General features: G+C 47.1%; 1 protein-coding gene and 1 long non-coding RNA gene across 2 annotated transcripts; both read right to left on the reverse strand.

The window, feature by feature from the left end:
* Positions 1-1718: 1718 nt before the first annotated feature.
* On the reverse strand, positions 1719-3232 carry LOC148182650 (uncharacterized). The gene is made up of 2 exons (XR_015774379.1): positions 3050-3232; positions 1719-2890 (listed from the first exon to the last, which is right to left on the reverse strand). It is a non-coding gene; the product is annotated as an uncharacterized LOC148182650 (long non-coding RNA).
* Positions 3233-13051: 9819 nt separating this feature from the next.
* LMX1B (LIM homeobox transcription factor 1 beta) lies at positions 13052-96900 on the reverse strand. Its single transcript, XM_005529146.3, has 8 exons — positions 96678-96900; positions 96192-96378; positions 19792-20024; positions 17047-17225; positions 16593-16670; positions 16132-16198; positions 15113-15274; positions 13052-13429 (listed from the first exon to the last, which is right to left on the reverse strand). The coding sequence occupies exons 1-8, from the start codon at positions 96814-96816 to the stop codon at positions 13272-13274; spliced, it is 1203 nt and encodes a 400-aa protein (XP_005529203.1). The 5' UTR covers positions 96817-96900; the 3' UTR covers positions 13052-13271.
* Between the last annotated feature and the right edge of the window lie 25168 nt (positions 96901-122068).

Genomic DNA, 122068 nt, shown 5'->3' on the forward strand with positions numbered 1-122068 from the left:
CTGTTCTGCCCAGCACCAAGGCCGGTAGAGCCTGGCCACACTTCCAGCAGCACCTACAAGATGAGAGGCTGAGATCTGCCAGTGGTTGCCACCTTCCTCCTGCCCAGCCCAATCTCAGCAGTGCCCTGCAGCTCCCTGAATCATCGCAGCAGCAGCAACACCGACAGTTTGCTTCGCAGAGCATTAGCTCCTTAATGCCTGTCACTGCTCCAGTTCCCACTTGGTTGGAATGATGAAACCCTGCACAATATCGGTCTGACCTGGCTGCCTACTCCTGGAGAGGATTCGTTTGCTGCATTGACAAAGCTGCCAGGTATGTGGAAGGGGAAGGGCTAGGCTGTGCTCACATGCTCCAAAAGCAGTTAAGAAACCTGAAAACACAGCACAATCTGATGTAAACAAACAAGTTCTGCATATTCTCCCTTCCCAAATATTCAGAAGTCTTAAAAGAATTGGGTGTGTAATTGAAAGTAGCCGAAGGCAGCTCTATCCTGTGCTACCAGCACTTACGCAGCCGATCACCCAAAGTTTCACTTGGCAGCTTGACAGGGTTACGTGTTTTCACATGGGTGAACAGTTCTCTGACAAAGCACTGCAGCCTGAACACTGAAAACCACATTGTCTTGTTCCATGGACTCTGATTTCAACAGGCTGGAAGAGAAATTTTCCTTTCTTTGCTCTAGCCTTGCCACCGAGTCCTTTTTGCCTGAAAAAGCAGCCTTCCAGGGCCAGGAATTCTCTCTGACCTCTTGAATCTCACTTGCATTTTCACTAAGAGATAGTGTCCCCTGCGTTCTGCCCCATGTCCTCACTAAGCTCCTCTGGAGACACAGTTCCTCATGTTGGGGTCTGGCTGTCAGGAAAAGATCTGAACCTGCCATATTTTGGATTTGCAAGGGATGCAACTGTTCTGAGAAATGAGCAGCATTTTGCTGCAAACCCAGTCACTCCAGAGGATCAGCTACAGGGAACAGGGCTGGCTCCAGAACACCAGGCTGGCTTCCTTGCATGCCATCACCTGCACTTCTTTCCTCTTATGGGCCAGGGAGGAGAATCATTCCAGGGAAAGAAAATTCAGTATACAAGAAGCTGATGAACAAACCACAAAGTAGGGGGCAAGATGAACCTCTTACAGTTCTGCTCTGAAGAAGCAGAGAAACTTGTCCTATCTATCAAGGCTGCTCAATAGGGCTCTTAAAAACACTGCATTTCCCATCTTTTGAGGAAAAGTCCCACTTTTGATGACTTTGTTCCATTCTAAAAATAACTTTTTTTTTTTTTTACTGAAATATGACATGATAAGCAGAAAACTCCACAGCATGGGTAGACACTACATGATACTAAAATGTGACATGTTTTTCTAGTGTTGCTGTTTTCAATCACATATATGCTATTTCTTTCCTACCTGCGTAACTTAAAAATATGTGAAAGTGCTAGAGTGCTCCTGAGAGCTCCATCCTAGGGAAACAATTTGTGGTGCTGAGCTGTGGCAGCATGAGCAGTTCAATAAGGAGTCATTATTAAAAAAAAAAAAAAAAAAAAAAATAGCAGTCTTCACGTAGTTGATTTCTGTTGTTTTGGGGGATTAAAGATGCTTTTTTTCACTTGTCACTCTTGTGAAGTACATAAAAGTCCACCTACAATACAAATCACACTGTTTACCAAAACCACAACCAAGTGCATTTCTGGTTCCTTCTGCAGCAAGCTTTGATGTCAAGTGGCGTTCCCAGCATGGAGACAAATTTATTTATTCATTAATTTAATATATTCAATAAGCCAACCAGCACACAGACTTATTCTTTACAAGTAATTAGAATGTATTACAAGCATACAAATGTGCCTAAGATTGAGAACTTGGGTTATAATCTAATGAAAATATTGTCACTGAATTAATTTCCTATGTGGTGCCAGACTCACAGAATAAAAAGTACATTGAAAGTCTTCAGAGACCTACTGTCAACAGCCCAGCACTACCTCTGTTTTAAGCAGAAGATTAGATTTCAAAAGCCTATTCCTTTTCAGGCATGTTCTAGTTGTCTTAGAGGAATCTTCTGTACTTGAAAGGCCCCATGAAAGCTTCAGAAATTAAGAAAGTGAAGAAACCGGCTTTTTTTTTTTTTTTGCTATGAATATAATTAAAATTTATGCTTTACTATTAATAACTTATCTATTAATTAAAATCTATTTATTTATCTATCAGGTTTTTTATCACGCCATTGATTTATTATTAGCCATTAGTCATTAAAAATGCATTGGTCTCACAGAAATGGAGTTCAGCTGTCAGCTTACAGGGCTCAAGGCAGTTGTTCCTCCCTGTGATGAGCTGCAGTCCTGGGAGCTGCGGCTGCATCAGGGCAGCAATTAAAAACTGGGGTGGGTCCGAACCTTGCAGCCGTAGCTGTGGTCTTTGGCAGCCCTGCAGCAGCACAGAGACCTGCACTGATACTCAGTCCTTGCCAGAATCATTCATTTCACACTTGCCTAAGATTTTTATTTCTCAGTGTTTTGCAAACGGACTGTTGATGCAGCAGGGAGAAGTGTTTTTAAGCATGGGCCGTGTGATGTCAGTAACACACACGAACCCTTCGCAGCAAGCTGCGACTGACGCGGCCTCGGCTGTTCTGGAGAAAGCTGCTGGGACCGCTCGTGCAAGGCAGGTGGATGAAACACAACTGGGACATCGCTTCCAACCTTCTGTTCTGATCAGCTGATACAGAAACCAGGCAGAAACAGCCTAGGCTGTCTGGGCTCAGCGTTTCAGACAGGCTGCAGCCCCATGTGAAGCTGCATCCCTGAAGCATCCCAGGAGCTGCCAGCCTGATAACAATCTGCCTCCCAACACACTTTTGTTTCTTTCTGCCTAGTGCATAGCCTGGGGGCTTCTCCCTCTCTACAGATGTGGAGAAAAAAAAAAAAAAAAAAAAAAGAGAGAGAGAGAAAGAGAAAGAATTTAAGTATCCAGGACCACGAAATTAACTGGTTTTAGTCAGATATATTTTCCATTGCTGTGTCCTGCACGAAAGATGGTTGCTACTGAGAGTATAATTACCTGTTTTCTCCTCTCAGTCCTAAAACAAAAGGTTTCCGGATAGAGCTGAAGTGTAAAGAAAGATCAAGGGAATGCTCGGGGTTGCTTGAGAGCACTTCAGTGCGAGGCTTATCAGCGGCTCCTTATCGCCACTGATCTGACAGCACAGGTGTGATGGGATGCCCCAGCTGGGACGGATCTCTGCTAATCTGATCAGGAGTAACTCATTGTGTGCTGCTGGACACAAGTTTACCCGTTACCAGTTGAACAAAGGGGCAAATTAAGCCTAGCGGAGTGGTGCTAGTACCCGGAGGGATGTGGTGGGGAGACCTTGGCTGTGTGCGGGTGTGCAGCTCCCAGGAATTGCAGAACACCCCTGACATGCTCCCTGGGGGCGGGGAAAGAGCAGGCAATTACAGGATGGGTGTTCAGAAGGAAAAGACATTTCATATCCCGTGTTCCTCATTTTAATAATACAGACGTCTCGCTGTGAAGCATCTTCCAAAAACAAAAACCCCAACCTCTGTGACCCACATCCTTGCTGCAGTGGCAGAGCCAGAGCAGCAGCCTGTGGCTTCCCCTGCTCTGAGGAAAGGTCTCTGTCCCACCCGATGGACAGGACTTGTCCCCACGGCTGGCTCAGAGAAGTTCATGGCTGAAAGGGTCAGTGTCTGCTTACAGCCAGGATCACAAAGCAGAGAGGTGTTCTCCCCAGGCTCAACCCAAAATGCCATGAACAGAGGTGGACATCAATGCACGCTTGATTCTACTCCTCTGTGGACCAGGTCTCCCTCAGCTTCCTCATTCCAGCTCCCTGCATGTGCTCCCTGGGCCCCAGCGCCTGAGGAGAGGAGGCAGCATGCCAAAACATTGTCTTGAACACTGAACTGAAGCAGCAAGAGAGCTAAAATTTGAGGAAGAACTGTGTCGAGGTCCAAATGAGGTTCACTGCTTATTCAGGAAATAGTATTTCAGACCACAGAAGGAACCCTTCAGTGCCCTACCCTTTTCTACAGCAATTTGAATGGAAAAATGGCTCAACTCTGACAAAACCAGTTGAGTTCTACCTAAGCCTGTTTAAAAGTAAAATATCACATCATATGGAAAGATTTGTTTGGAATGGGAGGGACACAGAAGCACATGACAATGACAAAATTCTCTGTCACTGATGGATGACATAAGGGGTTTGATCCAGGCTCCTGTGCTTTATGTACAGCTCCAGCCTGTCTCTCCTGTCAGCTGCTAAAGGCTTGCCATAAAAACACTGCTTTTATCTGCCTGTCTTACAGAATCCTTTTGCTTTGGACATCATCTAACTATGCCAGGGTCTGATTAAACCCTCACTACCTGCAGCTTCTGGGAACTGGATCTGTCCTGTCTACCAGTCAGTCAGCAGGTACAAGGGATGGCAAGAAGATTTTGGAGTGAGCAGATGTTGTGCTAGATCCCTGCACGGTTCCCTGTGGATGTATCATCCCATAAGAATACAAAACTATCATTTCACTCCATATTTTGGCTAAAGATGAAAAAATGTGGTACCCTCTTGCTAACTAAAGGTCAAGATATTGTTAGTGTAAATCCAGAGGTCAGATCAAAGACTCTGTCATCATTCAGTGCATTGCTGAATGCAAGCATGTGCATGAAACGTGCACTGCTCTAGTTCATGTTGTGTTTTACATAATTCTCCATATTTTCTCTGAAGTTGGGGGTGTAGCTTTGGCCATGTCCAGCACTGGGCCTTGCTCACCAGGTGATAACTGCAAGAGCCACGCTGAACTATCTATGACAAAAGCATCCAACCCTGGCCATGCCTGGTGGAACCATCAGACCTGTGCAAGGAGCTGCAGGCCAAGGAGATGTGCAGATCCTTTCTGAATTTAAGATCTTCACACACAACTGAGACCGCGCTATCACTTCATCCAAGCGATTCATATTTAGTTCTCGAAGTATGAGAAAAACCAGCTGAAGATTGAAAATGGTGGCTGTAGCTTTGACAAAAACTGCAGGCCAAATTCACTAGTAAGCTTTAGAGAGAATTGTTTCATTTTCCCATCATAAGTAAACAAAGAAATAGCATTTCTAGCACCTCATTTCAGAATGTACCTGCTAGTTCTGGGGCTAATTATCATGTTCTTTCTGTGATGGAAAACAGCCCTACAGCATCTTAACTGCAAAATTTGGTTTTCAGGAAAGAATGGTTTTCTGAGGACATAAAAATGTGTTTCATTCTTACTGAGTAATTGGTTTATATTTGAATATAAATAAATGAGAAACAAGTATGCCATCTATTTCATAGCATTTGATGTACAATCATTTATACAATGGGGCCATACTCATAATATTTCTTCTATGTTATTAAAAATACTGATAAAACACTAGACATTCATTTGTTACACCATTTTCAAGTGCACGGGAGGATGAACAAATGTGTTTTCATTATAAGAGGTAATAATAATTAAGAGTGACAGAACCTTATCCTCAGGATCTGCCTCCCAGCAGCAGTTTGGCTGATAAAAAACCAGAAGTTAAGATAAGGCAGCAATTATTAAGACAAATCTTTTGAAGGGCTGTTTGAACTCCTGTGTCCAGCAGATAATCTGATTTTACAAGGTGCTCCAAGGCGGGGGAGGCTGCATGGGAAGCAGTACCCAGGTGCAGGCCTTTAGCCCCTTGCACCGGCATTTTTACCTCTAGCCATTTCCCTGCTCTCTTCTTCTTTTGTTTGCTACAGCTGTGGCACATAAATCAGTCTCCATTCTGTCTCACTGACACCAAAGAGAAACAGAACACAAACAATACACAACACCAAGCCCCAAATGTATTCATCTTTTTTTTTTCCCCTCCCATTTTTTGTGATCCCTTTCACTTATTTTTGGGGGGAGATTCAAAAATGGCTATGGGCAACTCTAATTCTACCTTCATGAATATTAGATGCACACAGAACATGAATATTTGAGTAGCTAATTCTGACTTAGGTGAATCCGATTGCTAATGGCAATTCATTTTTCCTCAGTGACATTCCACCAATAACCAGTGCGAGTGGATGATGCAGTTTGGAGCTGGAAAGCAAAAGGGAATGAAACAAGGAGCAAAAATGCTTTATTGATCTAGTCCTCAGGTGGGACTTGGGGCTGTGCCTCCTCCCTTACCTTGGGGAGAGTTTGAGCAGGGAGATCTGTGCTCAGCAGTTACGTGATCTTTAAGAACAAAATAGAGGGAAAAACTTTTAAAGTGATTTTTTTATGTCGCTGAGATACCGCTTCTGGATATGTTGTGCCATTTGTGGTGTGGCCCTCGTGGTGTGCAAACTGCAGTGGGAGAGACTGGTGGGTGCCAGCAGCCTGGCCCTGGGGTGCAGCATGTCCTGGCTGCCGGGCAAGGCCTGCTGGGGCTGGGCAGTGGCCCCTTTCTCCAGGCAGGTGAACCCACCTTGCTGCACAAGGGCTACAGGGATGTGCTGAAAAGGCATGAGGGGTGGAAACAGGGCTGTCCCCTTTGGTGATACTAAGTTATCTGTAAAACTGCATGCTTTGTTTTTATTAAAAAATATAAATTGTGACTTGATGTCCAAGGCATAGAAAAGAAACGTGGTGTTTCTGGACCTAGGGAATGGCAATGAGTAACCAGATATGACCAGACCAAACCTCAGCTGAGGTTCCATGTTTATGTTTACATGGCCCAAGAGATACAGCAAGTACCTATCATTTTATATTAGTCTTGAATTTTCCATTATTAGATGGATACTTTATAATCCATTGCCAATACTTACACACTTTTTTCTCCTTTAGCATGAGGCTGCCCTTGCATGCGCTTTGCACAGGAAAGATCCCACTGGGTCTCTGAAATCAGCATGGAGCAGCTCCTCTGCCAGGGCTGGGTTTGGGCTTTGTGTCTGGCCAGCCAGCCAGAGCAGCCAGGATGTGTAACAATCTGTCACCATCCCTACAGACCAGCTCCCAACTGCAGAGGCCAAAAAGCAGCGCAGAAGGAGCCTCTGCCATCACCCTTGCTGTGTCCCTCCACCAGACAGCCTGGGCTTCAGTTCCACAACACTAAAACCACTGAGGCTGAGCTCAGCTGGCCCTGTCCCTGGGTTCTCCCACCTGTGAGAGCACTGGTGCCAGCCCCAGGACGCAGAGAACACACTCTCAGTCTGCAAAAGCAAAGAAAGAACTGCACACTGAGAGAAAGTCCTGCTTAGTTTACAGGTTGCTTTTATTTACAAATATACTGAAGTGTAATCTCTCTCCTTTTTTTATTTTTCTGTTTTTGTTTAGACTCTGTGTGTGTGTGTGTGTGTCTGTGTCTGTGTGTGTGCACGTGCACATGGCACGTGGGAAGGAACATGATGCATGAGAAACTCATGGATCTTAGCTGCCAGCAATGGTGGCAGGAAAAAAATTGAAGTGAAATGAAATTTAAAAACACTAATAAATAATTTAATAATGACAAATAATTAAATTAAAAAAAAATCCAATCTACATACATTATGGTGGTTTGTTTCCAACAGGGAGGGAAAGGAGCAGCGAATCTACAGTGAAAGGAGCTGGTTAAGTATGAGAGAGCACAGTCATTTTTTACAAGTTAAACAAATTGTAACAGACAGCTACAAAATACTACATTTCAATAACATAAATACAGAATATATAAATATACAAGTAATACAGCCATACACAGCTAAAAAATAGGGTGTTCACCTAAAAACAGAGTTCCCAATGCAAAGTATCTGGCAGCCCCTTCCCAGCTGCTGCCGAACAGAACCAGAGTGCACCAAGCCAAGGTGATCCAGGCTGGAGCTGCCAGGAGGGAAACAGCCATCAGCGTAGTCAAATTGGCCCCAGAGAAGCAAGACCACGTTGAAAGCCCACCAAAGCCAAAAGACTTCAGGCAAGCAAATGCCCAAGCGTGTCCCTAAGTAAGGAGCACGGGGACCTGAAGCCTTGGCCTCGTGGCTGCCCTGTGCCCCTAGGCCACAGAAGGGGGCTGTGGAGAGACTGCATGCTAGGGAGCAGCTGCTGGGCACAAGTTCGTGGGGTGAGCTGGGCGTGGGGCTGTGTAAAACATAGTCCAAAGCACTGAGACTCCAGGTACTGTGGCTCCAGCTCCCACAGCCGTGTTGTGCTTCAGCTGCCTTTGTCCTGTCACTGCTGTGACCCAGCTCCAGCTTATGAGAATCCTGCCCTTCCTCATGATTCTGCTGTTCATTTCTAGTGACTTTCAGGGAGAACCAGAATTCTTATGACAGGGTTCATAGAGGTGCTCTTGTAAACCCCAGCTTGCAGCATCCCAGCAGCATCCCAGAGCTGGGTTCACTGGGGTATCTGGGGCAGTGGCTTGGGACTGACCCTTAGGGAAACTGGAAAGGAGTCCTGAGCACAGTAGGAAGAGGGAAGTGGGTTCACATCATCTCTGCAAGGCTTGCTGGCATGAAGGACCTTCCCCATGACATGATACACAGCAAGGTGGCTGAGCAATGACCCCTCAAAGGACCTGGTAATGATCATCTGAGTTCTGCAGGGTGGATTTGAAAAATCCACTCGGCAGCCACTGTGCGACTAACGTGAGCCACATCTCAGGCACGTTAGCTGCGACTGGGCCAAGTGATCTGGATGTTTTTGATGACAAAGTTTAAAGATGAAAAGGAGATCAAAATGCCCAGGATGATGTTTCAATATAAGTGAGTGCAGCCACCACCATTTATTTACAGCAACTTAATTGTCGTCAATATTGTGACTGTGAAACATCTGCCCCCAGTGCAGTGACAAGGAGGGTCTGTGAGCAGCAATGCACAGCCACAGTCATCCCCTTGGCAGTGAGCCGTGCCAAGGGAAGGTGCTGCTGCCTGTCCCAGAGCCCAGATGGGACCCAGCACCAGGCAGCTCAGTCTCCCTTCTTGGGTGCTGGGAACTCTCTGCCACCGTCACCGACCTGCAGCTGCACAAGGACCTCTGAGCTCGTACCCGGCATATTCATTCTGATCTCACAATCACCTTTTTTATACATTATCGAGCACACTGAAACGTAATCAATCATCTTTTACTTAATTGCATCTTGTCACCACTTTAGCTGTACACGTATTCCTTGATTAGCCAAAACAATATGATGGAAACACCATGAAGAGCTTGCTTGATGCATTTGTGTTAGAGAGGGGTTAATATCCTAGGGAAAATGATCAGTGTAAGGTGCATGTAATAAACTGCTGTCATGACCTCTAGCCTTTGAGCTCCCATATGAGCAATCATTGTTTGTGGTTTCCGTGGAAGTGCCAGATGCTAAGAATTTTTGGCAAGAGTTTATCAATTTGACTCAATATAAGATATTACTGTGATATGGCCCATTAAATATTTTGCTTTCACCTGACTGGGGACATTCCCTTGACAACAGAAGAGTAAAGGAGAAATCAAAGAGGTCAGAGGTTGCTGTATAAACTTTTACTGCAAGGTCCCAGGTTAAAACCACGATGATCACACTCCAGTAGGATAATTTATTCCACAAAAAGAAAGTGACATTTATTTTGCTTTAATCAACTTTGGCCTTTGCCAGCTATCGCAAGCCCACTGGAAATCCTGCCTATGCACCTTCCCTGGACCAGCAGCAGCCCAGCTGGCATGGAAAATGTTACACATGCCAAGGGCCTGAATGTCTGTGTGTATGTGGCTCCAAAGGTGGCAGAACATGGGGCAACAAACAGCTAAGGCATCACCATATGACACACCAAGGGAGAGGAGATAGTATGTACAAGCATGGAAAAAAAAGGTGGCAAACAGTAATCAAAAAAATCAGCAAAGAATTATACTTCAGCTATAAAATGGGATGTCTGATTTTTTTCCCTTGGAGATGGATTATTTTTCAACATCCATCCCAGATGTGGAGGTAGAGTTGGGACAAGACAGTTCTCCAAACTGTAGGTCACATTATAGTTCTCATATAAGTCCCTGTAAACACCAAGAATGCCATTTTGATCCTGCCAGTAATGAGATATGAAGCAAGGCTGTGCCTGTGTGAGGAATCTACAAACTGGAACATCTGAGAGGCTTTTCTGACTGTAAAGTAGCACAGCAGAGGGGAGAGGAGGGAATCGATGAATCCATCGAGATTGGTGGTGCCAAATGACAAATGTCTACATGTGCCATATGAAATCTGCTTGCTTCTGCCCTGCAAGCAGTGAGGATCACCTGAGTTCTTTATAGATGTTGGCTATCATGCAGAGAGAAAGGAAATTGTTATTTATTTTGATACACGAGGAAAGGAAAAAAATACTTGAACAGGATGGTTAAGAAAAGAAAATCCTTTAAATTTCAAAATGTATCTAGGGGCTCACAATGCTTAGTTGAAACCACATCCTTGCCAGAAAGCAGGGAATGGTCACCAGGCAAAGCATATGGACACAGCAGACCCACATTCCTGGGGATGGCAGCAATCAGAACCTACACTGACAGGGACAGGGACAGGGACAGGGACAGGGACAGGGACAGGGACAGGGACAGGGACAGGGACAGGGACAGGGACAGGGACAGGAATGTCCCCTGGAACCCTCACAGAGCCACCAGCCCCTTCCCTGACCGAGGCTGTGTGTGGCACTCAGGGGCTGCTCTGCAATTCAGCAGTGGGAGGGCAGCCCTTGGACTGAGCTCTGCCCCTCGCACCATGGGCACACACACAGACAGACACACAGACACACAGACACAGACAGACACACGGACACACACACACACAGACACACGGACACACACACACACACACACACAGACAGACACACAGACACACACACACACAGACACACAGACACACACACAGACAGACACACGGACACACACACACACACAGACACACAGACACACACACACAGACACACGGACACACACACACAGACAGACACACGGACACACACACACAGACACACACACACACACACACACACACACACACACAGACACACGGACACACACACACAGACACACACACACACAGACACACACGGACACATGGACACACACATATGTAGACAGGCACACGCACAGAGACACATGGACACATGGACACACACGGACACACAGACACACACATGGACACATGGACACACACGGACACACAGACACACACACAGACTCACAGACACACAGACACATGGATACACATGGACACACCCATGTACACACACAGACACACACATGGACACATGGACACACATGGACACACCCATGTACACACACAGACACACACATGGACACATGGACACACACGGACACACCCATGTACACACATATATGCACGCACACACACAGAGCCTCATCCACGGTGCTCTTGTCATCTCTGGAGTGAAACCTATGCACTTACCCTGCAGATAAAACTTGGCTTTCTCAAGAAACCTCCAACATGCTCCGTGCACACTTCCATGCTGGGGGAAATGGTATTTTTCCCCTTGGACCCATCATCCAGTCCTTCCCACCGTGCCTCTGGAACACCAGGAGGGCCCCTTGCAGCAGCCGATGGGGGCTCCTGGGAGGGCTCCCGCGGCTGAGCCGCCAGCCCCAGTAGGGCTGCTCCCTCCCTGGGTGCTGGGGCTCCGTGGGTCCCTCTCTGGCCTCCCCCTCCATGGGACACCCACATTCCCACAGAAGATGCCAAGCCCCACAGGGACACTGCAATGCTGGCCTGGTACCAGTCCTCAGCCTGGAGGAGTTAGATTAACCAAAGCTTTGGACTTGTTTTTCATCTATTATGGTCAATATATTAAAGGTATTTATTTAAGAAAGTGCCTATCCTGCCAATCTTTCCCCATGAGCTCTATTTTGAACACACCCTATAATTACTGGTATTACCCTGGCAAATATTCCCCATGAAGTTTTCTCCAGTGAGAGCCATGACTGTACTTGTCTGCTTCTCCACATTATAATTATCACCAGGCAATATTTATAGCTATACTATTATTACTTATGGTATTTTATGCCCTACGAAAATCTATATGACATACGCTCAAACTTCAGCACCAGAGACAGACTTCACTGGGCCCTCCCCTTCTGTCGGTGCCTGTTCTTGGCAGCACTTGCATGGATCCGGCAGCTGGCACCGCAGCCAGGAGTCCTGGCGGTGCGGGGATTTGCAGGCCAGGTAAAATTTCAGCTCAACATACCTGAACTTCCCATCGCAATTTCTTTCATAGTTTCCTGTTCCTGGCTGGTGCACAGTTCAGGACTTCTGGTGTTTCAGGCTAGAACTGTGTATCCTTGGTTCTTGCTGAGGCAAGGTAACTAAAGGAGTGCTTGATTATTCCAGATGGACAATAGAGAACCGCACATTTATGCCTCATGCAAAACAAATAAACAGAGCAGAATGAAAAACACTTGTTTGCCAGTCATGGTCTAGACTTGAAATTTGGCACTGCAATACTTACAAACAAATGTAAATATTTTAATTCACACTCAGAAAAAATTAAATAAATCTGTCTCGTAAGCACCTTTAGTTTTAATTATTTAAGATCAATACTAACCTCTATTCCTCTGCCCCTAACATGCATCTCCTCTCCAGGATCATAGACCTTTCTTACTCTGAAATCACTGGCTTTCTCCACAAATACTGTTAACCAGTTTCCCCAGTATCATATGCATAAGGGCTATAAACTAATGAGCAGATCTAGGTTATGTAGAAAAGTGTAGAAAGGAAACAAATGTTGAACGTCACATTTACATTAACTTCTCACAGTTCAAATGGCAATTTATCCACAACATAGTATGAATCATGCAGTAAGAAAAGGAGGAATCTCCAGTTTCTTTGATTTATTTGTCATATGGTTGACTGATGTCAGTATCAGTGGCTTAAAAAAAAAAAGTTTAGACATCCAAAAGAAAGGAGGAGAGAGAGGAGGAAAAGGTCTAGCTTTCCACAAAATCCATTTCCTTTAAGATGATGAGCTCAAACCAAACCAGATCAAAGGCTGAGGATGAGCAGGTTCTTCTGTTCTTCCGTGCTTGTCTCGTGGTCTGGCGCCAGCTGGGAATCAAGGGTATGGGACGGGTGGATGTGTTTTGTATTTCTATATATGTATGTATGTATGTAGGTATTAAAATATATATACATACATACACATATATGCAAACAGGGATAGTCTTCCTAAAAAAACGCTCTTTGCAGTCCAGAGGCAGCAGAGTCACTGTGAAGGAAGAGCTGGGCAACATATGGCTGTAGAGTCTGCACTGGAAAAGTCACTGGCTAAACAGATGCCGGCTGTTAGTTCTCTTTATTTTCATGAGGCGAAATAGGAGCTCTGCATAGAGTACAGCCTGTCAATGGGATTTCCTACTCTAGCCTGCATGGAGTTAACTTCGGAAGAGGCAAGAAAACAGTCGCTCAAGCTAGTTAAAGAGGTATCACTGTCGATATCATGAAAAATGGAGTCGTTTCCTGCAAATGAAATGTACACGTTAAGCGGGATGCTGCGCAGCCGGTGAGGCACAGTACACACAGGCGCTCGCGCGCTGCGCCGCAGCAAACAGGAACGCTCCTGCTTCTGCGGCCACATGTTAACCTACTTTGGCTCTGAGGGTCTGCCCTACATGGAGGAGGGTTTGAAATCAACCACAGGGGTCGACTGGCAGCAATGCGCCCAAACCCGCCAGGGTTTCATTTCAATTTCAGTCAGCAGCACAAAACAGAGTCTTGGCTGACAACGGGAGCAAACGGTGCTGGGGAGGAGCAGGGACCCAGCTTCTCCAGGGCTCCGGCACTCATGGGAGCACCGGCACTGTCAAGAAAGGTGGGACCAGATATCGAGTGCCCATGACAGGGAAGCATGGTCTAAGAGCCATAATCATACTGGTCTTCATAGACATACAAGGTGGAAGTTCTACCAGTGTGACAGGACCCAGCAAGAGACCCAGCTTCCCTGGCCTCAAGTGAGCTACAGTTGTAAACATGCTCTCCTTTTAGAAAATTCCACTCTTTTAGGGCTGGTTTGGAACTACTTCCCTTAGTAACTAAGATTTCAGCTTACTTCAACACTGAAGGTTCCAGAAAAAGCTCTAGCTGAAGTCCTGGGGGCTCTGAAAAGGTATTAGTCTGGTTCTTTTTCCTCACACACTGATTCAAAAGGGCATTGTGCCATCCCCTGCATCCCTTTTGGAGCACAGAACCTGCTTCCCAAGGAGTTTTACTCAGAAAGCCAAGCAAACCCACAAAATCACAAGCCACCTAATGCTTGAGGGCATTTCATATGTCCTCAGCTCCTTACAGGACCTCCCAAACTTCCCGGTGTGCACCATGGACTTGTCTCAGTGGCAAAAGTATTGACACAGACCCAAAGCAGATTTCCTGTTGGCCTGTGCACGCTGTGCTCAGGACAGTGATGCGCGTGTGAGCCTCTACAGTGAAGTGCTCCTGGTCAGCAGAAAGGAGTCTGAAACAGGCCCTTGTGGGCTACCGCAAGGCCGAGAATCACAGTCTGAAAAATCCTCTGAAATTCTTTTTAAATGCCACACTGCAATTGTCCAGAATCAATAACTGAGCATTTAGTGCTTGTAATGCGTTTGATGTGTGGTCAAGCAATCCTGAAAGCAAACCGTCATCTTGATTTGGGACAGAGAATAAAACTATGCAGGAGAAATGTCCTGTGGTAACCCATCTCTTAGTAGCTCAAGAACTGTTCTTTAACAAATCCACGCATCCAATCTGAGTGGTCTTACAGGGCTGCTTATTCATTTTGTAATGAATAGATTACTTCTCTTTATTGAAGGCACTTTTTCCTCAAAGCTTCTAAGAAAAAAGGAAAAATTTGTGAGGGAGCTAGAATTTGGTAGTGTTTATTTTTCAGTGTCTTGGACAATGGTTTAAAAAAGTGGAGCTAGGAGAGGTAATGTTGCTTGCTTATAATTTATCAGAATTGTACTGTGAAATAGTTTTGAAAGGTGTCCAGAGCTTGAGACGAGCTCTGTTCTACCCCCTTATGTGTACAAGAAAATACACAAATAAAACCGACTGGTACAAATCCCAGAAAAAATATTCTAAAAGCCAGTAAAGCTGCTGCCCCTGTGTGTGATCCAGCACATGGACCCAGCTACTTGGGATGTGGCAGAATGAGGCATGCCTTACCATAGGGGTTCATGTGGTCGCCTGGCATTTGTGGAGGGGTAAGACCCTGCTGAAATGGGTCTGTGCCATAACTGCTTTGCTCCATTGCTACAATCTGCTGCTGTGGTGGTGCAAGTGGTGTGTAAGATGTCATCATCCCTTCCATTCGGTTGGACATTACCTCTGCAAAGCAAAGAGGAGGTACAGTTACTGCTGGGGAAAGGGCAGAATCAGTGGCAGCAATGAACCCTAGCAAACACAGCTAGGGTATCCTGTCAGTCAGAGAAACTTTCCAAATTTTGTCTGAGCACAGAACCCTGAGCAATGAGCTTGTAAATGTAAATGTGAATGTGAATGTAAATGTAAATGTAAATTGTAAATGTAAAGACTTGTAATTTCTGACTACATAATTTCTGGAGCTCCTAGGTCCTGGCCCCTATCCTCCCAAAGTCTTTATACTCTGCATGACTGAGCCCAGTTATCCTCTAACTTCTGCTGGTCCCAGTTTTTCTGCTCTGGGTAAAATGGAGGATTTGAGGCTGAAAGGTCTTGGGAACTGGAGATACTCAAGAGTATCTCCAGAGCAGCAGAGCAAGTCCCAGTGCCTCTGTGCAGTCCGACACTTGTGGGGGCTCTCCGTGCCTTGGCTGGGGCAGTAATGCTGACACCTGTGCAGATTCCCAGCTGAGCACTGTGCCCCTTACTGCAGAAGAAAACAAACTGGAGGATCTGCCTGGAGCAAGCCTCCTGGAGATTTCCTCCAGTGCAAATACCTCCCCGTGGCACATTTCTACCAGAAATGAGGTAACAACTTCTGTGTGAGCGCCTCTGGGGTCTGATCCCACCAGGAGAACTTGGGGTAAGCTGGCGTGGGCACTCGGGCACACCTCTGTGTCCTTCCACTGCTGATGGCACACGTCACCCACAGACCTGCAAATCCAGATCGCGCCCTGGATCGCTGTATTAAAGTATCATGTGGGAATAGCACTTCCAGACAGTTGCAGATTCTCTCTCACTTTGCTTTTTCACAAATCCCCTACCTTGTCCTAGTCGCTGCGAGTTCTGTTGCTCCTGCTGCTGTTGGTGCCTTCGTGCTAGCTTTTTCATCTAAAAAAAGCAGAACAGAACAATCTTATAGCTCCAAATGCAACAATTTTATTTCTTTACAAAACCGTCTGCAAACATGTTATCAGTTAACACAGGCCATTTATACTTATGCACACACTGTTGTGGGTTCAGTTTCAATTCTAAGCTTAAACATTTCAGTTTCCAGTTCAGATTTGCATGCAAAATTTACTCCCAACCCTGAGCTGCTTTGAGCATATTTAATTTAATGTCTGTATTTGGAAGTTGCCTTTCTAGTGTGGATATGGAGAGCAGAGCAGGCAGAACACGTAGAGCTCAGCCAAGGGGCTTCTGCAGTGTGAGCTGCATCCAGGGCAAGAGCCCATGTCGAGGCACAGCCTGCATTTGACTTTTGAGAATGTGACAAACAGCCTACCTTTGCTCTTTGGTTTTGAAACCAGACCTGGACGACTCGCACGCTGAGCCCTGTTTCAGCTGCCAATGTTTCTCTGACCTGCAGGAGGAAATGCTTAATGATGCAATTTTTCATAAGTTAAAAAAAATCCCAAAAAACACTAATCTGTTTTGTTAGGAGGAACATTTGTACTTACAATAAAAATTGAATGTATGGAATTACTTTTAAAAATTCATCATATTTTTGCAGAGTCTTGTCAGGTTCTGCCCCTGATAGCGCTACCAGCTCTGTAACTACTGAACAAAGAGTGTGAGCTAAGGAAAATGACACTAAATTTTACCCATAAAAGACTTCTGTGCAAAAAGAGTGCTCTGCTCTCACCCCAGGGGAACTGCTATTGCCCCAGGAAGGGGCAGGGCTGTCTAGGGCTGTGGCCTGCTGTCAGAGCTGACTTGGTCCCTGGTGAAGCACCTACCTTTCTGCAGGGCTTAGAAGACACTTCAAAGGATGCTTTGAATGCTCGTCTCTGCTGTGTAGTAAGTATTGTCCTTGGTCGTTTAGGTCTTCTTGGGTCCTTCCCATCATCGCTTCCTTTTCCTTGGGTTACTTGGCCTTTGGTGGGCTTAACATCTCCATCTTCATCGTCACTTTTGACTGGTAAAAAAAGCATATATAATTGCAATTGTTCCACCAAGAAAACAGAATGTTTGAGAACTGTTCTTCAGTCAACAGGCTCAACTATTGTCCCATGGTTATTTGACTGCCTAAAGCAGCTGTGGGCAGGAAGAGACCAGCTTTGATCTGTGTGCTCTGCCTAAATCAAATGCCACAAAAGCATAAAAATGTTTTCAGTTTTTAACTGAGGACATGGGACTGATCAGGGGATGGAAATTCATAATATGCTTCAGTATTTTCAGGAATTGGGCACAGAGAGACTTTGCCCTTCCAGCACCTCATGGTCCTGTGTGCTCACCTGCTCCAATCTCACCTTTAAACACCTTTACCTTCACAGCTGAACTCCAGCTTCTCCTGGAGCATTATCTGCAGACAGGTACTGCTGCCTGCACTGCTACAGCAGCAAAACAGCATAGAGCAAGTATCACACAAATATCTCAAAGCCCATCTAACTAAATATAGTGCAGATTCCACTTATTGAATACTGTTTTGAATGTTTTGAAGCTCCAGAGATAATATGAAATATAATCTTTGTCATCTCATTTATTCTTCCCACAGAAAACATCAGTAATCTTCCTCTGTGTTTTAAAATGTGTCTGAATGTACAAGCACAAACTTCTCTTTCTCAGTAAATACATACAAGTATCTATATGTTTGTGTAGACCAAAGAGATCCCTTTGTATCTTCTATAATTAAATTCTGAATACTCGTAAAATCTGGTGATATTGACACGTGTTAGTACATCGTCCTGGAAAATCTCAAGCACAGTGGCAAAGGTTGAGGGGTAAATACATATTTTGTTGTGAAAATCATCTTTTCAACTCAGCATATTTTATTTGACCAGACTACTGATTTTTCTTTCAGAAAACACTATCACATAATTATAGGGACTTCAACCTGAAGAAACACACTGAATTTTCTATGTACTGAAAGACTGCATTTGGGGAATCAACAAATTAGACTTTAATTCATTTTAGGGTGTGATTATTATGCACCTAGCAGTCTAATCACCTTTTACTTTAATGAGCATCTTTGGCCTAATGATTAAAGAGAAGTTCAGTCATTTTAATAACCATGACATTATTAACTTTCCAGCATACCATTTCTAAGGAAAGGTGTGTGAGGATTAATACTGCTCATTGGAGAGTTACTTTTGTGTCCAGTGTTTGATTGAAGCAGGACACATTCTCAGCCAGGGCTTTGCAGATTGTGTGCTCTCACACAGACCCCTGGGAGATCAGTGTTTTCACTGTGTTAGACAATGGGAGACAAACAACTTGTTTAATTTGCCAGCTAGTTTTTCAGGTTTGGGTTTGGCTAGCAGAGAATAATGAGGAAAAAAAAAGCATCTCCAGGAGTAATAAACTCCCCTTTGTGCCAAAGGGAAATGAAATGGAAACCAAGACTGGTCTGTGCTACTGTGGTAGCTCCTCACTGCAGATCACAAGCCAGATCTGGTCCCGAAGAGGAGCCCACCCCTGCTGAAAGCTGATGCCAAACACAGCTGCCAGCACCGGTTGTGAGTGGGACAGGGGTGGGGGAAGGTGCCTGTGACCAGCCCCAGCGTGGGGACAGCCTCGCGTGGACAGCTGGGCAAGGGCACTCGGTGGGCACCAGGCAGGTGCACAGGGGGTCATTGGAGCTGGTGGGGGGCAAGGTATGCTGAAAGTCAGGGGGGAACTCCCACACCTCAGGCACGTTCACCAAAAGCCCAGAGCCAGTACTCAAGGCCCTGCAAACGCAGCGCAGCGTGACAATAACTAAAACACTGCTCCAAGAGTGGCTGGTCCCACGCATTGCCAAGTCTGCTGAGACCTTTGTCTTGAGGCATTCCTGATGTGGAAATAAAAATTTTAGCCATGTGGAGACTGTGGCTCTCAGATTAGAGATTAAGGATAATTTCTGCTCCCAGCTAAAATGGAGTAACACATTTTCCTATAAACCACAGGCAAACATGTCATTTGTACATGTAATGGAATGGTAGCTGTTGATTTTCTTAAGTATTTTCTTGGGAAACAAGAGTGCAATTATGACGGCACAAACCCACATCTCACTTACTTTCAGATTCTCTTCAGTACATCTGTGTTGCACTTGCAATCTTTCTTAAAGGTACTATTTGTAATTTGCAGTGAGATTCCCCATAGAAAATCGTATTACTGCTGTGCCCATTTTCCAGTTTAGTGCTGAAATTGTATGTGCAGAAGATCTTCATAAGAATGTCTATGGAGAACAGCATACTGATGCCTCACTTGAGTGAGGTCTCAGGTAGCTAAAGTCAGCCTGATTAATGCTTTATGATCTTACAGAAAAACACTTTGATGGAAGCAAAAAGATTTTGTCTTTTACTAAGCAGGAAGTTAAGGAAGGGAGTCAGGTTAGGGAAAGCAGACTGCCAGTAGGAATGTTTTCAGCTGTGCCTGCAAATTTGCATAGGTGGCACATGCATATAGATGAAGTGGATGTGAAAATGGATGCACTTTTCTATAAGAAAGCTCTACAGACTCATGCAGTTTTTCCAGTCAGAGCAGGTGTGGGAAAAGCTCACCTGAGTCTGAGTCGTCTGGGCTGACCGAGCTCAACAAGTCTTTCTCTTTCTCATAGTCACTTTTGCAGAGCAGCTGCCCTTCCTTGAGGACAAACTCATCCCCTTTCCTCAGCTGGCGCTCGCACACGCAGCAGCAGAAGCAGCTCAGGTGGTACACGCACTCCAGGGCGCGCATCACGAACTCCGTCGGAGCGATCTTCTCCATGCAGCCGCTGCACTTGGCAGCGAACAGCCTGCAAGGAAGAAGCAGCACAGTCAAGGGGAGCGTCAGATCATACCCTGCGTGGATCTGAATCCAACAATGTCTGCACAGACCAGCCTGGCTCACGCTTCTGCACACTGCAAGTTTTACATCCTTGGGCTTGGAAACATTGTCAGCATGCAATTTTTTCAAATCTCGATCCCTTTGGTCTCGAGATAACCTAAACCACCTTTCCTTAGTGGACAAAGCCCACAAAGATCTGTCCTTATCTCAGTGGTTTTTTTCTTTTCAAAATGAGAAACAAAAGGCAGCTCCCAAAGTTGGACAATTGCTTAAACCTAAATGTATTTTAATTCACCTTTTGGAGGAAGGACCAGCTCATGCATTGTTTTATGCAGGGTCTCTGGTTTCAGCACTTAAGCCCTATTCTGAACAGATTTCATTACTCTCCATTTTTGGTATTGTCTGTCTCTGAGGAGACTGATAAACACAGAAATGAGCATGAAAGCTGTGCTTTTGATGAGGCAGAGCACGTGCGTGTACACACGATTGTACACATGCAATCAATAAAGAGAGGAGTGAAATAACACAGCTTTTCTTTGGATGTTGAGTTATTCCAGAACAACCTGTCTCTGAAGGAAGTACTGTGCATTTTAAATGGTGTGAAACATCCTTTGGCAGAGATAGGCAGTGATACAATCTGTCAAATTACCAGTATAATCACAAACCCTAGAACACACACTGTATCCAGACTAGTTCTTATTAATGCTCTATAAACCCTTTCTTTCATCCATCATTAATTTTCTAGGTTTAAGTTAGAATTATTTAGATTAATTTTATCTTGCTTTTCTAAGGGCAGCTGGGAATGACCCTAAGTGAGATTTCAGAAAAGGGCTGCCTCAAATAAAGAAGAATTGCTGTTACATCCCTGTGTCACATGGTGTGCTGGTGATTTGAAATTCAGTGTCTTTTATGGCAATACATCACAGTGCAAGGTGCATGAACATTTACATTTCAGAAAGGAAATGAACACCACTGCACCGGTATGCTCACAGAAAAAAAAAAAAAAAAAATTAGATTCTGCCTTTTAAGATGGGGTATGCTGACTTTTTCCTATCATCAAAATTATAATTTTTCACAAAAAAGGCAATTCTCTCTGATTTTAGAAGGCTAAGGCTGTGGTAGTTACTCATTTCTCCAGAGCCTCCATTTTGTCTGAGCTGGGAAGTGCAGGAAAATGGCAGTACGAGCCCTCAGCAGAGGGCTGGAGTCAGAGTGGGCAGGAGGGAAAAGCAAATGTCAATATGGTTGCACACAGCATCCAGAACACAGCTGAGGGATGGGAGCTGGGAGTGACTGCACCGGGAGCCTGGCTGGCTCAGTGCACACCTTTGCACAACCTCAAGGTAGCTGCCATGCAAGGTGGGCTGAGTGGCTCTTTTCCAGGTATGTAATGAATGAAATCCATCAAAAGGAAACTGATGCCACACAGGACCCTGGGTACTGCCATGAACAGGATGGTTTATTCCATACACTCAGTCTGCTTTGTCCGCAAGGCTTTCCTTACGATGCTTTAACCAGCAAATTCCTAGAGCAGAAAATATTTTTATCTGTACACGATTTTATAGCTGAAAGGATTAACACAGAGAGGAGGAAAACAAACAAACAAACAAATAAATAAATAAATAAATAAAAGATGCACTGAAAAACCGAGAAAGGTTTTTTTCTATTTAACTGCTTAACCTTATTTGACTCATTTAACCAAGCCTGGCCCCTCTGTCCGTGGCACACCTGGAGAGCTCAGGAGCGGCAGAACTGGTGCCAAGGCTCTGTGCCCCATCCACCCCCACTCTGCCGTCCCCGCCGGCCGCGGGAGGGACGGCTTGGCACCGGGATACACCGGCATCGTGCCGGGATGTACCGGGATACACCGGGGTGCACCGGGATGTACCGGGGTGTACCGGCATGTACCGGGATGTACCGGGGTGTACCGGGATGTACCGGGGTGTACCGGGGTGTACCGGGATGTACCGGGATGTATCGGGACCATACCGGGATGTATCGGGACAGTACCGGGATGTACCAGGACAGTACCGGGATGTACCGGGACCGTACCGGGATGTACCAGGACCGTACCGGGATGTACCAGGACAGTACCGGGATGTACCAGGACAGTACCGGGATGTACCGGGACAGTACCGGGATGTACCAGGACAGTACCGGGATGTACCGGGATGTACCAGGACCGTACCGGGATGTACCAGGACAGTACCGGGATGTACCAGGACCGTACCGGGATGTACCGGGATGTACCAGGACTGTACCGGGATGTACCGGGACAGTACCGGGATGTACCGGGACAGTACCGGGATGCACCGGGAGCGCAGGGCTCCGCTGCCCATGGCGTGTCCGGGCACAGCGCGGCTGGACCGGGAGCGCTCGCTCACGGCTCCAGGGCCCCGCTCGGAGCGGGGAGGTCGCGGAGCTCTCCCCGGGGAGCGGAGCCGGCGGCTCCCGTCCCTCACCCATAAAAGTGCGGCGGGGCCAGGGTCGCTCCAGGGTAGGCTGCGGCTGCCTCCAGTCGCCTCCCAAGCAAACCGCACGATACGCCACCGTCCAGTGGCAGTGAAAACATAAATGGAACACAGATTACAGGTCATTTCAAGAAGGAAAGCTCAGGAAAGCATAAATCCCCTGCACCTTCCCTCAAACAGGCACACGAAGATGACTTCCTTGTCCTGTGGAACGTGTTGTTTTGCCGACTTGCACCTTTGCTGTCATACTGCCTTAGTAAGTGTCCTTTTACTTTTCTTTGTAAAATGTTTTTACTTTTTCTTTGAAATAAATATATCTAATGTGAACAGAAAATACTTTCTGTTATTTACTGACAACCAACTATTCCCGTAAAGATGGTGCTTTTGCAGCTCTTCCCAAGGCAGCCTTTTAGCTATAACGAATTACACTGTCATCAGAGTCATTCAAATGAACATTAAATTGCCCTGACTGCACAGACTTCATATCCTGAATTTAACTCTTGTCAAGAAAATTCCCTCCCCTGTACACAGGTGCTCTGTATTATAACATCCATTCACACAAATACACAAATACACACACACACATAGAGCAGCATGTTGGGTTGAATTCTGAGATTATAAAATCTTCATTAAACCTATCTTATAGGGTGTTTATAGGTATTTTTTCAGCTTCCCAAGAGGAACACAAGGTTATGCACTCTTTTTGCACAAGGCAATCTCACAACAGGAAACTAATCTTGACAAATGACCAGACTTTGATAGGTGTGATCTAAACCACTGCTCGTTAGACTGTTCATTTTATAAATGAATGGTAATAAACCTGTTGGGAAGTGTAGGATAGCAGGAATACTTTACAGATCACCCCTTTACAGGTTTCAATCAAAGCCATAAATTTGAAGGGGAGCACACAGATATTCTGTGCTGAGACAAAGACTGTCCCACACCAACCACATTTAAAGGAATTTTTTTTTTTTTTTTTTTTTTTTGCTTTCTATACATTTTACAAATAATTTGCATAACTCTGGCTTTTTAGCCCCATGGCTGATTATCTCCAGCTCTCTTAAGCTAATGTCAAACCTCAAAATCCTTGGATGTGTTAAAGTATGTGGAGAGTAGAAATCAAATGCCTTTATTAGAAGCCACAGGAAATCTCCGACTCCCAAGCACAACGAAAACATTCCAGAGAAAACAGTTCAAAGAGGACAAAGAAGAAAAGCAGAACAAGAAAACCTTGTTTTGAATCAATGATTGCAGAGTTTTATAAATAAATTCTGTTGCCTGGACAATTTTGAAAGACAACTCAATAGGTTTAGGGGTTTTTAAGCGTGTTTGCCTCTATGCCTGGAACACTTGGGGGACTCAGCCAAGCTAAAGCTCAGAACAATGGCCTGTCTGTCCATCCGACTATTTACAACAAATGCTGTGAAGCAACTTTACAGTACTAGATAATCAAAAAGCCTTTACCAGCTAAAACTGTGTGAACTTAAATTAATTTTACATATGTGTCAGGGGCGATGCAAATGCTAAGACGTGTCCTGACTTTAACCAGTAGATGAAAAAGTTCACCAGCGGAAGAGGCCATAAAGATTTTATTTGTTAGGATATCCCTGTGAAGGCAGGCTGAATCAGTAATCCTTAGAAACAACCACAGTTACATGATCCACTGTGCCTTCCTGCATGGCACAGCCATCTGGAGTGCAGTGCGAACCCCTGATTTATTATATCCCGTGCAGTTATCTCACAGTAAGTTTGACCCTGCTTTGCTCCTGAGAATCACGGCTCTGCTGTTTACTCTCCTGGTGCCCTGACAACCCACCCTTTACCTTTCTGTGCCTCAGCCAGGTCCTGCATTTCCTCCTGTCTGTGGACAAATAGATTTTAATTGTTTTATTATAACTAATTTAATCTGTGCTGAGAGATGTCCATGTGCAGTATGAAATTTACCATTCACATTAAGCATGGTTCAAGAGGTTTGTTATACAGGACAAAGGTAGAAAAACAGACTAATTCAGTCAGGTTGTTTATTTACTGGGACTCTGCCATGAAGCAGTAAATAGGAAGTTATTAAACTGTGTTTGATGTATGCAAGAGGACAGATGCTGCTTCCTACCTATCAGAGACCTTCAGTCACTTCCCTTTCTGCGTTACTCTGACATTATGTGTTGCAACAACCACAGCAGATACCTGGCTTTTCTTTATTTGATAAACATGCAAAGGCAGTGGTCACAGCTCCTGTAAGTACTCTTGGTGCAGTCTCTAAGTGTGATGCTTTTCCCTCTGCCCACAGCCCGGACCCCTGCTGGCCTGCTCTGATGCTGGGAGTTCACTCCACACTCCTGTGCTATCAAACAGGGTAGATCTAGTGTAAAATATAGCATGTTTTCCACACAACTGAGTTTTATTAAGAGAAGAAATTAAATTACTAATGAAAGACATCTGTTCCTGGTTCTTTGGGATAAATTTTGATATTTCTTTCTTTATATGACATAGGATTGCAAAAACGGTATGCATGGGGCTTTTCTAGTGCAGGACTTGAATATGTTTTGTAGTGTCTTACAGCTCATCGGTGCTTATAAAGTGGAAAAACTGTTGTTTGGTTGCACTCAATTAGGAATATATAAAACATCCTGAATGCAGTAAAGCAGAACAGGAATATTACAAATTTATGATTTGAAACCCCCCACCCCCTTAAAAAAGAAATAATCCATTTAAATTATTTTCCCTGCAGAAGAAATAATGACATTGTTTATTAAAGCAAATTTCATAGCTGAAACTTCAGTATGAGAAAGATAATTCCCTTTCATCAAGTAGTAATAAAATGTGCAAAATTTAAAAGTTTCTAGGAAAAAACCTGTAATATTTAGAGAGAAACTAAAACAAAGAAACCTTTTTCTTCTTCAGGGAGAACTAAAGAAAATATTTATTAACCCTCTATCCACAGGTGCTGTAGTATGAACACCAGCCACTGGTGAAAGCTTGTATTAAATCTGCACTTCACAACGTGGATTTAGACTCACAAATTACATATTGCCTATCTTGGCAATATGTAATGAGTGACTTTTTCTTCATGTAATATTTTACCTGTATTTCCATGAGGAGTACTGTACTCCCCTGCCAAGACAAGCTGATGGCTGAAATAGTGATAGGGACCACATCTTATCCCAGCCAAATCTTGCTCTGAAGCTGATGGGACGTTGACCACGGGCACTGTCAGAGGCACCAGTGCCCACTGTCATGGTGCCCACCAGCCCTCGCTGGCCACCTCAGACCCGTGGGCACCAGCAGCTCTGGGGTGGAACTGAGATGCTTTGACAAAAGCACAAAAACACACAGAATTTAAAGCTTACAGCCTAATGCAACTTGCTCAAGTGGGACCAGAATGACCTAAATAGTTACATCTCCCTTAACTATAAAGTACAACATAAAATGCAAAGTGCAGAGCAGCTTCTCGCTTTGAGCAGAATGTGACAGAATGAATTCTTCTCTTTGCTTAATTTCCATCCCCTAATTGACCACTTCATTCAACTGTCTTCCATCACTGCCACGCTGTTCTATTTTATAGAATTTTTCCATACAACACTTTGATGGAAAAATTTATGAAGAATAGAATTATTGCTGTTAGAAGGGAATTAAAACAATTTTTCATTTACAAAGTCACTGATATTGCTCTACTGTGCTCCACCTTTGGGAATCCAATTGCTCTTCTCAGCTACTCCCATTCCTCTTTATAGCCCAGCAATTGCACTGTACAGATTATGGCTGCAATTTTCTTCTAATCTTTTCTGTAGAACAGAAACTGTTATAAAAGTTAAGGGCACCAATTGAATTGATAAAGCTGGGGCTGCAATTAAGAAGACTTAATGAATTAACAAAACATGATGATTTTGTTAGAATTATATTTCTAGGCAGTGCAAACATTTGTGAAATAATGTTATTTTTGTCCATGAGTTTCAAAGAGGCTAAATAGGCTTCTGCTGCCGTGTTTTTTGCATTCTCCAAATCCCACTGATGGGCTATAAAAGCATCTTATTTGTCTTTGTCTAGCTCTACCTAGCTGGGGGCAGTGGTCACCAAAACAAACCAGGCACTCCCTTTTTTACCTTTGGATTTTTATTCAGTTATTGAGATAAATTACATTAAATCCACCTCCATCTTCTCCCTTTGTGCCCTCGCCAGTATCCAGTGGGTGAAGTGGCCTGGGCAGGGGTGCCGTGGAACAGCCCCTCTTGGGGCTGGGATGCTGGCTCCAGCCTCTGCTCTGACAGACATTTCATCCTTCTTGTTCTTTAAATGGCACACTGAATTTACATCACCAACAACACAGGGAAAGTCTGCTAATGCAATTTTTATACCAGATTTCACCCTAAAGGCCCCATGAGCAGGGAAATTGTACTGCTGTGATTCAGTGGCCCAGTCTTCACTTTTACAGGAAAAAATAATCATGTCAAAGCAATTCAAATGTAATTTCTAAGTTATTTCTTGGCTGGCAAGAATGACTTACAGAAAGAATTTACACAAGGCTTTCCTCGCAACTAAGAACATTGAAAGGAAGAAATGTTATTTGCCAGTATAAAACAAAATCACTTCCTGTGCCTGCTGCAGTGATGCTGGTGGAGAGCTTGTGCCCAAACTCATCAGCACAGCCAATTTAGCAACTGATTTGCAAGGGAAAGATACCTTAGTCCTGTGGTGTTAATGTCTTTGCAGTGGGGGGTCTATTGCCAGCTTCTCCAAACTCATCAACACAATCTATTATTAATACCCAGAAAGGCTTTATAGTATCTTTATAGCACAAGGCAATGAAAGCTCTGTAGTGTAATATGTTATCTATATTGCAAAAACATGTGAAATAAAACAAAACATAGACACTTCATAAACAAAATGTTTCATCTATTATATCTCTCTGCCTCCCCTGTATATAAAGCAGTGGGGTGCAGGAAAAGCATTCAGAGAGATTTGCTGTTAGATGTGGCACTGGCTCCTTTTAAAATTCTATTTGCGTTGTGACAAATTTTCCACTGAATGAAAATTTCTGCTTCTTTCACTGAGATGGAAATATTCGAATATTTGCAAAATTAGCCTGTGTTTTGTCAGTAGAGCAAAGGGGACTAGGAGCAAAATAAAGCTTCTAAACTCCTACAGGAAAACTTTGACACAGGGATGAGCTGGCTGAGCCGAAGTGAGGAGTCAGCTGCAGCAGGGTGAGGAGGGGGCACAGCCTGCGGCAGGGCCAGGTAGAGGTGTCAGGGCATTGCCATGGCATGAGCTAAAGAATTTGTCTCCAGTAAGCAACAGCAAAATCCAGTGCCCACTGGAGGAAGTTATTTCCCTGGAAAGCATTCAAGAACAGAATTTGAGCAGAGTTGTGTCTTTTCTTCTACTGTTGATATGCATGACAATATTTAATATTGAAAAGCCCAAAATTACCCTACCTTACGTCCCTAGGAACAGACACAGTTAGAGACATAATTTAACAGCTAATAAATAAACACACAGTTTAAAACCCAAGAAGGTTTTGTTTCAAATAAACAGCTTGTGGCAAAGGTGGAACTGAGAGGGAGGCATGAAGCAGTTTTGTGTACTTGGTGCATGTATGTTCGCAATACAGTATGAACCAAAAAAAGTCCTCAACATAGGGCTGTGTCTTATTTCCCAGATGCCTTTTTATGTTGTTTGCCCGTTGAAAATAAATTGTTCTTTTGTAGTGTTTGTCTTTTCAGTCCAACTGTCAGCTATTATTTTTCTATTTCCTCTTTTTGTCACTTAGCATTATTTTTGGTGCTGTAATTCCCATTTGTTCCCACTCCTATCTTCCTCTCTCCCATTGTTCCATTTTTTAATCCCCAGTTTTACTCTTCTTTGGCTCTTTTTTGGCCCATTCTCAGTAGGGTTTGAGAGAATACCCAGGCGTGACTCCCTGCTATAGCAACCACACCTCCCCAGGAAAGCCACAACAATCTCTTTGGGAGGAGGAAAGTCTTTCACAAGCTGGCAGCAAAAGTAAATCCTTCTTCAAGGAACAAGAAGGATTAGCAGGGAGCAGTGGGCTGCAGACTTAACCCTACCCTTCATTTCTTTAAAGCACCAGTCACTCAGAACCCTGCTGTGATGTACAATTAAACAGAACCCAAAAAAATCCTGAATGACACAAGAGCAGGATTGTGTAAAGGTTTAATTCCACTTTAATACCTTTCCAAGTTCAGAACTCAAAGATAGCAATTTAACCCAAGAATCCCCATCTGAGCATGAAAAGTTGCTGCTTGTCTTACAAAGTTCCAGCTATATTCTGCTCAAAATCGTGCTCTTTTAGGCTGACCCTTAATGTATGAGATTTTTTTTCCTCCAATCATCTCACATGGTTTCTCTTTATAGTCCTTCTTTCACAAACTTTGTTCTTCTGATAAAAACAAAAGACTCTTACCAGAGGCATAGAGCTTTGTAAAAAGGACCATTGAAAAAGGAGAAGGAACACTAGAAAACCCCTACTCAAACCCCCAAAACTCAGGTAACTAAAGGGGTCTGCTGCAATGCCTAAGAAAGGTAATTTATTCTTGTAATGTGAAGTGACTCCTATTAAGCTTATGTCAATTACTTACTATTAATATTAGGATGGAAAATAAATACTTCTCTTAATACAGTGTTTCTTGAAGACTTGAAACATCTGATTCATCTTTTTTAAATTAAAGAACAGACGAGCCTGGTTGTTCTAGTACGGATGACTACTAAAGTTGCTCAATAAACTGAATTTTTAAGATTAGACACAGAACTATGAAAACATCCTGGCTTCTGTAAGGCTGAATGAATATGGTTGACAGAGTCCTAAAACTCAGCAATCAGCATCTGTGTTTGTATTCAGGCTTTAGTAACTAGATGCTCTAAACCCAAACAAAGAGATTTATCAGTAAGCAGGGCCCTACAGCACACCCAGACCCTCCTCCTGCCTCAAACGCCTGCACAGGATTTAAGTTATTCCAGCAGTCAAACATTTATAACACAGGACACTTCCACATGTGTGAAAATGAAATCCCATTAGACACCAACAACATTATTAGGCATGCAAAGAGGATTATTCCTTTAAGCTCACGAGACTGAAAGGTTTGTCTAAACATTTTATTAACTTTTTCACATTTATTTTTAATTAAATGAAAGTTGTAAGTAGGTCAAAGCTGAAATACTTAAATACTACTTAACTTTTGGTTAAGTGTATGCATACATACTATACACACACAGAGAAAAAATAGAGATGCCTGTTAGAGAAAAAGTGTACAAAATCCCCTCATATCTTATCAGCACATTCCTTTCTTTCAGCAGGAAAATTTGTATGGCTTGGAATTGTTCTATAAAAGCACCAAAATGCTACATGGTGTTGCTCAGGGTTCCATTTGTTTCCAAAAATGAGATGCCTTGTTGAGTATCTGATTGAAAAGAAATCCTGCTCTTGTTGCACTGTCCTTTCTACAGAGTTGACAAAGCCCTTTTTTCCAAAACGCAATATTTGCTGAAATGCATAGAAGTTTGCTCACCAAGAGCTCTGATGTCACTAAGATGATCTGTTAAAGGAAAACAAGGGAGGAGAAGCTGTGTCAGCTTTTGCTCCGAGTAAGTGAGATGCAAATCTCCTTAGGAAGCATCAGGAACAGGACTGGGTCCTCTTTCACAGAGACCATGGCTTTAGAAACATCAGCTCCATCGGCAGTTTGGTCCTACATTTTGGCATTTAAGGGTTGTTCACAGTATCTCAATTGGTTATTGGAAGGAAAGCAATTGTCTCTTTGGATCTCACACCAACACACATCCCGAGTCAGAGAGCAGCCTGCCCTGGGAACCTGAGGGCAGTAGGCAAGATGCAGCACACGCCTGTCCGTGCTGGTCACAGTGCTTGGACAGGCAGGGCTGACCTCCACATCGCTCTTGTCACTTCACTGACAATAGGCGTTAAAATATTTAAGATTTGCTTCTAGCACTGCATGGAGCAGGCAGGAAATGTAGAAGCTTGGGTGTACAAGTTAATGAAATATGGTTGGGTGAACATAAGCTCTTAATTTAGACAATAACAGTTACCGCCACAGTGTCTTTGTGCCCGCTTTATGAAAGTCATAAACTCTCCAAAGAAAAGCGGGAGCTATTTCACCCTGATGGTCTTTGACTCCCTCTCACTACCTGCTGGCACAGTTAGAAAGTATCAACTGCCTTTGAACAGATTAGGACCAAGTTAAAGTGTGACAACATCTTAAGCTTTCTCCACATGTTGCCAATGATTTCCAGCTAAAGATGTTACCCTCATCACTTCTGCCACAATGATAAGAATCTATAGCCGGCTCACTTGAGGAGATAAAGGCAGTTTAGCAGGAAGTATAAAGTACTCCAACTTGCTAAGCTAAGTGACTGGTTGTCCCAAACTAGCTGAATTTTTTCCTCTACAAAGCACAAAATCCTTATCATTAGGGACTTAAGCTGCTTTTTATTTTGAGACAAAAAGAATACTGTTTATTGGCATCCAACTCAAACCAGCTGTAAACAGTTGCTTTGATGAAGAAGCAGCTACAACTTCAGTGTGCCCGAAGGCACAAACCCACCGAATGTCAATCATTAAGGGAAGAATGTAAGGTGTATATAGGGTCAAAAGAAGGCCAAGGGACATTTGCAACCTCAGGGATTTTGGATAGCTCACTTTGCCTTTAGAACCAGAAGAGGAATTGAAGCTATTCTGCTGTGTGACCTCTATCTCCAGCGGCAGCTCTGGGCTCGGCTCAGAGTTCACCCACAGGAGCAGCAGACCTGCAGTGTAAGGCTTCTCTCCCCAGCACCACTGTGGGAGCCACATCATGGATTTTGATTTGACAGAGCCTGAATGACTCCAGGATGCTGTACTCATGCCACTCATGCAGGACCCACACAGAAGGCTCTGGCAGCAGGAGTCCTGTGTCATTTGAATCACTGATGTGCAGGTAATTTTAATTCTTCTTGTAACTTACTTCTTTCATCTAGAAACAGTTTACTGGTTGCAACAGCTATTTAAATTAAGATGTCCCACCAACATTTGTGGTGTGGCAGCCAGACTGATGTGGACCCTTACAAAGTTAAATGCCAGCTGCTCTGGGCAGCCCAGGAGGGTGGAATGGCATCCACTGCTGGCCCTCCTGCCATCTTTCTTCCTCCTCACCCCTCTGCCTGGTAGATACTGATGTCTCTCAGTTGTTCCAGGCTTCCTCCCACTCCCCATCCCTGGCACAGCATCAAAGCGTTCCCAGAAAGAGCAGCAGCACAAAGGGTTTCAGCACAGAATGGCAGTGATGGCTGGTGGGGCATGGGGTTCCTGGTCCTTTATAAGATCAGAGTGGCTTTTCAGTGGGAATTCAAAAGCTGAGTAAGCTCAGCTACCAGGTTGCACATGCAAACCAGCTCTCACTCATGCCACATGAGCTGGGATGTTTTATAGGAACATGTTGTTTCTGCAGAAGGCCCTGGTGCCACTAGAGCTGTGGCTCCTCCATCTACAGGCTCAGCCGCTCTTCCTCCTGCCGATGCTGAGCAGATACACACCAACATTACCAGTTCCTCTGGCAGAACCCGGGTGTATCTCCCTGCCCACATCCTCACAGACACCACAAACAGTACCTCTGGGGGACTCAGTTCAAAGTTGCTGCCCGGGTGTGGAGCCCTCTCCCAGGCTCCTGCCAACCCGGCAGCCTCTCCCTGGCCCCATCTGCACCAGCAGCCAGAACTCTGCTGCCCAGCCACACTGGGAGCCAGGCTGCCCACTGCTGCCCCACCTCTTCACCCACCACAGCCTGGGTAACACCTCCAGCCCCTGCTGGTCCCTGCCTGCCTTCAGCTCCGGGCATTGCAGTGCGGCGGCTCCTCCCAAGTACTCCAACACAACTGGAATTGCAGGTATTATTTCGGGCTCACATGACAAGCAGAAGGCAGTAGAAGGTTTGCAATGCTGTTAGATTATACAACATTACATACATAATACAAAAAGAGTAAGTCTTTGTAATTTATTCTGTTAAGAAATTTTCCTATATAAAACCCCAGAATTATTTTTTTTTTTAAAGAGACAGTGGTTCATCTTTATTGTCACATTGATATCTTTATAAACTTACTCTAGTGATCTACAAGAAAAGCAAACCAGACAGCTCTGTATTTATGAGCATATTTTAAAAGCCTCTTATATTTAACAACTGCATTTAGCTGTGTTAACTGTGAGTTGCAGTAATAAAGGCTCTGCACACTTCGATGCTAAATTAAAAAAAGTTCTGCTGTTCAATAATACATAGATGCCGGTTTTTTCATTACTCTTTAATATCATTTCCATTTAGTTTATAAATAATTGTAGCTAGCTAATGAAACGAAATAAAACCTGCCTCCAACCCATTCCCTAGAGCAAACTAAACTCCTCTTTTTAAAGCTTCTTAATCACCGCCCAGTTCTTACAAAATTAGCATAGTAATGGGCTTTAAATTGAGCCTCTTTGTTTTTTAATTAAGCTCCCAGCAGGTAAAAATAAAACAGATTATTGAAGAATATGCCAACCCTAATAGCCTGCAACTCTTTTGACAATTAAAAAGATCCCATGTTAACCCTTTTGAGGAACACTGCATGCTAATTAGTCACTCTGAGGCCCAAATCCATCAATATTCCATCCAGACACCTTGTAAAGTTGAGATGGCTGGTCTGTGTCCATACCTGCCCCATTCCCCACAGAAGGTGAGGAACCAGCCCTTGGTGGTGGCCACATGCCATGGGCAGCTGTGTGCCAGGACAGGATGGCAGGGGCAGCTGGAGCTGCCACCTCCTCACGCTGCCCAGTGCCCACTGAGCTCCTAACCCCGAGCTGCAGTTTGGGGCTGCCCCACAGTTCACCTCGTGCCCAAAGAGCCCTTCTCCCACCCTGGAAACTCCAGCACAGTCTGGCAGTGCCTCCTTGGAGCCTCTGCCTCGTTTGAACAAAGGGGCAGAGCAGCCCCCAGTCTCGTCCTGGGGCTGGTTTGAGTGTGCACAGCAGCACCAGAGCCCCAAACACGCCAGACACACAATGACTGTGTTTTGCTTAGCAACACTGAGCTGCCTGAAAGGCAAAGGTAAATCCTGAGCAGAACCGGGGGTTAAGAAAGTGCAATGTTGGAGCCATGTTGAAGACAGCAGCGATTCTCTGGGAAAATTTACTAGACACTGCTGGCAGCCTAGAAATAGGAATAGTGCTGTGCTTCCCTGGCAGTTCTCTGTCAAATATTTGGAAAGCTCTGTCTGAGTCCCATGCTTTATCTTCAGTGTCTGCTCTGAGCATCAGTGCAAAGGGCTGGCTGCCCTCCACTTGCATGCAGCCAGGATGATGAATTGCCACGGCTGGAAGTGGTGTGTCCATCCAGAAATGAAATCATCAGCATGAAAAGCCCATTCATTTCCACAGACACTGGTCATTTTGCCTCCTTCAGGGACTCCCAACAAATGGGGCTGAATGCCCTTGTGTGCCCAGAAGGGCCCTGGCATGTCCCAGCAGCTGCAGGAACTACTGTCAGTTGCTGCTTTATGTTCTACCTTAGAGAGCAGGGGTCACCATGATGGAGTTAGGGGCCCACAGAGAATGGGATCAGATTTAAGGGCAGACTCCAGCCATGCATATATGCTGCCTTCCTTCACTGAAGCATTTGGGAGCCTCTACATGTACTGACATTGTGTTTTCAAAGATAAATGACATTTGTTGTGTCTCTCAACTGATACCAGAAAATTTGGAGAAAGAAGGATGCACCTTGCTTAAAATGAATAGAAATTCATTAGGCAAAGACCTTCATTTATCCTCTTCACAGGGACAGGCCTCACTTACTTTACAGGGCCCCTCTGGACCATGCCCTGTTACAAATAAAAATTGCCAGCAGAATCATTCAACACAATGTAGATCCACCACAACAGAATTCCCTTCCCCTGAGCGATGCTAGAGGAGATCACGGACAATGCCCATCAGAACTGGGGAGGCTGGACTGTGAGATGGTGATGACAACTTGAAGTTTCTCAGGTGGGATCCCCAGTCCCACAGCCTCCACCACTCACTGCTCCCACTGTCTGCTGGACAGACAGCTGATATGTACAAAGATGCCAATTCCTCCTGTGACCATTTCAATGACGGGAGCCTCTCCAAGAATATATTTCTTCTAAAGCGAAAAGCTGTGATGCTCAGCATAAGCTTGCAATATTCCCAACACAACTTGTGGAGAACAGCTGGAGAGGCAATACTGGGTACAAACTTCTCTATCCCTGGCTTGAGGTTTGTCAGCTGTTGGTGGGGCTGCAAAGTGGCTGCAGAAGAGCAGCAACTTGTGAGGCATGCGTTTCCCAAATTCCGAAAAACTGACTTTAGAGAATGCAGTATCCCCTGCACCAAACAATTGCTCTCCCACCATTTCATGCTGGAAAACATTCCATCAAACTGAAGACAAAAATTCCCTGTGCATATGAGATTCATATGACAGATTCCAAACTGAAAAGCATGCTTTTACATTGTGTGTTACATACATCATGCTATGTCACATGAAGCAATATTCTACTGAACTCTTCTGCCAAAACCTCTTTGGAAACATGCATTCACACCAATATATCTTGGGAATACAGAATGGTGCATTTAAAAATGCTTCTGCCTTTTTTTAAGATTTTTACCAAGCTCAAAGTCACCCCTTACTATGTGAGGAGCTCCTTCTCTACCGTAGCATCAATCAAAATGGAAGAAACTTTTTTCCATGTCTGATCCTGACTGGTTTTCAGCTGTGACTGCAGATGGAGCTAAAACGAGCCCACCACCCTCTGCTCTGTGTGCACAGGCTGTTATCTCCACCAGCTCTGACCTTTTGCAAATGTGATCCAAAGTGACCTTTTAGTATTATTGCAGCACTAAATGCAGTTTTTCAAGTAATCCTCACTGGAGCATGTTCTACATCAGTAGTTGGTATGCATTGAAAAATCCAACCTTTCTGCTGTGTTGGGTTTGTTATTGTGGCCATGTCTATGGAGCTGTATGATTTTATATGAACCTGGCATTCGTACTGCCAAGCCATTGGCAAGCAACACCTTTGAATGGGCAGTGCAGCTGTCCAAACAGTGCCTGGTGTACCTGGACAGCACAGAGGTACTTGTTTACTCTCTTCCAGAATACACAGAGGTAATTCTTCTGGATTTCATCACTGTCCATTGTTTTATGCTTTATATTCAACCTGTCAGGAAATCAGAGGAAGATATTATTTCCTAACAAAAATATCTGTCATCTGATTGCAGCTGGCAGCCTCTGCACCCCAAATGTGGGCTTTGGTTTAATGTCTCCTTGTCAGGAGTGTGTTTTATACTGGCACAGTGTGATATGATTTCTTTTGCATAAAGGAAGCACCAGTGACAAAACTGCTTTCACCCACCCTTGTGGGTGAGGACAATCACACTTCCAGGGGCCTGGGGGGCTGTGAGAAGCAGTTTCCAGGTATGTGCTTGCTGCAGCCATTTGCACTGTTCCTACATGTAAGCAGATGAGAGCAATCCTGCGCCATTAGCAACTCCACTTCATGTTTTCTTACAAAAAAATAAATGTAACTTGACAGCAGCAAGGAGAGGGACAGGTCAGGTGTCAATTCTTTTGGTCATGAAAACCTATGTTTGCTAATGCGATTAAATTTTACCATTGACCAAATTTATAAGCTTAACTGAAATCTGATGCTTTCACATGAGTAAATCAATACAAACAAAATCATTTGGCACAAAAATGCTAAGAACAAACACAATCAGTTCCCCTTCCACTTTAAGACACACATCTAAGTGAGATGACCAGTGGGTTGAACCACTGGAGTTGCAATCTCATTTGGAAAATATACATTAATTTTTATTTCCAAATTCTGTCAGAACTGGGAGAAAGACCGTGCAGGTTTCATAGTTAATGGCAACGCAGAAATCAGCATTTTCCAAACACAAGACTAGCCAGATGCTGAAATATCAACAGAGTGCGTAATAGTCACCAGTAAGAAACCTCCAGACTGGTCCAGAAAAGTTCATGTCTCTGTGAGTCAGTGCAGGAGGAGCTGCCCCACGGCCATGCCCCATCTCAGGCACTAAGAACCCCTGGCTTTGCCTCACTTGGCAAGAGCTGCTTTGGTCATCAGCTGCCAAAGGGCAGAACCTGCACAGGACACAAATACCCAGGGCCCAGCAGCGAGCCCAGGGGTGTCGTTTACTTTGGTGGCTTCTCCAGGCTCTGACGCCTCACAGAATGTGTTGGCCACGACTATCACAGAACTCCAGTAACGAGCCCTTGAATAAGGGCGAACTCTGGCTCTGGTCGTTTCAGTTGAATCCAACTCTGAGAAAACCAACTACCTTTCAAGCTGTCATTTCTCATAGTGTGACCATTTCTGCCTGCCCATGAAGCACACACCCTACATCCTCTGAAGTCCATCTTCCACCTCACCCACATCTTGGAATTCCAGCAGTTTTTGTGATTCCCATGAAAAAAATGAAACTCTGCACAGTTTTGTGCATAAGGCAGTAACTTTGCAAATAATTCTGTAACTCTGAAAAATATCATTAAATTAAAAGCAGGAAAATACTTGAAGACATTGTCTTCAAATTTTTCCTCTTATTTTTAAGCAGTATTTTCCAATTTAATTTGTGTCTATTTTAAATCGTTTGAAAGTGAGAGAAGCTACTATGAATATTTTATTAGGCTTGGTGTTATGCAAATTAGAGGAGTTTGGATTTAACTGTAAATTACCTCTCAGCCCCCAGAGCACTGTTTCCATGATTTCCCACCTACTAAACACTGACCCTCAGCATTCTTCTGCTCTGGAGAATCTCAGTGCAATTCCTGATTTGACCCTGTATAGATAGAGAGTGAGGTAGGTTGGGACTTTAGGAGCCAGCCTGGAGAGCAGAACTCCTGTGGCTGCTAATAGAAGTGCAATTGTTTTCAAAAACCTTCCAGTGTAAGTGACAAACAGTAAAGAGGCAGAAACACTCTTTGTACAAATCCCACACTCTAAAGCAGTGCTTTTAATTGGGCTCATGACACTGTAGTATTTCAGTAATTCCCACCACTCATCTCCCAAATAGTAGGGAAATCCATAATTAAAGGCCTATTGAAATGCTGAATTCCAAGTTTTTGGACTCATCTGTTCCACCCCTGCAATGTAGAACTTGAATTAGAGCAGCACCCATGTGCAAGCACAGCCCCACAGTAACCAGCAGCCTCCTGATCCAAAAAGCAGAAGGAAACAGAAAGGCATTTCTTAGGGAAATGATCACTACATATAATGCACAGTTTATTTGCAACTACCAAACACTCCAGGCTGGATGAATCTCCAAGCTCTTATTTTTGTAACACCCCAGAATTAGAAGTATTATATGTTTAATTTAAACCATATTTCTCCAACCTCTAAGTGCTCCAACAGAGCTGAAAAGTTAATCTTCCCATAGAAAACAATTTTATGTCATTTTTCTATCAAGAAATTCACAAGCACTAATAAAGAAACTGAAAAACTGGGTTATGAATGCATTTGTACCAGTGTATGTATTCTTCCTTTCACCCATGTTTTCCTGAGCTCACAGCAGACTTTGTAACAGCAGACTGCAGCATAGCAAGATGCATTTGCTACAGGTATGTAACTTAAAACTGTTTGTAAGAAACATCCTAAACATGTCCCTTGCTGTAAATGTGACATCTTTACAGCATATGCTTAGTAAATGAAAGCCCTGGGAAAAGTAGGAAAGTCAGGATACCTCCCATATAACTGATTGTAAATTCTTGGGCACCAGGTTTATATTCTTAATAACCTACTAGTTAGACTTAGTGTGTCTGTTCCATCTAAGTCAATTTAAATGAGGTGTACCAGATACAGTACATAAAGTGTTTCATACTTGTGGAGATATGTTTAAGTATTGTTTCTTTAGGAAAATCTAATAGCTAGCTCCAGTTAATCACTGTCAGATGTTCTACATACTGCAAGTGGTAACTTCCTTGACACAAACTGCTTTTAATCAGGAATCTCCAGCATATCTTGCACACATCTCAGACTGACTTTAGCAATACATTAAAAAGTCTTTATAGCATTTAGTTTTTTGTTCATGTTACCCTGGTCTACCCTTTTCTTTACTGTGTAGGAAACCCCCTACAAGATAACTTCTTTCCTTGGAAAAGGAGATGAATTCCACAGGGTTTCATAAAAATTAAACCACAAATGCAACCCCCCCTGCCTCCCCCTCCAATGGTGCTCACCACACGTAGCTGGAGTCAGGGTTATACAACCAACCCTGTGAAAGCAGTGCCAAGCCCAGCCGTGGGCCCAGGGCAGCATTCCTGCTTCCCCCACCCCCTTCCCAGCCCTTGTTTGTAAACACATCTTGGCTGAGAGCACGCGGATGGAGCACTGATAATAAGAACCTTCAAACTATGTTCTTTAACTTCTCTGACTCTAAAAAGGCAATCAAAGCTACCCCATAATGTGTGATTAAATATACGCAGGGGATAATCTCTCCTTCGAAAAGCTGGAGAAAAGGTGGTGTTGAGACTGGTTTGAAGTGGTCTCCTTAATAGAAAAGGACGGTCCCTTTCTGTGTACATCATGATTTGCTTTGGGATTTCTGTTGTGCCCCGTAAGCCTACAGGATATTACAGCAGCTTTTGTGTTGCTGGTGACCCAGCTGTTCATTATTGAAAAATTCCACTGCTTGATGCTAAGGGCAGGAAGGCTGACCCCTCATCTTATGGACGTTACTATCTTTCAAAAGATACAGGATTAAAGGGCCGAGCAAAATCTGGAGGAAAGCTATGTCTGGTTTTCTGTGTTTTCATTGTCTTTTGCTATATTGGCCCAGAGAGGGATGTTTGTACAGGATTTAATTAGTTGGAATCAGGCTGAGATTATTGTTGAGACTATTTACTCAGCAAATCTCCAGTCTGAGCTGGAGCTTGAAATGAGTCTGAATAAGAAAATCGAGGAGTGCTCAGCCTTACTGCTCATATTCTGTAAGGAGCAGCAAGACAGACATGAAGGGTCTGCTTATGTGAGGTGCTGAATGCCCTTCATTCCCACTGGAATCAATAAACTGTGGGGGGAACTATCATTATATCACATGATTGAGCCCTAATTGACTATACATAGCAAGAGAGAAGATCACAGAGGCCACCAAGGTTTAAGAACTTTTCCTACATTTTCTTAAGGAGCTACAGCACCAGTGCATGATGCAGGACAGGAAGCAAAAATAGGCATGTTGCTATTACTACTGCAGTTGTGGAGTTCCACAATATTATACAGAATAAATTTTGTAATAAAAAGGTTAGAAATAGATTTTTTTTACTTTTTTTTTTTTTTTAATGAAAGCATCAAGATTTGGACACAAGACTTGACCCATCAGCTTCAGTGGAAAAGAAGACATCACATCTGATAGGTACAAGTAAGGCAGCTAGAAGAGCCATCAGTAAGGAAGAAAGCAAGTTCTGTGTTCTATGGCAGGACATGACATCTCTGGGAACACAACACATTCACTGCCTCCCCTAGTTCCAGGAAAAAAACTCTGGCAGGAGGTTCCCTGGGATTCATACCCTAAACTCCTCAGTAATTCCAGGCCCTTTGCTCTCTGCACTTCAAAGGGTAGGCAGTAATTCTTAGAAAAGATTTGTACAGGTCATTAAGCTGCTGCTCGTACTTTGTAGAATTGAAACTGGTACTTCAGGCCAGTGTGCAAATGCAGCAATACTGACCAGGGTACTTCTGGAGCTCAGGAGCAGGAGTGGTTCCTCCATCTGCTCTTGCAGTAGTGCTCTTCTGTGCAGTGCTCAGGTGGGAACCATGGTGATACAAAGTCCCACATCTTCATTCCCTTCTAGGAGGACCTCTACCAAAATAATGAATAGCTGCTTGCAGACACAACTAGTTACAGTCCAGTGATTAGAGGAGGCATTAAGATTGCTGAGAGAAGAAAAAATGTGTGCGGTCAGCTCCCCTTAGACAGGTACAACTCATCAAAAAGTTGCCCCCTCTGATTTATTATGCTTGAAAACTTCATCATGAGCTAGTCACCAGGACCTATCTTGAACACTAAACCAGCCAACAGTATCGCTGCAGCAGCATGCCAGGGCTAGCTGGGAGAGCACAGGGAGCAGAGGGCTCCAGGTGAGGGTGTTTCAGGTGAGGTGGCATCGCTCAGCTTGCACCGGGTACCGAGGCTCAGGCCCGGGCTCTGCAGGCATTTTGGGCTGCAGATGTTACATTCACAAAGCTGCCCTCAGCAGAGGGGTGAAGCCCTTCCTGCAGGCCAGAGGCCCCTTGTTGCCTGGCTGTGCTATTTCAGTCCAAATAATATTGTTTTAAACTTTCTAAATTGAAGAGTAAGTGATAGAAAGAGCAAACATAGAACCACAGCAGTTTCTCACCACATCAGACACCAGTGACCTCCTGCTCCAAAGGACAAAAGCAGGTTCTTACCCAGCCTCAGAGCAGGAGACAGGAGGCATACTCAACATCTTTTCAGCCCCAGAAAATTAAGATTAAGCAACAAAGTAGAATTCGGTGCTCTTAGGTCCCAGCTGAGTTTGAGCAAATTCTTGGCACTAGCTCAAAAGGCTTTTTGTGAGCAAGCATGTTGTCAGCATTTTTCCTTTAAAGACATATAACCTAAGGTAAAAGAATAAAGCCAGACTGAGATTTATGCTGCAGCTTTCTTCCCCCCCTGCCCCCGACTTTGGTAAATTACTGATGTTGCTGCATCAGTCAGCTCTGAGAGCTGGGGCCACCGTGACTTCAAAGGCAGAGGTTTTCCCTTCCAGGAGAGGGGATGGGATGAACCTTTCCAGCGCCAGGGGTGTGGATCCTGCAGCTGACCAAGGCAGAAAGGCATCTTATCTGTAGCTGCTGTGCAGCAGTGGGAACTTCCCAGACCCTTGCCAACTGCTCTCAACATGCCTGATGGATCACAGGGCCTAAGGAAATCATTGCCATGTTTATATTACATGGTTATATTATCTGCTTGCAGAAACCACAGCCCCTTTGTGCACTCAGACTCTTCCCACTAAAGAAAGGAAGAAAATTTGAATAGAATAGAGTATGAATAGCAGGGAGATGCAGCAGACAATGAGCACAAAACCCTCTTTCAAATATTTTGCTGGTGATTTTGTATGAAACAGCAAGACTGCATTCCTCCCTAAAATGTGCTGTGAGCTTTCATAAACAAGGATTTTTCCGAAAGTTCAGATTTTATAAAATTCATAGTAAAGAGGAAGAACTGCCCGGCTCAGCTCCCAACCAGCGCCTGGGGAAACCCAGCTCTGTAGCCGGGGGGATTAGGCTGAAGAAAAGATGTCAGGGCTGAGCTTTGCAAGTGTTGAATAGAGATCCCATCTTGTAAAAGTGGGAAAACTGTTCATCTCCTCCAAGAGGAAAATCATATCTACTCACAGATTTATTGAGGAATTAACTAGGAAAGCCTCTTTGGTTTTTTAAGTAGTGGAAAAAAAGGTTATTTTAAACAAGCAAAGGCCCTGCAAGGACTGACTCCTTTAAAGCAGCCATGCCTTAGAGGCTTGCCTAAGTGTGAGCTGCAGTGAAACTCAAACCCTTTTGTTTTAGGCCTCCAGAGTGCAGCAGGAACTATGTGGCCTGTGAGTATGTCTGCAGAAGGCACTGGACTGCCAGCACAGGCACTGTCTGGACACAGCACTGCTGGAAAATGACCTGAGAGAAGGTTTGGGGATGGGATACCCGGGGATTTAATGTGCTTTGCAAGACACAGGTTGATCATGGACTTGCTGCAGTACCTCAAGGGCAAACCATTTGAGTTCTTTACTAGTGATGCAAATACTGAGATGCTGCTAAGCATTCTTGGAGCACCACAGCTCCATCTCCAGCCACAGGCTAAGGAGCATCAGACCTTCACAGTCCCTCGGACAGTCAAACCACCCCACAGCACCAGCAGCATCAGGATGGGACCCCTGGCAGCTTTGGGACCCCCTTCCCTGGACAGCCAGGTTCTTCGTGCACATGCCAGTGCCGAGGACCAGGGCTGTGTGACATGGAGGAAGGACAAGGGACACACAAGGGCTCCAGGCATGGCACCAGCCCCTGGTTCAGCAGAGCACCCACAGCACTTCAGCAATGAGGATGCAGCACCTCGGCTGCCACGCAGGCTGTGCATTGTGTGTGTCTACCCATAAGATGACAAGAAAAGCACTGCAGCTAACGTTTGTTCGGCTCTGCAGCCACTGTCCTTTCTTGAGCGACAGCCACAGAAGCCCAGTGCCAGCCACAGCCACAGGTACAGCCACAGGTACAGCCACAGGTACAGGCACAGCCACAGGCACAGGTACAGCCACAGGTACAGCCACAGGTACAGCCACAGGTACAGCCACAGCCACAGCCCAGTGCCAGCCACAGCCACAGGTACAGGCACAGGTACAGCCACAGGTACAGGAACAGGTACAGCCACAGGCACAGGCACAGCCCAGTGCCAGCCACAGGCACAGCCACAGGCACAGCCACAGGCACAGGTACAGCCACAGGCACAGCCACAGGCACAGGCACAGCCACAGGCACAGCCCAGTGCCATGCTCTGTCCACAGCCTGGGTGCCCTGCACAGCCAGACAGCTACACACAGAGCACCATTAACCAGATCTGTGGAAGCCCTTCCCCCTCTCCCCCCTGCCCCCTTCTCTTCACAAAGGGCGAGTGGATGGCTAAAAAGCCTTGATCTGATAGCTCTGTCCAGGCTGTGTCTTGAGAGAATGGGCATCCAACCTGCTGACAGCCCTATCAGCTCATCCTCCCATGGACAGCAATCAGGACCAACACTTCTGGTGATTCATAAAGAAAACTGTTGTCACAGACACAACGTGAAAGACACAAGCTCTAGATTACCACCGAGATTAGCATGCAAAAATGTATTTGAATTTCTGATCAGCAGGAGGCTTCAAAGGGCCCAGGCTCAGATTAGCAGGTGTTACGTGAAAAAGGAGAGAGAGCTTTTGTGCTACAAAGTTGCACCAGCAAAACAAATATGTCTTTCACTTTGAAGAGCTGGGGAGGAATTTGTGGCCATTGCCATGGAAACTCAACTGGCCTTACACTGCAAAGCCAGATTTTAGACACAGAACTGCTCCTATGTCTGTATGCTGCTGAATACAACATGTCTTTATCAGAAGGATGCTGAGAAAAACAAAATGACAGTGTGACACCATTATAACACCTTTGTTTAGTTCAGATGAATTTCCATTATTTGGAAAAGGAAAGAGCACAGCAGGCACTTGCTTTCAACAGGGGATCCCTTGAAACTATGTTATTTAGAGAAAAAAAAATATATAATATTCAGAGGGTCTTGATTATCACTAACATCTAACTAAATTTTCTGGGACAATATAGTCCAACCCAAAACCAGTGTAGGAACAGTCTTTGGTTGTATGATTTAAAATTCTTTTTCCACTCCTTTTTTCATTCACCCTATCTCTGCATCATAGGTGAATGGCCTTCACCTGAAGCGCAAGACCCTGGCTAGATACCGGTGACCTCCAACCAAACCAAAGCAGGCTGGAGAGGATGCTGCTGCTGTTCTCAACAGCCTCAGTGACCTCACTCGAGCTGTGACAAGCCCACCTCCTCGAGCCCTCCAAACGGTGCTGTGCTACACAGCTGGACATGTGGACTGGTGACTTCACAGGGCTGTCTTCATCCACCGGGCCCCGGGGGCCACGAGCAGTTGAGATGTCCCCAAAAGGACATTTGGGGAAACAAGGCCTCCTCAGGGTAGCAGGGATCAGGAGCAAAGGGCGATGCAGCAAAGGCAGGAGGCAGTGGAAAATGCCCTCTCCAAGGGGTGGCAGCACCGCAGGCTCTGGAGCTGCTCCTGCCTGTGTGCTTGCCTTTGGCTGCCCAGTGTACCTGACCTGATTACAGGTATTGTTTTATAAACAGAACATATCCACAATTAACCAGTTAGTCCACACTAACTCATCACCATCAGCATGGTTAAAACACACAGTTAAATAACTGATGCCAAGATATTACGCTGAAAGGTCACAGTATCTCCCCTCTCCCTCTTCAGTTCAGCCCTGGCTCATCTGGCAGCGTGGCACGGCAAAGACGAGGTCCCTGCCCCAAACCCTGCCTGGGGGGCACAGACCCAAACGGCCACAGCCCTGAAGCTGGGAGACACAGGGTCTCTGTCCCTGGAGGGCACCCAGCTGAGGCCTGCAGCCACAGGAGGTCTCCTCACACCTGCTGCCAAACAAGGAGCCAGTGAAGGCAGAGGTTTCCTGCAGGGAAAGGCTCTGCTGCTGCTGGCACTGCCACGTGTGCCTGCCCCCACAGCTGGGGAGGAGTGACACCTGGGAGCACTTCACATAGGGTGCAACACAGGAAGGCAAAGAAAGCTGTGGAAGCCCCAGCCCCAGGCCAGGGTCAGTGGGATCATGGCAGAGGGTTCTGTCTCCAGGCACCTCTGAAGGCGTCCAAGGTGCTGGACAATCCTCCCAAAGGACAGGTTCCCCAGGGACTTTTGAGCTTTAGTGGGCTGAAGGGCAGGCACAGGGCAATAATTCTTAGCCTTGCTCCACTTGCACCTGGCCTTTCTAGAAGACCTCAGGCAGAAGGATCCTGGCACCACATCAGACATGGAGCCATCTCCAAAAGCCCTGCTCACACTGGGCAATGCTGCTTTTTTTGCTCTCAGACAGGAATGTCAGAAGATACTTCTTGGATGTACAAGGTTTTGGTTAGTCTCTTCCTGTTGAAAATCTGAATTGTTATTTAAAAATTATAATCCACTGATATCTAAGTGAGCCTCATACAAACCTTAAAAGGCCCTGCTGCATTAAATAAGAGCACATCCAGTGAGAGGCGATGCAGCAGCACTGTCCAGATATTAAGATATCAACTACCAGTGAAAAAAAACATGTAACAATAGTGTAATGAGTGTAACAAAGAAACTGGGAGCACTTGAAGCCCAGTATACTTGCTAGAACATGTATTCACTGTCTTAGATCTCATTTTTAGCTTCCACAACTCCTTGCATAAGAATACCAACTTCCTCTCCAGCCTGCCACACCTTCGCAGGCTTCATTCACGTTTGCAAGAATGCATTTTGCCCCAAGAAATCTGGCAGAAAATGGAACTCCTGTCCTTCTCTCCTTGCTGGCTACTTATGAAAAGACTTATAGTATTAAAAGCTAAAGAACTGGTTCCACAGAATTCCGCAGAGATAAACACACAGTTTGGTGCAGATACCACCTGAATTTCAGTGCCATTTGCATTCAGCTAAGAGGGAGCAAAGACTTCTGCTTTTCATCACTAACCAGTCACATCCCTGCATACACAAAGTAAAAGGCAAACAACACTTGCACGTGAAAAAAGAAGCATGCTTTAAAATATTCATCCTTGAAGCAAACTTCATATGGGCCAAGCACTTCTACAAGAATTAGCTACATCCAGGTATTTTTTTGAAAGCTGGTAAGGCAATATTTAGATCTTCCTCCATAGCATGGGTTTAGGAAAAAGTATTTTTTCAAGTGTAAACATAAAAGAAATATGCAAAGATATATTTTATCTAAATGAAATAATAATAATAAAAATGCAATCCTTACATTTATAGCCTGTTTACATTTCTAGTTAAAAATATTTAAATGAATATTTAAGTCCAAGATATATATGACACAATAAATATAATCAAAACAAACTAAATTAAAATAATTTCAATGTATGAGTTGGAAATGCTCAGATTATTCTGAATGAAGAAAGAAATTTTATGATAGAGATCTAGAAGCTGAGGGAATAACTTACAATCAAATGCCAAGGTTTTACACTGTCAGTTATGTAAAACAGCATAAGACAAGGCAGCTGAATTTGTAACTCACAAAACCCTGACAAGTGTGGTCAGCCTCCTGAAAGCAGTAATTTATTATCAGAAATGTCACGCCTACACAATAGCCTTATTGTTGATTCATTAGGTAATTTCCCTTGAAGACCAGCTGTTTCTAGTGTGGTGGGATGAATAATGAGAAAGATATTTAATGTTCAGGGTACAAATGACAGACATAAGGAGGTTCTAACACCACCAGCGTCTCACTGCCTACGGCACCAGCTCTGTTCCAGGGGGTAAAGGTCCTACACCTCCCACTTGCACAGAAAACCTCCCAGGTGTCAGATATGCTCAGAGGGCAGGTTGCTGTGCAGTACCTTCAATAGAATCAGGAGACCCATGTGATATGGCCAAGCAGGCCTTGGGCTCATTGTCACCTTCTATTTTCATTGACATGCCCCAGGGGTAGATACTTTCCCCTCCCAGCAGACTCAATTTATTCCCAGGTGCTTTGCTGAATGTCTCGCCACCAGTGCAGCTTGCAAAAGACAGTCCCCATGGCTGTGCTCCAGGCAAGCTTTCATCCTGTTTTCCAGAAGTGCCTCTTTTTTAACCTTAAGCCAAGTACTATCTATGTAATAATTATTAAACTATAATTTACTACAGCTAGTAGTACTATCTCCTAGTTGTTTGGTTTATTTTTTTTAATTTTACACAAATACATTATTTGTCCCTCAAATGATCCCTCTGAGGGCTACTTCTCCATCATGTTAAGTAACACTGCAATTAAAGTGAGTTAAATTCACCAATAAGCAGACAAGCACCATGTGCTGTATGGCTGGTGTTCATTATGCTCAGTACATTAATGCCAACAGTTTGTCACTGCTTCTCCTGTTACAGCCACCTAAACTGCAAGAACCAGGAAAAAAAAAAAAAAAAAAAAGGAAAATTTGTCTAAAGGCTGCAATTGATCAGCCCTTTAATGTGATCCTGGGATACAAGAATCAGGTGGAACCATTTCTTTGCCTTTCAGAATGTATTGGTTTGGAAATACACTGCGTGCCGAGCTGGACCACAGTGCTGCCCAGAGCAGGCTCCGGGGGAAGCTCTGTGGCTTTGGTTGTGCTCCCAGAGGCTGCAGCAGGACAGAGCCTGGATCCTGGATGCTGACACGCTGGCAGCCACCTCGCAGCCGAGCCAGGAAACAAAACAGTGTGCTGGGCCCAAAACTTTCACTGAAATGTCAACAGAAAGGAAAATAACCCTGCTCTACCTTGTCTAGTGACAGCTTAAGCTTTGAGATGATGGAAGGACAATTCAAGTTCTAAAGGCCTGTCACTTGCAAGTGTCCCTATTCCTCCTACATTTTGCCTTAAGTTGCAATTATACCAACACTTTCAATTAGACATGGCTTTAGGAAAACGAACAGAAACCCCAGACAATAAACACACCTTCAGTATTTCTTTCTGAGGCCAGCTGCACTGACATGGCACTTCAAACATGATTGTTTTTCTGTGACAGCACTATATAAGGTAAATAATTTAGTAAATATCTTCCTCTCAGATCTTACTTGTGCTGCAGCTGAGATCAAAATCAAGTTATTGTCCTTCTCTACCTATGGGGGAGTGTAATAAAAACCTGGATTTACAGTTAATCAGATCTGCTGACTTTGTGACTTCTGTCTGCATTTTAGTACTGCACCACCGCTGAGTAGCTCCATATCCTCTGACACCAGAGGAGGTGTTCTCTGTCATCTCAACCACACTAGTAATTCTGTTGCTTTTAAAACTGTTCCCCTAAATGCTTTAATATAAATCATATTCAATATTTTTATTATCAGAAGGAAATATCTCTGAAGACCTTGTTCCCCTCACACATGGGAACACTCGCCCTTAGTGCAAGCTCCCCACTCTCAAGTTCTATATCTCTTCCCACAGAAAGGTGCCCATTGATTTGGGTGTTCAGGCCTCCCTTGGCAAGCTTAAAACCTTCCTCCATGTTCGAAGTCTCCTAATTTTAAGAAGGGTTCCCATGATCCTTAAAACCCTGGCATAAGTCACGGCCTGATGCTATTCTCCATAGTAGGGATTTCAATTTGATGTCACTAATTATCTAAATGTAAATAGAGCTGAGAGAACTGTTTTGGATTTATATTGCAGAACCTTGTCTTTATATTCCCTTCAGCATGCCTCTTTAAAACCTGGATACAGATCCTGGTTTCCTTCAGTCACGGGGAAAACCCCAGGCACTGGTGAGAGGGGGGAACTGCAGCTCAGTTCTCCATGCTCTCCACCCCAGGGAGGATGAGAATGCAGTGCTCCAGAGGCATCATGTGGTCAGTGCTGTGGACACTGGCCACTCTCATCTCCATATAATCTTATTGCAACTAGCAATATGTACTAGCAGTCATGTACTTCTTTCTATCAGACACTTGTGATCACCAAAATGCCAGCCCAAGGAACTTGTCTGCCCTTCTGAGAACCCCCCATGGCAGAAGCATCCCTTCCATCTTGGTGCAAGGCTCCTTTCCATGGAGGATGGAGCACCCTGCATCAGGATCTGTACACATTAGGAACCCACAGGAGCTGAGGAACCTGTCCCTTGGCTCAACAGTCCTACAGGGACACAAGCCATGATGCCAGCTGCTGTCATCTCACTATGTTTGAAGGAGGGGACGAGACCTCTTTTCCTATTTTTTGGTCCATTAGACTTTCGAGTCCAAACATGGAGATGCACTCAGTGCAATTTCTCCATAAGGAAATTTATAAACTGTGCCCCATGACAGAATTCTGCCAGCAGAAGAGGTTTCACAATTAGCAAAACCTTGTTCACTGCTCTGTTTTAGAATCTGATTATTGTTCTACATTTATCTTACGCAAAGTGGCTGACAAATAACTGCAAAATAATGTGATAAAAACCATTTATAATGCCAGGTTATTCCAGGTCTTTCTCCCTAACTATTTATGACAAGGTAATAATGCTGGTTATGCATTTGTCTGTCTTTAAATTGGTTACTAACAGCCATGATGGATGAGGGGAAGGATCGCCTTATTCGGAAAAGCAGCTCCTGATTTCTGATCTCATTCTTGCAGGTAATGAATTATATCTAATTAGTAGGCTCCAAATCTAATCAAGAGGTTGGGATGTTGACCCAGAGCAGCAAAAGAGGGCGAGGAAGCCTTCTTCCATGTTTTTTGCTAATCTTAAATAAAGAATACTTCCCAAATACAGTTTTCTGTAGAGCACTGACTACACTGGCTAAAGATGGAATCAATTCTAAAGTCACTGTTTCAGTTAACAGTTTAATGAAACTCATCTCCACAGATGTATTCTTTCCATTAGGAATGTAAACTCCTTATTCCTCATTATGGTCTATTTATTTTATTATTGAGGAAAAATATGAGAAATTGTGGTTGTAAGCAAAGCAAGCTCCAAGTGAAAGAAATTATTTTTCATACTATGAAAAAATTCTGTGAGTTAAGAAAAATTTCCATCGGAATTCTTGAGAAATAAACAATAATTTAAAAAAAAAGTATAAAGGAGCTGGAGTGGAAAAAATAGCACAAAGAATGGACAAATTTAAAAATGTTTTTCAGTTTTACATCTTAATAGCTGCAAAGCAAACAGATCTCCACTTTTAATCACATTTTGGTCTTACAAGCATAATTTTCCCCACCTGAGACACCAAAGAGAATACAGGAGAAAAAAAATCTACTCTGCAATTCAGTCAATGAGTCATGTTTGTTACTCTTTGGCTTCACACTTGACCTAAGCCCACTATTTAACACCTAAACAGGTTCAAAGGTACCTTGCAACGTTAATACCTATGCTGCAATTAATCACTTGTCCAGCTCTGCTTCTAACAGTGATGGGCCTGCAAGAGGATCCATGGCCACTGCCTTGAGCCCTGAAATGCAGAAGGACCTTTCACAGCTTCTGTTATTTTCCTTTTATGATTATTTTTATATTCTCTCTTTCAAGATCTTTCAAGAAGCCTGTTACGAAAAGAAAATGAGCATTTAAAAGATAAATATTTTCTGAATTAGTAGTCCAGATGTACGCTGTATGGTTTATGTTCATAAAAAAGGACATTATTTTATACAAGTTCTTGAGATGCTGTAGCTAAAGCTAAAATAAATCTCTGTTTTAACTGAAGTCCTAAATAGGCCTACAATTTTCCTAAATATTGATCCAGTCCTTCTACCTTAAACTTACACGAGTCTTCAGTCTAGCAATAAAGCTTAGTCTAAAAAGGGCAAAATCCTAACCCCTTATTTATAATTTGTGGATTTATTCCTATCCACAGCAAGCTCCAGCTGAATATGACCACAAGGGAACCCCAGCCAGCCAGCCCAGGGGCGGGCAGGCAGGGCCACCTTCGGCCATGAAGTCTGCTGGGGGAGATCTGGCAAAGTCAGGGCGGAAAGTAATGTCCAGAAAGGACAGCAGCAGCAGGAAATGCCCTGAGTGCTCAGCTGAGCCTGATCCTTCCACGGCTCAGACAAACTGCCTGGTGTGGGGGAAGGTGCTTCCCTGGGACCGAGCCCTGGGCACAGCAGCCCACCCCATCCGGGCTGGCTCCAGGACTGGGCTGGCTCCTTCCATGGGGCAGGGAGCAGGAGAACCTTTAGGTCCTTCTGGAGTCACAGCTTCTGCTGCATGTGCCAGGGGTGGCTTGGCTTCACTCAGTTAGGACCTCTTGCTGTGTGGATAAAATTATTCCCCAGGGAAGGATTTTGAGTGCTGCAGCTACACTTCCCCAGGTGTCAGTCAAGACTGATAAAAGGGCCAAACCCAAAGTTTGGGCATGATGGGCTGTGCTGTAGCTGCAGTGAGTGCTTTGGGGTACCAAGCTATCCTAGGGTGACTCCTAAACCAGGACACAAGCCATCAGGTCCCCCCGCTTAGAAGGGATCACAGGATGCTCAAAGAGAGAGCTGAGGCAAAGAGCTTCTGATTCATTACAGCATAACTTTCTCCAGCAATATAGCAAATCTTAAGGCATACTGGGGGGTCTGAACCCCTGTGTTTGTGTGGTTACACTGTGGGCACAGAGCAGCTCATGGGAGCAGCTCAGAGGACACACACCCCCTCCCTGGCCCGGGCAGCTAGGGTACACCAGTCTCAGGACTGCTGACTCACCTTTGCTTTCCCAGGAACAAGCAGAATTTGACGTGATCCATTACAAGTTAAATAATCAGAAGTCTTCTGGTATTTTTACCTGCCAGGGTCACTATGTAGCCCTTACTTTTTGTTTTGATCCTAATTTGAGAATCTCTTCAGTGCACATGGTGTTCAGATCACTGCCCTCTTCAAGGATGTTTTCTGTGCCAAGCCACAAACCAGTTTTGTGCAGGCAAACAACACAATGAGACACTTAAACCACCTAATGATTGCAAAGGGAGAGCTGAACAGAGTCAACTAGAGCCATCCAGCGCCCTGCTTCCGTTTAACACTGCTACGACAATGCTACAGCTTGATTAGCATGTTACCGAGAGGAGCAGGGCTTTATTGTTTCATAATGTGGCACCCATGCTCCCAGGTATTATGTCTGCCCAGCTCACTGGGCACTGCAAACAATATTGTTTGGGAAGAGGAGCATTTACTTGCCAGGCAGACTAGTAAAATGATGGATTTATAGTGCTCTGCCTTTCATCTAATGAGGTTAAGTGACCAGTTCCAACTACGCCTGCTTCTCAGGCAATACCAGTTTTAAGAGCTCATTTTTAAAGCCAGACAACTCTACGTCGTGTATTTACTTATTTATTTATGCATTTCCGAAGATCACCACAATATATACTCTGTTATTAAACTCTGTGTCAGGCACTAATGGCCTGTAATTATCTTTGAAATTTGATTTGATGTTGCAAAGTTACATAGTATAGACAAGTGTCCTACTGATGTCAGTTTCATCATGAGAAACTGTTCTGATGCTGCAATTTACTTAGAAAACACGCCTGCCATGCAGCGCATATGAAAACAGATCAACAATGAGCCTGACTTAAGAGCTAAACTGGAGCCCAAATATCCCAAATTTGTATGTCAATCCACTTCAAAATGGCCAGAAAAAAACAGTTACCCATGCTCATATTCTGCTACTTGTACCTCCCTGCACAAACATATTACTACTTTTTCTTATTTAACAAAACAGTTCACAACATAATTCCACAAAATTAGCATAAAAACCAACGTTTGTGAGTGGTATTTTCTTTGTTCCCTTGAGCCTGGCCGAACTAGCACATTCTATGTCATTCTTTCTTGTGAACAAATGGCTGAGAGCTATCGCCTCCAATTCCCCATTAAAGCCCTCGCCCTCACTCATTCTGTCTGCAGAGGGAGCAGAACCCCCCCAGCTGCAGAACCCGCTGCCATTAATTCAGTTACCCAGGGAATTTCACACCTTTGCCAGGCCCTTTACGGTTCTCATTTTAGTACAACCTAATCTCCAATGGATTCAGAAAGCTGTGAAGAAGGGCAGCTCAAGCTGAAGGCAGCAATTAAATGATAATTAGGGATTTACTTCATCTTGTGATTGATAGAGGTTCACTGGACCCAAACTGCATCTTGTCATGTGCTAATAGGCCTGGCAAGATACTCCACTGCATCTGAAGGATTTTGCCTTATCTCAGGAGAGATAATCTACTCAACAAGTAATCTTCTGCCTGCGGTAAAGTGCCACTGTATATTTACCAGGCCAGTATTCTTCATGGTTGAGCTCTGAACAAGACCTAGGACTTCCTTGGGAGCAAGGAAGCCAAGGCTTTCCTTCCCTGTTTTCAGGCTTCTGGGTGCCGAGGTCTTGGGTCTCCCAGTACAGCTGCTCCATCTCCCCTAAGTGCGTCCCTCACCAGCACAGACCCTCGCAGGAGCCACCACCTTGGGATCTCAGCCATGGAAAACTTTTGAGCCATTTTTAGTCCATTTGCTGCTCCTGAGGAAGTGACCTGTCCTGCAGTTCTGAGCCAGGCAGGCAGGAGCCAATGCCCACGGTCCAGGGCTGCAATTCCCCTACTCCTCTGTGTCTTTTGGGCCTTTGTCAGCCCAATTACTTATTATAAACAATACAGTTTATCTTTATCAGAATCATTATCTAAATTGGCTACATGACACATGTTGTTCTCCTAACTGCACTCCCGGGAAAATGTGCTATAAAATCTGTGATTTTGTACTTTGTAATTATCCCTCTATGGGCTATAAAGCATTACTCTGGTGTTTAAAATAGGTATAGCTAGCATTTTCCACTCCTCTGAGTGGAACGTTTATTCCACCTCAGAAAATAAAATGCAGCACAATATTTGGTGCAATCAAGCAGAGGATTGCTGCAGCCGTGTCCTGACTGCTGAGCTGACTGCACACACAAAGGAGTTTCTCATGACATGTTCCATTTTATTATGGAGTTTCTTTTTCTCTGGGTAAGACAAAGATGACCTAAGATAGTGTGAAGTGAAACATGGCCTTAGCTGGCATTTTAGTCTGGAAATGATGAGGTGTCAACAATAACGGTTAACAGGATCATACTCCCAGTGCCATTAATTTTCTCTTTTCAGTATCCTCCACATTTCCTGTGGTAAAAATGCTGGCCAATTCTTCCCTGTTGCTGACTTTTGTTTTTCTTACTGTTTTGAGAAATTCCTCCTTCCTCAGGATTTCTAAATCTATTTCACACAGTGCCAAGCCAGCAGCTCTCCCCATGATTAAAACAAAACACTTTAGTTCTAAAGAGCAAAGACCTCACCTCCCATCTTGCACAACATGAGGTGTCCCCGGCCTCCCTTTTTAGCTGATTCTGCTTGCTTGATGCACTTTCAGAAGTTCAGTAACTAGCAGTGGAGGGGTCATGTTTGCCCTCAAGTTGCTGCTTTTCATGCTTGACATGTTTTTCTACTGTCCAGTCCCTTAGCTGCATCAGGGTCAAGAGGATGGAGGGAAGGGTGGGGGTTACAGAAAGAGTATTGTATTACACAAACCCCAAAAGGTTTCGGTTACAGAACGTATATTGTCCATGTCTGTTGGGCTTGTGAAGAAGTATCAAGTTCACCACATTCTCATTTAGGGACTTTGATCCTTTCAGTTAAAAAGAAGCTGCTGAGAATTACTCTGCAGAGCAAAGAAATGAATCAGTTGTACTCTCTCACCCAGCACTGAGGAATGCCAATATTTCTGTTAGCCAGCCCAATCCTAGGAAGATTTACCCAGCTGCAGAGAGGCTGGAAAGGGCTTAAGTCTATCAACACAACCATAGGCTCCCCCTCTTTCAGAAGGGCTCAAGCACCTCTTATGCTGCCTTTCAGTGGTGTGGAGCCCTTTCTCTGGGTTTGAGCATTTTTATGCTCCTTCTGCAGCTAAAGCAGCCATGGGAACAGCAGCCACATCTCCTGTCTTCTCTCCCCATCTTTCCTTCTCAAGATGATCCACCATTACCCAGGTATTCCTACCTAGGTAATTTATTCGTCAGATAAAAATAATTTCTGCTGCTCTTTCCTGTTGCCCTGAGAAAGGTTCAATGACCTTTCATTCTCCCAGAAAGTATGAAATTCTGTAATTGTCTTTTCCCATAGGAGTCCCTGTATTTTTTGCCTGGAACTTATTTATGTGTATACTGTGCACACTGGCATTGCTAAATCAGGGAGACCTTATTTATATATGGGGGTTTCATCTGCATGTACTAAAATAAGGGAGACTCAGAGCTACCAGGTGTTTCAGGGTCCGTGGCTGAGCATTATCCTGAAGGCAGAACCTACTGATGACCTAGACAGGGACTCAGAACCTGCCATAATACAGAGCATGGGAGTGTTAGAAACTGGCTTTCCTTTTGTCTGTTTCCTCTGGGCTCCCCCTGACCAGGACACAGGTCTGAGTTTTGCTGAGGAGCTGCAGGTCCCAGGGCAGCGTTTGGGCTGAGTTTCAGAGATACCTTTCAGTATTCCAGGATCCCAGGGAGCAGCCACATGGAGCTCAACTCTTCTGTGTGAAGTGATGCTCCCATGAATGGGGTCAGAAAGGACCCAGAAAGACATCATGAGGCCTTAGCTAATTTTTCAAGGGGCTCTGTTCTGTTGCATTAGCAATTTTCTACAGCATTAAGCAGTTTCATGGTACATTGTACAGCACTGCCTGAGATGGGACACAGACTATTTTCAGCCCAGAGAGGTGACAGATCATGCTGGGAGACCAGAAGCAGAACAGCAGACATCTGCCATAAGCTTCCACCAGACCTGGTCTCCCTTCTCAGACCTGCAGCGCCATCAGAGCCCCACTCTAGACTTTGGCAAGTTGCTGCCTCAGTGCCTGGGAAATTCAACATCTTCATTAATGACTACCTGGGCCTGTCTAGCCTGTTCTCTCACCTTGCTCCTTTCCTTCATCCTTTCCCCTCTTTCTTCCTTCTTACCTTTTATCTTTAAACAGTCTTCATCTTCTTTTCTATTATCCAGAGATACTAACAACAAAGAGAACAGCTTAGATAATTGTGCGGTCAAGAGCTTTCCTTTTATATGACAAATACATGTATTTCAAGAACTATTTCCAGTTAAATTTAGATTTCCACTTGTCTCTTGAGTGCTGTCACTGGTCATGAGAGCAAAGAGATTGGTACCTGCCCCTCGCTTCCCCTCATGAGGATGCCCACAACCAGGTCTGACCTCATCCTCCTTCTCCAAACAAAGTGTCCTCATCTGGTCCTCATAAGACTTCCCCTCTCTGATTTGCTGAGATGTGTCTGCAGGGCCTTCTGCCCTCAAGGGATTTGGCTGTTCCTCCCAATTTAGAGTCATCACCAAATTTAGTATTGTTTTTGAGTCCTGTGTCCAGGCCATTAATGAAGATGTTGAAGAGCCAAGGATGGAGCCCCACAGAACCCCTCCAGTGATGTCAGCCTCGTGTCACCCCAGGCACTGTAACTCTGTACTTGATCCATGAGCCAGTTGCTCTCCCATCACATCACATGGTTATCCAGCTGTGAGATGGACAGTTTGTCCAGTCAGATATGAGAGTATCAAACCTTTGCTGAGGTCCCAACAGATTACATCTACTGGCTTCCCTTGGTCATCTAGGTGGGCTATCCTGTTTTAGAAGGAAATCAAGTTTGACAAGCAGGACTTTCCCCTCATGAAGCTGTGCTAGCTATGACTGATGACTGCATTTTACTCCATGTGTTTTTCAATACCTTCCATAATAATCTTTGCCATGATTTTACCAGTAAATGTTACTTTCCTTGCTGCCTTCTAGAAAACAACTTGACTAAATGGAACTCACCAAATCCAAACTTCCCCTCACAGAGCAGTAGAAGGTTGCTTTCTTTGCTAATCTACAAAATTTTTCATAAATTGTCAAAGAACATAACAGGCAGACCTCCCTTCTCAGCCAGATAAAATCTGAATAAAAGAACACATTAAAAGTCATAGAAAAGCATATGTATGAAGGAAGAGCTATTCACTGGAAAGGGACACAGATAAAAAATCCCTGGAAATGTCATCATGCCCTGTTTGTAGATACAGCTGTACCCGTATCTCTAAATTACAAGTGATAATGAGGTGTAAAGATTTTATCAGATACCTGGCCAGCTCGAAAGACCTTTGTGTGCTGGCTGGTGTAGTCTCATATTAGGTGGTAGGAATTCTGTTTTGTTTTCTAAGTGGAACATCAGATTACACAGGTCTTATTTCACTGTTGATTGCAGTCATCCACTTAACATCTTGACAGATATTCAAGAATGGAGCAAAGCTGGTGGTGCTGCTGAGTGAGGTGCACATCCATCCATCATCTGCTAGCAGATCACTTGGAGGGCCAGGCCTCATGTCATTAGCCTGCAGCACACCACAGCTTGGTGGCTTTTTTTTTTTAACTCCTGCTAACTAGGTTTCTCAACAGTTTTGGGAGGGCCTGTTAGCTGTCATTCCTGCAAACAGAAGCATCAGCTGAAACATCCTAAGCCAGAGCTTGAGTAACACCGTGGAGGTTTGATACATTTTCTGGAGATCACACAGTTGTGTGATGTTTTAGCCTATTTCCAGTGAGCTATTTAGCCTAGTCTTTTTTTTTTAGCCCACTTGCCACTGCACAGTCTGTGTATCACCAAGTAGTCTCCAAATGCTTTGTTTCCTTTTCACAGCAGCAGGACTCCTGTCACCTAGTGTGCCATCTCCTGCACTCCCCTCCCTCTGCACCTCCTGTGGCAGAAGATGGGCTCCCAGTTGAGCCTGTGACTGTCATGGGAGGGCACAGCAGAGACGATGAGGGCAGGACTGTGCTCCCAGCAGCCACAGTCCCCTGCTGAGGTCATGCCCCTGCTCTCATCTGCACTTCAGTGCCCCAAAAAGAGTTGCTGCCTGTGATCTGATCCCCTCCAACCCTTGACTGGCCTACCTGCAAAGCAGCTTTCCAGAAGGGTCTGGCCGAGGATCTCTGACTCCAGGTCACCTCCACACCACCTCTCCTGGCACAAGCAAACCAAGTGCCCAACAGTGCCTCAAACAAGTACAAGCCAAACAAGGACCAGAGAAGGACTTTTGCCCCATTGGAAGAAATATGGCATTTGACACTTTCTCCTCCAGATGATCACCTGTGCTCTTGTCACTCAAGAAGTTCAGTGAAAAATTGAGGTTTTTTCATGAAAAATTTATTTAGGGGAAAGTTTTGAGATAAGTTACAAATTAAATCAATGTTTGCCACCACTAAGTACAGCACAAGTGGCGGGAGCACCCCTGTTATCCTGCTGTGAGAGGTATTAGAAACCTCTACATCAGCAGATGTAAGAAATCATCCAGAAAGCAAACAGGTCGGTCAGCCCAACACCGTGAAACACAAAGCTGAATGTTCTATATTTATTTATTCCTGCTTTTGGCACCTCATTTGCTCCTTTGTGACTCCTTTTTTTTTGTCATCTTTTCTACTTGGTTACACTAAAAGAACTCTCTTCAACTTCTTTTAATGTTCTTAAACTCATAAACCACAAAGCATATCCTAGTTCTGTCAGCCTGTAAGATGCATTACACAAACTGGACTTGTGTTCACCTCTGTTGAAAGACAGAAACAAATTCTTCAGCACTCAAGAAAAAGAATCATTTCTTGTCAACATGCCACTGTGTAGTTTGACTTCACTGGACGTCAGAGGAGAGTGACATTTCTCTCTAACACTGTTCTCTGTGAAACAGTCTCTAACAACAAGGAATGAATTCATATGCTACCTGCCCAAGTGAAATGGTTATCGTCCTGTCTTCTTTCATCTAACAGTGCAAAAGTGTGTTTGCTTCTATTTGGGAAACATTCAGTGAAATCATTAAAGACCATGGATGAAACCATATCACACAGATTTCTATTTTCTTGTCCCAGAATACTTGACATAACAAAGGGCATATACTCCTTAATGTAAATAGATCACAGTTGCTCAACACTATTCTAAATAAATCTGGGGCTAATGTAGTTTATGAGATACACTGAGGAGGTTAAATTGTTTCTGAGTAGGTGGTTAATTAAAGGATTTATTTTGCAGTTGCAGAGGACCCATAACTCATGAGTTACTGCACAATAAAAGTGTTGTAGATGTGTAAAATAACACCATGATTAACTCCTCCAAGCAACTCTGCCCCACACAGTTTCGTGTGCCCCTTCATTCTGCCAACAGCCCCGACCCAAAACTCAGCCACACTGTGGCTTGAGATTGGTGGTAGTGGTGAGCTTGGGTTTTGTTTTGTTCAGTTTTTTTTGTGAAATAGATGCATCTACTCAAGTGGTTGGCTCAGGACTTCTGTGAGCTACAGAAGAGGAAAAAATATACATGGAGGATTAATTATCAATCACAAGTAGTCTGGAACAGAAGTGAGAAACTGCCAGGAAAGACTTTTTAATCTGATAGCTCTCATTCTGTTTCTCTCTCACAAGGCTGCTGAGGAGCTGTGAGCTGTGTGCTGAAGGTTCCAAAATGCAACACGCTGCACTTGTGTTTTGTTTGGTAAGGTCAAGCATCTGTTTTACCATTTCCTCAAAGTAATCTTAATATTTAATGGAAAGTGACAAAGAGGAAGTGTGAAAAAATACAACATGGTTTTCCTTTTAGTTAAAACTCTGTTCGTTTTGGTCCATATTAAAAAATTACTTTCCTATATATTTAGCCCTCTAAAATCCATGCCATTCAGCTACCAGCATTAATGATGTTAGGATGAATTATACAGAGAAATCAAATTTTCCGTAGCATTTGAACGCCATTAAAATGCCAAACAATAAACTACCAGACTGCAAATTAGATCACTGGAAATATCAAACACATTGCAGTATAAAATCCATAATTGCATTTAGCGCTTTGGCTCCCAGGGGACAGGCTGCTAAAGATCATCACCGTGCCACATATGAGAAGCTATTGACAGAACGATAAAAATCGACAGGCTAACCAAATAAACACTGCAGGCTTCATTAAATATTCAGCAACTGAAATTTGACTATCATGTGCCTTTTTTCCCACTAGATGTGTCGTGCTGCAGCGCTCAGGATTTCACCGTGACAGCGACGTGGGCGGCTGTGCCCCTCAGGGCTCGCGGCCGTGTGGCGCAGGGCACGGGCAGCACCAGCAGGTCCTGGCGCCATCAATAAACACACTGCAGCCCAGACAGGGTGATTATTCTCCTGAATACATTATTAGTCTTGGCCCCAGGAATACCTCCAAAGACTTTAATTAGAGGAAGCATAATATCTACAAAAGTTTAACACTCCTGCTAGGAGAACAGGGACATTTTGTCCCTAGTGAAGCTGAGCACTAAATGGCCTCCTGTGTAGCCCCTTCTGCAGGTGGGTGCCCCAGCAGCTGTGGGACCCTGCACACCCTGAGACACCGGCGTGCCCAGCTGTTCAGGCTGGCCAGGACTCCAGTGGGCACCTGTGTCTGAGGAGCACAGGGCATGGTGCCCACCCCAACAGCCTGACCCTCGGAAGGCACCCATGGGCACAGCCTCTGGGGTGCTCATCTCTGCCTGGCTCTGACCTGGATCTGCTTTGTGTAGCTCTGTTGCGTGATAAGAGGGACACAATAGAAATGAGTGTCCCTGGCAGAAGACAGGATGGTGCTAATTTTAAATTTCACTAACCACTTATTGCCTGTCATTTTCTTGGATCACTTGCTGGCAGGAAGAGCGCTTTTGTGGCTTAAATACTCATTCTTTCTGATGACAGTAAAAGAAATAGAGCTACAGGAGAGTTGGTATAGGCTGAGGGCACAGAGCCATGCCATGTGCTTGTGGAAGAAAAAAGGAATCTAAGCAAACCCAGTGTGCTCCAAGGAGTTCCAGAGCCCAGCAGTACTTGCTGTTTGTGGACCCAGCCTGACCGAAATGGTGAGAGGCTGGGACCTGGAACAGAGCTTGCCTACTACACTGTTTAAAATATTTGAAATATACTGTTGTATTTCTTGAAATTACATTGAACACTTCAAATCCTGGAATTAGTTCCCACAACCCTGTCAAGACACACTTTTGCCTGCTTGCATGCTCACACATGCAGAGCGTCACACTGCTGCAAGAGAAAACAACAAAAAGGCTGCACGTTTCCTCACTCTTTTCCTACAGGCCTTGAGTCTGAAATTAGAACAAATAAAATGTATAATGCATGCTCTGGAAGCACCCAATAGGGTTATAAGCAACCATTCCCTCTTCATGGAGAAAAAGTTTATGTAAATGACTGATGACAGTGTTATTGTGTGAGGAATATCAATGGAGTAATTACAGTTACATAGCTTGCTGCTGCACTGCTGCTCTAAGCCTGTGTTAATTTTTCACACCACTCCCCTGGGAAGGATCGCAGTGTGCTCCTAAGAGCAGAGCTAATAATCGGAGCTCTGAGCCACTGCCGCTGAAACTAGCCCCAAGGTCTTTCTGAGCAGACTGCTAAACACTGCCTGTCTCCCCAGAGAGAAGAGAACAGAGATAAAATGATTAAAAACTGCCAAATTGGACTGGCAATCACTTGGCTATACTGTCAGCCCAAGACAAGACAAATCTCAGTTATTTCTCCTTTTGTGAGTTGGAGAACAAGGCCAGCACAAAGCAGCACGACTGCTAGCAGAGCAGTGGGCTGACCATGCTCCAGGTCCTCACCACTTCTGTGTCAACATCTACAGACTCAAATGATACATTAGTGATTTTATTTACCACCAGCACAAATCCAGAATCTGAGAAAACCAAGTTCTATTTAGGCCTACGGGGACACGTACTAGAAGTCAATTCCACTTGTTTGATCCCAGGAATAATTTCAGCACTGAGCAGATCACAGACCCAATAACTACATCTTCTTCCATATGGGCAGTTCTTTGAGGTTGGATACTGCTGATACCATTTGTCCTGAAGTTTTAGACATTCCTTCCAGCTCTACACAGTGAGGTGTAGTACAACGAAAAAGAGACAGAATATATGCTAAATGTGTAAATTAAAGTAAATGCACTTTTAAAGACTCAGGTGAGGTATCTACACCTCAGCTGTGTGAACACTGTGAGACAGTCTTAAGACACAGCTGATGATCAGTAACACAAGGCATCACTTCCTACAGGCTTGGAAGAAATACTCCACACCAAAAAAGAAAAGTGGCCACAATTAGCCTATCAACTGGAAACCAGCAGCCTGCATAAAGCAAGCTTGCAGTCCTGACCAAAACCACCTCACATCGGTGCATACACCTTTCTTGGTGAGGGGACAGGCAAGAACAACAGCCAGAATGGCTGTGGAGAATCCCACTGACCTTATGCATGGCTGGTCCATAAGCCCTGTGCCAGCTAAATTTCCTGTGCAAAACCTTTCAAAACTGGTCAGCATCGCTTCATCCCTGTCAAGGGGCAAAAGCTAGGGACCTCTTCTACTGCCCATCACAGTATTTTTAGTTTGAGTTCACTGCATGAAATCATAAGTGTGGGTTATTTGTGTAATCACCTAGCCAGATCCTTTTCCAGAGTCCAATTGTCAAGTGGCTCATGCATATTAATGACAAAAGTTACACCAGTCTGAACCTGGGGCTCCCCAACCCCCCCCATCTATCCACAGAGAGGGGAATGACACAGGGGCTTTTCTCCTATACTCCACAAATTTCTCAAACATTTGTTTGTGATTAAACCATTTGTTTGTTATTAAAAATACTTTAGCTAATACCCTTTTGAAGCAAGAGGAAGAAATCTGGCAAGATTGAACACTAGCAGCTGGCTGGGATAAACGGGCTACAGAAGGCAACTTGCTCTGATAAATCCTCCAATTTTTCCAGTTTTCACTGAAGCATCAATTGCCAGGCCTGCTCCCCAAATATCTTGTTTACAGGACAACATTGGAGTTTCACAGGGATTAAAATGACCTCTCACCTCTGTTTCTCTATAAGCCTTTGGCAGTACCCCCGGGGCAGGGCTGCCAGGGCACCCACACCTGCCTGGGCACCCCAGCCCTGCACCTGGGGCTCTGCCAGCCCCAAAACCCTGCCTGGAGCTGTGCCCAAAATAAGTCTCATGCACGAGCAAACCAAGGTTTGGTCCCCCATGTCCCAAAAGAGATTTGGAAACAGGACATTTAAAAATCTGCAGGTGAAGGAGGGAGGGAAGAGAGCACTCCCAGCCTGGGAATTATTTTACTCTGTTTCCATTTCACAACAGTCCTGTTAAAATGTTTTTGCTTCCATCTCTCCATCATGTCTGGGGTTGGTAGTTGGGGATTCATGACAACCCAAGGGGTTCACAAGGGGAATGCCTGCAGCAAGCCCTCCTTATTCCATCCCAGAGGGAGTGGGTGAGAGTCATGCCCCAAGGGCTGCCTGAGCTGGGGGCCCTAGGGACCCCTCCCCACCGGGGTTCAGTGGTGCTGCTGAGCTGGGCAGCCTCTCCCCCAGGAGGGCAGCGTGCCGTGGGCTGGACCCCACACTGGTGAATCAAAACCACATCTGAGTGAGTATCCTCAGTTATTAAATAGGTTTTAGTTTATTTCACTGATAGCTCATTTTTAGCTGATTGTTTTTGACCTATCTCAGTGTCTCATCTGACATGCCTTGTACTTCTACCATGGCTCACTCTGGCTCTGTTGAAAAAGCCCCATCCCTCTGTACAGCTTCGGTTTTCATCAGACTAAGATAAACTGAATCCTTTTCACCTATTCCAAAACTGATCTTGCACAGAGACCAGACAACATGACACCAAAGTCTGCAAAATCACATCTATTACCTCCCTATTATCTATCAGTTAAAGAGAACATTTCCTCTGTAAAAGAAGCTGTTGGGGAAAGTCTCTAAAGTACAGTCAGGAATGATATGACCACATCTACATCCTCCTTACCCTCAGCTGGACACACTGCTACTCAGTTAAAGAGAAACTATTCAATTAAGTGAATCTAAAAAGGCATGCACTTGCAGCCTGGAAAAGTTTAAGTTGCTGGAGGTGTCTGCAGGGCGTTTGTGGAGTGGAAATGCTTTAGGCTGCTGCAGTTCAAGGATAGTGAGGATGTCTTTGTGGATGTGACACTGACTGGATGGACATCCCTCACCTCCTTGTCTTCAATGTAACACAACCTTGCAGTCAGCTAACAGACATTTTCCAGTGTTAACAACATGGGCTTGCTTACTGTGTTTGTTTCTTCATTTCCAATCCTAAAAAAACAACAAAAAAAAATCACTATGACTTTAACTTTGGTGCACAAAAATACACGTTTTTCACACACTAAATACATAGCCAATGCACACCAGAGGCATTTCACTTAGTTATTGTGAGCAGAGAGTCATATTGTAAACAGAAAAACAACTTTCTACTTCAGCTGCTCTAGATCCAGATGCTTTCTCTGTTCTGCAACACTCCAGACACTTATGATTAAACAGAACATACCAGGTATTACAACTATTAAACTGTTAGATACAATTTACAATGGCAATAACCCCCTTGTCGTTGGTCCTTCCTAAAGTTAACCAGAAGTTTGACAGATATTTAACAGCTCATGGAGCAAACCGAGTTTGTGACTTGTTTCACACAAGTTTGGTCAGTTATTTCTTAAAATCATCAGCTTTTGGTTTAACTCAGCTTGATCAAAAAGGCAGCAGACTGGCCTGAGTGAGGTACTTCCCTGGCCTCCAACTGCACCAGGAGATGCAGGGCACAGCTTTGGCATAGGGTAAGGTGGACAAGGGTGGTAGGACCAGCCAAAAGACAGGAGGAAAACAAGCATCCAGTGGTGTCCTCATTTTATAAGAAAATTAATAACTTTACAGACCAGGAAAGCAGACAGGGCTCATTCACTGAAAGTAATGAGGTTTGACAGATTTTTCTCAAGGATCACAGGTTATAGACTCCCCTACTCATCAGAAGCAAGATGTTGTCTGGGTGGGTGTCTATCTTCCCCAGAAAATACAAACAATTTCAACATGTGAGAGCATGTTGAAGTCATCATAAAGTTACTGTCATTTGTGTCCCTGCTAGGGTGAGCACTGCAAATGCAAACCAGCCTGACCTCAGGACACCCACCAGCATCATGCATCCCTGGGAAGGGTCAGCAAAAGCTGAAGATGAGAAAATGATCAGATTAACATTTTCTCACTACACATCCCCAAGCTGAGTGCGTTGCCTGCCACCTCTGGCTAAGTTCACCCAGAGTTTAGTCGAAAGCTTTCCTGGATTTTCAGTTTAGCAAAGGATCCTTGGGCTTAGTAACTCCACCAGATGATAAGAGCAGTTTACAAAATGTCTTAGCTTTTCTATTTCTGGAGAGTTGATAATTTAGGGCTTGACACCACGTACAAGTCTTGCCAGAGCAGGAGCCCTGTGTGGTGTAATCGCTTCCTGCTGCACGGGCACAGTGTCTGGAACAAGGCTCACAGCTGACATCAGGCTGGATCAGGCACCTCTCCGTGCCTCGGCACACTCCTGCAACCATTCCTCGCCAGCCAGCTTCTTCTTTCAATGGCACAAGTGGTGTTAGTGTACGAGCTGAATATTTTGATTTTGGAATGATCTGGGAGGTGCAGATTTTATTATGCTAATGAAATAAGAGCACAATAGTCCTCTGAAGCATGCAAGCCAGAGGCCGGGGCCAGTGCTAAAACCTTCTCCCACAGGAAAAACAGATACAAGGCTGGCTTTGAGAGTGGGCGTCGTCTACACTAACCACCGCATTGTCAGAAACCACAGCTGTCCACCACATGAGCGAGCTCAGACAGGCCTGCCTTGGCCGTGCTGACAGGTCAGTGCCTGCAGCGTGATGCTCCCCTGGAGCACAGGGCAGCTCCTCAGGCTCTCAGCTGGCAGCCTCGCACCCGTGAGGACACGCAGAGCACCAAGCTGAGCTGTGCCCGAGTTGCCCAAACACAAGGGGCTGGACGGCCTCCCTGGGCACTTCAGACACAGGCATTCACACACATGCTGCTGTCTGGCACTTTTACACGTGGCAGGTTTTACTGCTGTGTGTCTCACAGCACCCATCGACGTGAGGCTGCAGAGCAAATCTCCAGCTGAGCACCTGCACGACCCCTGGCTGGCCCAGCTCCCGAGGTGCTGTGCACGCTCCTTCTCTCGATCCGTTCTTTGCCCTGTCCTGCTCGTACAGCACATGCAGAACAGCGTGGGTCTTCCAGGAGAAAAAATGCACAACAAGCCATTATTAAAATTAGTTTAGTAAACAATAATCAGAGGAATAGTTAATAAGCACAGCTTTGCTGTGTTAAGTAGGAAATTAGATCCACTGCCCCATTACTATTTTGAGTGAGAAAGCAATGATGCCTTTAATTATGCATAGTCTGCTTTATTTGAACTGTGTTGGCTGTTGTGAAGGAAATAATCAATGTAAACGCCTCCTGAGGTCGCTCCTGAGGCAGCCGTGAAATGAACTAAGTGAGAAGAGCAGTGCGTATAATCATATCAAGCAAATCCCCAGGTACCAGCTTGAGAAACACACACATATGATTTATACACTCTCCACAACTCAACACTGACACCCCGAGCCATTTTAACAGCAGAGCCTGCACATTGCTCTGAATTCTTACCTACACATGACAAGTCAAATTTTTGAAGCTGGAATTAATCCTGTTCATTTTAAAATTAACACAGCCTACCCTGAACTCTGTGGGAACCCTACTTGATTAGAGATTGTGGAACTCAACTCCTGCTTAAAACCAGTTGGTATACTAGGGACCTTAAGCAGAACTCCCCAAAGAATTTCTGCACACTAAAGTTAATCTTCAGAAGTTCAACATAAAATAAAGTTTAGAGCCAAACTCTACTGTAGTGAGAGGGGCAAGATTCAGGCTGGAGGAATTATCTTTTAATTTCCGTATTTATTTAATAGCAAACTTTCATTTTAAATTTGTTTACAAAGCTAATCAAATTTTTATTTGCTGTTTTTCACATTTTTGAGTTCAAGCAAACATTTTAATTACGAATATCCATCTTTAGAGGTAATTGGCAGAACCTGTGTTATACCATGAAGGAGAGAATGCAACACCCAAACAACACTTTCTGTGTAGGCTCCTTCACCTTTCGGTGACTGCTGCCGTGGTAGTGTCACAGCTAACCCCACCCCTCCTCACGTTTCACTTCTGTGGAAATGCTGCAACGACAAACTTACTTAAAAAAAAAGAAAAAAAAACCCAACCAAACATAAAAAGGGGAAATAATTGTGTTGTGACTCAGAGGATCACAGCTTGTAGGGAAATCACGGTGTGCATCACGCCCTGGAACAGCAGCTGGAGTCCCTTGCTGGGCTGCAGGAGCCCACCCTGCTGCAGAGAGCAGCGCAGAGGGGTCTGCAGTGCCCACAGGGCTGCACAGAGCCAGGGGTCTCTGCCCTGCAGATGCTCCCCCTCTGAGCCACTGCATCCTCACCCGTCCCAGTCTCTGCTGAGCTTTCACACTGCTGCTCCCCCCCACAGAATAAAGTTTCTCAGCTGTCTCAGCAGGGCCTCCTGCCCCAAGAATCCCAGAGGGAAGGTTTTTCCCTCGCAGTTGAAGTGGCACAGAGTTTGTTCAGCACAGTTCCCTGACACCTTGTCGCTGCCAGGCGGGAACCATGTCACAGCACCACGGAGGTTTCCCAGGACACGTTTGATGTGCACAGACATCTGCTCCACACACGGGATTTCTGCAGGTCCCTCACTTGCGCTGGAGGGAGTTTGGGCTTTCACTGAGACATGCACTGGCGTGAACTTCACCCTAAGGAGTTAAATCAGCTTTTGCTATGGAAATTCACATTAAAAAAAAATAGATCCTCCTGCTCTACAGGATCTGTAATGTGTGTGATTTAAGGGCCCTTACTGAAACCCCATGCACTTTGTTTTGTTGCATAAAAATCGTATTTGTCAAAAATTCCTTTCTTTCCCCAAGATTCATTTGAGTAGGTGATGCTGTATGGGCCTCAGAGGGAAAATGCAGCTTCTCTTTCCCAAATGTAAAATGCTTCTTAGCATTTTGTCAAAAAATAAAAGTTTTAAGGAGTAAAAGCATATGGTGGTTCATAATTTTTATACAACCCATCCCTAAGCATGCTACCATAAATCTTAACAGTAAGGAAGTCTGAATAGAGGTATCCAAGATCATAAAGTAGTATTTTGTGTGACTTCAGACTTTTCAAGTCTACAAACAAAATAGCTATGTCCAAAACATGCCAAAAATTTCAAACAGGAGACATGGGGCTATTGTTTGCATTCTTTGATGGATTTGGCTATTTAATCTCTTAAAATTGAAACGCTGTAATGGTGATTCTAAAAAAAATCATGATTTCTGAGAGTTGGGTAGACACAGATTTGTGTATCAGGACCTTTTTTCAAGATTAATTGAAATATTGTTGATTGATTTTAGTTTTAAAGGTTGTTTTGAAGTGGGCTGTTCTGGTCATCTGAGAAGGCATATGTAGTCACTACAGGCAGGAAAAAAGCAACTGGCATGAGCTCTGAGTGAGGCTCACAGCAATGATAGATGGACTGTCACCTTACTACCTGCCCAAGCAGCACTGTGCATTGACGAGATGACCTTTTTGAATGAGGTAGAGCATTTCTCATCCCAGCCTCTTGCTTCACCCCTCTGTAACGTGTACAGGACATAAAAGCCGTCTCTCAGCAGTTTCTGAGCACCATGGAATGATGCTCTGGTCATTGTGGTGCTCGTGCTGGTCTGCCAGCAGGACTGGGACCATAGGCACTGCCAGTGTCGGCAGCCACAGAGCCAGAGCTGCTTCAGCAGCCTTGGATGGATTTTTGTGCCACACACAGAGCTGGAACAACCTGGAACTGCTGTCCCCTCTCTTGAAACCGTAAGGGCAGATATGAACAAGATTCCCAGAGTGGGGTCTGCCTGCAGGACCACTGTCACAGCGCTGCCACCCCCTTCACCTGTGGGGCTGCACTGCCTGGGAGGCAGTCCCACAGACCTCCCCTCCTGGCAGAACTTGGGGATCACACGGCCGTGCACACATGTGCACGCTAACACATCTGCACACACTCACATTTTCCAGCCCCTTAAAGAAAATAAATCGCATGAGCGTCATGCATATTTTAAACTGATACCCTGGGGGATTTTCAGACCAAAAATGCCTTAACCAGAAAACTTCATGTTTTCCTTGCTCTCAAAAACTCAGAAGAATTCATATACAAACGATGACAAATGCTTCATTCAAACAGACAGTTACTCCCAGAGCAGAGGGAATACGGCCAGCTCAAGTAGTTCGGATGGCTGCATGCAGCTAGGCCCTTTGCTTCAAGACCACAGGAATTGTTTATCACTGAGACTCTCCCAAGCTAATTGAAACCAGCCCTGACTTTTGAACCTGCCAGCACTAAAGAAACTTTAAGTGTTTTCTCCTACTGAGATTTGGCCTATGGGGACTGCTCACTGCTCAGCCCTCAGTCATTTTCAGTTCTTTTTATTTTCACCTTGAATGAATCCTTGGACTAAAAGATGCTTAAGCAATTCTCTGGCAAAACACTTCATTTATATGACAATTAAATTTTGAGACCATGTTGCTCATTTTACATCTTTAAGGACATTGAATCCAAGTTTAGATTCATCATTAAGAACTCCTATTATAAAACAGTTTCAACAGTTTGGGGTTTTTTGTGGTTTAAAACTTACAAATGTGACTTATGCAAATGGCATTTGCAGCATACAGCATGCTCTCACTTAGGATTTTCACAAGCTCTTGGTAGCAAAAATTTAAGTAAGGAGTTGGAAAAACAGTCCAGTTAACCTGAAGTTGGTTTAACATTTTCTAAAAATGTTAAACTGAAAACTGAAAAACATTTCCATCTGAGGGCAGACCAGCCTGGTATGTGCTGCACTGGACAGGTATGCCCTACACAAATGGGGAATCAATTTTATCCAGTATATATCTTCATTAGGATGCTGATATATATATATATAACAGGAACACCAGTGTCTAATGCTGCAACTTTGGAAAACACTTTGGAAAACATTGCAACCATGATGCTCTACTGCTAACATGCAATCCACAGCCTTATCATCAACAGAGAAACAGATACAGGTCATAGCACCAGATTCTGGCAGCCTGACATCCCAAGCTTGCTTCCAGCCTTCCTGATTCCCCCAGGACACTGTTTGGTGCATCACAGATTAAGTCAGGACAAGCAGGCAGGCAGCAGCACATTTATCTTCTCTGCAAACATCAGTTCCAAGAGAGATTCCACAGATAAGACAAGTTCATTCAAATTCATTCATCTGAGAATAGCAACCTAAGCCAAAACTAACACGCATTTTATGCTTATTTACAGACCACCAGAGACTAAAGGATTCACCAAGAAATTCACAGGTACCTTGTCTGCAGCAGCAGCAAAATGCCTCAACTCATTCTCCTGGGAGGTTTCACCACACACCAGCCTGAAGTTCAGCCTTTCCCCATGGCTCTTCTCCTCCTGTGGTCCTGCTCCCGGTGCCGAGCTGACCTTGGGCCAAGCAGCAACAAGGAGGGCACTCTGTGCCTGGTACTGATAATCCACCTTGGTACCACAGCAGTCAAACAACTGCTAGCCCACAGGCCCTGAGAAACACTTGCAATAGGATCACAAAAATAACTTCTCTGCACTCTTAGACTTAAGCACATTTATCTGCCCAGAAACTCAGGGTGCCCTGAAGCAGCACCACTCTTGTGCCTCCAGCCAGTCCAGCCCTGCAGCCCAGCCCCAGGAAACAGCCAGGGTGGAGTTGCCATTTTCAAACTTCTGGGGAACTTGGCAGCAGGTGAGGCCAGTAACAAGGAGCTATTGCCCTCACCTGTGCCTCTTGGGAGGAAAGGCACAGAGGCTTAGGAAAGAGTAATGAAATGGTTAAGTGCTTGTCCCCAGGATGATGATGCTCTGCTGGATCCCTTGTTTAAAGTCCCTGCAAAGATCAGCTCCATCCCTTACACCTTCTGTGTGTGGTACATTCATTGCTTTGGTATATGGAACACAACTGATGGCTTGGAAAAAAAGAGGTAAATAGTTTCATCTTTTGTTTAGGTTGTGTCCAGAGGAATTCTGTGCCCACATGCTGCCAATTTTTTAACAGTCAGTATCCAGGTCATGTCATAAATGAGTAAGATAGTGATGATGTCAATGAACAAGAGAGAAGAAAGCATTTTCTCAGTGAACACATCATTATCTTCTGTAGAGAAAAGGAAAATGCAGTGCTCTTTTTCCTGTTATGTACCTTTTCCCAAACTTGTCTCTTGAATGTGCAGCTGATAGTCTGAGGACTTCATCAAAAGAGGACACAGAGCAACTTTACCTGTCCTGTTGGGAAGGACAGAGTAGAGTAAACAGCATGTGACAGACGGCAGTCACAGTGCTGACACACCGTGAGATGATGTTTGGCTCCGGAGATTCTATGCACTGAGACATTTACCTGCTATCATCAGGAAGGTGAGAGGACTATGTGCCTTTGAACTCCATATGTCCTGAGACTCAGCCACTGCAGCAAGGGACTGCTGGAGCAGGAGCTGGGGACACGAAGCTGTCCACAGGTGCAACAGGGCTCCAGAGAAAAGGGCTGCATGGGCTGGAGCGTGTGGATGCATGGACATGAACCAATATAAGCCCTGTATTCACAGTCAGGGTCCTGTTCACACAGCTCATGGGCACCAGCACACAGGTTCAGACGAGGAGGCTCTTGGCTATCCCCCTGCTCACCTTGTGAGCACCTCTCCAACAGGCTGCCAGCAGTGCTGGTGCACATCAGCAGGAATTACAACTTCCAGGAGCTCTCCAGACCACAGAACCAGTATTTTCCACACATGCCAATATTTTCCAACTGTGGGTACTCCTTCTTGACAGGATTTGGGAATGCTTGGGGGCTTTGGATTCACTCCTGGAGCTGGAACAGCCGTGTCAGCACGGCACTGTGCCCAGGCTGAGAAATGTGGGGGTGTAAGAGTCAAGTTTATCTGGAAGTGGGACAGGGGGTACAACAGCATGGGAAATGCTGACAGAGGCTGTTTGACACTCAGCCTGTCCTGAGGAAGCTTCAGGAATCCTGCTCAGTATCATGCAGGGATCAGCCTGGCAGGCTCACACGTGCGCACCAGTTATTTCCCCCAGGACTGAAGCAGCAGCAGCATCCCATCAGCTTGTGTGTGGGAGCAGTCCCGGTGCCAGTGCTGATCCAGGTGGAGAGTCACCCCCAGCTGGCACCAGGCCAGCCTGCTGAATCGCCTCCTCACCCCACACATCCTCAGCCTTTAGGAAGGGAAGAGCTTTACACTGCACTCCTGCTCTGGTTCTGCTGCGGGCAGGGCCGCGTGTGTGACATCTCACGGGAAGGGGATGGCACCTTCACACCACGTGTGGACAGCTCCACACAGACCTGAGAACAGTGCAAAGGGGCTGCTCATTCCTCCTTTGTAGGACACTCATTAATGTACGTTATCTTACAATACTGCAAAGAGTAATTAGGGCTCAATTGCGTGGTCCTGTGGAGAGGCCTTTGCCTGCAGCCTGCAAAAACGACATTTGTGGACTGCAAGTTTGTGAGTTAAGGATGTGGGAGGCATTAGCTCTTCTCTCCCCTTCAGAGAGTCACACCTTTCACCAGCCTGGAGAACACCTTCACCTGTGAGCTAGGGGGTGACAGGTCCCATCTTCACCCTGCACCAGCCAGATGAGTCCCCCGGGGCGAGCACCCGGGGGCTGCTGTGATGGGGGTGGGCAGCAGCGAGGACACTCATCCACCCAGGGCTGCAGGTGCTCCAGGCTGCCCAGCGCCGTGCCCAGGCTGCTGCCAAGGGCAGGAGGAGGAGGGCACCACCGGCTCCTCCTCCGGCAGTGCTTTAAGAGAAGATTTTGGCTGCCGCTGCATGTTATGCGAAACCTGATCTTGTCAGCGCGCACGGTGAGCTCCTGCATGCCTACCGCGGCGTCGAGCCCCGCGGGCCCGGGCGCAGCAGCAGCAGCAGCAGCAGCAGCAGCAGCAGGAGCAGCAGCAGCAGGAGCAGCAGCAGCAGCAGGAGCAGCAGCAGCAGGAGCAGCAGCACCAGCAGCAGGAGCAGCAGGAGCAGCAGGAGCAGCAGCAGGAGCAGCAGCAGCAGGAGCAGCAGGAGCAGCAGCAGCAGCAGGAGCAGCAGCAGCAGCAGCAGGAGCAGCAGGAGCAGCAGCAGCAGCAGGAGCAGCAGCAGCAGCAGGAGCAGCAGCAGCAGCAGCAGCCGCAGCAGCAGCAGCAGCTCCCCTTGGCGAGCACTCAGCTGGGAGCGGGCCAGCTCCTCAGAGCGGCCGATAGCCCCGGCACCGGCGGGGTGCTGCCCTGGCACACACAGAGCCCTGCCCTGGCACACACAGAGCCCTGCCCTGGCACACACAGAGCCCTGCCCTGGCACACACGGGGTGCTGCCCTGGCACACACAGAGCACTGCCCTGGCACACACAGTTCTGCCCCAGCACCTGTGGAGCGCTGCACCAGAGCGCAGTCCCAGGCTCTGGCACAAGGGACCTGTGCCCAGAACTCGCCGCCTCTGGAACCAACTTGACAACTTTGGATCAGCGCTGATTGGGCCAAACTGCTCACCACCACCAAAACCTGTTTCTATTCATTTAAAACTATAAGACATCTTAATTATAGCTATTAAAAGCTACTCTATATTTATACTTAATAAAAGCACCTTTACTGGGGGCTTGAGAGTTCACACTCATCTGACAGCCCTGTTCTGGAAGGTCTGAGCTAGAGGAAGTTGCATAAACTTTGCACTAGTTTTGCCCTGCATCAGTCAAAGTATTTTAGATTTACACTACTGCCAGACAAAAATTTAGATGTAAAAATAGGAAATTACAAATCCAGCCTCTACAAATCCTACCGTAACACAAGCTGAATCCCTGTGTCCTGACACAAGGTATTTTCTTTTAAAAATCCTTACATTTTTAAGCAGGAATCCATTCCGGCCCATGTGACTCTCGCTGGCAGCCAGCTTAGCACTGCTCCCTACTGTCAGTCCCAAACCCAACAGGAATTTACAGCCTTTCTTCCGCTCAACATTGTCACCGAGCAAATTGCTGAAAATGAACAGTATTCCTCACCACAGTTACTCTGTCTCTCTTTTGCACATTTTCCATGTTCTAACCCTAGTATTTGTACTCTGGTCATTATCCACCATCAGCTACCTCACCCTGCATCCTTGTATTGCTTTAGACAACCTCTATTCCCAGCCATTCCAGCATTACTAAATGTACATTGTGAGATTAATTTGGAAGAACAAACAATAGTTTGTTTTGCTTTTCACAAACACTTGTACAAGTAAAGCTTAATGGCCAGCCCACTTCAGAAACAGTATGCAAAAGCATATTGAAAACAACTGCTTTAAAATAAAAAACCGAGGGAAATGTTCCCCCTGTTTCCCATTCACAGGACACAGGGAGTGCTGCCCTAATGTCCCTCAGCAAGGAAGTCAGGATCATGTCCCTGCCTCTGGTCACTTGCTTCCTTACACTGCAGGTCTGTGACGTGTTTAGAGAAGCAGAGATGCTAAGAAAAAGAGAGAAAACTGCACCTAAGGTGACACAGAACAGCTAAATGCTCACATCTGCCTGCCGAGCATCACTGACACAGAGGATGCACACGGATTCGCTCCAAGGGGAGATTCAATTAGTTCCCACCTCTTGGTACAGCAACTGGCTAAATGTGGCATCAGCCTGCACCTACCTAAGTTCTGCAGATCAGCTAACAGGAGAGTGTACCCTTTGGGCAGGAAACACGGCATCAACAGTTTCTTTTTCATTTTTCACCTCTGCAGCACCACAATTTGGGTGTTTCAGCAGCATTCCAGCCCCTGTTCCCTACCCAGTCATCTTGGCAGGAATGCTAGCAGAGCTAAAACACAAGACAGCACTGGTGCTGAGCTGTGACTGACCCCAACTTGATAGTGCCATTTTTTTCACAGAGGATTAATTCATAAAAGATTCCACAGCTCCACCTAAAGCTCTTTCCTCTCTGAATTTCCTCATGATGCAATCCATTGAAGTTTCAGGATGGCCTTTATTACAGCATATGCTGAGGCTTCAAATGTAAAGCAACATTTTGAAAAGGCAGCATCTGTCTGCAGGCAGGAAACCCCTTTTGTTGCCATACTGAGCCCTTACACATAGAGAGGGATGCAGTGCAAGCAGTAAACTCTTGATCTTCTCTCGAAAGTCTCTACTTTCACTTATCAGCCTGACATCTCACAGTGGGGCCACCTGAGCAGACGATGGGGCTGGCTCCAGGGCTCACAGACTGGAACCAGACCTCTGAGGGATGGAGGTGGCCAGCTCCCTGGGACCCTCCAACACAGTTCAAAGTGACATGTTTCAAACAGCCCTCTCCTCCATACCCCATGGCCTTCAAAGCACAAACAGCTTTATTGCCTGGAGCACGTTGAGGAGCCGCTCGGGGGTGTGTGGCAGTCGCTGAGCGAGGACAGAGAGCAGCTCGGCGGGGACCTTTGCATCCTGCGCTCCCAGGGCTGTTTGTAAACGAGTTTAAAGCGACTCCACGCTTTGATTTCTGACATCCTATTTCTTCCAGATCTTTGCAGTTCTCTGTCAGAGCTCACACACACAAAGAATTTTAAGCAGAAATACAGCAAACCCCCACAATTTTTTTTTAAAAATTGAATTAATAGATAAATAAGTAAAAGCTTCCCAGCAATTGGACTCTGAAGTTCAAGGCAAAACTTCTCTGAAGTAGAAAATGAGTTAACACATAATTAGGGGTTTTCCCAAAGAGACTGAATAATTTATGGAAGGTTACCGACATGTTCCTGACATGTTTGGTCCAGTTACATCTTTGCACAATATTAGGCTGTGACATCACAGCACCAAAAGACAGCGTTTAAAAAAAAAATAAATTAAAAAATCAGTTATTATCAAGCAAACAGAACAGAAGCTACTGAAACTGCTAAACTTAGACCCTTTTCCTAAATCACTGTTTTATAAAAGGAAAACATTCCTAGCTGTGTGCAATGTGTGCAGAAGTCACAGGATCCCACTTGTAACAACTTTCCTTCCCCTTGTCACAGCTCAAATTAATGGCACTTGGGAGGCACTGAAGTGCTCTGCCCAGCTCTTCCAGCAATTTCTTACATGAACTGTTCCTAGAGCAGAGGAACTGCTCACCACTGGCCAAAGAATCACTCTCTATCCAAATTTCCAATACTGACAAATGGATTAATGGACCATACATTTTGCAGAGACCTTCAGGAAAACAACTGTCCCCAGACAATGTGAGGGTGCAGCTCTGTGTGAAGACACAGACGCTGTTTATCTAACGGCTGGAAAGTTTACAAGAAAACAGCAAACTTCGTGCTGTGGTTGTTGAACTGAAGTAGTACTTTACTAGAACCAGGTTTTTTCGGTAATTTTGCGGTTGTAACAACTATTTTCTTTACATACTGCTATAGAAAAGGGACTCTTTTTAATTTAATTGAAGACACTATCAAGAATAAATATACTGGAGCTTTTAATAAAAACAGTATGAGGGGAACATTCAAAGCTAAATAATCAGAAGCAATTTGTGTTCATGAGCAGAATGGTGTGTCATTTTTTTTCCTTGCACTGCTCTGTACTGGATCAGTTTTGAGACTGTGGCAAACTTTAAACCTATCTTAAAATAATGAACAGCAGTGAGGGTTGAAGATAGTTTGAAAAATATACTGGAAAGAGAAAACATATGCCACAGAGTGTGGTGCAAAAGTCATATTTCATGCATGACTTTAGAGAATGTTAATAAGGATTAGAACCATACTTCAGCAGAATAACAATCAGTCAGAGAAGTGTAATTAATTTTTCTTTAGATCTCTGTTAGACAAAAATACAGGAGAGATAGTAAAGTTGCCTATAGATTTTGATCCAGTTAAGAAATACAGCCCTTAAATACTTGTTGCAATTGTACACTGTAACTGCAGTGCAGTACATGACTCATCTGCTTTATAGTTGTTGATTTTATAATATTATGAATCCAAAAATATTTTAAAATTCAAGGTTTTTTTTTTGCTTTGGCCAATAAATGTGATTAAGATAATACATCCAAAAACACATGTAAGCTGTGTTTGTGAGACATATGGAAAGCAGATGTGTTCTTAATTTACATATGACCTAAAAAAATCAGCTGATTACCAGAGATGGTACTTTGTGGAGCTGTTTTGGAGGCAGAAGCTTTGTTGCTAGCTCAGCACCATTTTAAAGTAGGCAGCTTGCTTCTCTTGTGCCTGAAAACCCAAAGTCAATGCAGCAGATTGCATCCCTGGAACAGTGATCATTTGGCTTCACACAGAACAGCCCAGAAATGGAAAACCAAGGTCATTTGTTTCTAAACATGATTGTTATTGAAAACCTCTTTTTAATATCTTAAGCGTATGTTCCAGCATATGCTTACAAAACTCCAGTTGTGCCTGTAACAACGCTCCTTCAACCATAATGACAATAAAGGCCATGCTCAGATTCCATCATAAGCCCAGTGCTGAGTGCCAAAGTCAAAAGGCAAAACTGTGTCTGTCCCACTGGCAGGGAACCACACTGAGGTTGCAGCCACCTCTTCAAAATCACAAAGTCAATTTTATCACAATCACAGATCACAAATGAGGCTTTTCAATTAAACCCCCTGTGACAGAAGTTCTCTGGGGGCGAAGTTCTGGTTTCATTTTTTTAGCTATAGGCAATAAGAAAACAGTAACCTACCATCAGCTACAGAAGGCCCGAAACACTTGCCTCTCGATAGCAAACACAAGAAGGCATGTTCCCACTCCAGTTAGCATCAGAAGTCAAAGCTGGGCTGCAAAAGGGAGCACCAGCAATAAGCAGTTCCTACACTTTTTTAAAGCAAAACATTATCTACTGTTTTCCTGAGCAGAGGTGGTTCAAATAGCGAGGGAGGCTGTCGGAGCAATGAGACAGCTTTTCCAAAGCTCAGGCTAATTGAACTCACCACTGATAAATAAACACACATTTTTTTCAGGCAGGCATTTGTCACAGTTAGGAAATTCTCGCTCTTCTGCCAGGCTCCAGCTTGGCAGCGTCCACGGGAATAGTTCCAGCCAGAGTCCCCTTGGCAGCAGTGCCAAGATGCAAACCTGCTGCTGCTGCCTTGCCCTGGCAGCTGCAGTGCTCCAGCCCTGCCTGTCAGGGGCTGGGCAGGGTCAGGTGCCAGCACCGACCCCACTGCAGCCCCTTCCATCCCCTCCTACAGTGGGTGCAGGGCACACCCTCCTCCCAGCAAGGCAGATGTCAGGAAGACCTTGAAGAGCCCCCGCACTCCCCCAAGCCAGCAGTTGGCAGTTGGCTTTTTTTTAAACAAACAAACAAACAAGCAAACAAATAAACAAACAAACCCCCAGTATTTTAAGTTCTGTATCCTATTTTCTCAGTGCAGATGTAATTCGAGATTTGCTGCTGCAGCAGTGGCTGCAGGACACCCAGTGAGGTGAGCCCAGGCCCAGCCCCACTGCCCACATACTCTGGCAGCAGCATGGGATGGGACTTTGCTCCATGGAATCAGGAAAAGGTGCCCACTGTCACTTCCAGCTGTGTTGGGACTGACTGGTGAGAGCATGAGGTGCTTGCACCCATGCCTACCTTGGTGCTCAGGCTGCTCTCTTAGGTCTCTTAGGCATCTCACTGTGATTCCTGTCTGGGAATAAAGCGATCCTCAAGCCCCACAGGGTCTCTGGTGCCTCAGCCCTGCACTGAGCTTGGTATGGGCATGGTCTCTGACCAGCAGAGATAACAGCAGGCACAACAGGACTGGTGGCTGCTGTTTCTCATCTATTATTAGAACAGAGAGAAGCAGGGTTTGTTTCTCCAGCTTGGGCTCCATAGCCTGTGCTGTTCTCCTGGTGCTTGAACACGTGTTCAGTACAGAATTCTGGCCTACTCTTCCACCAACCTGGGTGTCAGACTTACATGCCTCTTTGGCCCAGCAGCAATGCTGAGGGATGCTTTGCCCTGGGTGCAATGCAGGTTCAAATACCTGTGCTGGGGCCTGGTCCCAGAGCTCCTGTCCACAGGGTGGATGCTCTCCCACTGGTCCTTCTCTACTCCTCCTGAGGGCAGGAGCACCAAGATCAACAGGCTGGGACTGGACAGAGCCAATATGGCAAGTGGTTGGTGCCTAGATGTTTAGCAGACCTACTGCTGGATCATGAATGATTTATCCTCCTCCTTCTCCTCCTCCATCAGTATTTTACTTTCCTTGTTCCAGACCTTTCCTCCTTCCAGAAAATCTCTGTCTGTATCAGGAAAGACAATGGGACATGCCATCATTGTTGGACTCTTGTCTGAAAACTCTTGTTCTTCTGGCTCACCTCCATTCAGCCAGCTCTACATGGGCCACTGTCAGGGCTGGCAACACACACAGCCCAGCCCCATCACCACTGGTCTGGGTGTTCCTGCCACCACCCATGGGGCAGAGCAGTAACTCACTTCCCAGTGGGAAATTAAAATCCCACCCTGCTCATCAGAATTACCTAATGCAAAAAGCATCAAGATTTTTCCATGATAAACCCTAAAAATGTAATCCTGTGAGATGTGACAACATTATACCAAGGAAAAAGGGCAGCAGAGAAGACCCCAGCCGAGAGGCTGTTAGGGGCATTTTTCTATCATCCTCAGAGACCTCATGATCTGAAACATCTGCATTGTCTTACACTGGTCATCAAACCCACTGTCCCTCTGAACTCCAAATGTTTCCCTTCTCTGCTGCTTGATGACTCCCTGGGTCACAGGACCTGGCTCACAAATCATTTCAGTCTTCAGAGGGGGCTGAGAGTAAGGCAGGGAGGCTCTGAAATTCAATCCCCAAAGGGGGGGTTTTGTTGGGGTTTTTTTTTGGGTTTTTTTTTTTTTTTTTTTGATCCAAACAAATGTTATTTTTCTTTCAATGAGAATGCTGAAGCATCAAGTGCTGCTGATGCAGGAACACCAGCCCAAACACACTGTGGGTGGATGTTTTTTTCCCTGTTTATTGAGCCTCTTGCTCAGAGAAGGACAGGACACGTCAAGGAAAGCAAGAGGAGCTGTTCTGTGTAGTGTCAGGGCACACAGCGAGGCTTGGTTCCCTTTGGAAGACGCAGAACACGCTTTATTTCCTGCACCTTTCTGCAACAGACGTGTTCAGTGTTAGGGCAGGACACTCCAAACTGGCACCATGGTAAACAGCCCTCAGGTTCAAACCTGGGATACTGACAGGATCCCAGCTGCTTCCTGAGGTCCCCTTCTCTGATATATACACAGCCTCATATCACATTGCTTCTGCTTGCGTTTAACACTTCATGTCTGTTCAACACTCCAGTATTTCAGTACAGCTTTTGCCAATGTTTTGATTCCCTTCACAGTTTTACTGAACCTTCTCCCCAGGCTCACCCTGACATCACACTGCCTGCTCAATTCATCTATCAGTTAATTGACCTGAGAAGTTTACAGACATGCATGGATTATAGCAGCCCTGTGGACTTCCAGGGCACATAATGCTCTGTTCAGCAGAGCACCTCCAGCCTGTGCATGCTGCGGAGGCCACAGCAAACTGACACCAGATTGCACTCCCAAGATCCCAGCAGAGCTGGCTGTTCATAGCAAACATGCTCTGCTGCAGGAAAGCCACAGCCTTGCAGGTTCCTTTGTGTGCTGTTTTTTAAAAGTAAGATCCTGTGTATACTCCCTTTTGCACTTCATGTTGGCAGCTGCTGGTGCTTACAGCGGAAAAACAAACACAGGCAGAGCAGCAGCGAACGGCTCCACACACCCCAGACATGGGAACATTCCCATCCTGGCTCCTGGGGCAGCCTGGTCCTAAGAAGACATGGGAAGAAATTGTGTGTCCCAGGGATGAACATGCCTGGGACAGGCCCCAGCCTGCAGGAACCCCAGGCAGGTCGGTCTGCAAAGGACTTTGACATCTGCTGGAGCAAAGCGCCACAAGAGAGGCAGCATCTGCCCAGGATGGGATGTGAGCACCCACCAGGGAGCACGAGGTCACCAGGAGCTGAGGCGGGGGACAGGGGGAATTCCTGAAGGATGACTTCTTAAAACATTTAATTAGCACTGACTTTTTGCATCTAAAATTACTTTAAAAATGTGCATAGAGATGAAAAATACAGAGAAGCTGGACACACCTTCTCAAACGGGAACTGGTGAGTAGTGCTGACAGAACCAGCTTGTAGCAGATGAGTTGGAGGAAGTTTGATGCAGTTTTTCTGCCAGTGGTGCCAGGCTGGATGAAAAGAAAAAAAATCTGAAAATTTTCCCATTCTGTTGCTTTTGATTGCAGCTTGAAAAAATACTTCATGAAAGGAAAAAAGTAATTAATTGGACTATGCCCCAGAAAGCAGCATTCTTTCAAAATTTCCCAGACCTCTGTTTCAAAAATTACAGCAACCAGTATAAACTTCACAAATCCACTGAGGAGGCAACTCTTCAAATAGCTGTGGTTTCCCACATTTTCCAAGGAAAACAAAAAGATTTATAGTTTCTCATGTTAAATCTGAGGGGCTAAACTTTGAAAGATGTAGTTGCCCACCTGCTGCACATGTATTAGTTCTAGCTGAAAAGAAGTCAATAAAAATGGAGAAAGAAGAATTTGCAGAGCTGGTTAAGGTAATAAGATTTGTTTCAGAGCATCTGATCTTTAGACTAACAGACTTCCAAACAGTTGGACAAGTAAATAAAGCACCACAGGGAACCGCTATTTGCAATAGGTTACCGCAGGGATACGCACAAAGGAATTCCTACAACTAAGAAAGGGCTGGAGCTATGAAACTTATAATACCAGCACTGGGATCGATTGCTGACTTCTACAACATTGATCCTATGCTTCTGAAAAGATAGGGGTTTAGTTCCACTTACTCTTTCGCCTGGGTGCAAAGTTTGAAGAAGCTCAGTAAGACATTTCACTACATGATCTTCCAGACACAGCACAAGAGAAAGTATTCCCTTTAAAAGTCTTCCGCTCTTCAAAGAAATAAAACTAAAATATAAACAAAATATAGCCTGTAAACAAGATAGCCTGTAAATCATCCTACTGTCTCTCAGGGATTCTCCTGCCCTGCAGCCACAGTTTGCCCAGGCAGCAGCTGTGCCTGGTGCAGGGCAGTGCTGGGCAGGACACGCCAGCGCCGGGCCCAGGAGCAGGGCTGCGATGCCGCGGGCAGGAGCACGGCACAGCCAGAGAACAAAGCGTTCCATGTCCCATGTCCATCCAGCACCAAGGGGGTGGAGGTGACACTGTTGTAAGATGCCATCTGATCAGAACTTCTTTTCTGTGCCTGACATGAATAAGGGGATTAGGACGGAGAGTTTCCGTGAGCTCACTCTATCGGACAAAAGGCCCCGAGGTTTAGTGTCACACTGCCTGATAAAAGTACAGGAGGCTGTCAATCACAGGCTCCTAGGTACTTGTGTCAGTGACATAATCTTATTAGAAGATAAACCAGTGAAATCCTTTTCATGATGAAAAGTTACATTTAATTGCTCCTTGGCTTTTCTACTTTTTCTCTTATTCATTTGTCCCTTTAACTTTCTTAATGTTTGCTATTACAAGAATATAAGAGAGCATGGATGCCAGCCATCCCCATCACAGCCATGCTTCAAGAACAACCGAGGGCACTGAGGGATGGTGGTGTCTGGGCAGGAACAGCACCAGTTGGGATCTTTTAAACACAAGGTCAAAAGAGTTACTGAATTAATTAGCACAAGTGCTCATGCACAGGGATAAAGTTAAATGTTTTGTCACTTGATTTAATACCAAAGAAAGTTGACAAAAACACTAAAACATGGTAAAGCTCAATATCTCTACAACAAAGGGACTTTTAACATCCTCTTAAGGGAGCAAATCCACATTAGCCTCAGTAATGCGACAGTTTCAGATTGCTTCTTTTCAGTTTCACAAACAAGCAACCGATGCTGAGAGCATGAATCACCTGAGGATGAATCAGGAGAAACTTCACGGAGCCAGGAGGGGCATCTGCACCCCTGTGTTCCTTCTGCAGCCTCTGGGCCCCCCATGCTGCTTTCTGGGCTCAGCCAGGAGGGTCAGGGTCAGCCTGCATGGCACAGGACAGGGTGGCAGCACCGTGCTCTCCTGCCTGAGGAGGCTTGAGAGGACACACACAAGGGCTGCACAGGACTCACTTCTAGGACAGAGGAGGAGGACAGGACAGGACAGGACAGGACAGGACAGGACAAACCTCGAAGCCTGGTGCAGAGGAGCAGGGGGCTACACTGCCGCTGTTCCTGGGCACAGCAGCTGGGTCACCTGCATGGCTGCGCAGCCACTGCGTGAGCCTGCACGTGTATCTGCCCTGGACAACAGGCAGGAACTAACGGATATAAAGTTCCACCTGAACGTGAGAAGAGCTTCCTTACTGCATGGGTGACCACGCACTAGAGCAGATTGTCCAGGCAGAGTGTAGGGCCTCCTCCACTGAGGATATTCCAGAGCTATCTGGATGCAATCCTGCACCATGTGCTCTGGGATGACCCTGCTTGAGAGAGGAGGTTGGACCAGGTGACCCACCATGGTCCCTTCCTGCCTTACCCATCCTGTGATCCTGTGATCCTGTGAACAGCCAGCCCCTGCCAGTACAGGTTACTGTGCTCAGACTGTCCCAGAAAATGCCCCTGGGAAGTAAGTGACCACTTACCACACAGCCTGGGCACCTGAAGGCACCCAGTTCTTCAACCAGTTGTGTGTGTAACTCTGCCTTGTTGCACTTGAGGAGATTGAGTAAAATTAGCCAATTTCTAAATGTGGGAGCACAGCCCAAGCCAGAAGCTTTGATTCTCAAAATAAAGATTTTTAAAGCATCGTATAATTGTTACAATTAATAAACTACAAACATATTCTCAGCAAATAATTAGTGCCATTTAGTGCTATGGAGTGCCACTAAAATCAGCTTTATACAAAGCACCTGAGTGTCCATGTTATCCAAACAATTTAGCTCCACAAATGTGAAATGTTCAAAGAAAAATGAATTCCATTCATTTTATACATACTGTTCTTTATTTTATCCAAGTGTCTGTTGAACTGAAAACAAACTAGCACTGGGAGCTGAACTGCTTTGAGAAATTAAATGTGTAACTCTCTCCCACAGTTCAGATGATCTTAGAGGAAATAAGTCCTCCAGAGTTCTAGAAAAGCACGTTTTCATTTAAGGACTAACAAAAAAATATCTGACAAATGCCTTAATACTTTGCTTGTTTAGTGAAAGTTCACATGAAAAATTGTAAGAGAAGGATCAGAGTGGCTGATGGAAGAACAAAAACAGCTGAAAATGTGATTTAACATTGTTTAAATCAGTGGTAGTTGGTGATTTAGTGAAGAAACAATTGTTGCCTTACTGTGGTACTGGTCACATGCCACTGACATTCCACAAACACTTTTCCAGTAGAAATCCAACTCCAGCTTTTGGCAGGGCAATTTCAAAACAGTTTAACATATCACAAATTAATTCTCCTACTTACTATTTTCTCCCAAAACAACAGTTTCCATATCACAGATATTTACAAAGTCCTTTGTAACATTTTTGAATATTTAATCACACTTTGTATCTGTCAGTTCTCTGTTTGACTCCAGAGACTCCCATTAGTACACCCGAAAGCCTGACAAAGATATTTGAGTGCAGGTTATTTGCTTGGCACCCTAATTCCTCTGACATTTCTTCTGAAATCGAGAGGAGATGTGGGACAAGTTCAGCCCCACTCAGCCCCTGTCCTGGTCACCCCCATCTCAAGGCTGCAGGGTGGGACGTGGAATCGAACTCCTACAAATGAGCATTTCAAAGGTTCTGAAGCAGTGGTGAGGAAAGAACGATGGGTGAGCTCAGTACAGAAATTTATTTTTACTGATTGAACTTAAGCAAATCCAAGGAACAATTAGGAAGTGCTGTCAACTAAAGCCTGAAATCTAAGCAAGTCGCCATTCACAGCACAGTAGGCCCTTATAAACAGTTAATCCACGCAGCTGCAGTAGTTAAAGCAAACACACTGCCCTTCACTGCGCCATCAATTACACCTTCCCAGAAAAAATTACACAAACTTTGCAGGATTTTGCAGAGAGAAGATGGATTCTTTTGGAGACTTGAGGTCAAGGCTGGACTGTTTAAAGTGTATTATTAACAAATAAACATTTATTGCAAAAAAACCCTATAGGCCTTTTGGGAGGAAAATTGTGTTATTTTTGGCATCAAATGACACAAACCATTTATGACATGAATGGCTATCACCAACAGACTGATGAAATGGCAAATGTCTCCCACTTAACTTCCCTTGGCTTCCTGAATAAACTTTTTCAAACACTTTTTTCCTTCTGAAATGGCAATAAACTCCATGTAATTTTGGTTTTCTCTCTGTTATAGGTATTTCAAGATCTGTAGGTGGAAAGGGTTGAAGGTACTTCCAGATGGAAGTTGAAGACTCCCCAAAGACTGGTAAGGTGATGAAAATCACATTGTTGGGATCCGGGGCTGTGGATTGCCCTTGTTTGTGTGTTTTCCTGCCTGAGTGACAACGTCCAATTAGCTTTCCCATGGTTGGGTGAAAAACCTGAGGTTTAATTGTGGCATCCAATAAATTGAACGTTATAACTCTTGTCATTGAATGTATCCGCTGTGCACTCAGACAAAACCCTGCCAAAGCATGAGCTGAAATTTTTAAAGAAAAAAGCCACAAACGGGACAGGCTTCAATTACTCAAGACAACCAGTGTTCAAGGCACATGAACGAAGCCAAGGCGGTGCACTTGCCTTGGGCCTGTTTTCCAGCCTTTCTGTAGGGCACATCAGCCGAGCAAGCTGCACTGCTGCTGGTGCTCAGTCCCGGCACCCTGGGACAGCCGTGGAGTGCAGTGGGACCAGAGACCACCCTGTGCTGGCTTTGCCACAAAGGATGCTGCAGCTACCAGCACTGCATCACCCGGCCCTCCTGCCCCCTCTTGCTGCCCTCTGTGGGGAACAGCAGCAGGATGGGAAGGACGCTGCACTGGGCAAGACTGCACTCCCTGTAATTGCTCTGGAATCCCTGGGGATTCTCCCACATAAAATGAATGCAGGCGCCATTATGGCTAATTTATTCTACGCTCACAAAACCATGCTGGGAACTAGCCCCAGCACGGGCTGCGAGGTGAGGTGAGATGGAAGGAGCTGGTGGGAGCCTCACATCCCAGAGAGTGCTGGCTCCCTGCAGCTCAGGACACCCCCCCCAAGTTCAGCGACCCCACAAAGGTCATGCGTGCCTCTGCAGCCCCAGTGCAAGACATGAAGGAAAGCTGCTGCTGAAATACAAACTCTGCCTCCTCCCTGGAACTTTGTTCCACAGCAGCTCCGGCCAGGAGCAGCCAGGGCGCAGCGGGAATCCCTGGTAGTAGGATCCGCCTGTTCCTCCATTACCAAAGGAGCTGTCAATGCTATTAACACTTTCTGCTCCCAGCAGCTGAATCACTTATTTGTTGCTGCTCCAAGAAGAGAGCCTGGCAGGTTCAAACGAATAATGCCATGCAGAGATAGCATTGCTGCAAGATTATTACACTGCCATTTCTTCCATCAAATTGTTTTCCTCCATTTGTATTTTTGCACTATTTGCACACTTAACAATAACCAGCCTCACCGCTGGTGCTAACGCTCATGTAGGGTCCCACCACACTTTCTGTATCAACTCCAGTGTGAGTGGAACCTCACCCCATGGGGTTAAACTCCATAGGGAGAAGTTTTCTTATTGCCAGATACGCCAAGATCCGACTGTGAAAACAACTCATGATGTTAAACTGCAACTTCTGCTTAAGGGGGGTGAAAAGCTTAGGCCTATGAAAAGCCATATCCCCAAAAGCTGCAGTGAGCAGCTCCACTGAGCCTTCACTAGACACTTGCTGTCAGGTAAACTGACCTTGCATGACACTGCAAGCTGCTGCACGCCAGGGCAATTGGCTTCACTGGCACTGCTGGGAGCTGGGATTTGCTGGCTCAAGTGCCTGCCCGGGGCCTGTGGAGGGTCAGCGCCAGCCCCTCTGCACAGGGAATGTCCCTGGCTGCTGGGGGCTGCTGGAGAATGCCCTGCCAGCCCCACAAGCACCCTTCCCCGTCGTGCACACTGCATCGAGGGGAGCTCCGCAGGGATGGCAGGGGCTGACTCAGGCTTGCATGTACAAACATTCATGGAACAGATATTTAGTCTGCAAACCATGATTATTAACAGTGGGGTGGAGGAGGGGGGAGGGTCAGGTCTTCCTCTTCTGGAAAGCCAGAAATGCTGGAAGACCAGCAGACCAGATTACCTGTACAGGTAATCTGCATGAGCCCACCCCACCCAGGCAGGGAGCAGCAGCTTCCTCCCCATGCCAGGCGCCATCCATCCACCACAGCACATGACTTTGGACCCTTGGGAGCTTCCAGCCACAGCACTGCAGCTCCAATATCCTGAACACATCATTCTGCCAGGATCTCACAGGTTGGATACAGCTGCTCTGGGGGTCGGTGTTGGAGGAGAGCTTGGCCTTTCTCACTAATGAGCTTTGGTGGGTATTGTGCCACAGCCCCAGTCCCAGGGTCCAGTTCCACAGAGCTGCCAAACCTTGGCTCCAGCTGCTCAAGCAGAGCCCAGCACCCTGCCCAGCTCCTCTGCTGGGGACTGGAGAGCTGTCCCCATCAAACTGACCCCATCCACAGGATGCAGCACACGTGCTCCCTTGCTAACACACAAGGAATGCACCAGTGCCAGCCTCCAAAGAGCAGTGGTGCTTCTCTCTATCAAAGCAATCCCTGGATGTAACCAAAAATGTTTTAAAATGATATTCATGGTTTCTTCTGCAAATTCAAGCTTGCTTGCTTCCTATCATAATACTAGCATGATGAAAGTAACAACTGCAAAAAAAAAGTAGACAATTATTCTTTCTTTGGTTTTGTTTTGTTTTTGTCATCAGTGAATGGTGATTCAGGTTACACCAAGGAACAAGCATGTGAAAGTAAACTTCCTGACAGCTACCAGAGGATTTGGTCCTCAGCATGTGCACATAAATCCCATCAGCTCTTACTGGGAGAGTGCACGTGCACTCTTGTACATTACAAATAAAACACTGATTACAGTAAAATCAAGAGCCAAATTCCCTCCTTGGAGGAGTGAGAATGGCTCTCACTGAAGCCAGTAGGAATTTCATGTTCACAAGTTCATGTCAGTGTTTGCAGAGGAAAATTTTGTGCATATTAAAGAAAATATTATGTACCGGAAGCAAAGAGATGACCTCCATGACAAACATTCTATTTGCCTGTTACAGGAGAATCAGACAAACACTTATCAAGTCCCGACGAAATGTGCTATACCTTATTTATGCTGATATCAAGGGCATTTAATCAATTTGTGCTGCAGCAGTTCTCCTGTATCTGTGAGGAAGATCACTGTAAAATTTCAAACGCAAGAAAATAATGAACTGAAATTAGTCATATTAACAATCCCTTTACTGTAATACAATCTCAGAAAAGTCTAGTTGTTCTCTGCCCACAGGCAAATAGTTTTTGAAAGGCAAAGCCCCCATTCTGTGAGAGCGAGGTGATGAGCCATGCACAGGTGGGCTGGGCTGCTGGTGCAACCAGACCCTGAGTGCCACTAGGCAGTGCTGACCTCAACACTGCACCCTCCTGAGACAGCAGACACTTCCCTTTAAGGGTTTTGCTTCCAAATGATCTGCATTAGAATGGCACGGCATAGCACGTGTGGTGTTTCTACTTATGAGGTGCATTCAGCACACGAGGAAGGGCCATGGCAGCACATCTGTTCGGGGTACGTGTTGGTCATATATGAGGAGAAAACAGTTACCGGTAATTTGTTATTTAACAACCATTTTGCAAAATGTCTGTTTTGACAGCAGCCTGTTGAGGCCCAGGGACAGGAGCCCTCATCCTCCCACCCTGCTCCTGGCAGGGCCGCTGGGGCCAGGGGCTGTGTCTGGGCTCAGGGCTGCTGGACACGGCTCTCCCAGCGTGGCCAGAGCAGCTGCAGGTATGCCGAAGAGCAAGGCAAGGGGAAGACAGAAATGCCTTTCAGAAGTATAAGTCTAGCTACAGCAAGTCCAGGAATGTAAAGTAAATGTAAGGTTGATATGTAAAAACAATTTTTTAAAAAGAAGGAAAAAAGTCGAGTATCTGTCTCAATCTTGTATTGAATTTAAAGAGGCTTCTAAAACCAGTGAATAATTTGCCTGAACAATGCGCTGAAGATTCAGATCTATATTAGCATGCATGTTAGAAACACACTGCATTTCAAACAAAAACTCAGGCTCATTTTACCTTATGAGTATTTTAATCTTTTTTCTTTTTTATAATTTATTCTCTCAGACTCGGAAATCTAGCTTGACTTTCAAAATTTATTTTAAGTTAGATGTGAAGCTGTTAATGTATTTTTTTTACTTAGTGACTAATGGAGAAAAGCGATGCCTCCTTCCCAAATGTAACCAGTGCTGTTAAGGCTCCACTGCTGCAAAATGAGGTTATCTCCCTGTTACATTTTATAAAACACCATAACTCAGAAAATATCTCTGCTTTCTAAATAAATTCTAATGCTTTTTTATCAAAAAGATCCGTTTTCATTCATAGCTTTGGCTATACCAAACCACAACTACACAGTCTGCAAGGTGGATATTCAATAAAAACTTCCTGCCCACTTCATTTAGTTATTTCAATTCACCTGGAGAAAGGAAAATTCTGTTCCTAATTGCACCCATTTATCTCAAGACTCCTCTAGTTCCCTTGTTTGGCTGCTGCAGACTCAGCTGTTGGGGCCCACAACACATTGTTACTTATAACTAATCTTGTCCTTTGTTTCAAAACAAATGTGGAAATTTTATGTTCTGCAATGAACAAGAAACTGTCATTTCATTATGAGTCAATCTTTGCCTTGTGAGTAATGTAATCATCCCAAATCATGCCAAAACCCCTTCCTACCACACCAAACCATCCCAGAGCAATACCTGGTTTGTTTACCTTTACTGGAGATTGCTGATTAAGTCACTTCATCATTTTATTTATCTATTTGCTTGTTTCTTACCTCACTTGAGCATTAACATGACTTATTGTGAGGGGAAAAAAAACTGCAGGCAAAGAGAAGAATTTTTCTGTTTTTTGCAAGTCTGTCATTTGCCCTTGTACACCTTCTAGAGAAGACACAGCAACGGCCTTTGTCCATCCTGCTGGGGTTCGAAATCCACAGTCTTTCTCTGACTCTGTATTTTATGCAGCTCGTGGCACGGTCCAAGCTGGCCCAAGCAGTGCAGAATCCTTTTCTAATTTTGCCCTGAAATGTTGTTGTTATATTTACCCTCCCCATTCTCCCCAAGCTGCCACGAGCCCTGCGGAGCGCGGGGGGCTCCGTGCACGGCAGGCAGGCACGGCCTCAGCTCTCAGCCTGGCAGTGACAACAAACACGAAGCGGTCACTGAGCACTGAGCCCTCTGTCTTGCCCCGAAATCGCCGCACGAGCCACACCAGCAGCCACCCGTGGGGGCTCGGGTGCGGCTGTGCCCGCACGGCCCCGGAGAGCTCTCCCCGCAGCCGGGAGGGCCCAGCTGCTCCTCGAGACGGAGCCTCCCCGAGCTCCCCAAGCTCCCCGAGCTCCCCAAGCTCCTCAAGCTCCCCGAGTTCCCCGAGCTCCCCCGGCTCCCCGAGCTCCCCGAGCTCCCCAAGCTCCCCGAGCTCCCCAAGCTCCTCAAGCTCCCCGAGTTCCCCGAGCTCCCCCGGCTCCCCGAGCTCCCCAAGCTCCCCGAGCTCCCCGAGCTGCTCAAGCTCCCCGAGCTCCCCAAGCTCCCCGAGCTCCCCGACCTCCCCGAGCTGCTCAAGCTCCCTGAGTTCCCAAAGCTCCCCGACCTCCCCGAGCTCCTCAAGCTCCCCGAGCTCCCAAACCTCCCCAAGCTCCCCGAGTTCCCCGAGTTCCCAAAGCTCCCCAAGCTCCCCGAGCTCCCAAAGCTCCCAAAGCTCCCCCGGCTCCCCGAGTTCCCAAAGCTCCCCGAGTTCCCAAACCTCCCCAAGCTCCCCGAGTTCCCCGAGCTCCCAAAGCTCCCCGAGCTCCCAAAGCTCCCGCTGGCCTCCACACCGAGGGCACGGGGGGCTCAGATCTCCTCTAATCAATCCCTTTATCTGCTGCGCTCGCCGTTCCAGAAGAAAGAGGTATTAAATAAAATTGAATCAATTCCTGTTACTGCAAGAAACAGAAGATTTAGTATCAATCCAAATTTTGTCTGGAATTGGGGGGGGGGGGGGGGAAACCCAAAGCCACAGCTGCCTTAGGAAAAGCATTCTCCTTTTTCTCCCGAATATTTCTGCCCAGATATCTGAATGCAGCCGCTGGCTAAATCTGCCGCCCCCCCCCTTTCAGGTTCACCAGAGCAGTGAGCACTTTTTTAGAGATACCAGGCTTTACACGCTGCTCCAAAACGGAGGGAAGCGACAGGGGTGCGTATTTACCATTGAAACACACTAATAACATAATTAGTTTAAAAAGAGACATTATAATCCAGCTGTTTTATCACGATATATTATTGATAGTTGGAAAGGGGATGTATGCCTTTGGACTACCTCAAAAATTTAGACCAAAAAATAACAGCCTCAGTTTCTAAACAGAATGCAAAATATTTCTGCTTGTTCTAATAAGTGAAGAAATTTTTGCAATGTATTTCACATCTATGATTATTTTTTTTTCCTCAAGATAGAGGCAAAGCATTATAAATTACCCTGCTGTTAATTTAACCGCATACTGCCTATACCGCACAAAGATTTTCCCTATCTTTTTCTGCCACGGATCAGCGCAAATCGTATTTTTCCATCGCAATTATTTTATCCAACGTTCTAGTGATTGCAGCAGCAAACCAAAATGTCTCCCCAAATCCTCCCAACACGTTCCACGCCAGACCCCCGCCTCGCACGGCTCGGGCCCGGGTGGCCGCGGGCAGCGCGGCCGGGGCGCGGCGGGGCCGGAGCTCGGCGGGCAGCGGGACCCGCGGGGCCAGCGCGGCCACCCCCTGACGTCAGCGGCTGAAACAACAGCCACATTTCCTCCGGGCTCCCGCCCTGGGGACTGCTTCGAGATGCCACAAAATCTGATCGGACACAGCACTGGGGGGGGGCGATGAGACCGACGGTGCAAGGCTGGTGGGATTTTCAGAAAAATGCCAGAGTATTCCGGTGACTTGGAAAAGCATTTTTAGTGGATGACATAACTTCTATCATTGCTCCATGTCCCGGGCATGTGCTTAGGCTGCTCCTGTCTCTAAGTTTCACCTGGTTTCTGTGTTGTTCCCTGGTGACGCGCACACAAGGACCAGCGCCCGTCCAGCACAGGGCGAAGGCAACTGGAGGGATCCCCCGAGCCACACGGTTCTGCCGAGCTCACAGTGTTGCACGACTGCAGCCGTGAGCAGAACGGCTCCTCCGTTAAAAACAAAACAGGAACGCTGGAAACACATCAAATCCTGCCCTTAGCAGATTGCTATTGTCCACTGTGCACGCAGCAGAGTCCGGGAGCTCTGCTCCCTCCTGCACCGGGCTCTTGCCACATTCCACAGCCCGTGCTGTGCGAGAAATAACAGCCACAAAACCGAGACACTCGCTGACGGAAAGCTCTTGTTATATTTTGGACCAAAAAGGCAACTGAACTGAGAAACATCAGCCTCAGTGTTACGCTCGCGTGAAAGCATTCCCAAAATCTGGAGAGGGCAAGGCTTCCCCGCAGCACCGAGGCTCCATGGGGTTTCCTTTCCTTCCTGCGAGGAACGTGTTACTCCGAGCTGCCTGCACAGCAAAACTGAGCCCAGCCACCGACAAGAAAGGACTCAAAGATGAAGAACAGAAATACATAGTGGGTCTTTTTTAATAGCATCCAAAAGTGATGCTAAAACAATACCTGACACGTCTAAAAGAACACAAGCCTGAATATTTCTCTTTCTCACCCTAAGCAAAACTTAGAACGCATTAAGGAAAAATTAGGAAATAGCAGCTGTGGGTGTTTGCTATCTGGTCCCTTGAATACAAACCTTTTTTACAGCCTTTATTTCCAAAACTAAAACAGGAATACAGATCTTTCTATAAATTATATCAATTGCTTACATATGAAATACATATCCTGGAACAGTTATTTTTCATAACATATATTTTTTTTTTTACTATCAGCAAGAACTAGGGCAAATTGTTATATAACACTGAGCAGTGAGAGAAATACAAACCAGAAAAGCACAGTCACAAGAAAAAAAAAAAGTAAATACACAAATGGAAAAGAAATATATCATTTTTAAATACTAACGTTTTGTAGTAGAAAGCACTGTTATCAGTGATACAATAAGTAAATTCACGTAAGCAAAGAACCAAAATACAACTACCACAAGCCTTCTATTTTTGAAAAAAACCAAAACATTAATTCTGAAAATTTTAGTTTGTCAGAAAGAAAACTTCTTTTAAAGAAAAAAACCCCACAGTGTAAGGTTCCAAAAGTGTGCCAATTTGGCAACGTTCTAATTAAAATCAAAGAGATTCTGATTGACTGGGGTTTGTGAAAGCCAGCCTTCCCTGATGCCACTGCTCTGGGATTTTTTTTTTTCTTAAAATCCTTGCCATCAAATGCACCTGACCCTCAAAATCCTAAATTTTAGAAAAATAAGTACTTTGCATTAACTTAAAACATCAGAATGTACTCATGCAAGAATGTGTTGAATTCCTTCTTTAAAAAGAGACCAAAATACACGCCCAGCTTATCCCACTGACATACTGATGATATTTTTGTGATAAATTACATTTATCAGGCACCTCTGAGTACTTCAAACTGGGCTTGGGCTACTAATCCACCTCCCCCAGGACGTGCTATAACATTCCAAGCATAAGGGTAGCTTCACACAGCCAACATTTTTCTTAAAAAAAAGAAAAAGAAATAAGAAAAAGAAAAACTGCTTTCACCCTTCCCCCTAATGTGAAATGCCCTCATCCAAAGATGGGCAGCAATCATTCCTGACCCAGGGAAAGGTGTAAGGTCTGATATCTGACCCATCAGAAGCTTGCTTTCATTAGAAAGATGAGACACCATTTTCCCAAAGATATATACACAGCACTTGATTATAGTCCTGGGAGTTCTGGAGAAATCTGACCTTTAAAATTACATTACTACGTACAGAAAAATCTATTTAGGGCAAATTTCAGGATCTGAGATATTTAAGTAAACTTTATTCTCCTTTTTTTTTTTTTTTTTTTTTTTTAATTATTTTTCCCAGGTATCTGTAAATAGGACTCAGGATAACAAAAAGCATCTGATATTACTGATCCATGTGTTTATCCGTACCGGTTCTGTTCCATCTCACTACCACAAGGCATTCTCATTGAGCACACAGGCATTTCCCATGCTGGTGTTCCAGCACTGGCTGTGTCCCCTCGCTGGAGCTGTCTCTCACAGCTCACTCATGGCTTCACTGCCCACAGTCTGATGGATAAAACTGACCCTCTGTGCTGCACAGCCCAGGGCCACTTGCACGGACACACAGCTATTTTTATCCTCTAGCTACCATAAACGAATATGTCTCCAGCTCTGAAAGGGCACACAATCCGTGTCAGCACAGTTTCACATGTTTGCTCTTTTGGGCTAATAAAATCTCAGAGAAAACAATTTTTGATTTAGCGTGTCTCCCCTCCCCTTCCCGTGAGCCGCTGCCGCTGTCAGTCCTCGGGGGCACACACAGCAGGGCACCATGTCATGTCACACTAGGTGCTGGGATTCAACAAAGGCCAACATGTTGATATCTTTTTATTGCTCGGCAGCCCGCTTACCCCATTTTTCCCCTCTACAATTGGAGGCTTTTGGAAACACGGGAAGTTCTGAAGCAGTAACAATTCTGTTTTCAGTCAGAAAAGTATTTTTGTTTTACAAAGCGATAGTGTCTGATCTTGCTTTTTAGGTCGCTGAGTACAATTCTTTATTTTACAGAAACTAAAGTTTGGGACGTAGAAGGTACATTTATTTGAAATTAATGTAAATATTTACATTGCCAAATAATGTTTTTTTTAGGTAGCCTGAAGACTATTCGATATTCTTTACTAATTAACAAAAAAATATATAAGGTGTTACTACCTACAGAAAAAGAAGTTTCATCAATTTACAACTACGGCTACCACAGGGTGGTTTATTTTGTGTAAAAACGAAAGGCAAAGCCTGTGGACGGGTTTCCTAAACCGGGCACGAGAAAACCCCTAAAGGTGCCGCAGCCCCACAAGGGCGGGACGGCGGCAGCCCACGGGCAAGCCTCGAGTTATTCCCATGCACCGTGCCCGGGCTATGGAGGACTCTCCGGGAGCTAGAGAGAGCTGCAGCATGAAATAACATGTTTTGTTGTAATTCCTAAACAGGGGGACATTTATCTGGGCCATTTATACAAGAGTTATAACCCTCACAATATTTATACTCAGCATGTCATGTTAGCATTTACTACCCGTTTCCATGGAGATGGATTTTCATGCTGTAGCTATGAAATGCACATTGTTGCCACTAAGCCACTTCAGGCCTTTCTGGATGCCTGCTGAATGCCTGACAAAAGTTGATGCAAACCAATAGTTGTTGTTCTTTGTTTGTTGCCAGACTTCTAGCAGAGCCATATTATGTCCTAGTGATTGAAATGCCCATGTTCGCCCCCCTCCCGGCACAAAAAGGATCCTCAATTTAGGTGACAAGCATGAAGTGGGCTTCTGCAGGGGAGGGCGGCCCGGCGCGGGGCCGGGCTCCGTCCCTGCGCGGGGCCGCGGCGCGGCGGGGGCCGCTCCCAACAGCGCCTGACATTTGGGGATAAAGCCGGAATAAGAGAGAGCGCGGGCAACGGCGGGGCCGGGGCCCTGGCCAGCCCCAGAGCCGGGCTTCTCCCGCCGCTGCACCGCTCCCTCGGCCGGGCCCCGCCGCGCCCGACGGCCGCTCCACCGGGCCGGCCCGCAGCCCCGGCGAGCCCCGGCCCCGCCGCCGGGCAGCGGCATCGGCCGTTCTGCGGGCCAGCCGGCGCTGGGGCTGCCCTCGGGCCTCCCGGAGCTGCTCCGGGGCAGCGGGCGGCGGCGGGACGGGACTTGCGGCGGGCAGGAGAGCGCCGCGGGACGGCTCTGAGCGCGGCGCCGCCTGAGCAGCCCGGGCCGGGCCGCCCCATCACCGTCCCGTCCGCCGGTGCCGCACGGTACGGGACCGCGGCGGGCCCGGGCCGGGGGGCAGCGCCCTGCCTGGTCGGACGCCGCGGCTCGGTGTCTTCGGTCCCGTTCGTGCCCGCCGCGCAGCCTACGCCGGGGTCCCCTCTCACCGGGGCCACCATCCGTAGCCGTGAGCCCGGTGCCGGGCTGCCCCGCTCCGCCGGGCACGGGGTGCGGCCCGAGCGGGAGCACGCCCGGCGTCCGCCGCTCGCCCCGGGCCGCGCCGGGGCGCCCCGGCGGGACCCCCGCCGCCCCCCGCGCCCTTACTGTTGGTAGTCCTGCTTGCAGTAGAGCTTGCGGTCCCGGAAGTAGCAGCTGGTGGTGAGCGCCTGCTGGCACGCGGCGCACTGTAGGCACTCCTCATGCCAGGAGGACTCGTTCACCCGCATCAGGAACCGGTCCGAGATGGGCCGCTGGCAGCCCTCGCAGACGGCCTGGTGCTGGCACTCCGACCCTGCAACGGCAGACAGCGGCGTCAGGCGCCGGCCCTGGCCCCACCTGGCCCCGCTCCCAGCCCCGACACGACCCGGCCCCGCTATCCAGTCCCCGTCCCGGGCAGCGCAAGTCCGCCCGGCCCAGCCGGTTGCTAACACCGAGCTCGACGGCTGCCGCCGGTCCCGCGCCCCGCACCGGTCAGGGGCTGAGCGGCCACAGCCCGCATCGCACCGACCGGGCCCCTCGGAGCGCAGCCCCGGGCACCGAGCGGTGCGCGGGGCCGCTTTCGGCGTAGTCGAGAAGTGACCGGCAACTCACCCAGCAGCACTCCCAGTGTGGCCGGCCCCGAGCGCAAGGGGTGGTCTTCCATTTTAATGCCGTCCAGCATCTTGGCGCAGTCCGGTGGGCCCCGCGGGAAGCACCTCTCCAAGGATTCGGGAGCCGTCGCGATGTCCATGAGCGGCGGAGCGGCCCGGCGCTCCGGGCGGCGGGGAGAGGCGCTGCCGGGCGGCGGGGCCAGCTCAGCCCCGCGTCGGGCCGGGCGCGGGGACACTCTGCGGCCGGGAGGAAGGAGTCGCTTTTATTTTTATCTGGAAGACATGAGGAGCGTTTCCTGCCCGGGCTTCCAGAGACGGGGGGCAGAGGCAGGAGCCGGCGCCGCCGCCCATGGGGCCGCCCCGCTACACGGGCGCGCACATGCCGCGCACACGGCGCCGGGCAGCCGCGGTGTCACCTGCTCGCCGGCAGCGCCGGACCCACGCCCTGCTTGGCGCGGAGGGCCCTCCCGGGGCGGGCCGTGCCGGGCGGAGCGCGGGCGCGGCGGGCCGGGCGGGGCACGGGGCCCCCGGCGCTCCCAGCCCCTGAAGCCGTGCGGCGGCCCGAGGAGCCGCGCCGTTTAGAGCAGGGGCCGCGGCGGAGGAACACACCCCCCGACGCCTCACCCCTCCTCAAACTTGCTGACATTTGAACTCCATTGGTGCGCGGCGTATCGCTGCGCCGCGGTGATCCGTCTCCTCGACGTCAAATAGTGCCCTGGCCCCGCCGGGCCCCGGCGGCCCCTGAAGCGCGGCGGCGCCCGGGGCGGCCAGCTCCGTGCACCCCGGGGCGGCCGAGCGGTGCGGACAGCGCGGGCCCGGGTCGCGCCCTCGCGAGCCGCGGACGGGGAGAGAGATCTTGGCTACTGAGGGTGGCGCATGAGCGGGTCCCCGGCTGCTCGGCTCCGCGGTCCGCGCCCCGCGCCGCTCCCGGCCCGACGGCGGCTCTTGGCTCCTGCCCTGTCCGGGGTAGGTAGCAGCGCGCGTCCAGCGCCGGGCCGCGGGCAGGTGGAGGCAGGAGCCTCCCTCGGGCCGCCCTGCTCCGGCGGGGATGCGGCCCTGTCCCGCGGGCGGGACGGGGCACCGAGGACTGCGCCGCGAACGCCCGTGTTTCGAAGGACGGCTCCGAGCCGTCGGGCCGTGGCTGCCAGCGGCAAAGCTCGGGCGGAGCAGCGGCCCGAGGGCTGCGGCTGCTTCTGTGGCGGCGGAGCCCGTGGCCGCTCCGCAGCAGCGCTGCCCGCTCGGGTTGCTCGCTGACGCTTTTGAACGCGCAGGGCTCGGTGCGGTGTGCGGCACGTGCGTGTGCGGGACAGCCCCGTCCAAGCTCACCGCACCGGGATTCCCTCTGAGGGAAAAACCCACGGGAAAGGCGATCCTGCATGGAGCGCCGGACCCCAGGCAGCCGGCTGCCCTTTCGTGATTTTTGTATTTGTTCGTTTTTGTTTGTATCTTTGCTTGCTTTTTTCAACCGATATCTTTAAAAATCTAAATATGAGGAAAGGAAAGTCCAGGAAAGATTCTTTGCGAAGATTCTTAATGTAAGCCGTGATGTGCCATGACCCTGCCAAAAGAAAGAGTTTATTTTGTAATGCTCCCAAAATATTGATACTTAATAAGCAGGACGAGTGTTAACTTGAATTACTTAATGCTTCTATTTTGTGGGTCTTAAGATAAAACTTATTTTTATGCCGTTTTCGTACGGAAAAAATATTTTAAATAAATTCGTCACTGTGTTTTAGTAAATTATTTTGGAAAAGGTTTTCAGTAATAGAGCTCCTTTGTTTTTGTTCTAGACAGTAGAAATCGGAAAATCTTTGTCGTTAATACAGAAAAAAATAATATATGGTTATTTAATTCTGAGATCAAGATAAAGGCTTCTAAGATTTCACAGTTCAATCAGTGGCGCAAAAGCTGCTCGTTCACATTAATTTTTTGTGATGCCTTCCTATTTTCACGTAAGGATTGGGAATTCTCCATCACACAAGGCTTCCATCAAATTATCTTCAATAATTATCTTCTACAAAAAAGCCCGTTTCCGCAGGAGTTTTCATAAATTCTCGCTATAAAAAAAAAACGGAAAAAAAACCCCAAAACAACAACACAACTCCTCAAAACCCAACGAAAAGGCGGCGCTGAGCAGCGGGACTGGGAAGCAGAGCGAAAGTCCCTAGCCCTGCACCCGCAGCAGTAATTCCAGCTTTGTTCGTGGGCTTTTACTCGCAAATATCACGCTAAAGGTTTGTTGCTTCTCTCCGTGTGTATATACGAGCACTGCGCCGGGTAATTGTTATTCTCGCTCCTGCCCCGAGAACAATTCGATGAGGTGTTATATAGGTTTATATAATGCTTTTAACGAAAAACGAAATGCAATTAAAACACCCACGCTCAAAACCATCACAGAAATAAACCCAAACCAGACTAAGCAGCCCCACCTCCCCGCGGCTTCCTTCGAATTGTCCTTTTATTTGCAAGGCAAGTCTCTTTGTTGTGAGTTAAATTTGAGAGTCGAACAAGAAACGCAGCCGGTCCCAATCCTCAAACGAGGCAGGAGGAAGGAACCATCGGGTTAACTAAAAACGGCCGAGCCCCTCTGCACCGACTCCCGCACCGGCCCGTCTGTCCCGCTCGGTGCGCACGCCCGCGGTCACCGGAGGTGCGGGGAGCGGGAGCGGGACAGAACCGAGCGGATCCCGGGAGGACCGCGGGCGTCTCCGCACGAGGGAACGGGGGCGCCGGGCTTTCTCCGCATAAGCGGGCGGTGCCGGCGGACGCGTGGGTGTCCGCGCAGTCTGTCTGTGCACATTCACGGCTGCCTGGACGCGTGTTTTCCCCAGTCCCAACGGGCCCCGCCCGCTCCCTTGCTGAGATGGGCACGACCATTGGGGTGCCCGGAGCCCGCAGGCTGCGGTTTGCTGCGGGCCCTACGGTCCGGTCGTAGTGCTGTCCCGTGAGGTGTGCGGCCGGGGCCGTGCGGGCAGGGCTGCCAGGGGCGGGGGGCGCGGCCCGGCCAGACTGACCCCGGTTCGCCGGGCCCGGTGCCCGGTGCGGCGGGGCTCGGGCGCAGCCTGCCCTCTGCCGGCGCACGGCGGCACGGCACGGCTCCAAGGGCGCGGGGTCAGCCGGGGAGATCGGCGGAGCCAGGGAGCGCTGGGCCGGCCGCACCGGGTGCTGTGCAGAGCGCAGACGGCAGCGCTTCCCACCCTGCGAGGGCCGGACAGGCCTCCAGCCCAGCGATGTGCAGCCACCGGCCCCAGCTCTGCGGCACCACTGCAGCGGGGCTTGGGGGGAGCCCCTGGGCAGCCGCGTGCCACCGCCTCACTGTGTCCTGTTTTTCTTCACCCACAGCCGGACTCCGCAACTCGCTCCCCGCGGAGCCCCGGCCTTTCCCGCTCGCCAGCGGCCGATGTCGGTGCACAGAAAATCGCCCGTGGAGGGAGCTTTCGGGGAGCCGGGGCACCAGGTTGCCGGCACAGCGACAGCTGCCCAGCTTCGATACCGGCACAGAGACCGGCGGCCGCCCCTCGGGCGGCCTCGCTGCCGGTTGTCCACGGAGCTCTCTATGCTTCCCACAGCAGGGCGCTCCCCAGACCGGCTCTGCAAGCCCGCAGCTCCAACCGAGCCCCCGGCGGCGGCTCCCGGCGCCCGGTGCCTCCACGTCTCCGGGCCTCTCCCCAGGCCGCCGACGTGCGGGACAGTCCCAGAAGCTGGCCGCGTTGGCTCGGTAGCCCTAGCGGAGCGGCCGCGGCCCGGGAGGAGCCGCCGCCGCCGGCGCACGATGGTGACTGATTCAGCCCGCGCTCCCCCCTCGGAAGGATGGATGTGAACGAGCTACTAAGTGTAGTTACTAATAACAATAACAATAAATTATCGGACTGTTGCTCAGTAATGCAAACAAATGCTTCGTGAACCGCGTGGAGTTTCCCGGTGCCTCGCAGCAGCCCCACCGGGACCGGCCCGTCTGACGAGTAGCTGTTCCCCGGCCCAGGGAAACGACCCTGTTCGCCCGGCAGCCTCACGGACCAGGTGACAGGGCCAGTGATCAGGGATGGGGCCAGCCAGGATGGCCGATAGGGGAGGCAGAATGCGGTCAGAGGCCGCGCCGCGTGAAAAGCGGCGAGCACCGAGCCGGTATTTTAATTAAGCAGGACCTCTTTGATATAGGCCGCTTGATGCTATCTATCTCTGCGCTCTGTTCCCGTCACGACAGCATTTGGGTAGGAAAATTGCTGAGCGAGGCGGGTCAGGCAGGGCGTCGGGGCCGCGCCGGGAAGCCGGAAAGCCCCAGGGAGCGGCGGGTGCTGCGCCGCGCTGGGATCCCAGCCCCGCCGCGGTGCGGTGCCGCCTTGTGCCTTTTCGGGGGGCCTGGAGGAACGGGAGCCAATTTACCATGATTAAAGGCACAGGCGAGGAGGCGCCAAGCATTTGCATGCGCCTTCATCTTCCCTAAGTGGATTTTTGAGGGCAACGCGGCAGACAAGCTCGGGCTCCGCGTTCCCTCCGCCGGTGGAGCGCCCGTCCGAACGGCCTCGTGGGATGAAGGGCTCGGGCCCCCGCCCGTCCCAACGAGCCGCGGGACCGGGTTCGGCACCAAGGCCCGACGTGGAGCAGCTCCACCACCAGGCCCCTCCTGCGGCCGCCTGCGGCTCCGCGCTGTGCCCGCCACTAACTCGGCACTGGGCGCGATCAGCAAGGGCTGCGCTCGAGCCGGAGGCTGCTCCTCAGCCTCGTCAGGCCCCCGGCGCCCTCTGGGCGCTCGGACAGCTCTAGCGCGGGCAGTGTGACTCTGGCAGCCCTGTCCCTCACCCGCCCTGAGCGGGCCGGCCAGGCGGCCGAGGCCCCGTACAGCAGTGGCGGGCGCCGGGCTCGGGTCCCGCTAGCGCCGAACGAGAGCGACCTGTCCGGCCTCTCGCCGGGGGCAGCGACCCGACGGGGCGGGCCTGACGAACCCGGCTGGAAGAAGCGTGTCGTGCACATGTGCCCCCGCGGCGACCGATGCCAGGTGCGAGGCTGGGGGCAGAGTTTACGGCCGGTCCCTGTCGGCTCCGCGGGTTTCCCAGCCCAGGGGGTGTGGGAGGGGTGCTTTCCCAGTTCAGGGCAAATACCTTCGTTTCACTGGGAAATTCAACCTCTCCTTGGAGCTGGATCCATTATACGGGTTTAATATCCGCTCTTTTACGGCTCAGTGTTGTAAAAGGCAGCAGCCAGGTCTGTGAACTCTGACATGTGCACCGGGGAGGGTTGGGAGGGGGGGGCGACAGGACCTGACGGGGAACGCCTGCGAGCGCTGCCTTTCATCTGCGTAGCCTCTGCACCGGCCCCGCCGGCCGGAGCGGGATGGGGCTGCGGCCCCCGCCCCCCCACCCGTGCTGCCCGCCAGGGCCCTCGGGGCCCCTCCGCGGCCGCCGGGTTCGGCAGCGTCCGAGGCGCTTCCGAGGGTCTGGCGGTGCCCCACCGCCCCCGGGGAGCGGGCTGGGCCGGAGAGGCAGAGGCCGTGCCCGCACTGGTGGCGTTCCCCTCACAGACACTCGGCAGGTGCCCCAGGAGAGCGGGCGGCAGCCGAGAGGACTAGCGAGCCGCCCCGCACTGCCCGGCCCGGGACTGTCCCTGTCGGCAGGACGAGCTCCCGCAGGGACACGCTCGGCAGAGCCGCATCTCCCGAGCTGGCTTGAGCGGGGCAGTGGGACGGGAAAGGACGAGGCCTCCCCAATCTTCTGCTTTTTCTCCCCAGAATTTCCAGGTGCGTGGAGTAGTCCGGGCGGGGGCACCGGGGCAGGGCTGTCCGCGGGGCACGGCGAGCGCTCGGCGCCTGGCGGACGATGTCGAGAAAGGGGCGGGATCCCGCTCCGCCGGTTCGGCTGCTGCGCCAGGCTGTCCGGCAGGATCCCGGCACCGCGGGACCCGCCGCCCCCCGAGCAGTATCTAGGGTTCCCGATGCAGGAGGGCTGCCCGTGCCGAGCGGCGCTGGGAGCCGTCGGGCCGGGGCGGAGGCGAGAGCACCCACTCGGCTGCCGAGCGCTGCGGGACCGCTCGCCGGATGGAAGCGGGCTCTCGTCAGAGGGTCAGCTGCTCAGAGAAGGAGGGAGCTGGCCGCTCCTCTGCTTTTCCGAGGTGCTACGGGATCGTTTCTGTAGGTTTAATTGATGAACCTAAATATAGCTCGATTTTCAGCGGAGAAAAAAATAAGAGCAATGAGAAATCGTTTCCTTTTGGCTCTGGGAGGCCTCTCCTCTATGACTAACGTTTCCCCCCGCCGTGCCGAGGGGAGCGCGGGCCGCGGCCGCGCCGAGCCGCTCTCCTTCTCCCACCGGGCCGGCCGGAGCTCCGCGTAGAGCCAATGGAGCTCGTGGGCCAGGCAGGACAGCGCACACATCGCTTCTCCGCCGCGCTCTCTGCGCACCGCTGCCCCAGCTCTTCTTGAAAAGAGACACGAAGAAACGCGCTGGGGAGGAAGAGAAGAGAGGAGAGGACTCTGCCTGCAGAGGACGTCGCTTTTACGTAAAGATATGAACAGCGGGAGCTGCAGTCAGGGGTGACGGCGCTGCAGCGGCTCCCAGGGCTCTCCGGAGCTGCCTTTGTCAGTAGAAAACGATCACGTACAACGGGAAATATCAGAAGCCGCGCGAATAAGCGGCACTGCCCTGAGCGGAACGCTCCGCTCTGGTTTGTATTAGCGATTATTGTGCTGTCATTAAGGAATGCAGAGATGGAAGGATTTGCTTCGGTACTCGAAACACACGCTGTTCAAGAGAGAATCTAAACGCTGCATCCTGTGTGCCGCACAGAAAGCGGGGATAACGCTGAGCAAGCCTCGAGAGAGGCTAAGGGGCAGCCGGGGGACACCGTCCCTCCTAAACCCCGAGTCGAGCCCGGTCCCGGGGGCTGCTCCTGCCCCGTTGCCCTCAGACCATCCTGCTCTCCAGTAGGTCGCGCCTGGCAGCTCGTCGGGCCGAGCGGGACGTGATGCAATTCCCAGCATGGGATTCCTCACCTGCTGCCAGCTGATCGCTCGGAAGACGCACGTGAGGCTGCAGGCGCTTCTGGCAGAGTTTCCTTGTCCTCTCTCCTTTTCTTGCACATCTGAGTTACCTGACATGCTAGGTGCTGGCATGGCGAAACTTGGAGCGGTTCTTGGAGCGTTCCGGGGCCGGAGGGCTGCCGTCATCCCAGCCGGCGGGCATGGAAGAACACGGTGAATTTTTCCTCCCATTATCAATAAGCCCAGCTTATTGCTTACTATTTCTATTCATCTCTAGACGTAAATTTATGTAAACTCAGCTGTGGCGTCGAATTGTTGAGGAATCCTTTTCCCAAAGTCTTTTCCTGAAAGAACCCCTCTGATCCTGTGGCTAAAAATTTATCATGGACAATAAATACCCTCAGCCTCAGTTAGTCAAGGACAGATGAGTCCATATGACTGCCCTTCCCGCAACACAGACTCGCTCATCTCAAAACGAGGGACCTGCATATTTTTTCGTTGGAGTCGCGGTGACCGATTCTGCCTTAACCGAGGCGTTTTGGTGTTTCGGGGTCCGCATGTGAAGACGGGGAGAAAGAGTCAGGGCAATGGAGCAGGGTCCCCGTTCCTAGACCAGTTTTGGCTTTGCTCTTTCCATAGGGATTCCCTGGGTATTTCTGAAGTTCAGTATTTGCGTAACGGACTGGGAAAGATGTTCCCCAGGAACAGAGAGTTTATGTGACACACATGTGCCCGAACAGTCTCATTTACTACAGACTGGAGCATCCTTCCAGCCTGGGTGAAAGCGAGTATGAAGACAGAACTGAAAGACCAGATCGAGAACTCCAAAGTGTGATTTTCGATGTGGTCCCTGTGGATATGAGCACATTCGCGTTTTCAGTCGCGGTCACCTGAAAGCTCGGTCGGGGTCAGCATCCCACCCCCGCGGGAATGATCTTATGCTTTAGACTAAGCGAGTTCCGTTACAAAAACTCTGATTTGTACAACCACTTGCCCACATAGAACAGTTCCTTGAGCACTCAATTTCTCATGGTTGCTTAAGCCTGATTTAGAAAACAAAAAACCCCAACCCCTTAGTCCCAAGCAGCCCATCAAATAAAGGGATCGATAGACGCGTTTGCTCTCGTGCCTCTGGCTTCGGCAGTGCGACTGAGGCAGAGGGGCACACAGCCGAGCACAGGCTGCGCTCTCCGGCCGCGGACGAGCCCCGCAGCGGATCCAGCCCCGCTCCGCGCGGTTTCGCCCGGGGCTTGGGGGGCTCAGAAGAAGAATTAACAGCAGGACGGGCAGGAGAGAGCCGGTCTGCCCTGCTGCCGGTGCGGTTCCGCACCTTCCGCCAGTGGAGGCTCCCGGCGTGCGGATCCCGGGCAGAGGTGCGGGACCCCGGGCAGAGGTGCGGGACCCCGGGCAGCTCCTGGCCCGGCCCGGCAGCGGAGCCAGCGTGTGCTGGGACAGACACCGAGATCAGATTTTTAAGTGCCAACAGCACATGAGCTCCTGGGTCTTAATTTTTTTAAGTGTCAAGGAATAAACGCATTGCCCATAAACGCAGGGGCAGAGCGAGTGTGTGGCTGGTTTTGTGTGTGAGGGTTAGAAGATTACTCCGGGGCCAATGCAACCCGCTGGAGCGGCACCCAAGCCCCGCTGTCCTCAGCGGTGGAAGTTGCTGAAGGGGAAGATGCGGGGGGGTCAGTCAGGCTCTGTCGCACGGGGGAATCTCGCTGCAGAGCGCAGGGCACGGTTCCCCCCCGAGCCGGCTCCCAGCCGCAGCACACACAGAGCCTGCCGCGCCTTCAGAATTCGTTTCTGACACCTTTTACCCTAGAGAATCCTTTCCCTACCTTTGTGTGGGAAGCAGGAGTTGCAGTCAAAAACGCTAAGAAAAACTGCAGTTAATTAGTAAAATAATACATTTAAATAAGACATGAATGAGATGCATTAAGTTATTGGTAAGATATTAAAATGCTACTGTTAAATAGGAAAAAACAGGTGTGGGGTTTGCAAGATTTTGGATTTTCAAGCTCAATTCCACAAAGAAGACAAGAAGAGAAACGTTGCACATTATCATTTTGTTGGGGAGTCCTAAAGCATCTCTGCTGCCAGAGCAGGAGGTATAGAGGGCAAAACATGATACGAATGAAGAGGAATTTTCAGGGTAACATTCTGTTTCCTTGTGGCAGGTGAAAGATATACAGAAAAGTTACTATTGGTGGTTAAACAGAGTTTTCAGCACTATGAGATAGGGAGCTGAAAGCATCGTATCCTCAGGCAAGAATGTATGCTTCTAAAATATAATCACATTGGAAAAAATGGCATTTTTATTTCAATTACAATTGTTCTACGAGAGACAGATGTGAACTGCTAAAATGTTTATAATGTAGCTCAACAATAAAAAAAAGAGATATTAAATAAATATGTGTCACTGATGGGATTTGATTGACATGCTGTATTAATTACAAGACTTTCACCTCTGTGACTGCTGTTGCAATCCCGACAGTGTCCAGAGAAAACAATTTAAAGTTTGTTCATATATTCTAAAATTATATAAAAATCAAGTAGGTATCTGAAAAAATAAAAAAAGAAAAAGATTAATTTCACAACAGTGAAACACTTAAAAAGGAGCAGCTGCTAACACGTACGTTTTGGTCAGCATCCTACAACACCAATCTGGAATATTTACAGTTGCTGCTACACACAGATTGTATCTGTTGGATCTGTAATTTGGAATGAAGTGAAAGATGTTACCCAAATTTCTCTCACATGACACACCGAGACCTGCATGTTTCCAGCAGGTGGAGGCAGGAATGCTGCTCATTGTTAGTGAATTAATAGAAATAAAATAATCAGCAAGAGGAAGCCAGTTCCAGTAGCACTAAGCCAAGGTGCTCAAAATCCATCACTTAGCCTTAGAGAGTGTATAAGAGCAGTTTAAAAGCATGGGATCTTAAGCTACCCTGCATTTTCATTCCTAGTGGCTAAAGCAGAGGGTCCTTTCTGGTCACATTTGTAAGTTTCCCTTGCATCCAGAAAAAGAATTTTCTTAACCTTAAAGCATTGCTCGGGATGTGCCTGTGTGCAGGGAAAAGCCAAACTTCTCCCCACTGAGCATCTCAAGTGTATTCTGCACAGACTGAGCAGAGACATCCCTAACCACAGAACCAACATTAATACCTGCATTTCCAGGGCAGGCTTCTGGCTTTAGCAGGGACCCCGTGCCCTGCAGCCATGGGCACCTCCCATCCCAGCACAGCCAGAGGCACGGAGATGCCAGGACCTTCTCCCCTCTGTGCCGGGAACACACTGTGCCAGAGCACACACTGCTCTGCCAGGCTCCGGCAGCACCCACAGACCGCGGGAGAGGAGAGCTGAGCTCTCTGCTGAGGGGAGAGCATTCAAACTCTTTCCAGAAGTACAGGATGGAAACAAAGAGAGGATAACCCATTTATTTAGAGCCTGAAGACCTTCAGTCAAAGAACCTCTTTGGCCCTGAAGCTTCCACCAATTGTTAAGGCACTGTCTTGCACAGGAGCAGAGCAGAACGCACTGGCACTCCCAAGGAGAAGGGCCGATGTGCAGGGATGACAGGCAGCACAGGCAGCCCCAGCCTGCAGCCAGCCCCTCCCCAAGGCCTCAGCTCCAGTCCTGCCTGTGCTGGGGCTGCACCAAGACCGTGAGAGGTCACATCAGCTGCCTGGTGAGGAATCCTGAGTCAGATTGCAAGGGGTCTGCGCCACCCATGCGCTGATTTAGGTAAATGAAGACAATCGGTTTGTGAAGAACAGAGGTGTGTTTGCAGTAGAAACACCAACATTTGAAGCACCACCTCGATATAAGAAACAGGCCCCATGTCAAAATGGGAGTGGTAATAAATAAATCTGCACTAGGATAATATTTTGAACCGTAACCCCCATTTTAGCCTGTTCTACATGTTCTATGGCTAGGCATTTTATGTGATTTGGATACAACTCCACTGGTACATTAAAGTTTATTGGCCTTGAAAACAATGGCTGCATCACTACTGATAGAAGACTTGGTGTTACACTGTCAGTGCATATTTTATTTGATCTCAGTCTTAAATAAAACTCAGACCTTTGGACTCCATACTGAGTTGGACTTTAGCCTTTTCCTGTAATTATCTTGTGTCTTGTTAACATTTTATGAGCACATCTGCTTAAATAAACTTATTTGATGTGCATTTGTTTTGGCTGTAGCCTAATACATAGAATGGATGTGCTTTTCTCTTTGTCTTTTAAAAGAAATCAAAATAAAGCAAAACAATGGGACTGCAAGGGGAATAAATTTAAATATAGTGTTTGTTTCATTTAACAACAATATAATAAAGTTGAAATTAAATAGATCTGACAACATTATTTATGAGGATTTAATATTTATGTGCTAAGTGTAGAACATTTTGGTAATTACAAATCTAAAACATTGTTCTGTTTGCCAGTTGCATTGACTGATTGACATTGGAGCACCACGGGCACAATGTGTTTGTAGAAATGGACTGTAGAAAATGCTGGAGTTTTAAATCTTTTAAAAACCATGTTTCTATGCTTTTTATTCATCTTCTGAATGCTTTTAGAGGAACAGAATATTTTCATATTTTTTCCCTGTTTGCATGAAAAGAACTTACTCATTTGTTTCTATCTCTACATGGTGACAGCACATGGAGAAGTGACATGGGAAGGAGGAGGCCTGGCCAGCCCTTCCCAGACACCTGCCCAGGAGTCTGTGACAGGAGAACACACTTCAGTCCTCCTGCTGCCACAGTTCTCCTCCCCAGACCTCCTGCAACCAAGGGGTCCCACCCCCCCCCCCCCAAAATACTCCTTCAAGTATTTGTTAAACTGTGCAGATTGGGTGCCCTCTGTACCTCTTTAAAACATCTGATTAATCTCCTTTGGATCTGTTGGCACCTTTGGATATGTACTAAAAGTGTTGTGTGAGCATCCAGAGCTGCCTGCCAGAGTCTGCCTCCAGTGCCCTGCCTGCAGAGCTATGCTGGCCTTGTCACGCCCAGTGCAGCCCCGGGAGGGGAGAGACAGGTAAGAGCAGAGGAAGAGGGGAATAATGTTAAGTGATTTGTCTTTTTCAATTCTTCCCATACAAAGTATTCCTGGCAAGGATTTAAACCTCAGATGCTGAAAGTGAAACAACCGCAGAAACAGAAAGAACTGGACTAGATTACATCTTGTCTTTCTCCATCTCACCTTTCTCCATGTGATGTTTAATAAAACTTGGAGCACACAGAGATGTATTCATTGACCACAAACAGCATCTTCATACAGCAACATTCAGCATGAGTTAAACCCAATTGAAAACATTAAACAAGGGAATGGTTTATGAGAATTGCAGGGAGGGTTCAATGTAGTCTCATTCATCTTTTCCTGTCTCAGATCCAGTAACTGCCCCTTAACAACTGCTTGAGCTGCTCGAGGCGTGCAGGTGCCAGTTGTCCCCGCCCTGCTCTGACCAGCCATCCCCTGCTCCCAGGGCCAAGACAAATTCCACCTGGCACAGGGTGACTGGGACATTGGGTAAATGCTCTCCTTGGTCTTGCTGAGCTCTCACTGGGACATTCCCCCGCCCCAGTACCAGAGCTCCAGAGCTGGCTGAGACAGAGCAGCCAGCACAAGATGGGACAGCCCTGGGTGGGGGCAGCTCTGCCCCCTCAGTCAGGCACAGCCCAAGCAGCACAATTCTGAGGAGCCATCAGCTCAGCTGGTAACTATCCTGCACCTAAACCAGACTGTGAGCGCTTGACTTGAGGTTTTTTCCATTTCTCCTGGTTAGCAAAGTGTTTTCCCCCAAAACACAAATATAAACCCTCTTACACCAAGCCAGCACATATTCTAGAATGTGCCTTGAGCAAAATGTTATTGTTCCAACATCCATTGCAGCAGAGCTTGCTGAGCATACACCACCTCCACAGCTGGGGGAACTGTGTGGCCCGCGGTTAGAGAGGGCAGTCTTACAGCCATGGTTTGTTCAGAGCAGAGGGCCTCAGAACAAGCTTGTGCCAGCCCACTACAGAGCATGAATGTCACCTTCCATGTAGCTGCTGCTGCTGCTGACAAGAGGGCAGTTCTCTGGGGAAGCTCTGGACAATGAGTGGTGGCACCAATGCTGCACCCACTCTGAACCTGCTGCCCAGCACCAACATTCTGAGTGCCTCCTTGGGCATGCTGGGGACAACTCCTGCCCAGCTGAGTAACTTTTCAGGACTCACAGAAGAAGAAGGAATATTTCAGTGCTCAAAACCCTATTGCCACCCTCCCAGATTACTTTCCTCGTCTCTCAACTTCCTCAAAAAATAATACAACTCTCTTCTCTCCCTTCTGCTATATACTTCATCCCTCAAGATAAACTGCCTCCAACTTGTTATTTTTCCAAAAGTCACTGTTTTCCACTGGGTATTGTGCTGGCAGAGCTACACATAATTATTCCCTGTATTACCTTCAAAGCATCAGGAACTAAATGAAATTTTTTTTTCTTAATCGAGTTAAGTCAAGCGCTAAACCTGCACCGTGGGAGAAATGCTGCAGTGCTCAAACCTTTCCTCTCTCACTTGGCTCCATCTACTGCTGCCATCGCAGATTGCACACAGCTGAGGCACCGGCGCTGCTCTGCTTGCCACCAAGAATCCTTTAAAGACTAATTCTTCAAGAGATTAGGAAAAAACCTGCTATGAAGGAAAAGACAAGTGCTTGTGTGTGTTTACCCCGTGGGGTTTTTACATCAGAAGTGTGAAGTAGGATAATCCAGTGGAAAGTGAGCTGCTTCTCGCTGAAAAGCATTTTGGAGCCGGTTTAATAACCCACTATGAGACCACACATCAAAATTGTATTTATTTAGGGAGCTAATTGAAACGGAGCCTGTAAGGAGGAGCCGACATCAGAAGCGAGATGCAGTGAAGATCAGAGGCAGGCGGTGTTTGTGGGCAGAAGGAGTGAACAGTGAGGCCAGGGCTGGTAGCCCTCAGCCAGGCAGTGCTCCCACTGGGTGGGGTGGGCTGCCATCAGGAGCTGGTTTGTCAGGGGAAGGTTCGTCTGCTCAAGCCTCTGGGTAATTTCCCTGAGCAGTGATACAGGTCTGCTCCCACCAGCGCTGGCACTCTGTCTGCTCCGGCTTCCTCTGCGTGTGTTCCCTGCTGTGCCACAGCCGTGCTGTGCCCCCTCCCAGCACCACCGAGCACAGCCGTGATGGCACTTCTCCTTTGGCTGGACTGAACAAAGGATTGGAATCGTTTGATTGGCATTTTTTGGTCTGTGCTGGCGGACATCGTAAGATTGATTTTAGCAAAGGAAAAAAAAAAGGAATGGCAGATTGGAAAAACCTGTCATCATATAAATTTCAATAAGCATTTTTGGGCAAAATTCTTATTCAGCAAAAAGCTTCAAACCAGGTTCTTAAAATCCACTCAGAGGGCTTAAAACCATTAATGTCAATAAATAAACCTTGAGTTCCTCCTGCCTTTAAAGCAGCACAAGGGGCACTGCCAGCTCTAGCTGTGAGTGCAAGGACTGGAATCTCAGTGCAGGGAATCTCACTGAGGGTTCCTGGTGGCAGTTCTAAAGGTTAGATTGAATGCCATGATGTCTGTGATAAAACCCCAGGACTGTATATAGGGGGGTCATAGTCACATTTAAGAAAAGGCTGAGTAAAAGTGCCATGAGACAAAAAGCTGTGTTTTGCCTTTTTTATTTTCACTTTAGAAAGGACTTTGAGGCTCATATTTTGGAGAATTCAGTTAAAAACCTTTGAAGTGAAGCAGCCAGTGCCAATCAATTCCCTCCACTACGGTCCCCTCCTCCCAGCATGGGGCAGATACTCCAAGGTAAAACTTGCTCTACTTATGTTAAACTGATAGTGCAAGTAGAGAAGTCTTTTCCCTTTTGGTTTAAATGAATCCTTGCCACTTAAGTTCATGTTTATTTTTATAATGTGGACTCCCTGTCATTTATTGCTCCCAAAGCGACTCCAAATACCATGCTGGTTATGAGTGAACCTGGGAATATATTCCTGAATTGCTTGTGATTTATCCTGGTTCTGATGCACGTAATAACACAGCTCTTCTGAAGCCTCTTCAAGGCTATTAATTATTAATTTCTGTACTTTGTGCTGCACCACGTGACAGTTATTGGGGCTGTGGGTAGGAATTACTGTCTGTGCTCCCCGGTAACAGCACTGTCATTGGGAATTTCATATTTCAGGCTAACTGCTGAATGGCTTTGGAAGAACTTTAACCTGTCCCCAGCAAGTGGATCCATGCCATTCAAAACAAGATCCTTTTGGAGGATCAGGTTGCTGGGAAATGTAGAGCCCAAGAGGGAAGGTGAGACCCACAGCAGCTGTGAGGACATACAGCAGAAGCAGATGCAACATGCTCTGCACGCTTTCGCCTTCCCAGGGGCCTCAGACCTCACTGTACCTCTTGCTAAGGACACTACAAGAAGAGGAAACCCTACATACAAGCCATTTTTCACTCCTTAGTGCCAGTTGCCAACAGCTTTAACCTCATGTACCTCCTTGGAGAAGCCAAGAGATCCAAACAGTCTGAGCGTGTTCGTGCGCCCAGCTGTGCTGGTGAGATCTCCCCCAGCACCGGACAAGCAATGCCACCAGACAGTCCTGGTCCTCCCCAGCAGCACAGAGCCCTTGCTGTGGCATTTCCCCACATGCTAAAATGGGTCTGTGGCTCTGTCCTGCTCTGCCTCGTGCAGCCAGGTTCCCTTGGGAGAGCCAGAGACTTTCCCACCCTGGATGTGCATTCTGCCAAGGATGCTGCCGAAGAGTGTGCATGCACAGGACCCTCAGCAGTGACCAGAGGAGAGCCTTCCCTCCCCCCTTCCTCCTCAGTTACTAAATCTGTTTAAACTAGGGGAGAAGGGTGAGGAAGTGAGACCTTTTGGAGAAGTCACATAGAGTTTGTTTTCCTTGGGGGTTTATATCAACACTGGTCTTGACATTTTGCCTCTTATTATGTGTGGCTCTTTAAAAGGTGAAATAATATTTTCTTTTGCTTGAGAAAAGGACAAAGTTCAGACAAGGCTCTCAACCCCAAATAATTTTCTTCTTTCCCAACAGTTTACACATTGTCTATGCTATGGTTCTGCATAAAGCCCTGCACTGCAAGCAGGAGAGTGGCAGGGAGACCCAGCTGCTGAGGTCCACCCAGCCCACCTGTGCCTGGCCCCTACACTGCTCCATGGGCAGGGGGCACAGCTCAAGCCTAGCTCAGAGAGCAGGTGACTGACTCCAGCAGGTCTCAGAGTGCCTGCCCATGGAACCTGGCCTCAGCGGGCAGAGGTGCCAGCCCAGAGCATCAGCTGGGCACCTCGCCCAGCCAGAGCCCCCTCTGCCTTTCTGGGCCCCCAGCAGGGCAGCAGCAGCAGCAGAGACAGAGTCAGGCATGAAATTACCACTCCTGAAAAGGAGTCCCAGGATCAGGAAGAAGCCTACCTCACCCATACTGATGTTTAATCAGGGTCAATCTAATTCACATGGGTCTTTCTGGGTTTCTAGTGGATTGCATCTTCTAAACCCACTGGAAACTCATCAGTGCTGGTGCTTGGAAAAACAACGTGGTTTCTACTCGGAAAATTTGGGTTGATTCTTAGTAGTGCAAAGTTGTAGTTCATTTTTGGATTAGACAAAGTTTGCCACCTCTACTGCCCTTTGCAGTATTTTTATGTATATTTCATGAAAGATGAGAGGATTTGGGATTGGTTACATTCAGTAGAAATTAAATATAATAATTAAGTTGTAACATACTAATTGCTATAAAAACAGTTTAAGCACAGTAAATCACTCATTTGCAGAATTATTTTACCCTAATATCTAACTGTAACCTAATAAATCTGCAACGTGTAAAATCAAATGAAAACAGACCTAAATAATAATCTGCAAACTTTTGGTAGTAAAATGGGATGCTTCTGTAACACATGCATTTCTATTTTAGAGAGGTTTTTTCAGTGTTCTCTTTAGAAATACATTTTACAGGCGATATTCAAGCAATATTAGCACATGAAACATGTATCAACAAAAAGTTTTTAAATGTCTTCTGGAGTCACACAAGTGTTGGTGATAAGGAATCAACACTGAGCCACACCGAGCTCTTGAGGTGGGCTGGAGAGGTCGCCCACAGAGCTGAAACCTGCCCAGGCAGCTCTGAGGCACTGACGCACTACCATTACCTCAAACCAGCTGTTCAAATGCTGTAGGACATGCCACGCACCTCTGACCCACAGGTGAAGAGGGAATGAATGCAAATCACAATTCCTCGATTATTTGGAGGTGAAATGTGACACTGGAGTTAGTGCTCACCAATCAGGTTAACAAGTTAGCTGAAACTTTATCTTTCTGTACTTAAATTACTGGGAAATGATCTTGCTGCCCTGATGGAGGAGACACGGATCATGCTCTGCTCTCCCAAGGGCTGGGCACTGGCCAGGACAGACAGTGGCCAGGAGCAGATAGTGGCCAGGACAGACAGACAGTGGCCAGGACAGACAGACAGTGGCCAGGAGCAGATAGTGGCCAGGACAGACAGTGGCCAGGACAGACAGACAGTGGCCAGGACAGACAGACAGTGGCCAGGAACAGACAGACAGTGGCCAGGACAGACAGACAGTGGCCAGGACAGACAGGCAGTGGCCAGGAATAGACAGACAGTGGCCAGGACAGACAGACAGTGGCCAGGACAGACAGGCAGTGGCCAGGACAGACAGACAGTGGCCAGGAATAGACAGGCAGTGGCCAGGAATAGACAGGCAGTGGCCAGGAATAGACAGACAGTGGCCAGGAATAGACAGACAGTGGCCAGGAATAGACAGACAGTGGCCAGGAATAGACAGGCAGTGGCCAGGACAGACAGACAGTGGCCAGGAATAGACAGGCAGTGGCCAGGACAGACAGACAGTGGCCAGGACAGACAGACAGTGGCCAGGACAGACAGACAGTGGCCAGGACAGACACTGCAGCTGTGGCTGCACGGTCCTGGCTGCCCTCAGCCCCCAGCCCTGGCACACTCGAGCCTGGCAGCTCCTACCTCGCCGGCCTGGGGCTGCAGCAAGCAGCTCCCCTCTGCTCTCCAAGCCACCTAAGCCATTGTCTCTGCCACACGTCTGCTACACACAGCACGTAGCTTGCTGCCAAGGGAGAGGCTGATGAGAAATCTGGAGCTCTCCACCTCCCCAGCACCCCCGGGCTGCTGGTGCAGCAGGGCCAGCAGCGCTCAGGAAGGGCCAGCAGCGCTCAGGAAGGGCCAGCAGCGCTCAGGAAGGGCCAGCAGTGCTCAGGAGGGGCCAGCTGTGCTCAGGAAGGGCCAGCTGTGCTCAGGAAGGGCCAGCAGTGCTCAGGAAGGGCCAGCAGCGCTCAGGAAGGGCCAGCAGCGCTCAGGAAGGGCCAGCAGCGCTCAGGAAGGGCCAGCAGCGCTCAGGAAGGGCAGGTGAGACCTGGGTGCTGCCCCGGAGTGTCCAGCAGTAGCTGCAGCTCTGCTGGGGCCCAGAGCTGATGCAGACCCCTGCCCACCCGCCCACCTGGCGGGCACAGCACAGGCCTGGGCAGAGCTGCACTGGCACACCACGGTGCTCCCAGCACCTGCGGAGATTGCTCTGCCCCAGAAGCTGCTCAGGAACTCGGGGCCCTGCTACAGCACTGATGGTATTCCGGTGGAAGGCTGATGTCTCTCTGAGTTTAACAGCTTATGCTGTCAGGGCAAGATTTATCCTTTCCTTTCATTCTACCAGCTGTCAGAAATGTTTGATTTTACTCAAGCTTTGAGTGTTGCAGGAATTTAGCCAATAAGTACAACTGATGATGATTTTCACTTTAGTTTCAAGCATCTGTCATTCATAATGAAGCCTGATTAAAAATGTAAGAAGAGTATTTTTAGTTTAAAAATGTGTCTGTCAGTCTTGCTGCAAAAGATGGTGTAAGGCACGAGTAATTAACTTTTTTAAAAATCAAGGTATATCAAACTCCGTAAAGCAAATGTGGGAATCCTCCCCAGAGCTCTGCCTTGGCTGTGATGTATCCAGTGTGCAGAACACAGTGTCACAGCTGTGCTGCCTGTGGGACAGCCAAGTCCTTGGCTCTCACTGAACTTCTGTGCTTTTATTTTGTCTTACTGGCAAGTGAGTTACAAGTAAGTGACTCCCTGCCCTGTGAATGACTTCAGAATAGGGTCAGAGCCTACATATCCTTCAGAAAGCAATGGGCAAAATGCAGGAGTAGCTCTCCAGGTGGTGGCAGGAGTAGACAGGACTGTTGAAATTCAGTTTTCTCTCTCTCCATGAGGTTTGGTGGCTGTGTGTGTGGAGAGTGGCTGCCATCCCTGCTCAGCTGGGGCTGTGGAGATGCAGCTTTTGCATGGCATAACACCTGTCAGCATCACACACACGTACAGCCTGTGTGCTCCCAGGGGGAACCTTCCCTGAACCCTGCTGGCACCTCCCTGCAGCAATACTGGGGCCCACGGATGTGTCCCCCCAGCTCCACATGCACAGGGTAGGTGTTCAAAAGGGCTTTTCCCAGAAACTGCGGCAGGTAGGAAGCTGTGTCACGGAGCAGGGACTGACTCTCTAACTTGCCATCTGTGCCAGAAGCCAGTGGGCAGCCCTGTGCAGTGATCATCCCATGAGGGGACACAGGAGATGCTGGGACACGACAGAGGGAGGTGACAGAACTGCAGGCCTGAAGCTGGTGGTGACTGCTCTTGTGCCTGTCTTGCTGTTAGCTCCTGAGCATTCAGTGCATGGAGATGCAGACAAGGACGATCAGTGGTTTTAGGAATTCACTTGCTTTTATGCACATTAACCACCTCTAATCTCTTGGAGGGAATTGACGTAGACAGGACTGAATTATCTGATAATAAATTTATCAAGATATTAATGATCATCAGCTTCTCTGTGTACTACTTGGCAATATCACTGTAGGTCTTCCTATTAGTTGGAGCTGCTATCCATTTAGAGCTTGCTTTGAAATTTTATCTTTCCATCTTGTTTTCTGTTTCCTCCTTTTTTCCCCCCCCTTTATTTCAGAGACCTCATCTGTTTGCCAGCATTCTCTGATCAACATCTCTCATGTGTTTCCCATTAGGGCTATGATGTGTCTAGCCATTTTACTTCTCCTGCCCTTTTAAGTGGTGTCAGTCTTTATGCTTTGCTACTAGTTGCCTTTTATCTCTGCAGTCTCCAATTCTCAGCGCACATCATTACCTAACTCTTGAACTATCTTTTTCTTACTTGCCATGACAAAGCTTGGAGGCCAGTGGCAAGCCCTTGCAGGATGTAGGTAACGATGTCTGACTGGCTGTCAGGAGAGGTGGCTTTCCATGAAAAAATGAAATACCTGGTTTTGTGGCCTCCTGGAAGGGGCTGCAGTTATGGCTCTAACACACCTGTTCTGTCACTGCCATTCCCAGCTTCAAGAGACCCAAGAAACCTCCTCTGCAAGCATCTGGAACACCCCACCCACTTGCCATCTCACCTCCCTGCCCACATCCCCCTCAGGGGCTCACCAGACTCATGCTTTAGGATGCACAAACCCTAAAGTGGCAGCTGGCGTGAAGGCACAGAGCTGCTCTTTTTCTGGCTGGGAGAAAATCTACTCACCAATCCTCAACAAAAGCCAAAGCTTTCTGTTTTTGTAAGAACAAGAGTAAGTGAAGCAGAAGGCAGCAGACAGTTTCTTTGCATGGCTGTCCTTAGTGGGCAAGTGCTCCTGAGTGTGCCATGCCTCTGGCATTCCTCACAAAATACCATGGGAAGGGCTGCAGAGTGACACTAACAACACAAGAAATCACAAGACAGGCCTCATTTTTCAAGTGCAAAGTGAGTGATAACTGTTTAAGAATTCAGCCTCCTATGCTGAACCAGAAAGGTGTTCCAGCTTAGTTTTCCAGGGGGTATGAAAAGGATTTCCTGCAGTGTGGTTCATTCAACTCACTTTTCATAAGCTAGTTTTCAACAACATCATCCAAAAGCCATTAGTTTCATTGTATGTATCATGCAGGGTTATTTAGTAGGTCAGGAGGAAAATTTAAATGGACAGGTGCTTTAAATTACAAGATGGTGGAGGTGGTTAATAAAAAAATACTAGAAAACATTGGTAACCTTATTTTGGGCTTGAAGTGGGTTCTGTAACTGATGGGAAAATGGCTTGTAGAAACACTGAGACCTGTCAGAAGTGGTAGTTTCAAAATGCATTCAGGAAATCAATCTGCTCCCCAGAGATCAGTGCACGCTTCCCAGACATTATGCACCTTTAAAACTATTTATTTCCTCTTGGATATTTGCACTGCGGGTGCAATTAATTATATCGTGCAAATGTCCTATATGTGTGACACAGAGAAACCTCAGAACACTTGTATTTGTTGTCACTGAAAGGTGTGAGAACCACGATGGGCTGACTCCAGGTAGGCTGCAACAGACCTGGGGAGAGGCTGAGCCCTCCTGCACCTCTGTGCCTTGGGCTGCACAGACAAAAAGAGGGAGGGGGAGAATGTCCAGGGCTTGGGGTACTTTGGCTGTAGCCCAAAGCCCACCTCTGCACTGCTTGGAGTGCCCACCTCGTACCAAGGCTGTGGAATGGGTCCCTCCGTGCAGAACCAAGCAAGAGGCTTCTGGCAGCTGGGCACCTGCGGTGTGTGCTGGCCACAGCGTCACCCAGACCCTGGGGACCCTCAGCAGCTGCTGAGCACCCCGCTGCCACCCTTGTGGCTTCACAGGCAGGTACAGCTGGGATACAGCACTCAGGGTACAGACAGAGTGCTCAGGGTACAGACAGAGTGCTCAGGGAACAGACACAGTGCTCAGGGAACAGACACAGTGCCCAGGGAACAGACACAGTGCCCAGGGTACAGACACAGTGCCCAGGGAACAGACACAGTGCTCAGGGAACAGACACAGTGCTCAGGGTACAGACACAGTGCCCAGGGTACAGACACAGTGCCCAGGGAACAGACACAGTGCTCAGGGAACAGACACAGTGCTCAGGGTACAGACACAGTGCCCAGGGAACAGACACAGTGCCCAGGGAACAGACACAGTGCCCAGGGTACAGACACAGTGCCCAGGGAACAGACACAGTGCTCAGGGAACAGACACAGTGCCCAGGGAACAGACACAGATCTCAGAGCACAGCCTGGGCTCTCCCAGGACAGAGAGGTACTGCTGCCCACCAGCCCCTGGCCTAGAGACACCCAGCACTGTGCAAAGGCTGAGGAGGATGATGATACAGCCCAGGGGCCATGGGCACACCCACTCCCACCACACATGGGAAGAATTGCCATCACTCGGAAGTTCTGCCAGTGTCAGCAAGAGAGCTCAGAAGGAAACGAATAGCACAATGGAGAAAAACCACAAGGATTTAACAGGGAGATGAGGAGGATTTAATTATTTTATACATTAGAGGCTATTTATCGAGATGTCTGCTGAAAGATGAGTGCTGTAATGTATTCATGGATGCAGCACGTTAGAATGGTGAGTCTGGTTTGTATAAACATTCCCCAACATCACCACATCTTATCTGATTTCTTTGACTTGGAGATCAGGCAGGAAATCTAATGGGAGTCAACTGCTTTCCAAGATGCTTGATACTTCTTAATTATTCCAGGTTGGAAACATGTCAGCAGCTAGAGCAGAGAAGCTTTGCTATCTATTAATTTCTGGCCAAGATCAGACTCTTCCTCTGTTCCTGAAGCTCAGGGCACAGGAGGAAGTAGGAAGGCAATGAAGCTGCAGGAAAAAGCTTCTCGATGCAGTGGGCAGTAACAGGGAACAGGCAAACACAGAGGGCATGACTGGCAGCCAGAACAGCAAAGGCTTTGGCTGCCTCTCCTTCCCAGCCTGCCCAGGATAGCACAGGGCCATGGGAGCGCCTGTGCTGGGGGCAGCAGCTCCCAAGCTGTTCCCAGGCCTCAGAGGTGACTCCCTCCTGGAAGTTTGTCTCTGCCTAAAATTTGTTTCACCATACCACAGGGAGGGGAGCATTTGTGACTGGTTTGATCAATGCTGCTCCAGCACAACTGAATCGGGCCCTTTGGCCACCTGAGACCTGTTAGGACCTGTTAGGATCCAAACATGAGACTGGGGAAAGACAAAATGCACAAGGTCACAGAGAAGGGAACAGGAAATAGAAGGAGCAAATCCCCCAAGTTTTTCTGCTGTGGATGCCCTGCTGATGCAGCCTCAGGTGATGTTGTGCAGCCAATAATTGGACAAGAGGATGGGGTGACTGGGAGCCCCAGAAGAGGTTGCCTGCTCTGTGCTTCATTAGATCACTCATCCTCTGAGACTGCTTTGGGCGACATTACTTGCAGCCCGTGGAAATTCCAAGCTTTCTTCTTTTTCCTCAGCATCTTTTCTCATGTGAATAGTTTGCATGCCAGGGGATGAGCAGCTCTGCCCAGATGTTTTCCTGATGGTTTGGCTCCCGGACACGAAGAGATTGAACAGTATGTACCAGCTCACAATGAGATCCCAAGGACAGACTACTGCAGGAACAGGTGATGCTTTGGACCTTGGTCTGCAAAATACACACGTCTGTATGTTTTGCTCTGGAACAGCACATCCAGTGTGCTTTCCTTTCAGCAAGGAATGATGGAAGAATCTGTGGGGTACCTTTGTTCCCTGCAGTGCATACTCATGCCATGATGCAGCAGCATGTAAGTTGGAAACTGATTTTACACACTATCAAAATAGTGTGTAAAATACACCTTTTGTATCCAGGAAAGAAACACTTAAGTCAATTATGGTGGGCCAGATCCCTCTATTGCCTGGTCATTTGAGGCCTGGGGGCACTGGGGAATCTGTTTGAAATCTGAACATGCAGTCAAGTTTGAGAAGTGCTGTGATAGGATGAGTGGGAGATAACTGCCATTGAGGGATGTATGATTTGTATAGTAAAACACACTTTAGAAACCAAACTTTGCTTATTTTATCCATAATAGAAACCCTCTGAGAAAGCTGTGATATTAAATAGTTGAGATTGGCTGACTTTGGCCTGGAATCTGGATTTTATATCAGAGGTATTTAAGGCTGGAGGCACAGATGCAATTCCAGCCTTAGGCCACCCCCTGAGTGCCAGCTGCAGGGCACGTGCTGGCCACCACCCCCAGAGCCTGGGCTGCGTGAGAACATGAGGGGTGTGGAACCCCAGCAGCCCCTTCCCTGGCCATGGAGTGTGGCTACCAGGACCTCAACATTTCCTTGCAGCTGAGTGCCCAGGAGTAAAACCCATGGGCACAGCAAGTGCCCTGAGCAGCATCCTGATGTGCTTCAGCTGAGACTAAACTAACATGGGGTCATACATGTGTTTTGAATGCTTTTGGCACTCCTTTAGCATGCTTACACTGTTTGTACTACTAAACCACAGCTTCCTTCTCTGAGGAAAATAAGAATATCAGATATTTCTCTGACTGAATACAAGCACAAAAAAAAGCAAGTTCTCCCTTTCCACTCTAGTAAAGTAGCCTAAAATAGGAGAAAAGACATGAAACAGCAGCTGCTATTTACCTGATTATTGAAAGCAAACAATCAACAGAAAATTACTTTTTTTACCATACAGTTTTCCTTATGAAAAGAGGAAACACACAAGAAAGAGTCCTCCTTCCATTTTCTCTTTGTCCCCAGAGCCCCTTGGCCTGGGAAAGTGTCTTTCAGCACAGGGTGCAGGGGCAGGTGCCTTTGAAGAACAAGAAGGAAGGCCAGCAGCCAGACCAGGCAAACAGGCACCTGTTCAGCTGAGAGTACTTTGTTACCCAAGAAAGCAGCTTTTGTACAAGACACCACCTTGTCCCTCTTATTCCAGAAGTTAAAAATCATGCCTATGAAATGTCACATTAAACGGATTAAGAGGAATTTACTTCAGTAAAACCTGATGAGGGCAAGTCTTGCAGTGTTGTAGTGTTTAGCTATGAATTTCCTGTTCTCTTGATGACTTTTTTTTGTTTGCAACCAGAGCTCAGGCCTGTGCTGAGCTGATACAGGACAGTGAAGAAATGTCACCTGCCTGGTGTGACTGGGTGCAGAAGCCAACTTGAGGCAGCTGGAACCAGCAGAAAACATCACAAATCCTCCAGGGAGAAACAGCCTAATCCTCAAATCTGGCTCTCAATCTACCTTCTTCAAGACAGCCCCACACAGAAAAACTGAGGGCCCTTGGGTTTGTTTTTGTGTTTCAAGTAAAGAAAACTCCAAAATTACAAAGAAGGGTCAGGTGAGATCAGCAAATTTTGCCTGTTTCTCATCCAAAACCTCCCAGCCACTTGGGTCATACCAAACCTCACACAGGTTCACCAAGAGCTCACCTGGCTTCCAGTTTCATTGGCAATGTTCTGCATAGCTTTACAGGAATCCCAATTAAATCCAGAGGGAATCCCTTGTGAAGCCCAAGGTATAACACTTCTACAT

The sequence above is a fragment of the Pseudopodoces humilis genome, chromosome 22 (genome assembly GCF_049639895.1).
Source record: "Pseudopodoces humilis isolate 2021_Gansu_Grassland_sample_001 chromosome 22, ASM4963989v1, whole genome shotgun sequence".
Lineage (NCBI taxonomy): Eukaryota > Metazoa > Chordata > Aves > Passeriformes > Paridae > Pseudopodoces > Pseudopodoces humilis.

Coding starts and splice junctions, on each gene's coding strand:
- LMX1B (XM_005529146.3), bottom strand. CDS start 96,816: ATGGACATCGCGACGGCTCCCGAATCCTTGGAGAGGTGCTTCCCGCGG. Junction 96,379..96,677: donor CACACTGGGAGTGCTGCTGG/GTGAGTTGCCGG, acceptor CTGCCGTTGCAG/GGTCGGAGTGCCAGCACCAG. Junction 20,025..96,191: donor TGCAAGCAGGACTACCAACA/GTAAGGGCGCGG, acceptor TCTTCCTTGCAG/GCTGTTCGCTGCCAAGTGCA.